The 144,179-nt window shown below is 41.7% G+C and overlaps 2 protein-coding genes across 7 annotated transcripts; one reads left to right on the top strand and one right to left on the bottom strand.

Moving 5' to 3' along the window:
- Window positions 1-32,689: 32,689 nt before the first annotated feature.
- On the top strand, window positions 32,690-69,273 carry TRIT1 (tRNA isopentenyltransferase 1). Of its 2 annotated transcripts, XM_089676686.1 has the most exons (11): window positions 32,690-32,828; window positions 42,874-43,016; window positions 48,654-48,747; window positions 51,891-52,063; window positions 54,131-54,273; window positions 54,365-54,476; window positions 56,899-57,011; window positions 57,129-57,206; window positions 63,398-63,507; window positions 68,736-68,853; window positions 68,951-69,273. In XM_089676686.1, the coding sequence occupies exons 1-11, from the start codon at window positions 32,694-32,696 to the stop codon at window positions 69,193-69,195; spliced, it is 1,464 nt and encodes a 487-aa protein (XP_089532812.1). In that variant the 5' UTR covers window positions 32,690-32,693; the 3' UTR covers window positions 69,196-69,273. The 2 variants fall into 2 exon arrangements, with proteins under 2 accessions (XP_089532812.1, XP_089532813.1); XM_089676687.1 differs by lacking the exons at window positions 68,736-68,853; window positions 68,951-69,273 and adding an exon at window positions 66,728-68,713.
- An 8,441-nt stretch (window positions 69,274-77,714) lies between these two features.
- LOC149462654 (CYFIP-related Rac1 interactor A-like) lies at window positions 77,715-141,126 on the bottom strand. Of its 5 annotated transcripts, none has more exons than XM_089676681.1 (12): window positions 140,980-141,086; window positions 117,491-117,571; window positions 106,402-106,481; window positions 100,147-100,268; window positions 90,493-90,598; window positions 90,116-90,252; window positions 87,595-87,672; window positions 87,389-87,505; window positions 86,719-86,798; window positions 83,081-83,207; window positions 79,885-79,955; window positions 77,715-79,801 (listed from the first exon to the last, which is right to left on the bottom strand). In XM_089676681.1, the coding sequence occupies exons 3-12, from the start codon at window positions 106,472-106,474 to the stop codon at window positions 79,738-79,740; spliced, it is 975 nt and encodes a 324-aa protein (XP_089532807.1). In that variant the 5' UTR covers window positions 106,475-106,481; window positions 117,491-117,571; window positions 140,980-141,086; the 3' UTR covers window positions 77,715-79,737. The 5 variants fall into 5 exon arrangements, with proteins under 5 accessions (XP_089532807.1, XP_089532806.1, XP_089532808.1 ...); XM_089676680.1 differs by lacking the exon at window positions 140,980-141,086 and adding an exon at window positions 117,739-117,767; XM_089676682.1 differs by lacking the exon at window positions 106,402-106,481 and having other exon boundaries at window positions 140,980-141,126.
- Window positions 141,127-144,179: the final 3,053 nt, after the last annotated feature.

Below are 144,179 nucleotides of genomic sequence, written 5' to 3'. Positions count from 1 at the left end.
AGTTTTTATATACTGGAAAGAATATGGATTCTACACCCAGAGGTTCTCCTTGGCTTGTAATGTAATGTGACAAAAATGGAAATTGAAGTGCCAAACCACTGCTAAGATGTTCAGATATAACTTTTTTTCAATAAAGAGGATTGGATATCCCCTTGACTTTTACTGACTATGCTGGATCTTAGCAGTGGTGTGGGGCTTCAGTTTCCATTTTCGTTACAATAGCAGTCTTTGTTTTTATGAGAACCCCTGTAACAGTTTTATTACCTATTGATCCTGCCAGTGGGGGTTCATTTACATTGCAGTTGGGGGAGGAGGTAAAAACAAGGGGTTGAGTTGTTTTCTCTGTGCCCCTCCTCCGCATAAATTGCAAAGGCAGCCAGATGGACCTGTACATGTGCTGTGGTAAAAATGACCCTTGTTGCATTTGGCAGGCTATACTGCCACTGAAAGTGACCCATACAAGTGAGTGGGGCTGTATGAAAACTACATGTAATGTAAGCAGTTGCTACACAGTGATGTGGCACTTACATGGTTAAAACAGGCAGTGAGGAGGTGACATGTTGCCTCTTTACTGCCTATCAAATGCCTCTGAAAAGTGATTCACCACAGAACACATTTCAGAGGGGTAGCAAACACTGTCACGTGTAAATATAGCCTTTGTCTGCTAGTTTTCAACTTTAGCAGACCAAGCTGTTCAGCAAAAATGGCAGTTACAGGGTTGAAACAAACCATTTAACACCGACAGGGGTACTTAACAATTGTCAGCTTTTATTTATTCATGTAAAAGCTTTGTCCCCAAAGGAAAATGAACAGTTTTTGTAGCTGTTTTAAAAGTATTTGCTGGAATTAGGGCTCATATACACTGCAGCTGATAATCTCAAGTTTAGGAGCTGTTCAGCGTTTTTTTTCAGCAGCCCCTGAACTCACCCTAATGTTTTCCTATGTGTCAATGTACACATCTTCGTTTACAGTCGTTTACAGGCAGTTGAGTTTACAGTCTTTTTTTAAACACAGAAAACTTTCGTTCAGCAGTAGATTTTATCAGTGTTTTAAAAGTTAAACGCTTGTAAACTCTGCTAAATGCGGCTAACCGCGTTTATAAGCGTTTGTATTTGAAATTGTTTTTTAACTCTTCCATTTCCAGATGCTGTCCAGAGCCTTTTTTCATCATGAAAAATGCATGCTAAGCGTTTTCCTGGTACTCAAATGGACCTGGTACACCATACTTTGAGGTTTTGCATGAAATAAAATATGTTAGACACTGCTGCAATAATTTCTGCACAGAAATGAGCTGGAACACATCCAAACACCACAAAAAAAAAAGACAGCTAATCTCAACAAACACTGCTGTCTTTGCTTCTGCTCTCTCTATTTCTCTCAAAATGTCTGAAATAGCTAATTTTTTACTGTTTTTCAGTGCATTCTGGGCATTTTGGAAGGTCTCCTGAGGTTATCTTTATAAAATGCTTCTAAACGCAAACGTTCATAAACGCAGTATGACAAATGCGGCTAAACAGACGTTTTTTAACCTACATTTTCCAGCAGTCAGTTTCCATCGTTCAGAAGTGTCCCGTGTACATGGAGCCTTATGCAGGCCATAGATGGGTCGAAAATCGGCCGAAAAAAAATCGACTGATTTTCGCACCATTAATGGGTTAATTGGTCGGCCGTTTTTCTGGATTTTGTCAGATTTTTTTGATCGGTAAAGTTGGAAAAAAATCGGGCGATTTTGCCAAACGGCCGATTTTCGCGGCAAGTCGGCCGATCTTTTTACCGATAAAAAATCTGCGCATGAGCCATGACCTGCAAGAGAAAGAAGAAGAAGAAGAAAAAGAAGAATAAGAATAAGAAAAAAATAAGAAGAAAAAGAAGAAGAGAAAGAAGAAGAAGAGGAGAAAGATGAAGAAGAAGAAGAGAAAGAAGAGAAAGAAGAAGAGGGAAAGAAGAAGAAGAAGAATTCCAGTCCGCTATTATATTTGACATGAAAAAGTATTGCGGTTGCAACAATGTATCTATTTGTATCCGAAAAAAACCATCTGTATCCGAAATGGATACAAATAGATACATTGTTGCAACCGCAATACTTTTTCATGTCAAATATAATAGCGGGGCTCTGTGCAGGGACAGAAGTAATTAAATGCCGGCCGTAGACGGGAAGAAAATCAGCCATTTTTTTCTACTGTTGGTGGTAACATCGGCCTATTGAACGACCAATTTTTTTTTTTTTGTTAAAAAACCAGCCGGTTTTCTCCCCGTCTATGGCCTGCATTAGGCTTTAGATCACCATGTGGGGAAAAAGCCCCTAAAAAGAAAATGAATGCACCCACCACATCTAAGGACTGGTAAATTGCAAAACATAATATATTTCAGATTGCTAGGTCTTCTTGCAATGTTCATTCATTTTCATTATTTAGGCTTCTTTTGCCTTAGTCCTCACGCACACTGGATGTTTTTACAGCTGCTGTTTTTGGCTTTTGACTTTTTTTTAATGTTTTTTTCTACAGCCAGTAAACTCCCCAGCATGTTATCACATGGTCTATGCACACATAGACTGTAATCAACATTTTTTGGATGGGACGTTTTTTGACTGGAAAAAAAAAACAGAACTAGTGGATTTCTAGAGAAGTTCTTTAGCTGTAAAACCGCTCTAATGCTGAAAAATGCAGCAAAGAGAGGTGAATTGTGGTAAAATGTCGCAAACCAGCGTTTTTGGACTTCTTTTGACCAAAAAAATTTAATTTTTTTGGTAAAAAAAGTGGGAAAACGCTGCTAAATGTGGCAAAACACAGCTAACGCTAATGCAAAAACTCTAAAAAAAAGCTGAAAAATTCACGTTTTTAACGTGACTTTACACAGCTAACGTTACCAGCGTTATCAAAACACCCCGTATGCATGGAGCTTAAGCCCTGGTTCACATATGTGCATTCCTGAGGGTCGCGTTTTGCGTAGGCACAAGAGCCCATTCATTTGAATGGACTCCCATGCCCCGGGACATGCAGGGAAGAACTCCCTGCTATTCTTTGGAAACCGCAGCCCGCACGGGAACCAAGGTTCCCAGTGCAGTTGCAATTTCCAGTGCGGGTGGCGTGCCATTAGAATTAATGTCACCTGCTTGCGGGTCCTGCATTCTTCTGTGTGGGTGGTGTGGCTGCATGGATCTTTGTGCAGATCCACAGTGGCACCACCCGCAAAGATGTGAACCTAGCTTTATTGTCACCTGGAAATCCTGTAAATAACAAACTTCCTGTCCCTGGGTGGCTATGTCACTCCTCCCCAGGGGCGGACTGACCATTCGAGTCAGTAGGGGGCCCCATGAGATGCCTTTGATACCTTTCACAGGCTTTTTTGGGTGTGGTTTGAGTGTTGGCTAGGACACAGGGGCTCCATGATTTCCTATTGCCCGGGGGCCCCATGAGTTGTCAGTCCACCCCTGTTCCTCCCTAGGCTGCTCTTCTGATATGGACTCCAAACTTGTCTGTATCTCCTCATCTCCATTACATTGGAGGGCAGGGCCTTTGGTAGTTTACAGAAGGTGATGAAAAAGCAAGATTTTTCTTTTTGGTAAAGTTGCTAGAAAGTGACGAGCACACTGCATTTCTAGTAAGATCAACATGTATTTTCTGAAAATGTTCTTGGCTTGAAAAAATAAAGATAACTAATTCAGCCACTACATCTAGGGACTGTAAGCTGCAATATCCACAAGCATTGTCGGCATGTTTCGTTCCGGTTGGGCCGGTTCACACTATTGAAACGCAGTCCAGATGCGTTCTGGATGCGTTTTTTCATGCGTGTTTTTGACGCTGTTGTGGCGCATTCCGGTGCTTTTTTTAATTCATTTTTTATGCATTCCAGTTCATTCTTTCCCCTTTTTCTTCAATTTAAATAGGAGCATGTGTGTTTTTGGTGCATGTTGACGGTTCCGATGCGTTTTTGATGCAGTTTACCGCGTTCCAGTGCAGTTCTATGCAGAAAAAATGCAGACTGCTCTACTTTTTTTTTTTCAGCAGCTGGAATGCACTGGAACTGCACGGAATGATGTGAACTATGACGTTGACAACCATATAACCTACTTTCTGTGCATTTTGGATACAGAAATAAAGCAACTAAAACGCATGTAGTGTGAACTGGCCCTGAATCAGTATTTTTTAAAACCCCCAAACATTATATATATATATATCATATATATATATATTTTTTTTTAGCAAAGACCCTAGAGAATGAAATGGTGATTGTTGCAATTTGGTATATGCACAGTGGTTTTTCAAACGCAATTAAAAGAAAGAAAAAAAAACACTTTAATGAATTAAAGAAAAAAAAAACAAACACACTATATACCCACATTTTTTTTGTAAAATACGAAACAGGATGTTGCGGTGAATAAATAGATACCTAACATGTTCCGCTTTAAAATTGCGCACGCTTGTTGAATGGCGACAAACTACGGTACTTAAAAAATTTTCATAGGCAACACTTTAAACATTTTTACAGGTTACCTTTGTAGAGTTACAGAGGAGGTCTAGCACTAGAATTATCGCTCTCACTCTAATGTTCGATGCAGTACCTCACATGTGTGCTGTGAACACCGTTTACATATGTGTGCACAACTTACGGATGCGTTCACTTCTGCGCGTGAGCATGGAGGGATGGGGGATGATGGGATGGGAGGATGGGGGCACTTTAAAAAATTTGTTTTTCTCATTTATTTTATTTTTTATTTTTACACTGTCCCTTTATTTATTTATTTATTTATTTATTTATTTGATCACATCTTTTGTAATAGAAATATGCATGACAGGTCCTCTTTAAGGAGAGATCTGGGGTCAAAAAGGAAAAACATGTTTTTTTTTTTCTTTTTCTTTAACCACTTGCCCTCCAGAGGATTTACCCCCCTTCCTGAACGGGCCTTTTTTTGCGATATGGTGCTGCGTTATTTTAACTGACAATTGCGTGGTCATGAAACGCTGCACACAAATTTCATTTAGATAATTTTATCCCCACTAATTGAGCTTTCTTTCGGTGGTATTTGATCGCCCGGGCGTTTTTTATTTTTTGCGCCATAAAAAAAAAGGTCAACAATTTTGAGAAAAAAAACAAGATTTTTGACTTTTTGCTATTAAACATGTCCAGTAAAAAAAATTTTATAAAGTAAATTTCATCATAAATTTAGGCCAAGATGTATTCTGCGACATGTCTTTGCTAATAAAAAAAATCCCAATACATGTAAATTAATTGGTTTACGTGAAAGTTATAGCATCTACAAATGGCGGTATATATACTGGAATTTTTTATTTTTACTAGTAATGACGGCGATCAGCGACTTGTAGCTGGACTGCGGCAGGCATTCTGACACTGGGGGTAACTGACTTGGTGATACTGACATCCCCATCCCCTAATAAAAAGCACTGACACTGTACTAATGGCACTGGGCAGGAAAGGGTTAACATGAGGGGCGATCAAAGGGTTAACTGTGTGCTGTTTTACTATGGGGCCCTGTGTATGTGCTTCACTGTAAGCACAGTGCTTTGCATGGCTGTGCTGTATACAGCCATCCAAAGCAGTGTGCAGGAGCTGACAGGGAGGAGAACTGTTTTGTTTACAAACAATTCTCCTCCCCATCAGAGATGCTCAGCAATCACCGGTGAGTAATCACCGGCCGGGACCCGATGATTGAGAGCCGTGGCTGCGAATGGCGGCGCAGGTAGGGCGCGCACGTCCCCTACCCGGAAATGCGAAATCACGTATATATCACGCACTTGTGCCGCCCTGTAGCAGTATATCTGCTATAGGGCAGTCGGGAAGCAGTTAAAAAAAAATGTTTGGCCCAGACAGGATGTGACGTCATGACATAGCTCTGGTCCTCCAATGCCATAGAGGCGCACCGCCAAATAATTTTGTGCTGGATTTAACGGTAAGCCTGAGAAACATCAGCGAGCGTCATGAGGGGGCTGCTAATGAACGCGTATCGGACCAAAGATACCGGTTTATGCGTATCTATTCAGCCATATCCCCAGCAAACCACTTGGAAACCGCAATGTTTATATACGTATTCAAGTAGATAGCACAGTGGCTAAATGGTTAGCACTTCCGCCTGGCAGTACTCGGGTCGTTGGTTTGTATTCCAACCATAGCACCTCCTGCCTGGAGTTTGCATGTTCTCCCTGTGCTTGCGTGGGTTTCCTCCAGGTATTCCTGTTTCCTCCTACACTCCAAAGACATGCTGGTAGGTTAATTGGCTCCTGTCTAATTGGCCCTAATATGTGTATGTATGAATGTAAGTTAGGGACCTTAGATTGTATGATGTAAAGCGCTGCGTAAATTGACGGCGCTATATAAGTACCTGTAATAAATGCAAAAAGTTGCATTTTTGGTTCGATAGACTTCAATAGAAATGCTGCAGAAAAGCATGTATTGTGTTAATGCCACGTTTTGATGCGTTTTGCGTTTCAATCTGCCTAGCAACAAGAAAAAAAAAATGAAAAAAAATCCCCCCTGCAAAACGTATTAATAAATTTGGCAAAAACGCACGTGCAAAAGCGCAATGCAGAAATGGCTAAAACGCAACCTACATAGGTGTAAACCTAGGCTTGGTAAATCAACCCCTATGTATATTTTTTTACACAGAGGCCGTAGAGAATAAAATAGTGGATGTTGCAATTTTTTATGCAATACGGTATTTGCACAGCAGTTTTTAAAACGCTGTTTTATACTTTTGTGAATTTTAATGCACAAAAACACAATATAATACCCAATTGTTTTGTAAAATAATAAAGATGACCTTATGCTGAGTAAATAAATAACAAATGTCATAATTCAAAATTGCGCACGCTTGTTAAATGGCACCATAGGCTTATCACTGTAGGTGATGCTTTAAAAGCCTTTCCAGGTTTCCAGTTTCCAGTTAAACAGTAGATCTGGTGCTAGTATTATTACTCTCACTATAATGTTCGCAGTGATACCTCACGTCTTGTGCAATTTAAAAAACAAATTCAGGAAATCACATTGTATGATTTTTAAAGAATGTATTTGTCTTGCACTGCTGAACATAAGTATTTGAATGCCTGAGAAAATCAGTGTTAATATTTTGTGCAGAAGCCTTTGTTTGTAATTACAGAGGCCAAACGTTTCCTGTAGTTCTTGACCAGGTTGGCACACACTGCAACAGGGATTTTGGCCCACTCCTCCACACAGATCTCCTCTAGATCTGTCAGGTTTCGGGGCTGTCGGTGAGCAACATAGAGTTTCAGCTCCCTTCAAAGATGTTCTATTGGATTTAGGTCTGGAGACTGGCTAGGCCACTCCAGAACCTTGATATGCTTCTTACGGAGCCACTCCTTGGTTATCCTGGCTGTGTGCTTCGGGTCGTTGTCATGTTGGAAGACCCAGCCACGACCCATCTTCAATGCTCTGACTGAGGGAAGGAGGTTGTTGCTCAAAATCTCACAATAAATGGCCCCATTCATCCTCTCCTTAATACAGTGCAGTCGTCCTGTCCCCTTCGCAGAAAAGCACCCCCAAAGCATGATGTTACCACCCCATGCTTCACAGTAGGGATGGTGTTCTTGGGATGCAACTCATCCTTCTTCCTCCAAACACGACGAGTAAAGTTTAGACCAAAAAGTTCTACTTTGGTCTCATCTGACCACATGACTTTCTCCCATGCCTCCTCTGGATCATCCAGATGGTCATTGGCAAACTTCAGACGGGCCTGGACATGTGATGACTTGAGCAGGGGAACCTTCCGTGCAATGCATGATTTGAAACCATGACGGCGTAGTGTTCTACCGACAATGACCTTTGAAACGGTGGTCCCAGCTCTCTTCATGTCAAGGACCAGCTCCTCCCTTGTAGTTCTGGACTGATTCCTCACCTTTCTTTCCATCAGTGATACCCCACGAGGTGAGATCTTGCATGGAGCCCCAGTCCGATGGAGACTGAGAGTCATTTTTAGCCTCTTCCATTTTCTAACAATTGCTCCAACAGTTGATCTATTTTCACCAAGCTGCTTGGCAATTGCCCCATAGCCCTTTCCAGCCTTGTGGAGGTCCACAATTTTGTCTATGGTGTCTTTTGACAACTCTTTGGTCTTGCCCATGGTAGTAGTTGGCGTCTGACTGACTGTGGGGTGGACAGGTGTCTTTAAAGAGCTCAGACAGGTGCTACTAAGTTAGATTAAAGAGTGGAGTAGAGGTGGACTTTTTAAAGGCACAGTAACAGGTCTTTGAGAGCCAGAATTCTTGCTGTTTCTTAGGTGTTCAAATACTTATGTTCAGCAGTGCAAGACAAATAAATTCTTTAAAAATCATACAATGTGATTTCCTGATTTTTAAAAAAATATTCTGTCTCTCTGAGTGGGAATGCACCTACAATGTGAATTTCAGACCCCTCCATGATTTCTAAGTGGGAGAACTTGCAAAATCGCAGGGTGTTCAAATACTTCTGTTCCTCACTGTATACATACGTGATTTTGTGCACCCATGCTGCCCTGTAGCAGTGTTTCTGCTATAGGGCGGTGTGGAAGCGGTTAATGCAGCATACCTCAATACATACACAAGTCTTACAGCGGAGCTCCACCCAAAAGGAGAAGTTTCGCTTTAAAGCTTTGTCCCCCACTCCCCATTAAGGACTGGCACCTTTGGGGAGCAGGTGAAGGCGGTACACGAATTTCGCTGTGATCGTCTAGGTAATCGGAAGCGGAAGTTGTCCTCCCCACTCCTACCCCGTAGTCTTCTGGGACACATGACAGGTCCCAAAAGACTACTGGGCCATTCACAAAGCGCAGCGCCCGAGTTTCCAAATGGTCACTCCGCCCCTGCTCACTGCACACTCCCAGCAGAGTGACTGAGCTGTCACAGACAGCTCCCAGTCGCTATCTGTGATCAGGAGCTGGCGGGACAAGTCTCCCATTATGTGACCAGAGGGACAGCTGGGAGGCTGAAAGTGAGTGAAATGCACATTTTAGACCTGAAGACTACTCAAACCCTCAAACCAAAGATTATTTATTCCCGTGAGGGATAAAATGGTGGCAGTTGCAACTTTTTGGCCATATGATATTTTATTTTTTAATTATTTATTTCAGGTACTTACATAGCACTGTCAATTTATGCAGTGCTTTACATATATATATTGTACATTCACATTAGTCCCTAACCCTCAAGGGGTGTACAATCTAAGGTCCCTAACTTGCATTCACACATGCACATACTAGGGACAATTTAGACAGGAGCTAATTAACCTACCAGCATGTCTTTGGAGTGTGGGAGGAAACCAAAGTACCTGGAGGAAACCCACACAAGCAGTGGGAGAACATGCAAACTCCAGGCAGGTGGTGCTGTGGTTGGAATTCGAACCAGCAACCCTCGTACTGCCAGGTGGAAATGCTAACCATTTAGCCACTGTGCCACCCACATTGATAAACATTGTTTATCAAATGTATTTTTTCCACTAAAAATATACTCATATTAATTTTAGTTCACACAAACACAAAGTAATAGCCAATTGGCTGCATCAAATAAATAGATACCAAATATGTCCAGCCTTAAAGTTGCACACGCCATGAAATGATACTCAAAATTTGGCCATAGGTAACGATTTAAGGCTTTTCTGCTCATCAGTTTAAAGTTAGCCATGCAAGTTGGCCCTAGAATTATTGTTCTCACTCTGGTATGCAAGGGGATACCCAATATATGTGTACGGGGGCTTTTACTCTATTTTTATGCTTTTTTTTTTTCACTCAAGTTTACTGCTATTACAAGAGCTCAATAAAGGAGCTCATAAGCGGACCATATCTTTCATATAGAACTGACCAGTCCTACTTCTACAACAAAGCCGGCAGTCAGGAGTGAATAGCTGGTAGTATGTGTACATTCCAGCACTGCCGCCGATGTAATTGTTACCCAATAGGAAAAAAGTATTATATTGCAGCCTACCTATCCTTAGCTGTAATGACTGCATTTGTTTTATTTTTTCAATGTTTTTTCCTCTATTTTCCGATTTTGGCAATAACGTCCTAGAATGTCATTGATCCAAATGAAACTTGCAGTGCCACACTAAACTGAGACAGAGATCTCTTCACCGGTTGCAGTGAAGAGAGCTGGCGTTAGTGCACCATTCCGAGCATTATCAAAGAGAAGAGAAGGTGCCATTCACCAACCCAGTGCATTAGAATGTATGATTAGCATGCAAAAAAAACCTCCAAAATGGACGATCATTCGTCCAATATTCTCATCTTGTGTACGAGGCATTAGACTCTTTATGCCACAACCAGCAGAAAAAAAACCTACTTGATTGTATTCCTCTTATTTAACCCTCATCAGGGGCGGACTGACCATTTGGGCCTTCGGGCACTACCCGAGGGCTCAGGGTCAGTAGGGGACCCCATGAGATGCCCCTAGTACCTTTCATGGGCTTTTTTGGGTGTGGTTTGAGTGTGGGTTAGGACACAGGGTCCCCATGATCTCCTGTTGCCCGGGGGCCCCATGAGTTGTCAGTTCGCCCCTGGCCCTCATCAACTAATACCCTCAGAAAAAGAAGAGGTTACAAGACAAACAACTTTTATTAAATGAAATCTATAGTCACAGCATACAATTTTATAACATCAGCAATACAATAGCAATACAAACAGCTGTCTGCTGGTCATCTCTTTCCACAACTTCTTGGATTCCCTAAATAGCAATCCAGTGCCACACGTCACCATCTGATGATAGAAATAGTCCCAAATTGATGGGTATCTTCACAGATGCTGTAATTCCATAATGCTTTTCAAAAACACCCCGTGCTTCTATATCCACTTACCTACCGGGCATTTTTACCGCCTTCCTGGCCAGACCAATTTTCAGCTTTCAGCGCTATCGCACTTTGAATGACAATTGTGCAGTCATGCGACACTGTACCAATATGAAAGTTTTATAATTTTCTTCACACAAATAGAGATTTTTTTGGTGATGTTTAATCTATTTAATCACTATTGGGTGTTTTATTTTTTGCACTATAAACAAAAAAAAAGCCAAGAATTTGAAAAAAAATGTTTTTCTTTGTTTCTATTATACATTTTTTCAAACAGGTCATTTTTCTCCTTAACTGATGTGCGTTAATGAGGCAACACTGATGGGCACTGATAGGCAGCACTGATGGGCACTGATGAGGTGGCATGGATAGGCAACACTGATATGCTGCACTGATGAGGTGGCACTCATGAGGCGGCACTGGTGGGCATTGGTGAGTAGGCACTGATGCCGCTGCACTGATATGCAGCAATGATGGGCACTGATGGTCACTGATAGGTGACACTGACGGGTGGCACTGACTGACAGCACTGACTGACAGCACTGATGGGCAGCACTGATGGGCACTGATAGGCTGCACTGATGAGGTGGCACTGATGAGGCGGCACTGGTGGGCATTGGTGAGTAGGCACTGATGCCGCAGCAATGATGGGCACTAATGGTCACTGATAGGTGTCACTGATGGGCGACACTGACAGGTGGCGCTGACTGATGGCACTGACTGACAGCACTGATGGGCAGCACTGGTGGGCACTGATGGGCGCAACCGCTGGGCAGCACTGATGGGGGCACTGATCATCAGTGCCGATCTGCTCTGTTTCAGCTGCCGGTTATCTGCAGTACTTTTCTCACGCTTCCGATAACCGACAACTGTATTTACTCAGTGATTTCTGTGTCATGGGACACAGCTGATCATGTGGTAAAAGGCCGCTGTGATTGGCCTTTTACCTCATCGTGTGATCAGCTGTGTTCATAGGACACAGCGATCACAGAGATCGCTGGGTGTGCACCACTGGGGGCGTGCGGGAGAGTGCGTTCTGGGAGGAAATCATATGACGCCCTCCCAGAACTAGACAACTGCGCTGTAGCCGTCATTCAGCTATAGTGCGGTTGGCAAGTGGATATACTGCAAACCAATAAACTTGTGTATCCACCTTCACCGGATGTGCTCTCACCTGATATGTATGATCAAACCGCCAAGTAAGGTCATAAATGGCATGTGTCCCTTATATATGGACTGATGACTTGTGTCCAGTAGGCATAAATCTCTTCCACTTCCTTAGCTCTCCTCCATCAATATCATGTGTACTGAAAAGAGAAGACCAGCACACAGTGCTTTATCCTTATAAAACAGTTATTGATGAAACAATTCTAGTACTCCACTCACATGTATGATGTAATAAAGCACACCACATAAAGTAACTCCAATTGGATTCTATAGGTATGGATCCTCCAACCGCCTGCATGCAGTCAGCCTGTATCACACTCTCCTATCCTACGAGCACCGTGATGTCAAAGTCCCTCCCCTGCGTGTTACACCACCGGGTCATGTGACTTCATCAGGGGAATGATTCAGGGGTTCCTGGATTCCCTGCATGCTTTGCTGCTTCTCTTCTGCTGTTTGCGTTCCACTTCTAAGGACTACATATCCAATGGTACATTGCTGTTGTGATACCTGTACTGACTCCACCTCCTCTCAGCCTCTCTGTAGTTCAGAAGGTAGGCCCTGTGAAATGTGTGGCACAGCAGTGCCTACTCATAGGACATACTGAATATATGCCCCAGCATTAATGAAATTAAACATGTAGGGCAGGGGCGTATCTACCGTGAGGCAAACAAGGTCCCCCCCCCCCTGGACCAGGGGACAGCCTGGAGCAGGGAGAGGAGAGGATCCAAAGGAGGTGAGCTGTGCTGTGGTCTGTGGGATCTCCCTGTCTCCCTCCCTGCACTGACAGATCGTATGGGACTGCACACACCTCCCCCCCCCCCTCCTTCCTGCTGCATGGAGATCAGCAGCCCTTGGAGGAGGTGTGTGTGTGCAGCCCCATACGATGTGAGAAACAAAGAGGGAAGGGGGAGAGAGAGGGAGAATAAAGAGAGAGGGGGGAGAGAGAAAGGGGAGAAGAGAGAGCGAATAGAGAGAGAGGGAGAGGGGGAAGAGAGAGAGAGGGAAGAGAGAAAAGAGAGAGAGAAGAGAGAGAGGAAGAGAGGGAGGAGAGAGAGGGAAGAAAGAGAAAAGAGAGAGAAGAGAGAGAGAGGGAGAGAGGGAAGAGAGAGAGAGGGAAGAAAGAGAAAAGAGAGAGAGAAGATAGAAGGGGGAGAAGGGAGAGAGAGAAGAGAGAGGGAGAGGAGATATGAGAGAGAGGGGGGAGGGAGGGGGGAAGAGAGAGATGGCGAAGAGAGGAGGAATGAAGAGAGAGAGGGAATGAAGAGAGAGAGGAAATGAAGAGAGAGAGAGAGAGAGAGGGAATGAAGAGAGAGAGAAAGAGGGCGAAGAGAGAGGGAATGAAGAGAGAGAGAAACAGGGGGGGGGAGGGGGAGGAGAGAGAGAAACAGGGGGGGAGAGGGGGAGGAGAGAGAGGGGGAAGAGAGAGAGGGAGGGGGGAGAGAGAGAGGGGGGGTGGATGAGAGATAGAGGGGGGGAGAGGGAGAGAGAGAGGGGGGAAGAGAGAGGGGAATAAACAGAGAGGAGAGAGAGGGGAAAGAGAGAGAGAGAGAGGGGGTGGATGAGAGATAGAGGGGGGGGAGAGGGAGAGAGAGAGGGGGGGAAGAGAGAGGGGAATAAACAGAGAGGAGAGAGAGGGGGGAGAGAGAGAAAGGGAAGAGAGAGAGGGAAGAGAGAGAGAGAAGGAGGAGAGAGAGGGAAACGAGAGGGGGGGAAGAGAGAGAGAGATAGGGGGAAGAAAGAGAGAGAAGGAAGAGAGGGGAGGAGAGGGAGGGGAGAGAGAGAGGGAGGTGAGAGAGAGGGAAGAGAGGGAGAAAGAGAGGGAAGAGAGAAAATCATATATATATATATATATACAGTTGCAAGAAAAAGTATGTGAACCCCTTGGGATTACATGGAGTTTAGCATGAATTGGGCATAAAATGTGCTCTGAATGTCATCTAAGTCACAACAATAGAAGAACACAGTCTGCTGAACATAATACTACACAAACATTAGATGTTGCCATGGTTTAATTGCACATAACATGTAAACATTCACAGTGCAGGGAGGAAAAAGTATGTGAAGCCCTAGCTTAATGACTTCTCCCAGAGCTAATTGGAGCCAGGAGTGAGCCAACCTTGACTCCAATCAGTGTGATGATATTGGATGTGTTGCTGACAGCTGTCCTGCCCTTAAAAAACACACACCTGTTTTGGGTTTACTGGTTTCAAGAAGCACTGTCTGATGTGGACCATGCCTCGCAGAAAAGAGCTCTCAGAAGACCTACGATCAAGAATTGTTGACTTGCATGAAGCTGGAAAGGGTTACAAAAGTATCTCCAAAAGCCTTGATGTTCATGTGTCCACGGTAAGACAGACTGTCTACAAATGGAGAAAGTTTAGCACTGTTGCTACTCTCCCTAGGCATGGTCGTCCTGTAAAAATGACTGCAAGAGCACAGCACAGAATGCTGCATGAGGTAAAGAAGAATCCCAGAGTGTCAGCTAAAGACCTACAGAAATCTCTGGCACATGCTAACATTTTTGTTGACACATCTATAATAAGGAAAACATTAAACAAGAATGGAGTACATGGGAGGACACCACGGAGGAAGCCATTGCTGTCCAAAAAGAATATTGCAGCACGTTTGAAGTTTGCAAAAGAGCACCTGGATGTTCCACAGCACTACTGGCAGAATATACTGTGGACAGATGACACCAAGATTGAGTTGTTTGGGAAGAACACACAACACTATGTGTGGAGAAAAAAAGGCACAGCACACCAACATCAAACCTCATCCCCACTGTGAAACATGGCGGAGGGAGCATCATGGTTTGGGGCTGCTTTGCTGCCTCAGGGCCTGGATGGATTGTTGTCATTGATGGGAAAATGAATTCCAGAGTTTATCAAGACATTTTGCAGGAAAACGTACGACCATCTGTCCACCAACTGAAGCTCTGCAGAGGATGGGTGATGCAACAGGACAATGACCCAAAGCATACAAGTAATTCAACAAAACAATGGCTGCAACAGCACAGAATACGCCTTCTGGAGTGGCCCAGTCAGAGTCCTGACCTCAACCCGATTGAAATGCTGTGGCATGACCTAAAGAGAGCGATTCACACCAGACATCCCAAGAATATTGCTACACTGAAACAGTTTTGTGAAGAGGAGTGGTCCAAAATTACTCCAGATCGTTGTGCAGGTCTGATCTGCAACTACAGGAAACGTTTGGTTGAGGTTATTGCTGCCGAAGGAGGGTCAACCAGTTTTTAAGTCCAAAGGTTCACATACTTTTTCCTCTCTGCACTGTGAATGTTTACATGTTATGTGCAATTAAACCATGGCAACATCTAATGTTTCTGTAGTATTATGTTCAGCAGACTGTGTTCTTCTATTGTTGTGACTTAGATGACGTTCAGAGCACATTTTATGCCCAATTCATGCAAAACTCCACGTAATCCAAAGGGGTTCACATACTTTTTCTTGCAACTGTATATATATACATACATACAAACTTATTGACTGTCTCGCTCTCTCATTGGGGGGCGCAAAATTTTTGTGTTGCCTAGGGCAGCACAAAGTCTAAATACATCACTGATGTAGGGATCTTCAAAGTAAGTTTAAAACCTTCAAGATTGTTCAGTAAATTAAAGGGCTTGTTCAAACTAGAAATTGTGGGGGTGAGTGGTGAAACCCCACCTTTGAGTTTCGCTTTTACCACTATCCAGCTGCTACCCAATTTAGCTGCAGAGTTGATAGCCAAGGGTGTGCACATGCCGAATAGAAAAGCATCACAGCCGTGGCAGGAATTACACCTATATGCTAGAAATAATTTAAAGTGTTACTAAACCCAGGACCCTGCATTCTCTCTATCTGGTCTCCCACAGTACACACAACATGGAAATGCAATTATTTTAGTAAATATAAACTGCTAAATACCTTTTCTCATCAGCAGTTAGAGCAGTCTTGTGACTTCTATCAGTGTTCAGCAGAGCACTGGTTAAAGCTTGTAGGAGGCGGTTTCATTCTGCTCTAGGAGGATGCAGAACCCCTGACCTCTGTCTGGACAGTGCTGATTGGCCCTGTGCTGATCACATGTACTCTCCCAAGAAAAAAAAAACCGCTCTAACAATACACACCAAACTGAGCTTGTGCAGAGTGTCTACACACCATAAGTCGTATCAGGAGATAAGAGGGGGACAGTCTAAGAAGGGGAAGATTAGAGAAGTCAGGATCAAACAGCCTTTTTACACAATGCAGAGGATTAACCCCTTAGGTTGAGTGAGTATAACCAGCATGCTTTACTGCATATAAAGACTGATTTTACTGTCGTGGGTTTAGTAACATTTTAAATACAATGTGGAAATGAATATAAGATTTTTCATATTGACCATAGATACGCTTTAATGATCTATAATTTAGTAAATAAAAATCACTTTTAAACAATTGTATATAATTTTTTTCTTCTCTATATATTTTTACGTTCAAAATATATTCAGTTTGGGGATTATCAATATACCTTGCCTTTAATGAACAAATGGTAAAAATAAGATGCTTGTCTAGCTTCCTAAAAGACAAGAATATAAAAGAGTATTATTTTTTTATCTAGACTACAAAACTGTCAATTAGAAAAAAAGTCCCCAGTGACAAGCAGAAACTGTCACAATGCTAAGCCTGTGCTGTGTATAGATTGCACCATACAGAGCTTGTTGTTTTAACATTTAGGATCTGATTGGAGGGATTTTAGTTGCTCTGCCATGTGACTTAAAAAATCCTGTGTAGCTCCTGTGCAACCAATGTCAAGACAAATGAAAATATAAATGCAGTTTATCCCCACAATACATGCACATTTCCCTGTTTTTTTTTTCCTTTAAACATGCTTCATGTACAGAAAAATAACTCTTGATTTTCTAGAAATGCACTCAGCTCCGAAGTACTGTTGTGGGCTGACAATACACAGCTTTTTTGTGAACTGAGAGATGTCAGCCCTCCTTTTTTGTGTTTACTATGTATACTGCATCTCTTTTTACATGCAAAATCTACATTCAATTTAAATTTTTGTTAGATATCATTAACCACTTGCCGCCCGGAATATAGTCAAATGACGGACGGGCGAACACCTCGTCCCACTGGGAAGACGTCCTTCCCAGATCGTGCTTTGCGTGTGCCCGCAATGCCACACTGTGGCGAGATCTGTCACCAGCCATGTACCTCGGACATGGCCGATGACAGATCTTTGTACCACCCCTGTTGCCAGTACCATGTGACCTTCTGTGACCAATCACAGCAGATTACTTGACAATTGTATACAATGGATGGCTTCTTTTCATGCCATCCATTGTAAACAAGTGTGTCTAGCTGTGAATGGTCACAGCGATCACATGCACAGGTGGGCCAATCACAGCCCATCTATGTATGTGATTAGCCGTGGCCAATCACAGCTAATCACAACAAAAAAAAACCTGAATAAATTGATTTCATTCAGTTAAATGCATGCTTATAGAAAATAAATTATTTGCTATAAGCAATCAATTTGTGTAAAAAAAAAAAATACTGATGATGACTTCACCAAAGTAATAATAGTGTAATATGAAAAACAATCTTAAAAAAAGAGAAAAAAAGTAATGAAAAATTAAAAAAAAAAAGATCAATTTTTTTATTTCGTACTGTCACCAGTCAATGTCCCTGATCACCTCCATGCCAGTTATTTGTTGACACTGTACTGCACTGGTGACAGTATGTAAAAAAGAATTGTGAAACTAATTATTTTCATTTTTTCATTTTCCGAACAATTATGAAAAAAAAAATTACATCTTAAAAAAACTCGCCATACCTCTTATGAAATACTTCGAACTGTCTGCCAACTGTCAAAGGGGTCATTTGGGGGATATCTGTACTGTTCTGACATTTTTGGGACTCAAGAAATTAGATTGGCTGTCAGTACTTCAGGATTGATCAATTTTCAGATATATCCCATAGTTTGTGAACTCTATAACTTTCCTACAGACTAAATAATAAATACTGATTTGGGTTATTTTCACCAAAGAAATGTAGCATAATTCATCTTGGCCTAAATTTATGAAGAACAATTCTTTATTTGCAAACATTTATAACAGAAACAAAGAAAAACTTTGACAAAGAAAAATGTTTTTTCCAAAATTTTTGGTCTTTTTTTGTTAATTTAGCAAAAAATAAAAACCCAAGTGGTGATTAAGTACCACCAAAAGAAAGCTCTATTTGTGTGAGCAAAATAATAAAGGTTTATTTTGGGTACAGTGTTGTATGACCATGCAATTCTCATTCAAAGTGTTAGAGCGTTCAAACCTGAAAATTGGCCTGGCCAGGAAGGGGGTAAAAGTGCCCAGTATTGAAGTGGTTAAGTGTTTGGTAATAACGTACGATCATTGCTCCAAAATGCTATTTTTTTTTTTTTTAGATAGGCTAGGTACATTTAGCTTTTTTGGGCTCCCTGTGATCGGTGGAGCTGTTTGTGATTGCTTTGGACTGATTTAAGCTTCACTGGCCACGTGTTTGACTGCTTCTCCATGCTTTCTAAAGGATTCTAGAATGTAGTGGGCTGGAAGTTGCAGATTCACAGCCTGGATATTTATTTGGTCTCAGGCAATCCCTGGGGGAGGATGCCCAATAGGTGGCTGAGGAATGCATAAATAGTCTGGAGCCTGAGGCAGTTCTGTTATTGTCCATGAGAAGTTCACAGCCTGAAGACTTGCTGAAGGGCTTAGCCATGCTGAGATCTGGGGGGGAAGGGGCTGTTCTGCTAAAGCTTGCTGGAACTGATTAAGGAATTTCACTGAGGATCTAGTCTTCCAGGCCCTTTTGGGGGTGAGTGCAACATTTTTCTGATTTTCTTTGCTTTCCATGGAGTGGCGCTGGAATTCATAAATTCTGAAACGGTTGATTTACAGTATATGCTGCTGTCTACATGAGATTTGGACATGAGCAAACAGAAAAAAGCTGCTAAAAGCCAGCCCTCATAAACCCACCTCTAAACAGCTTGACTTTTTACTAGTATCCTGGGAGTTTGGACGCATCTCTTTCAGTCCTACTCTCTAACCTTTTTATTTGATCTTTTTATTTTTTCTTCACTCAAGATAGTTTGTACACAGAAGATTTTTTATTTTGTTTGATGACGTTAATCAAGACTCGAAAAAACGTTGCTCCAGCTAGTCTCTACAAAGCACTATCCAGGTCAGCGTATCTTCAGCAACAACTTTGGAGGCCATACCCAGAAGATTGCAGAGCTAGCCTGGAATATGAATTTTGGGCACTGGGCTCTGCATTGTGGCTATTTCCAGAACTTTACATATTATGTTAGTTAGCCGCAGAACACTTTCCAGGTCCAGAACCATGGCGCAACCTCTCGTATGACCCTTTACAAAAGCTCACTTAGTGAGTAAGGCTAGTTGGGTACCAGGATCTACGTCACAGTTGGTACCATTTTAAAATTCCTGCCACTGATCCTTTATGGTTTGTCATCGAGAACCAGGCTCAGGCACGCATACGTACAAACCCTTGAACATGTGAAACTGAACATAATGACCCTGAAGCTAGGTTCACATCTATGCATTTCTTAATGTGTTTGCAGATCGAGAGAAACGCACTTCACTCCATGTAACTTGCAATGCGTTTTTTTGGAAAAGTGCAGGGAGACACAGCACGGTGTGTTTTTGGTTCCATAGACTACAATGGAATTGCACTTAAAAAATGCATAAAAAACTCACGTACATGTGTTTTGGTCCATTTTCATGCCTGCATGTGAACCTAGTCTTATACTGTTTTCTTGACTCTGTACTACTCATTTTGGAATATGACGAAGACCAGGGCTTTCTTTCTCAGAGTATTGGTGCAGGAACAAAACCCATATCCCACATCATGGGGGGGGGGTCAAAATGAAACAGTGGGAGGATCTTAAAGGGCCATTGTTAAATAAAATGAGGTGTGCATAACACACGAATGCAGGGTTCAGGAATGCATTATGCTCAGAGTGATGTATTCAGAAGTGTGTTATGTTCAGACTGCAGGGTTTAGGAGTGCACTACATACAGAGTGCAGCGGTCAGGAGTGCATTACATACAGAAAACAGGGTTTAGCAGTGTGCTATGTACAGAGTGCAGAGATCTGTACTAGTTGTTCTGGAATATAATGAAGACTAGGGCTTTCTTTCTTATAGGCTTAGCCAGCTGCCGATCCAGGCATCTGGGTAGGTCCTGACTGTAAAGTTAGGATCGATTCAGAACCTAGACTGGCTGAAGGACATCAGACTTTAGCCAGACAGGGCCATCTTTTTTGCATGGGCACCCCTGTGGACAGTCCCAGCAGGGTGAACTGCATGTACACTGGAATCTTCTGTGTGGCTTTCACTGCAGGAGCCAGGAGACTCATGAAAGATTGGTTTCAGGAATTTTCCCCACCCCCACTGATCACCCCCTTTTGTCCTTCCCCCCCCCCCGCTGCATGGGCCCCCTGTGCTCCCCACCCCACTTCCCTCCTCTCCTCTCTTGCCAGCTGCTGCAGGGGATCTTCAGGATGGAGAACGGAGAAAGGGGCCGGTAAATATGTAATTTACCAGCCCCTTCCTTTTCTAAATGACCACAGTGAGTGACTAGTATGGATCACACACTGTGTTCATTCATAACTGAAGCACAATAAACTGTGTTTACTATGCTTAGTTTATAAATGGACAGGAGCCTCTGTCTCCTGCTCAGTCATCTGCAGTGCAGCTGAGGCTTCAGAAAGGAACTGGGGAATGTAATTCCTCAGTCTCTTTCTCTGTATAAAAAGTGAGACTTCAGGTGTCCCTAATATTTCACCAAAGACAACTACTCAGTCATGCAACACTGTACCCATATAAAATTGTTGTTCTTTTTTTCACACAAATAGAGCTTTCTTTTGATGGTATTTAATCAGCACTGGGTTTTTATTTTTTGCACTAAATGAAAAAAGACCAACATTTTAAAAAAAACGCATTTTTCTTTGTTTCTGTTATAAAATTTTGCAAATAAGTCATTTTTCTTTATACATTTTGGCCAAAATGTATACTGCTATATTGCTTTGGTAACAAAAAACAAAGCAGTGTCTATTATTTGGTCTGTGTGAAAGGTATAGGTCTACAAGCTATGGCACCAATCATTGAAAATTGATCACACCTGATGTACTGACATTTCTCATTTCACTAACAAGCCAGGACAGTACAAATACCTTCGAAATGACCTTTTTTTGGAAGGTTGACATTCCAAGGTATTCAGTAAGAAGAATGTGAGTTTTTTGAAGTTGTAATTCTTTTCCCACAATTCTTTGGAAAATTAAGTATTTTTTTTCCACAAAATTGTCATATTAACAGGTTATTTCTCTTGCATACTTGCAACTACACCCCAACACATGTGTGAGACTTTCATAGCCTAGCCACATAGAGAAGCCCAACATGCAAGGAGCAGGTGTTCTAGCTGCATAAAGTACACATTTAATTTCCTTACTACCTATTACACTTTTGAAGACCCTGGAGCACCAGGAAAATAGAATACCCATTTGGAGAAGCAAACACCCCAATATATATTCTATGAGGCATAATGAGTCTTTTTTTCCACAAGTTTGCAGAAAATGTGGAAAGAAAACTTTTTTTTTTTACATAAAGTTGTCCATTTCTAAGATATTTCTAACACACAGCATGTACATACCAAAACATTACACCCCATAATACATTCTGCTACTCCTAAGTATGGCGATACCACTTGTGTGTGAGACTTTTCCACAGCCTAGCCACATAAAGAAGCCCAACATGCAAGGAGCAGGTGTTCTAGCTGCATAAAGTACACATTTAATTTCCTTACTACCTATTACACTTTTGAAGACCCTGGAGCACCAGGAAAATAGAATACCCATTTGGAGAAGCAAACACCCCAATATATATTCTATGAGGCATAATGAGTCTTTTTTTCCACAAGTTTGCAGAAAATGTGGAAAGAAAACTTTTTTTTTTTTACATAAAGTTGTCCATTTCTAAGATATTTCTAACACACAGCATGTACATACCAAAACATTACACCCCATAATACATTCTGCTACTCCTAAGTATGGCGATACCACTTGTGTGTGAGACTTTTCCACAGCCTAGCCACATAAAGAAGCCCAACATGCAAGGAGCAGGTGTTCTAGCTGCATAAATTACACATTTAATTTCCTTACTACCTATTACACTTTTGAAGACCCTGGAGCACCAGGAAAATGAGGGGCCCAACATCCAAGAAGCGCCTCCAGGCGTCCTAGTGACATAAATTACACATCTAATTTCCTGACTACCTTTCACATTTTTTTAAGGCCCTGAAGCACTGTCCTAGTGGAAACACCCACAAAATAACCACAATTTGGAAAGCAAACGCCACAATGTATTTTCTAAAAGGAATAATGAGTCTTTTGAACATTTAATTTTTTTGCCACAAGTTTTGGAAAAATGTGGAAAGAAAATTAAAATGTTTTTTTTAACACAAAGTTGTCAATCTATAAAATATTCTAAAAAACATCATGAACATACCAAGGATTACACCCCAAAATACATTCTGCTACTCCTCCTTATTATGTGTAAGACCTTTTTAATGTCTGAACAGATTATGTACCCAAAACTACAAGCTGTGTAAAACAAAAATCAACAAACACTGTATAGAAAACAAAAGATTAACTGTGGTTTGAGGAGAGCATTGGTCCAGGAAGCAGGCAGAGACATTGTCAGCAACAGCCAAAGGAATTCTCCACACAGCAAGCAGGAATATGCTCCATAAATATTCCAGGGTCAGTACAGGCAGCAGGCTGACATCCAGGCTGCATGCAGGAACAAGTTCCATAAAAATTCATGGGTCAGTACAAGCAGCAGGCAGAGATATGGTCAGCACAGCCAAAGTATTAGTCCAGGCAGCTGGCAGGAACATGGGCCATAAAAAGTCCTGTGTCGTCACAGGCAGCAGGTAGAGATATGGTCAGCACAGCCAAAGTATTTATCCAGGCAGAAGGAAGGAACATGGTCCATAAAAGGTCCTTCGTCAGTACAGGCATTAGGAAGATATATGGCTAGCACAGCCAAAGTATTGGTCTAGGCAGCAGGCAGGAACATTAGGCTTGGGGCCTTGTTCAGGTTGGACCTGGGTACAGAGGTAGAGGTTTCGTCCCACCCAATCTCTTTGAAGCCTTCGGACTAACAGACCCTGTTCCGGGAATTACAAAACCCAGAGAAAACCAAAAACCGTTTTTCTCTACTTGGAACTCTACTCTGAAGCCTCTCACATATGTGATACCCATGTGTTAACTTGAATCCCACTGCTACAGTAGCAGGGCAAAAGATCAATCCAAGAGGTAGGCAAAAAACATGGCCGATTAACAAGATGAGGTCAGTGCAGGAAGAAGGCAGAAACACGGTTGATAAACAATCCAGACGGAAGGCAGAAGCATAGTCGATAAACAGGCCAGGGTCAGTTAAGGTGGAAGGCAGTGGCATGGTTGGTTGAGGCAGCAGGCAAATGATCAGCATAGATATTGAAAACAGGGAAATGGCAGGATGTTAGAAATATGGGCTAATATTTTAGTGATATGTGAAAATGAACATATCTGGTGTCTTTTCTAACTCCCCCTCTGATGTACAGTATACCCAACAACTTTTGTTTGACGTCTTCGGCCTGCTTCTGTTGGTGGAATGCTGTCAAGGAAATGGTGCTCATGAAATCTGCTCACAGAATCGGTGTAAATGTTTTCTGGGGAGGGGATCCTTGCTAGTAGATAAAGGATATGACAATTTTGTTTATAAATTTGAGGAAGGTGGTGGATTTGGTGTAGGTCACATACGCATTATAAATGGCCAAATGAATAGGATAAATTGCAACTTTTTTATACCAGAAACGGGACTTTCTTGTTGCTAAATAGGGCTGTAGCAACTGATCATTGAAATCTGCCCCCCCCCCATGTGGAGATTATAATATTGGATGCACCCAGGCTTTTGAATGGGGGTGTGTCTCTTCTGGGAATTTCCACTGAGGTGCCATTGTGGATGGTGGACAGGACATAAACATCTCTCTTATCCTTCCACTTCATGGCCAGCACTTTGTAGTTTCTTAGACTTGCTGATTCTTTCCTTTGTAGCCTCATGTTTACTAAACTTTGTTGGAAGCCCTATTTGTTATTTTGGAAGGTGCCACAGGCCAAGGTTTTCTCAAGGTACAAGTGGTAGAAAAGGGGCAGACTGGTATAGAAATAGTTTTGGTAGATGTGATAACCTTTTTGGAAATGTGGAAAAGCCAGGTCCCAGACAATTTTTCCACTTCTGCCAATGTAAGTTGGACACTCTTGAGGCTGGAGCTGGGAATCTTTGTCTGATCCACTACTTTAGATGAGTTCATACACCAAATCTGAATCGGACTGTGAGAGCTCCTCGCTGCTCTCATTCGTTATACCAAGGATTTGAAATGCCTCCTCTCTAGTGTAAATGTATTTGACATGGCTGGCTCTAGTGGCACTGGGACAGGTTGACTGCTGATGGTGGCTGTAGGATGGGTTGGCATCACCCCTACAGCAGACGTGTATTTACACGAAACGCGTCTAGGAGGAGCCCTTGCATGCCTTGACGTCATGCCGCCGGTCAGGAGGTCCGGCATCCCCCTTATGATTTCTACTGGTCAGTGCTTTTCAGGTGCTTTTATCATTATCTACAAGCAGCTTTCTACCACTACCTACAGTCATTGTCAGTGTGTATACTCTGCTTAACTCGATTTAATAAACCTTTTATTAACATTACTACACTATGAGCACCTTTATTCTCTATACCTGGCACTGAGCCTCCACACCTCAGCCCCAGTATTTCAGGCATTGGTGCAGACCTGAGGAGTAAGTACGTTATGACCAGACTGGTATCCTTCCTACACACCATTGAGTGACCATCAGAGGATTGCACCACCGGGCAGCACCCACCCAGGATCCCCGGCTACATGTTATCTTGATATGCGCATTGAGATTGCGCTTCTGGTGAGTAGGCAATCTACCTATATCTCTACATCAGGATGCCGGTTCATACCCGCATTGATTGAAGTCGTCTATAATGTTTTGGAATATAATTTCTTTGGACTATCCATTTCACTTGCTATTATTGTATTGGACATTAGTTATTTAATTGCTGAAGATAGGTTCAGCTTGTTCATGACTCTTTGTAGCGCTGCACTCCCCATTGATTGATTCTATACAGAAAGGTTTGTGGTCCTTTTCAGTGCAACAGCCGCTTTTTAGAGTGCGCTCACTAACTCGTACACACACATGTAGGATGGGTACTCGGCTGATGGTGTCTGTGTTTGATGGGTACACTGTTGATGGTGGCTGTGTGATGGGTTCTCTGCTGATGGTTGCTGTGTGACAAGTACACTGAGTATGATGGCTGTATGATGGGTACACTGCTGATGGTTGCTGTGTGATGGGTACACTGCTGACAGGCAGCTGTGTGACGGGTACTCTGCTGATGGTGGCACTGATGGGCGATGTGTGACAGGTGCACTGCTAATGGGCACAGACGGGTGACAGTTACACTGCTGATGGGTGACAGGAATGCTGTTGATGGGCAACAGGTACACTGATGGGCACTGATGGGCGACAGGTACACTGCTGATGGGCGACAGGTACACTAATGGGCACTGATGGGTGACAGTAACACTACTGATGGGCGACAGGTGCACTGCTGGGTGACGGGTACTCTGCTGATGGTGGCACTGATGGGCGATGTGTGACAGGTGCACTGCTAATGGGCACTGACAGGTGACAGTTACACTGCTGATGTGTGACAGGTACGCTGTTGATGGGCGACAGGTACAATGATGGGCACTGATGGGCGACAGTAACACTGCTGATGGGCGACAGGTGCACTGCTGGGTGAAAGTAACTGCTGATGGGCGATAGGTACAATGATGGGTGACAGTAACACTGCTGATTAGTGACAGCTACACTGATGGGTGACAGCAACATTGCTGATGGGCATTGATAGGGGTACCGTGTTGTGTTTAGGTACTGTAGTGTGTTTAGAATGATAACTCACTGTTAGAAGACTTTCCTCCCACAGGATCTGTGTGTGAGGAGAGGAAGCTGGTAACAGCAAGTTACCGGTCTTTGATCATCAGTTATTGAACACAGGCGTTCCTGCGGTAAAGAGCTGCTGCCATTTGCTCTTTACCTTGATCGGTGATGCGCTGTGTTCAAAGGACACAGCGCACCACCGATCACCATGCTTTACTGCAGCGCGCATGCGTCATATGACGTCCTCCCAGAACAAGAGCAGTCCTGCCAGCCCATCATTTCACAATATAGTGGACTGGAGCCGGTTAAAAAAATAATTTAAACATTTTTAAAAATCTAACATTTCTAATCAGATTAAAAAGTCGTGCCCAATTTGTAGAATAATTTAGCTACAACCACTGTTTCCATGGTCACTGTCTCCCTGGTAGGGGCCCCAGGGCATTTGCCCAGGGGCCCAAGGTGTTATTGAGATGGCACTGGTCACAGAGGTGCAGAATGAAGTGGGGGGTTTTCGCTATTAGGTTTCAATGACACTGCCAAGTGTCCTTGAGGACAGTTCTACCTGTCCTACTGTTTTCAGCTGTTGTAGCACCAGCATGGAATTGCTGTCTTCACTCTACTATTTGGTAGGTGGCACTGTACTTCTTGCACCCTTTTCCCCCTTTGTCAGTCTCTTACATTAGCATTGTCTCCGATTCCTTGACCATCCCCTTGGGTTATTATTCTAGATAGATCACTATCTTGATTATCTCATAAGAGATTGGATGGCTGTCCTAGACATTCCTACTTCTTATAGACTTTCTTCCCTGACGCCTAGGGTTGAAAGTTTGTTGTCCAATTTTCTTTTAGCAGTCTGTTTTGAGGCTGGGATACTTATAGTATTCTTTTTGTTGACAATTCTGGTTCTTGGTCTGTTCTCCCCATTTGGGTAGTTTTATTTCTCCACCTGTTTTTGGGTGCTTGGCTCACAGTGTCTGCTGGTGTGTCCTTTGAGGTAGTTATTCCATTTGGTGGTGGTACTTTTTTTGGCCTGAGCATCAGGTTGGTAGATCCGTTAGTGGCTGTTGCACACCAAGTTGGACTGCTTTTGGACAATTTGACTGTACCAGAATTCCTGTGTCCCTTGATGTATGATAAAGAAAATAAGATTTTTGTACTTTATCTAAAATCATTTTCTTGAAGTCCATTGTAGACTGATCCCACTCCTCTGTCATTTTTTGTCTTGTGTACTGCCTGCTCACAAAATTGGGGCATGATAGTTAGAGGCAGGGTTATATGAGGCCTGGCCTTTACTTTTTTTTCTGTTTGCCATTGTCCAAACTTCCTATAGGCAGAAGCATATAACACAACTTTGTCAGAATTCCTGTGTCCGTAAGTGGATTTCAAGAAAAAGATATTGGGCTTGTTCATTATACCCGCACAGAAAAAGTATACATTTTCCTGTGTGTGCTGATGTTGGCTTTAGGGGTTGGTGCTTTGTGTTTTTACAAAGCGAGACACTGTTTTATTTTTTTTTATTAACTTGATTATCTTGAATTTATTAACTTGTCACAAAACTATTTTTTGATTAACTTGTCACAAAATGATACTTCATTCATTTCTATGCACAGCTGCGGTGCATAGAAACGCAGGCACGGACAGAGAGCTGCGGTTCGGAAAAATGAAGACATGCTGCATATTTCCGCACATTTCTGGTAAATGCTAAAATCTTATTATAACATATATTTAAAAAACAGAATTTTACATTTTAAGGTATATTCTTAAAAAAACATTATTTAACGGTATAAATTATTTCTGATCAGACATTTCGAAGTCTAATCACAAATAATGTACACAGTTAAAATTAACCAAAATAGCATGGCTTAAAAAGGTGATTAGGTAGATAGATAGATAGATAGATAGATAGATAGATAGATAGATAGATAGAGAGATGTCTCTATTTCAATTCCATTGTGAATAGTAATGAAATCATTAGAGTATGAGTGATTGAAATGGTAATTAACCATTGTTGCACCATATGCCTTGCTGGTTCAGAGCTGCCTCACTAATGAATACCACCAGTAGCATTTTTCTATATAGGAATTTATTATGATATTTTTGTTCAAATATTGTGGCTTTACACTTGCTTCTAGGCATGCAAACCAGATCTGAAAGAAATATGAGAGAGTTTCCAGCATCATATCTGTGAAAGCAATAAAAAGGATCATTGTGTCTGATGTGCAGACTCCTGTGCGTGCTGCATCACTGTCTCCTTTGTCTTTGTTCTGTACTGTCTGGCTTCAGCACCCAAAGCAGATGCAGATCTGCTTACACACCCAGTGTAATTCCACAGACAAACCTATCAAACCATATACTCTATAAATTCTGCATTTTCACTTGTTTCTATGGTAACTGTTGCTGAGGATTGTCAGAGCTGCTCCTGGTTGCTATTGGATAGCTAGTGGTTCTTTTTTTTTCTGTAGAATCCTAGTCAAATCATCTTGTTGCTATGGGACCTAGTGCTGATACAGGACTATTCCTCACTGTTACCATGGGTACAGCCTCCATCTGTCTGGAAACACTTAGTGCTTACCTCCAGTCTGTTGCTGTGGAAGGGAAGGAAAAAATAACAATCTTACACATTTAACGGAGTCCCAAGATCAACATAAAAAGGATGTGTTTTGTTTCCTGTGTCTTACTGCTTTTTAATGCACAGCTGGCACATGAGCCAATGGATATTTTCTGACTCCATCTTTGCTAATTCATACATAATAAATATATTAAAAATATTATTGTGAAGTGTTATTACAAACCTATATATTCACTGAATTCCTACCAGAAATGGTTTACCCGGATCTGACATTTATATAAATCTATGAGCTTGCTGAAACTTTGAAGATGAACATAGGTTTTTTTTTTCTTACCAAAAGTGGAGTTACTCTTTAACACAGAAGAACCCTTAAAATAAAGTTTCAGGCTCAGGAACCGCCTGCTAAGAATGACTCTAGATACAACTCACTGTATGCTAGTGTGATGCTTATTGGGAAGAATGCTCCTTGTTTTTGGAGCCATTGAAAAGAATCTCCTATCCCTAAGAGATAGCTAAAAAGATCATTATTGTCAGTGCAAACTTATCTGGGAGGCAAAAAGTTGCTCATTGCTGAAAGAAGCCCTAGAACCCTGGTTGAGGAAAGCCACTGATGGCTGCACATGAACAACTATGAAAGAAGACACAGTTAATATTTTGGTGTAAGTGAATAAGCCTGCAGACATTGCATCCCTGGAGGGGAGATACATAATGAAGAGTTTAGGTCTGCTTTAAAGGTAACACAATGTACCTATTATGAAAATTACATTTTCAGCTTCCTTTCGTCCTGCAAATGCATAAACAGTAGAAACAAACAAGTAAATAATGATGTTGGCTGGAGAAACTTCTGCTACCATGATGGCTGGTCTTATGATCTAATGCAGTGGCCTCCAAACTGTGACCCATGGACTGAATGTGGCTTGTTGATGTGAACCACTATTCTTACCACTGGTACCAATGATGAGACACCATTCCTTACACTTACACCAACAGTGTGATATAATTCCTCTTACTGACAGCAACAGTATGATAGTTCCTCCTACAGACAACAACAATGTGGCACTATACCTCCTGCTGACACCAACCATGGGGGACTATTCCTCCCATCCCTAGCAACCACGAGGCACTATTCCTTCCATTGACACCAATCATGGAGCACTATTCCTTCCATTGACACCAATCATGGAGCACTATTCCTCCCATCCACACAACCATGGTGCACTATTCCTCCCTTTGATACAACCATGGGGCACTATTCCTCCCATTGACACCAACAATGGTCACTATTTCATACATCGACACCAACAATGGGCACTATTCCATCCATCGACACCAACAACGAGGCACTATTCCTCCCATCAACACCAACAATGGGGCACTATTCCTCCTACTGACACCAGCAATGGGGCACTATACCTTCCATCGACACCAACAATGGTAAACTATTCCTCCTACTGACAACACCAATGGGGCACTATACCTTCCATCGACACCAACAATGAGGCACTTTTTCTCCTACTGACACTAACAATGGGCACTATTCCTCCCACTGACACCAGGATTAGGGCACTGTTCCTCCCATTGACAGCAGCAATGGTGCACTATTCTTCTCATGCACACCAACCACAGGGAACTCTTCCTCCCACTGACACAAGCAATGAGGCACTAGTCTTTTCACTGACACTAATGATGGGGCACTATTCCTCCTCCTACTGACCACAGGCGCTATGTAATATTTTTACTCCTACTGACCAGCAAGCCTCAGAAATTGTCCATTCCCCGTGATAATGGAGCATTTTCTACTCCCACTGGCCACAGTTTAGTCCCTGTAAAGTCTGAAGGACAGTAACCTGGCCCATTGTTTAGAAAGTTTGGAGACCCCTGATCTAATGCTTTGGCAATTGGCCATGTAATATCCACTAATGGTTATGATCTGCCATCCTCAGCTCTATCGATGAGACCATAATTTAGTACCCTATAGAATATTCTGAATGCTGTAACGGTCTCAGTTAATAACCTAAGACCACTGTGGATGCATACGTGTAACTGCTGGGCATTAAAACTGACTTTTTCTCTCAATCTCTCTCTCTCTCTCTCTCTCTCTCTCTCTCTCTCTATATATATATATATATATACATAGTATATGCTTTATACAGTAGGCAAGAGAAAAAAATCACTTGTAAGCAAACATATCACACAGAAACAAAAATAATTAACTTGGCCCTGGCCTCTGACCCTTCCAGGAGGCAGGGGTGATATCACTGTACCTTCCTGCAGAATTGGGAAATCAGATTCTGCAGGAAAGCACTCCACACCATTGCAAGAGTGCATTCTGCTCGGATTTTGAGCTATCCCAGGAGACAACAGTTAGGCATGGTGATGTCACCCATGCCTCCTAAAAGCATTTGAAGTCAAGGGCCAAGTTAAAGCAGAACTAAACCCATCGATTTAACAGTTTAAAAAAACAGTTTCATTCCAGGAATGTCAGGAATGCTAATGGTCACAGTTGCTTGTGCTCACAACCAAACTGTCAAACCTTCAAATGTATGGTGTCATAACTGATCACATGTGCAGCACCACAGCAGTTGCAGATCATACAGATGCTGAGATAGCACCTTCCTATGGCACCATTTGCGTGACTGTTTAGCCATGCTGCCGATTCTATTGATTACAGCAGCTGGGATTGGTAAAGCTGCGGCTGCCGAGTCCGTACACTGCAATGAAAGCCTGATGGTGCCCGCAGCTATTCCTGCCTGTTCTTACAGCCAGTGATCACCTGCAGCGGACGTGGCTGGATGCGCTTTGTGATCTGTAAACTTTTGATTGGTTATTGGATGAACTTTCATATATTGTTCCACCTGCCGATTTCTGATCTGGGTCTCTGAGCGCAGGAGGTGTCGTATTTGTTTGCTTGCAGTGAGAACAGACATGAATAGCCGTGGCCACCATCAGCCTGTCATTGCATGTAATCAGTAGATTCCTGTTGCTGGCATTGGCAGCATTAAAAAAAATGCCCCTGCGAATGGTGCTTAACCTCCCTGGAGGTATTCCCGAGTGTAGCTCGGGGTAAAGTTTCAGCACCATAAGCGGTAACCCCGAGCTACACTCGGGAATACCATGCAGCGCTGCTGCGGGATCTCTTCTGCACTTACCTTGTCCTGCGCTCCCGCGATGTCCCCCCTGCAGTGTCCCCTGTAATGTCCTCCGGCTGATGCCGGCATCTGTCTTCTGGGTTCTGTTCCCTGTGATGTCAGGACGTACGGGGGACGGAACTGGCTGGAAATTTGAAAGTTTTAAAAGTGACATTCACTAAATACACTAAAATCACATAGTAAAACATTACCGTACCAAACCATTTCACATACATTTTGTCCCTAATGCTTTGTCCTATGCCCTGCCTGCATTTTTACTGTTCTTTCTGCCTGGAAACTGAGAAATGTCCATGGTGTCCAAAAAGCGTCCCTTTAGGTCAAAATCGGTTTTAGACCAGCTAGAGAACAGCGATAGTAAATCAGAACCACTTGCAGAATTGAGTGATAATGATTCGTGGGGGAAATTCGTCATCAGACACTGAAAATGATTCTGCTACTGAGCTCAGTGATGTGCAAACTTGGCGCTCTATTTAAAATTTCAGTGTTTTTGGTTTGATTATATTATTGAATTAAATTTATTATTGTTATATTATTTTTTTTTTACGATTATTTATTAAATTAAAATTTATGATTTCGTGTTTCAAATTTTATCATACCCGGGATGTTTACTAGACTCTTGTTCGGACAGATTTCATTGAGTTATTCCTAAAAATGACAGGCCTACAATAAAAAAAGACATATCTCCATGCAAAAAAATGTACCGCTTTGAGCACAGAAATACTGACATAATCAGACCGCTAGGGAGGCTACATTCATCTTTGCAGGGGACACGTTAGTGTATTTATTTTAATGACAGGGTCACTTTAAGAAGAAGCCAGGGACAGAGGGTTTCCTGCAAACGAGGAACAGATGGGACCTTCTGTATGTATACACCTCAGCAGGCTGCCTGCATATCACTCTCATTGTACATGAATGACTTCATCTGCTACAGCAGCCAGCCCGGCTCCAGGGCCGCCTCTTCCTGCTCTCGGACGGGGCTGTGACGTAGACAAGATGGCGGCGCACAGCTTGAAGCGCTCGCTACCTCTTGTGGTTGTTCTTGGGGCCACCGGGACCGGCAAGTCCAAACTGGCTGTACAGTTAGGTCGGAGCCTGGGAGGGGAGATAATCAGTGCCGACTCCATGCAGGTAACGAGGGTGTGGAGCAGGGAGGGCATGCTGTGTGTACTGCTACTGCACCAGTGTGTTGTATTACAAAGTTCTTCTCATTACACCAGCCATTAATTCACACTGGAGATGAGCACATTTCAGGGTCAGTATTAAAGGCATAGTACACCTTTTCGGGAAAAAAAGAAAAATAGAAAAACATATTAAGACAGAAATTAGTTTTGGAGGCTCCAAAACATTGCAACTGCAATCAGTGGCTCGTAGGTGCAATGCACAGGCCCCTGCAGACTATTCCTCCAGCCCCACTGCTCAAAAAAATGAAAGGAACACTTTGTAATCAGAGAATGAGCATGAAGTCTATTAAACTCCTGGGATATTGACCTGGTCAGTTCAGTAGCAGAGGGGGTTGTTAATCAGTTTCAGCTGCTTTGGTGTTAATGAAATTAACAGGTGCACTAGATGGGCAACAATGAGACAACCCCCAAAACAGGAATTGTTTTATAGGTGGAGGCCACTGACATTTTTTTTCCCTACTCACTTTTCTGTTTTTCACTAGTTTTGCATTTGGCTAGGGTCAGTGTCTCTACTGGTAGCATGAGGCGGTACCTGGACCCTAAAGAGGTTGCACAGGCAGTCCAACTCCTCCAGGATGGCACATCAAATACGTGTCATTGCCAGAAGGTTTGCTGCGTCTCCCAGCACAGTCTCAGGCTAGGTTCACATATGTGCGGGTGGTGCAGCTGCGGGACCCACGCAAAAGTACCTGCAGCCGCACCACCCTTACAGAGCAATGTGGGACCCGCGGGCAGATGCCATTAATTCTAATGGCACACCGCCCGCACTGGAAATCGCAACCGTACAGGGAACCTCAGTTCCTGTGCAGGGACTACTTCTTTGCGTGTCCCAGGGTACAGGAGTCCATTCAAATGAATGGGCTCTTGTGCCCGCACAAAGCATGGCCGCAGATATGTGAACCAGGGGTCAAGGTGGAGATTTGCATCCGCGGCTGTCAATCACCGGGTCCCAGCCGGTGATTACCCGCTGGATACTGAGGATCTCCAACGGGGAGGAGGGCTGCTTTGTTTACTAACAGTTCTCCCTGTCGGCTCAAGCGCACTGCTCTGGATGGCTGCTCTGGACAGCCATCCAGAGCAGTGTGCTTACAGTGAAGCACCAACACACCGCTCCCTAGTAAAACACTCCCAGCACACAGTTAACCCTTTGAGCGCCCCTCATGTTAACCCATTCCTGCCCTGAGCCATTAGTACAATGTCAGTGCTTTTTTTTTTTTGGCACTGATCACTGTAGTGGTGTCACTGGGGATGTCAGTCACACCAAGTCAGTTCCCCACAGTGTCAGAATTCCCGCCTCAGTCCCGCTATAAGTCACTGATACCCGCCATTATTAGTTAAAAAAAAAAAAATTCCATTATCTATAGTGCCATTTGTAAATGCTATAACTTACACGTAAACCAATTAATTTACAAGTGTTGGGATTTTTTTTCGCAAAGACATGTAGCAGAATACATTTTGGCATAAATTGATGACTAAATTTTGATTTAAAAAAAAATAAAATTTTACTGGACATGTTTAACTGCTTCCCGCCCGCCATATAAGGAAATGATGGACGGGCAGTGGTTCTCTCGTTGTGGGAGGATGTCATATGACGTCCTCCCACTTTAACCACGCTTGCGCGATGATCTGTGGTGTGCTGTGTCCCTGGGAAACAGCGGATCACTGATCAGCGGAAAGAGCCAATGACGTCGGCTCTGTCATGTGATCAGCTGTGTCCAATCACAGGTGATCACATGTAAATAAGGAGATGCCTGTTATTGGCGTTCTTCTCCTCACGAGCTGTCACGCTGACAGCTCGTGAGGAGAGGAGAACCGGTAATGGGCATTCCTCAGAGGGGACATCTACACTGATCATCAAGGCACTGATGATAAGTGTAGCCCCATCACTGCCACATATCAGTGCCTACCAGTGCACATCATTGCCACATATCTGCCCATCTGAGCTGCCTATCAGTGCCAGTCAGTGTTGCCAATCAATGCCCACCATTGCCTCCTCAGTGCAGCCTATCAGTGCCCATCATCGCAGCCTCATTAACACACATCAGTGAAGGAGAAAAATTACTTATTTACAAAATTTTCTAACAGAAACTAACAAAAGAATTTTATTTCAAAATTTTCAGTTTTTGGTTTGTTTAACAAAAAAATAACTTCCCTGTGGTGATTAACCACTAGCCTACAGGGCACTTATACCCCCTTCCTGCCCAGGCCTTTTTTCAGCTTTCAGCACTGTTGCACTTTGACAATTGCGCAGTCATGCAACACTGTACCCATATGAAATTTGTATAATTTTTTTTGAGACAGATAGAGCTTTCTTTTGGTAGTATTTAATCACCTCTGGGTTTTTTATTTTTTGCTAAACAAACCAAAAACAACTGAAAATTTTGAAAAAAAAAGTTTTTTTTCTTAGTTTTTGTTATAAAATTTTGTAAATAAGTGATTTTTCTCCTTCACTGATGTGCGTTAATGAGGCTGTAGTGATGGGCACTGATAGGTGGCACTGATGAGGAGGCACTGATGGGCATTGACAGGCATCACTGATGGGCACTGAAGGCAGCACTCATATATGGCACTGATAGGTGGCACTGACTGGCATTGATAGGTGGCACTGAAAGGCAGCTCAGATGGGCACTGATATGTGGCATTGATGTGCACTGGTAGGCACTGATATGTGGCACTGATGGGCACTGGCAGGTGGCATTGATGGGCACTGGCAGGTGGCACCGCTGGGGCTACACTGATCATCAGGGCACACTGATCATCAGTGCCCTGACGATCAGTGTACATGTCCCCTCTGAGGAATGCTGATTACCGGCTCTCCTCTTCAGCTATCAGTGTGACAGCTCGTGAGGAAAAAAATGCCGATAACCGGCATTTCCTTATTTACATGCGATCAGCTGTGGTTGGACACAGCTGACCACATGACCGAGCCGACGTCTTTGGCTCTTTCCGTTGATCAGTGATCCACTGTGTCTGAGGGACACAGCGCACCACCGATCGCCGTACTGCGCACCCCTGGAGCCGCGCACGTGCAGTTAGAGTGGGAGGACATCATATGAACAAGAGAACTGCCTTGCGCCCGTCATTTCCTTATATGGTGGGCGGGAGGCGGTTAAATACCACCAAAAGAAAGCTCTATCTGTCTAAAAAAAAAAATTCTAAAAATTTCATATGTCATTCAAAGTGCAACAGCGCTGAAAATTGGCCTGGGCAGGAAGGGAATGAATATGCCCAGTAGACAAGTAGTTAATAGCAAAAAAGTCAAAAAAGTTTTTTTTTCTCTCAAAATTGTCGGTGTTTTTTTTATTCTTTTTTTTTTTTTTAATAGCACGAAAAAGTACAGGAGATCAAATACCACCGAAAGAAAGCTCATTTCGTGGGATAAAAAGGATGTAAATTTAATTTGGGTGCAGCGTTGCATGAACGCACAATTGTCAGTTAAAGTAACGCAGCGCCCTAATGCAAAAATGGCCTGGTCAGGAAGGGGAGTAAATCCTCAGGAGGGCAAGTGGTTAAAAGAACATGTGACTCCAGAGTCGCACCAAAAACAATGCGGGTGCGTTTTGAGGCATTTTCCATTTATTTCAATGGGAAGGTGTGTTTTTTTGTTTTGTTTTTTTTCTAGCGCACAAAAAATGCAGCACACAGGATTTTAAACCGCAACAGATCAGTGTGAAGAGTTCCATAGCAAAAGCATAAGGAAAATGGATCAGTGTGAAAGCAGCCTTAGAGGCAACAGTAAAATCAGTCTGTATATGCAGTAAATCAGGCTTGTTATATTCACCGTGGAACCTAAAGGGTTAATCCACATTGTGTAAAAACACAGTTTGATCCTGTCTTCTCTGATCCTCCCCTTCTTCCACTGTCCCCAATCCATCTGCTGATAGGACAGAGCTCTAGGAGTCATTCTGCACATGTTCAGTTTGGTGTCTATTGCAAGAAGTGTGTGTTTGTGGTTTTTTTTTCTTTTTTCTTTTAGGAGGGTGTGTGTGATCAGCAATATCCAGACAGAGGGTCAGGGGTCATGCAGCCTCATAGGACAGTCAGAGCATAATGAATACTCCTCCTACAAGCTTTAACCAGTTCTCGGCAGGACACTGATAGAAGTCACAAGACTGCTATATACTGCTGATGTGAAAAGATATTTAGCCCCTTTCACACATGCTGATCATTTGTCTGTTTTTTCATTCATCCATTGATGGATGAAAAACGGACATCAATGCATCTCTATGGAATCATTGATGTAAATGGATGATTATCCATTTACATCTGCATCCATCAACATCTGTTTTTTGAAATGGATCAAAGTTCTATTTTTGTTCTGTTAAAGCAGAACTTTACCCATAACAACTTGAAAAAAAATGTTTTTTTAGCAAGGAACATATATTCCACATTAATAATTATTCTCCCAAAATTATTATGTGCTGTATATTGCCTTCAGCATTGTTCCTGTTTCTTCTTGCTGGAGGATGCCATTTTGCTGAAGCCCAGAGCCCCTGATCAGCAGTAAATCGTAAATAGGAACTAAACACTTCGATTTAACAGTTTCAAAAAACAGTCACATTCCTGGAATGTGGGGTTTCCTTATCCTTGGTTCATATGTGCGGGTGGTGCAAAATCCGTGCAGCCGCACCACCCGCACAGAGGAATGTGGACCCACGGGCGGGTGCTATTAGTTTAATGGCACGCCACCCGCACTGGAAAACTCAACTGTACTGGGAACCAAGGTTCCCCTGCGGGCTGCATTTTCAGAAGAAGTGAAGGGACTTCTTCCCTGTGTGTCACGGGAGTCCATTTAAATGAATGGGCTCTCGTGCCCGCGCAAAACACGGCCCTCACGGCTGCATATATGTGATCCAGGGGTAACTGTCACATTTGCTTGTGTCCTAAACCAAACTGTCAAACCATCAAATGGCTGGTGTCATAACTGATCATATGTGCAGCATCATGGCAGATGCAGTACAAACAGAAGCTGCTTTCTTGGCTGTATAGGGGATAGGAGGGTTTAATTCTGCTTTAAGGCTACAGCAGATCGGCCTCTACAGATTCAGCAGTGCCTAAAAATGGAGAGCAACCGAGCATGTGCAGAGCAGGTGAGACACTTTATTACTGGATTTTACAAAGCATAGACACTTATTTTTCAAGGGTAAGTTCATCTTTACACAAAAAATAATCAATGCAAATTTTTTCACAGGTAAAGAAATGAGCATCTATTATTTTTTTGTGTTAGGATCCTCGAAAGCATTGCACCAGCGATCAGCAGATCGCTGATGCCATGCAGGCGTCCTTCAGACTGTCAATGTATCTGCTTGCTCGTACATCCCGTATGCAGGGCCGTCTTTAATATTGATTACTGCCACTGATGCCAGGAAAATTTCCAGTCCCACTGGCCACAGTCTGGCCCCTCTAGTCTGAAGGACAATAAAATGACCCTTTGTTTAGAAAGTTTGGAGACCCCAGGCCTAGGCGATTGCAGCTGAAGTGGGAACGGGTACCTGTCAATTTCGGGTACCCGCTCCCCAAAGGTGCCAATCCTTAATGGGGAGTGGGGGACCAGTCTTTTGGGTGTTTCTCTGCTTTAAATATGGCCCTGCCCGTGTGGGCAAGCTGATACTTATGACAGGAAGAATCCAGGAACAACCACAGCGCCGGGGTAGTTCATTGAGGAATACAACCCAACAGTCGCTAAGGCTGTCGGGACCTGTAGTCCATTCATTCACAAAGGACTGTGAATGAATTATGCGAAGCCCTGCAGGGCCACTCTGTTTTTGAAAAGTGACAGCTAGTATTGGGAAAAATCACTTCTGTGCAGGAACTTCCTGTAATGAACCAATTACTGTTGCTCTCTCTCCTTGTTTAGAATAACTTGTCTCCACCACCCCCTTGTAGTTTTTTCTGGCAGCTGTAGTAGGTAGGTTTGCTGGGCCCCTCCCACGGCTCTGCTCAGGCTATGTGCAGGACAGTGATGATGTCCCTACTTCTTTTATAAGGTAATATCTGGCTTTGCAAAGACCCCTGGTCCAGACAAAGTGGGTTTGTATCCTTTGTGACTAAAGAGGAATATATTTACATGAGCATTTTTGAGCCTGGAGCTCACTTTTAACTTATGAGGATGGGCTGTGCTCTTTCCTTAGATATATGTGCTTCCTGTGCTCTGTATACTAGAACCACACAGTTCACCATTCACTTATATCACATTGCTCTGCTACTGACCAGCATGAGGGACACAAGGCTGAAAAACGATTTGTGCAGACTCTCCTATGTCACTGGCACCTAAAAGCTGAACTGCAGCCTTCCTTGCAGTCTTGCATACTCTACAGAAGTTGTACAGGCTCCCCTCCTGCACTGAAAATGCTTACTCTGATTTCACTGTACAGTGTGAGCTTCTTACAGTGTGCATAGGAAGCTGCAGCAAGTTAGAACCCACCCCATTTCCTGGCTGCAGGACATCCAATATCCGCTAACTCTTTTTTCCTAGCCTGGTCCATCCCTTTTTTATTTATTAGATTTCAGTTCTTTCCACCATGGAAGCTCAGCGTCACCTGGGCATTGCCTAGGGCGGTCTGCGTGGAGGTGTTTCTGAAACAGGAAATGGAAGTGAGATTTCACTGCAAAAAGAAAAGATCCCTGGCAGGGGTCTTAACACTTCCTTACTCTATGCTAAACTCAAAAGTTGGTTACACGTACCCCTTTTTTTTAATTAAAATTGATCAACCAAACCTTTGTCATCACAACATTATTCAGTACTCTGTCAAACAGGCAACTGTGGGCAGGTTGTGAATCCTCTGAAGTTCTATAGTTGGCCTATGAGATCTATGTAAACTGTTTTAGTTTAGACTTTAGGATCCATGTAAATAGTTTGGTTAAGACTTTGAGATCCTTGTAAATGGGTTCGTTCAGACTTTTAGATCCATGTATATGCTTTCTTTGAGACCTTGAGATTCATGTGTGTTGTTTTGTTGAGACTTTGAGGTCCATGTAGATGGGTCAGCAACCAGTAGATCACAATCTACTAAATCCCAGAGCATCAGAGTGCAGTGCAGAAGGACTACTTGTAAAGTTGAAGCTGTAGTAGGGAGCAAGAACCGCATAAGCCAATGCCTCTTCTGTAGTGATACCAACTGCACTCTACCTCTTATCCCGGCTAGAGGTCTCCCGAGTGGTGCCAGCAGCAGGAGAGAAGAACTCTTCACAGCCAGGTGACTGGTAGATTGTGATCTGGGCTTGTTGACCCGAAATCCCAGAGCATCAGAGTGCAATGCAGAGGGACTACTTGTAAAGTTGAAGCTGTAGTAGGGAGCAAGAGTCGCATAAGCCAATGCCTCTTCTGTAGTGATACCAACTGCACTCTACCTCTTATCCCAGCTAGAGGTCTCCCGAGTGGTGCCAGCAGCAGGAGAGAAGAGCTCTTCAGGTCAGTGTGAAGCAATACACTGAGCATAACAGTCTGCTTTCACACTAATGTGCTGCGGATTACCTGTATTATGGGTGCAGTGCATCTGCGACTTTCATTGGTTAGCTGCACTTTGCCATAGACTTCTATTATATTCTGCGTGTTTTGTGCACTTTCTGAAAGGATTTGTTGTTTGGGGGGGGGGGTAAAACCCCATAGTTAAGACGTGTTTTCACCCCAACCGCACCCCCTTTAGCTGCAGTGGCCAGGGGTGTACAAGTGCCGCAGCAAGGGTTATATGCCCTGTCATGGTTGGTGGGTGTAGCACCTGCCAAGTGTGACCCATTCAAGTGAATGAGACTACTCTGTAAGTGCCCTGGAACCTTGTGCAGTACAGCAAACAAAGAGTTAAAGCAGGGAGCGTTGTGTTGCTTCTCACCACCTGCTTTAACCCCTTGGACCCTGCAGAAGCAGGCAGCTGTGGGGTGCTTGCAGAGTGGCCCCATCTACTTGAGTGGGTTGTGATTGGCAGACGGTACCACCCATAAAAGCAGCAGGGGGTTAATTCATGTTGCGGTACGTGTGCACCTTTGGCTGCGGCCTCAGCAGCTACTGGGGGTAGGCATTAGGAGTGATAAAATTGCAGGGTTATGTGTGTATGAGCCCTAAGGGTGCTTCTGCCGAATGCAACTAAGGGCTCATTCACTGTTCACTTCAGGCACTGCTGCGCCTCTGAAAAGTTATCTGAGTGTGTTTGAGAGGTGGTGATGAGGCGATATGTTGTCTCCTCACCACCTGATTTAAACCCATGATTGTCGTGCAATGCACTTGCTGCGACCCGATAGTACAGCGATTAGCGGTTTAAATCGGGTGGAAGTGTGCGTCACTGTGCCCGGTGATCTTTGACTTCTCCCATGTTGTTCAGGTAGATCTACACCTGTTTGTTTGCCCCTGTTGTAGATGGCTTTGTTGAGGCCCTTGTAGATGGTTTTGTTGAGGCCCTTGTAGATGGTTTTGTTGAGGCCCTTGTGGATGGTTTTGTTGAGGCCCTTGTGGATGGTTTTGTTGAGGCCCTTGTGGATGGTTTTGTTGAGGCCCTTGTGGATGGTTTTGTTGAGGCCCTTGTGGATGGTTTTGTTGAGGCCCTTGTGGATGGTTTTGTTGAGGCCCTTGTGGATGGTTTTGTTGAGGCCCTTGTGGATGGTTTTGTTGAGGCCCTTGTGGATGGTTTTGTTGAGGCCCTTGTGGATGGTTTTGTTGAGGCCCTTGTGGATGGTTTTGTTGAGGCCCTTGTGGATGGTTTTGTTGAGGCCCTTGTGGATGGTTTTGTTGAGGCCCTTGTGGATGGTTTCGTTGAGGCCCTTGTGGGTGGTTTCGTTGAGGCCCTTGTGGGTGGTTTCGTTGAGGCCCTTGTGGGTGGTTTCGTTGAGGCCCTTGTGGGTGGTTTCGTTGAGGCCCTTGTGGGTGGTTTCGTGCAGACTTTTAGATGCTTGTAAACTCTTTCAGTACAAATGGATATCAAAAATATAAGCATAGCTCTCCAAAATCAGGTCTTGTGCTGCTTTTTTGAGCTGTTTTACCATTTAAACTTTGTCCTCAATTTTTGCTAATAATGTTTTGACCTATTTCTTTCTAATGTTCTGAAATTGTAATCCATGGAGCGATACTGACAGTTTGTACTATAGTTAAGTGTTCTTGCAAGAACACTTATTGTTATCTCACAAATATATTCTTATAGCTAAATTTTCCACGCTAACTCCTCCCACAGTTTTTACACTACAAAGACAAGTAATATATCAAAACATGCGGATTGTTCTCGATTGGATTGCTATTACTTTGTGGAATGTTTCGCCGAATGGTTCACAAAATATCTCTGTTTTTGTGGTGAAATTTTCCCATAGGAATGAATGGAGCAACTTCAGTGGGAGCTGACAAAACTAGAGTGTGGAAGGAAAAATCAGGACATGATTTCTAAACTGCCATCACTCCCTCATTTTCAAGCCCACCTACACATATCTTATATCAAAATGTTCAGCTATACCTGCTGCCACTAAAAATGTCCACGGCTAAGCCATAGTCCTGATAGTTTTCACAATATGACCTTTTGTTTGCAACTCACGCCGCCCATTGACTTTCATTGAAACTTCACTCACAGCCACCTGAAATTTAAAGGGACGTTTTTAAACTGCGACTGTGCCTTCATTTTTAATATTTCAGAGACATACTATGCATCAAAATGTAGGTCTGGGTCTTGTGATTCACAATATAAAGCTTTTCACTGTAGGATTTATAGTTTTAAAACTACAACCATTTGAAGATGGTAACCACCAGTGAAGTGAGAAAGTTGGAGCAGTGTGTTTATAAAAGCTCTTCTCGGCTTGCTGTGAGTGAGTTGCCATAGCAACCGAAGGTGAGTCACCAGGAAGCAGAGTGACCAAAGCTACAGTGTGAGCTGCAAAATAAAAGTTGAAATGCATTTCTTCATGCTTGCCATGTGCGCTGTTTACATTTGATCAATCACTTGGTTAGGGTTGGATGCAAGAACACTTCACACAATTTCCCCAGAAATTGTACCTTTTCTAGTTTTTATTTATTCTTTCAGGTATACCAAGGCTTGGATATTATCACAAATAAAGTGACCTCTGAGGAGCAGCAACTCTGCAAACATCACATGATTAGCTTTGTGGATCCTCTTGTCACCAATTTTACAGTTGTCGATTTCCGGAATAAAGCTATTGCTCTGATATCCTTTTTGTTAGCACATGCTATGCAGGCTTAAGCTGGACATAGATTGAAAAAAACAAAACGGGCTTGTTGGAAAAAATTTTTTGGATTAACGCTGATTGGTGTGTTCTAACAGTAGAGGAATCCCTACTGTCAGAATATAACACAGAGGGGAGGATTCCTCCATCCACCTCACTTGTGTAGGGGGGGGGGGGGGGCGGGAGATAATCTGTTCAATTGTTTTGTTTTTCGTTTTATGTTTTTGTGTTTGATCAGATGCACAAAGCAATGCCATATGTTTATGGGAGATGTTTTAACTGCCTAAGAATTCATTCTGTGACTCCAATGTTGTGATAGAGACCTCCCTGCTGGCCAGGACAGCTTGGTCATAAACCTCTACTGTTGCAGCAACAGCACAGCTTGGTCAGGAACAATAGGCCAAAACACATCCCTGGCCTGTGAACTCGCCAATAAATTTACTCTGTCGCTAGGCATACAGTTTTGAGAAGAAGCCTACCAGTCTCATGGCCAGTGACTCCTATCCTTTCTTAAAGAGATGCGGCTTCCACAGCACTTTCAGCACTTGAGATGCTTCTAGGTATGTTTGGTGCATGGTTGCTGTCTGCATCCTGTGAGTCCAGGGCTCAGACAGTCCCAGAAATAGGTCAGATGCAGGGGCGGACTGACAACTCATGGGGCCCCCAGGCAATAGGGGATCATGGGGCCCCTGTGTCCTTGCCCAAACTCAAAAAAGGTACCAGGGGCATCTCATGGGGCCCCCTACTGACCCCGGGCCCTCGGGCAGTGCCTGAGTTTCCAAATGGTCAGTCCGCCCCTGGTCAGATGTATGAAACCTTTTGTTTTGCAATCTACTTCTTTTTTTAAAAAAAAATTGGGTAGCGACAGTTATTTTAAGACTAAAGGCAAAACGTTTTTTTTTGGTTGGTTTTGGACACAGTGGAGATGAGGATTAGAACACCTATCCGGTTTTCATTGCAGTCTGTGCCCCTGTTAGGGAAATTTACTATTTGTCCTGTTTACTATTATTGAAAGTGAAAGAAACCCCAGATTTGGGTTGTCCCTAGAAAAGTAATAAGGGGAAATTTTCCAAGAGGGACACTTGTTCTGGTGACCTGGGGGTCCCCAAGGAATTCCCTTAATTTGCAGAGATTTTCTCACTTCCTGTTTTGGTTATGGAACAGCAAGTGAAGGTGAATCTCCCCAATGGGACACGGATGGCAAAAAAGAAACTGACAGAGGTTATAACCCTCCCTTACTCTTTCCAAAATGGGGGGGGGGGAAAAAGGTTTGCCTATAGTTCTACTTTATCCGCTTTCTGACCGCCCTATAGCAGAAATACTGCTACAGGGTGGCATGGGTGTGCAAAATCTTGTGTGTATATACGAGATTTTGCATTTCCAAATAGGAGGCTCGTGCACTCCCTACCCTCACCAACATTCGCGGCTGTCAATCACCAGGTCCCGGTTGGTGATTACTCACCGGCGCCCAGTGGTTCCCAAGGATCTCTGATGGGGAGGAGAACTGTTTGTAAACAAAACAGTTTTCCTCCCTGTCAGCTTGTGCACACTGCTTTGCATGGCTATCCACAGCACAGCCATACAAAGAAGTGTGCTTACAGTGAAGCACAAACACACAGTCCCATAGTAAAACACACCCAGCACACAGTTAACCCTTTGATCTCCCCTCATGTTGACCCCTTCCTGCTCAGTGCCATTAGTACAGTGTCAGCGTGTGTGGTGTTTTTTTTTTTTATTGGTGTCACTTGGGATGTCAGTGACACCAAGTCTGTTCCTCCTAGTGTCAGAATGCCCACCACAGTCCCGCAATAAGTCGCTGATCGCTGCAATTATTAGTTAAAAAAAACTATATACCGCCATTTGTGAACGCTGTAACTTTCATATAAACCAATCTACACATATTGGGATTGTTTTAGCAAAGACATGTAGCAGAATACATTTGTGGCCTAAATTTATAACGAAATTTGATTTTTTTTTTCCATTTTTTTTTCCATTTTTTTTACTGGATATGTTTAATAGCAAAAAGTAAAAAATATTGTTTTTTTTTTTTCTCAAAATTGTTGGTCTTTTTTTTTTTAATAGCGCAAAAAAATGAATGCACAGGCGATCAAATACCACTGAAAGAAAGCTCAATTTGTGGGAAAAAAAGGATGTAAATTTTATTTGGGTGCTGTGTTGCATGACCGCGCAATTTTCATTTAAAATAACTCAGCGCTGTAACGCATAAAATGGCCTGGTCAGGAAGATGGGTAAATCCTCTGGAGGGCAAGTGGTTAAAAATCAAAAGCACAACAATGAGGTCCTTATTCTGCTTACTCTATTCTCTCTTCCCAGCAACATGTTCAACATGTAAATGGGTACTAGTGCTTAACTTCCTGCTGCTCATCTAAGTACTGATGCGTAGTGGATTACAAACGGATGATATCAAGTCAGCTTCTGGTATTTCACAAGTTGTATTTTAAAAAAAATACATGTTACCTAGGTTCATATTTGTGCTTTGTGGGAATGCATGCAAAATCATATGCATTCCTGCAATTCACAAAAAAAGTGAAAGTGCATCCTAAATCTTTGGATCCGGTACCAGAATTTGCATTTCGGTGCACCACTAGTACTTGCCTATAACCTGCAGCTCTGCGCCCTTGTGTCAGAGCAACTGCTGCAAGGGAAATGAAGGGAGCACTGACATGACTGGGCCATGGGCACCTGAGTGAGGTCATGGCTCCATGAATTCAAAGCTTCTGTCAAGTGCTCTTTTCAATGTACTTCTGGACTTCCTAAAGACGCCGCTCTGGTGAAATGTATGTTGATGCACAGGGACCGCTACTTCTGGTTCTTATATGACATCATGTCCAGCCTAGGAGAAAGAGGCTTGGAGTGCATGCCAGCCAATAGGGGCGGTGCGGTGAGATGATTCACATACATACTTTATACACTGGTGCCTGTATTCTAGGCACTGTAATATGTGAGTGTTTATACTTTGTATCTGATTCATTCATATTCAATAAATACTACACTAAGATGCTTTCAAGTGGATATCGCTCTCTTTATCACTGGGTATGTCTGAGTGAGCCAACTTAAGGAAGGAGGATCTGGGGATCATCTTGGAGAAAGAACCCTTGGGAGAAGTAGCATTGTTTGACCTACCTGTAAAAATGGGTCATAATCCTCTGGTGAGTGTGCATTCTTTCTACCATCACAAGTGGTGAAAAAGCTGGGAGTTTGTTTTGCTACCAAATATTCACTCAAAGGATCCACATGTCGCAGCGTGCTGTGGGGAAATTGCACATCATTGGACTTTTTTAAAAAAAATTTAAGTTGATTGTATAACATTTGAATGATGTTTGCTAATTTAGATATAATGAATTAAGCAAGTACCTTATCTTTAATAAGTTTACTTTTTAGTGTATTTGCACTTAAAGGGGCAGCTGCATATTTAATTTTGGTAAAATAGGTTTACACGGTTTAAATGATTTTTTTAGTTTTCACTTTTATGATGAAAGGGAGGTGCCATTATAGTGGTTGAATTTTTGTTTTGCATGTTTTTGAGGTGCCATAAAAAATGAATGGCACACAATCGTGTGTTGCATTTTGCCGTGATTATTATTCTTATACAGTATTTATATTGCGCCAATAGTTCACTCAGAGCTGTACATTACAATGGGAGATAATACATGAGACAGTGCAATACAATGCGATACACGAGAGGGCCCTGCCTCTTGGAGCTTACAATCTAGTAGGGAGGGGATAGTGGTACGGGAGGAAAAGCTGTGGGGGATGGAGTGGTAGGAAGAGTGGAGGAGATTGGCAATTAGCAGGGGGCGGGGTAGGCTTCCCTGAAGAGGTGGGTTTTCAGGGTACACCTAAAGGAGAGGAGAGTAGGTGATAGTCTGATGGATTGGGGTAGGGAGTTCCAGAGGATGGGTGATGCCCTGGTGAAGTCCTGGAGGCGGGCATGGGAGGAGGAGACCAGGGGACTAGAGAAAAGGAGGTCTTGTGAGGAGCGGAGAGTGCGTTTTGGGTGGTATTTGGATATTAGGTCGGTGATGTAGTTTGGGGCAGTATTATAGACAGCTTTGTATATCAGTGTTAGCATTTTGAATTTGATCCATTGGGCAATCGGAAGCCAATGGAGAGATTGGCAGAGGGGGGTGGCGGAAACGGAGCGATTGGTAAGGTGGATGAGTCTGGCAGCCGTATTAAGGATCGTCTGAAGCGGGGATAGCCTGTGGTGAGGGAGGCCAGTGAGGAGGGAGTTGCAGTAATCTAGTCGTGATATAATGAGGGAGTGGATGCGTTGCTTAGTGGTTTCTGGGGTTAGGAATGGGCGTATTTTGACGATGTTGCGGAGGTGGAGTCTGCATGAGTTTGTTAGCGATTGGACTTAGGGCTGGAAGGATAGATTGGAGTCAAGAATGACACCAAGTACTGTGGCTTGCGGGGTGGGCTTGATGATGGCATTGTTGGACGTGATGGAGAAGTCAGTGGGGGGGGGGGGGTGCGCAGGCCGGGGGGAAAACTAGGAGATCGGTTTTGGAGAGGTTCAGTTTAAGGAAGTGGAGCGACATCCAATCTGATATGTCGTTCAGTAGGCTAGTGATTCGGGCGGAGACTGAGGGGATGAGGTGAGGGGTCGAGAGATAGATTTGCGTGTCGTTGGCATAGAGGTGGTAGTTGAAGCCGTGGGAGTGTTTGCCAAGGGAGGAGGTGTAGATGGAGAAGAGAAGGGGCCCAAGGACAGAGCCTTGAGGGACCCCGACAGAGAGGGGGAGTGAGGGGGAGGTGGTAGCATTATAGGTAACGCTGAAGGAGCGTTGTGATAGGTAGGACAAGAGCCAGGAGAGAGCAGAGTCTCTGAGTCCAAGAGAATGTAGTTTTTTTGAGGAGGAGGGGGTGGTCGACTGTGTTGAAAGCCGCGGAGAGGTCAAGGAGTAGGAGCACTGAATAGTGGCCATTAGCTTTGGCGGTTAGCAGGTCGTTGGTGAGTTTAAGTAAGGCAGTTTCGGTGGAGTGTAGGGGACGGAGGCCAGAATGTAGGGGGTCCAGGAGGTGGTTGTTGTTGAGGTGGGAGGGAGCTTAGGCGATTGTAGACTAGGCGCTCAAGGAGTTTGGATGTAAATAGCAGCAGGGAGATGGGTCTAAGGTTGTTTGGGTCAGTGGGGTCCAGGGAGGGCTTTAAGTATGGGAGTGATGTGCACGTGCTTCAGAGGGGAGGGGAATGCGCCGGAAGAGAGGGAGAGATTAAAGATGTGGGGGATTACAGTGCGATGTGGAATCGCTGAAATTCCGCCTGTGATTCCAAATTGCCAGATGTGAGTGGAGCCTTACCGTTTTCTTTAATTGCAGATGTGCAGTAATCAATGTAAAGTCTTGGCATCTAATAGCTGGGAAGACTTCACTCCCCTACATACTGTATATATGGGAGTTGTCGTCTGTGACAGACCAATGGCTAAAGACAAATGACATTGAATCCAGAAAAATACAAGTAGAGAATTGGAGCAATGAGGGGACGCACAGACCTTGCATAGCTAGAGTTATGGCACAAAATCTTGGGTTCACATAAATTTTTTAATAATTCTACATTCATTACTAGCAATTAAACTCCTTAATTCAATGCAAAAATTGAAGATATATTTTCCAGAGACAAAATCCCAATTGTTGTGGGAGGAACAAACTATTACATAGAGTCGCTCCTGTGGAAAGTCTTAGTTGATGTGGTGAGTATCTGCTGTTTTTTGACACTTTCTTTATTGAAACTGGGGAAAAGGCAGAGTACAACCAATTACAATCTAGCTCCGCTCAACAAAGGGTGATTGCTAACACTAGATTGGATGCTGTGGGAAACATGCCTAGTTCCTAATTTTTATTTTTTCAGAGTTTTCACGATGATGTGCTTTTGTTATGTCCATGGAGCACATGACTATTCAAACCGCACACAAATGCATATTTAAAACATTTAGTCAAATCAAACCCAAACAAAAACCCATCCATTAGAGCTGATAAACACGTGCGGTGCGGATTGAAGCTCAGTTTTCACAGCTAATTGACACAGTAGTTGTTCAGGTCAGGTTTACATCAGGTTCGGGACAGGTTCCGATCAGGATTTTATCCTGTTCACACGTGCAGTTTATAAACGGTTCCCAAAGTCAATAGCCTGTAATCCATACCTGAACCGGACTGCACTGCTCAGAAATCCGACAGCGCTTTTTTTCAATCTGCGCTTAATACGCAATGAATCCGCGCTGCCAGTGCACCGGACATGTGAATAGACACCATAGGGAGCAATGTTATTTCACGTCATGCAGATTGAATGTGGTTCAAACCACTTCCAATCAGCATTTGTGAACCGGCACTTAGTCTGCAAATAAGCTCAATAACTGGGTAATGCTGCAATGACTTGGTCACTATTCATTGACCATTTTTCTATGATCTTAACATTAGGAAATACTATAGGGAAAAGTGCTATATGCATGACAGTGATATGAAAATACTACATAATATGATATGCTGAAAGTCCCAAATATGTATGTGATAACCTGTATAATAGAGGGATGTGTATTGCAGTTTGACTGGTGGAGCAGCAGATTCCTCACATACCACAACACCAACCTGTTCATCAAGTGGTGGCGCAGTAATCTGTAATGGGGTTTTAAAGTTCTTTAGCACATATGTGAGTGATGTCACCCAGCTGGCGGAAGTGATGTATTTGGTACGTAGTGTCCAGCATGCCTCTGTTCAATTTAGCAGAATTGAGGGGCAGAGCAAATACCCAGTTGAAGGCATAGCCCTCTCACACAGGGAGTAACTTGAAAGACATTGTTACAAATTATATTGGCAATTGGCTATTACCAACGACAGACAAAATATGTAACAAAATGTATTTGTATGTATGTGCTTTCATCGTGTTGCTGTACAAGTCTTGTCACAAAAGTATCAATTCAAATAAATAATGTAGGCACACATAATAATGTCTATTGTGTTAAAATGGATGTTTGTGGTACAAATAATAACAAAATAACTATTATTGTTATGGCCACAAAGTATTGACCTCAATAAGCATTGCCTATAGAAATCTTTTATGGTATCTGTGTTGTTGTGTGTGTGTTTTTTTTTTTTTAATGTGCCAGCATCCTATTTGTTTAAATGTAATACTTTTGTTGCCATAGAAATGTTGTAACTTATGATGCACATGCATAAATTGGAAAGCAACTACTATTACTCATGACAGACAAGACATGTAACAATGTAATGTATAATAACATCCTCCTGTGAGAGGATTGCAGTGCCTTCTAATAGGTGTTTGCCCCATCTCTTTATCCTGTTGCGTTCCACTAGATAGAATGCTGTCGTGCTGGGCAATGTAACTACTACATCATTTCCTCCAGCTGTTCTAATATGCCAACAGAGTGGGTTACTTTGCGCACGCATCCGCCAAGGGGCGGATCGATACGTCACCATTCCTGAAAAAGCTAGTGGCACTACAGTATGCGTGGAGCAGGGGCGGACTGACAACTCACGGGGCCCCCAGGCAATTGTGAATCTTGGGGCCCCTGTGTCCTTGCCCACACTCAAAACACACCCAAAAAAGCCTATAAAAGGTACCAGGGGCATTTTATGGGGCCCCCTACTGACCCCGGGCCCTCATGCTCGAATGGCCAGTCTGCCCCTGGCGTAGAGTCTGCTGTTCCACCAGTCAAACTACATTGGACGCTGTCGGATTTAGCTACCTAAAAGTCACCATCCTGCTATTATACAGGGTGTCTCACATAGACTTGGGGCTTTTGGCATATCGTTATGTAGTATTTTGATATCACTGTCATGCACATATCACTTATCCCATGGTATGATCATGGAGCATTTTCAATTATTTCAGGTACTTATATAGCGCCATCAATTTATGCAGTGCTTTACATATATATTGTACTTTTCACATTAGTCCCTAACCCTCAAGGGGTGTACAATCTAAGGTCCCTAACTTACATTCATACATACACATACTAGGGCCAATTTAGACAGGATCCAATTAACCTACCAGCATGTCTTTGGAGTGTGGGAGGAAACCGGAGTACCCGGAGGAAACCCACGCAGACACAGGGAGAACAGGCAGGTAGTGCCGTGGTTGGGATTCGAACCAACGACCCTAGTACTTGCCAGGCGGAAGTGCAAACCATTTAGCCACTGTGCATTCTTCAATGCTCAGGTTATTCGAGCATAGAATTTCTATGGAGTGTTCCGGTAGCTGGTTGTTGAGCTTATTTTGCAGACTGACAGATGGGTTTTTGCTTGGGGTTAGTGTTAAGGCCCCGTGCACATGTTTTTTTATTTCTAGGGGTGCCTAGCATTTTTTTTCCCTACCTCCAAACTCCCCTGCATGTTAGCCTTTGTGTCCATGCATACAAACTTTTAGAGGCAGAAAAAAACCAGCTGCAAGTGAGTCCAGGAGCAGCAGAGTTTTGGCAGAAAAAAATGCTTGATGTTTCTAAAAGCATGTCAACGCTAGGCACGTTTAGCGCTAGATCGTTGAAATTATTTATTCTGGCCAATGACCTGAATTAACGCTTAACTCGGGTAAACGCATTACACACTTTTACAAGCATCAGGTGCCAAAGTGCTGCTGCCAGGAGGAGTGGCTTCTAGGAAAGTTAGAAAAACTGTGTGTGTGTCCTAAATGTTTAAAATGATGCATTTATATGCTATTTGAATAGTGCTCCTCCTTGGGAGATAGGTGGTTCTAATAAGAATAACATATTTTTCACAACACCAGATTTATCCTCCGCTGTGCAAACATTTTTCTGATTTTCAGGAATATTTTTCTGTTTATGCTTTTGGTCATGTGATGTTGCATATGTTCTATTTACAGGGATCCCCATCTGCAGTAAAAAAAAGTGATGAAGGTGATGCATTTCAGATTGTAACTGACAGGAAGTTAGAACTGATGAAACTAGATGGCTATGAGCTCCACGCACAACTAAAGGAGGTGGACCCAGAGATGGCAGCAAAACTGCATCCAAATGATAAAAGGAAACTTGCAAGGTGGGCATATGGAACAAAAATACTTCAGGCCTTGATCTGCGTAGTGTTAGCTTAATGTAAAATGAAACCATACACATGTACAGCAGTTTGTTCTTTATAGGGTAGTGATGGGGGCTGTAAATGTTTCCTGTGCTTTCATAATGGGAAACCCTCAAAACATAAATTACCTGATAGATTTATGGAGCCTTAATTAGTAATGGTTAGGTGAACAGTGCCGTTTTATGAAGTATACCATTCGTGTTATGCAGTTCACCTCCCTTTTTAAAGTGACCTAGCAAAGTACAAATTTTTCAATGCCAGGAAATCACTGGGAAACTACAGCATGCTCATGCTAGAAGAGAAGATTTGGAGGTTCCTTTCTGCTGCCCTGGCAGTGACATGACCAGTTAGGTTGGAAGGAGATGCTTTCTACAAACCTAAGTTGCCATCACACGATCTAATATACTGTGTTGGCTGTTGAAGTAAAAATCATTTAAAGTGTTACTAAACCCAGGACCCTGCATTTACTATATCTGGTCTCCCACAGTACACAACATGGAAGAGCAATTATTTTAGTAAATATAAACTGCTAAATACCTTTTCTCATCTGCAGTTAGAGCAGTCTTGTGACTTCTATCAGTGTCCAGCAGAGCACTGGTTAAAGCTTGGAGGAGTTTTCATTTTTCTCTAAGAGAATGCAGAACACCTGACCTCTGTTTGGACAGTGCTGATTGGCCCTGTGCTGATGATCACATGCACCCCCCCCCCCTCTATTGCAATACGCACTAAACTGAGCATGTGCAGAGTGACTCCACATGATCAGTCTTATCAGGAGATAAGAGGGGGGCACTGGAAGAAGGGGAGGATCAGAGAAGTCAGGATCAAACATCCTTTTTACACAATGCAGAGGATTAACCCCTTAGTTTCCACAGTGAGTATAACAAGCATGCTTTACTGCATATACAGACTGATTTTTCTGTTGTGGGTTTAGTAACACTTTAACTGAATATATTTTGTGAACTGGTGCAGTTTGCATTGGTGAAATTCAAAGCAGAGTAACCCATGACAACACAATTTTAGTTTTTAGAATTAGATCTTTTAAAGATGGATTCAGATATTTTTTTAAAATGAACTTTGCCAGTTTGCACATTATTCCTTGTGGATTAAGTCTAATTTATGTAAGTAAGAAAACACACAAGCATTCGATAGTGTCTCTTAAACCTCAGTAGATTTTTTTTTTCTTTTTATAATCGTGAGTTTCTATAGGTTATGATTTTCAACTGATTTTTGTTTGCAAATGCCTTTAAAGTACATTTTTTATTTAGCAAAAATGCTTTATGTTCTTATACTCCAGCTGTATGTGCTGGCATTGATGAGTACCCACCACCCCCCTCATCACAAGTGTCCTCACAAAGACTTGTAGTGCAGCAGAGAGAATCTGACCAGTTCCATTATAGTACCCTAGCTAGTGGGATCAGATTTAGTGTCTGTTAAAGCCACATTGCAACTGCGGTAAAATGAAGTGGGGGTAAGACTGTAGAAATCAGACATTTTCCTAATAGCCACACAGTTTTTTGTGACTTCAGTAAACCTTACCTTTTTACAAATGCTTGTTTCAAATCCAAATATAATCTCTATGAACAAATCTCTATAATAAAGAATCTGTACCAAATTTGATAAATATCTGTTTGGAAAAGACCCATGAAAGTCCTATGTGGGTTAAGCATATCCTGAACATAGGATATATTCATTGAAGTCAGATCACATTGTGTATACAAAGGCTTTTCTAAAGGCTTCTATTGCATCTCCAAATCTAGGAGTATACAAATGTGCTGCCTCCTTTGTGTAATCTTCACTATTGTGCCCATTGTAGAGAAATAGTGGAAAAGCAAGTCTGGTAGCATACTTTCTAGCAAGAGCTGACTTGTTTGTAACCTATTTAAGACATCTTTGCAGTGTGTACTTGTACTTCTCCCTTTTCTAGGGCTGCTGAGAAATTTCTGCAGCTCATCTCAATTGATGCTGAGCTCTGTTAGTAGGGGGTAAAGTGCCTGATGATGACCCAGTGACAGTGTGTCTGCCATGCAGGAGCCTGCAGGTGTTTGAGGAGTCTGGCTTTCCCCATACCGAACACCTTAGACGACAGCAGGAAGATGATGGAGGTGGTCCCCTAGGAGGGGCCTTAAGGTATCCAAACCCTTGCATCTTTTGGCTACATTCAGATCAGGAAGGTAAGTCTGTCCTACACTTCCTAAGACTGAAATTTTTTTATTCTTTTCAGGAACTAATGTAAACAGTTTCTCATCACATTTTTTGTTACAGTACTTAATACCAGGCTGAGTGCCAGGGTTGATGAGATGTTGCAGATGGGACTGATAAAGGAACTACAAGACTTTCACGAGCGCTACAATGCAAAGCTTGTTGCACAATCTGGGTAGGTGTGGCACAACACTTTAAAATCATGAGTGCTTGATTTTGTGTTTTTTTTTTTTTTTTTTTTTTTTAAATTACAAATATAGATATATTAAGATCATATAGGCACAGGAGTAGAGTGGACATTTGTTTGAGAACATCCTTTGACCTTTAGTAACACAGCTAATAGAGCAGTGGCCAATCACAATTTCAAAATGGAATGAAGGCACATTCATGAATATTTTTTTTTTTTTTTGGTTGTTATTGGGGATGCACCAATGCCTTTTCTTTTTGTTTGTCTTTATTTTAGCAAGTAAGAGTACCGACACGTGGTGTGTGTTTTTTTTTTTTTTTTTTTTTTTAACTCACTAATGCCACTTACCAATACCTGCCTGCAACTGTTTTCTTTACATTCCAGCTGTCAGCAGGGGTACCCCGCTGAAAGCTAAAGGAGTGATCGGTTGTTAAGGACTTGGGGGGGGGGGGGGGGGTACTCTTTAACCACTTCGGCTCTCACACCTGTTCACCCCTTATGGACCAGAGCAATTTTTTTACATTTCTGCTATGGACCTGTTTATTTGGTGATAACTTTGTCATTTCTGAAAGGAGCAGTACAGCTAAGGCATTTTTGGCTGTGCTATTCATGTGGGTCACAGGATTGCAGTTCGTTCTGCACTCCTGTGACTCGTTTTCAGCAGACAATGGGCTGATGCCCGCTGGCTGCTGACGTCACTCAGGTGGACCAGGCTGGGTGAGGTGCTGAGAAGCTGAGCCAACTATTCCCTCCCCCTCCACAGCCCAGCGCTCCAGTGAGCGCAGGGGTGGCAGAGCAGAGAACGGTGACTGACCGTCACCGCTCTCTTCTCAAAGGTCTCATCCTTTTTTTAAATCCTATAATTCTCTTTTAAGGTAACAACGTAATGCATATATTGGGTTTTTTTTTTCCTTAAGGACAAACAAGGCTTTCCTTTTTGTTAATATTTTCTTGCAACAATTATATAACAATTGCTTAGACAATTAAAAGTAACGAAACTAAATGAAAACGCACTTTCTTTTTTTGAGTGATGTTCGTTAACATCTGGGCAGGTTAACATATGGGGTGATCAAAGGGTTAATGATGCGCTGTTTTGTGCTCACTGTGTGCAGTTTTACTAGGGGATGTGCTGCTTTCTATCTCTCTGCAAAGCAGAGACCCGGTGATTGACATCTCCAGGAGCTATTGACAGTGCGGGTAGGTCAGCACACGCCCCCTACCCGGTAATGCAAAAACATATTTATATGTGATTTTGCACAGCGGGGCCACCCTGTAGCAGTATGTCTGCTAAAGGGCGGCTCTTAAATGGTTAAATTTCAGTTAACATATCCAATACTTTTCCCTGTTTCATTCCATTTTATTACATGTAACTTAATTTCTGAACTGATTTGTTTTGGTTTCTTTTGTATGTATGGATTGCATGGGTTGTTACAGAGGTGAAAATTTCATGTCAATAGCACCTTTTAGAAATATATGTTTACTGAGAAAAATGGTGACGTGTTCAATACTTATTTTACCCGCTATATGTTTAAAGGTGTAATAATAAATATTAACAAACGAAGCAAACAAAAAAAGAAAGTTTTAATCGTTTATAAAATAGAAATGGAAAAAAAAAACCAGCAGGAAAATAACAATTAGTGGTTCTAAAGGCTCAAGGTTTTTTACCTTCACACATTCTGTGTGTACAGTGGGGCCCTCCCCTCCAATCCTTACCTGCGCCCCCTCCTATCCAGCAATGTGCACAAAAGCTTCAGATATATGAGGACTCTACCTCCTCATTGCCTGAGACAGCAGTGGGAGCCCATTGGCTGGCAGGGGACCCAAAAAGGAATAAGGAGTTAATTAGGGCTGATTAGAGTAAATGGTTAAACAGAGGAACATTTAATTTTAAAGAAAAAAAAAACAAAACTTGACAGTTTGTTTTTAACTTCATGTGCCGAAAGAAGTTCATCCATTTTTGATCTGTAGATGAATAAAAAAAGATACAAAATTAAAGGTTTATTTTTATCTTTCTGTTTTAGCGGCTGAGCATTTTTGTTGATAAACATTTGTCAAGCCGCTTTTTTTTTTTTTTTTGAGAGCTTCAATTTCCAGGACTTATTTACATTTCAGCTGTCAGCAGGAAAACCTCGCTGACAGCTGAATAAGTCATTGGTTGTTAAGGACGCAGCCGCCCTGTTCCAACCAATAACTTCCGGCTTTTTTTCTTAAATTTTTCAGCTGTCAGGGGAACTCCGCTGACAGCTGAAAGAACCGAACTTGAAGGTATCAGTTTCAGGTATCTGGGCATCCGCTTGAGTACTAATACTCGTGGAAATGCTTAGCATCGGCACAGATCCCGATAGTTGATATGATTTTACTATACCTATTACACTGCCTTTTCTTTTATACCCATCTTCTTTTTCCAAAGTCAAGATTACCAACATGGTATTTTCCAGTCAATTGGGTTCAAGGAATTCCATGAATATCTGGTGACTATGGATAACAGTAACCCAAAACAGAAAGAGGTTCTTCTACAGAGAGGTGAGCAATGCACTTGTTTTCACAACCCTTATGTGTTTCATTGTCATCTTCCAAAGGGCACAAAGTGTAATAAACTTTATAGATATGAGAGTAACCAACATTACATTTATTTTCCAGGAATAGAATCACTGAAGCAGAGAACTCAAAAATATGCCAAGAAACAGATCAAATGGGTGAAGAACAGATTTTTGAAAAGTATGTTTGTTCATTCAGTTCTCTTGATCAGCTATTTTAAACTGCGGTATGTACTGCCACAGGTAGACTGAAATATCCAAAGCCAGTCACAGATGAAGGTCAAAGAACTCCTGCTTAGCTATGTGACATCGGAGCAGCTTTCCACAACACTCCTCTTCAAACTTTAAAGCAGTATTAATCCTGAAAGCAAACCTATATTATATTGCAGCCTACCAATTCTTAAATGTGATGTCTGCACTAGTTTTATTGTTTTTAGGCTTTCTTTCCTTTTTTCACCTGCTGATCCAGCCAGTAATTCTGTTTTTTCAAAAGAACAAGCTCTCCTACAGATGTATCAGTTTACAGGGATGAGACAAACCATTTAATACTGAGGAGGTGCTTACAATGGTTAGCTTTTATTTATGTAAAACCTTTATACCATTAGGGAAAAAACTGTTTGCTGTAACTGCTTATAACAGGGGTGTCCAGCACACGGACTGCACGTGACCTGGGGCCCATGTGGAGGGACAACAGGGATGCTGTGTAAGCACAGCGGCCAACATAGACAAGCCCATCTGTAACAACGCCGGGGATTCCATGCAAAAATGGCTCTCAACGGGTAGGTGCAGCTGCCAGCCCTGTTCCCTATAATGACAGTTTGCTGGCAGCCACACCTAACTGCAGCTCTGTACACAGCCAGCGATAATCACTGCTGGACGCACTTTGTCTGCATCCATCAGTGCTTATCGCAGGTTAACTCTCTGGCTGTGTAAAGAGGTGCAAATAGGCGCAGCCGGTGTTGACCTGACACTATAGTGAGTGGGCCCAGCGGCCACAACAACCCATTGAGAGTCGCAGGAGGAACTGCTTATCAGCTATCCTTATTGTTAGTGTATTTTATTTGCAACCAAAGACCATTTCTCTTTTTCCAATGTGGCCCAGGAAGGTAAAAAATGTGGACACTCCGGGCTTATAGCATGTGAGCTGGAGTTTGGCATTTAACACTACCCTCCCCCACAGACTGCCAATTCTGCTGCTTGCTGTGCACCATATACTCATTCGTCCAGTTAGGGGGTACTCTAATATAGTAAGTGTGTTACTGGCCAGATCACCAAGTGAAAACCGAGGGAACAAAGAACAAAAAAAGCTAATGCAGTCACTGTATCTAATGATTAGTAAGCTGCACTATATTCCTTTTTTAGGGGGTCTTAATGCTGCTTTAATCGCCTCCCGCCCGCCATATAGTACAATGACTGGCGCAAGGTGGTTCTCTCATTCTGGGAGGACATCATATGACGTCCTCCCAGTCTAAACGCGCTTGTGCGGCTCTGGGAGCACGCAGCGCGGCGATCGGCGGTGCGCTGTGTCCCTCGGACACAGCAGATCACCGATCAACGGAAAGAGCTGAAGATATCGGCTCGGTCATGTGATCAGCTGTGCCCAATCACAACTGATCACATGTAAACAGGGAAATGCCGGTTATCGGCATTTCTCTTCTCACGAGCTGTCACGCTGACAGCTCGAGAGGAGAGGAGAGCCAGTGATCGGCATTACTCGGAAAGGACATGTACACTGATCATCAGGGCACCGATGATTGGTGTGCCTTGATGATCTGTGTAGCCCCAGCAGTGCCACCTGTCAGTGTCCATCAGTGCCAGCTGTCAGTGCTCATCCATGCCACCTGCCAGTGACACATTTCAGTGCCTACCAGTGCACATCAATGCCACATATCAGTGCCCATCTGAGCTGCCTTTCAGTGCCACCTATCAGTGCTGCCAGTCAGTGCTGCCAGTCAGTGCTGCCAGTCAGTGCTGCCTATCAGTGCCCATCAGTGATGCCTGTCAATGCCCATCAGTGCCTCCTCATCAGTGTCCATCAGTGCAGCCTATCAGTGCCCATCACTGCAGCCTCATTAGCGCACATCAGTGAAGGAGAAAAATCTCTTATTTACAAAATTTTATAACAAAAACTAAAACTTTTTTTTTTTTAAATTTTCAGTGGTTTTTGTTTTTTTTAAGAAAAAATAAAAAACCCAGAGGTGATTAAATACCACTAAAATAAAGCTGTATCTGTCAAAAAAAAAGATAAAAATTTCATATGGGTACAGTGTTGCACGACCGCGCAATTGTCATTCAAAGTGTGACAGCGCTAAAAGCTGGAAATTGGCCTGGGCAGGAAGGGGGTATAAGTGCCTGGTAGGCTAGTGGTTAAAGAGGCTGTCCTTGAATTGATAGTGCTGTGATAGCAGATGGCACAAACTACTTGCTTGGTTGGACAGAGGAAGGACATATCAGGTCACTGATTGGTCAATATGAACAACATGGACAAAACGGGTAGATGTGGGAAAAAAAGATGGACTGGACATAAAGGGGAGTTAAATTAATATGTCGGGTTAAATGGTGGACATCGGAGTGGAATAGAAATGGATTCACAGAGAAATTGAGAATATTCTGGCCAAGCAGTTAATATTGTTAACCAGCAGGCACTCTCAAACTAATGTTCCCAAATATGAGTAGCCATACTGAGGATATGTTATTCTACATTCCCCATTTCCCAGCTCTGTCAGCTACAGACTCCATTAATAGAAGGGAACCAAATTGTGTGCTTTCCTTCTCAATCACTGAGAGTCAGCTCAGGGTAACCCCTTCCAGTACCAGCATGCCTCCGGTTTTCGCTAGTGTCCTAGGAGGATCGATAATCCAACACAACAAACACTTTACTCCTGCGCTAGGAAAGGACTCAGTAGACCCAGTAGGAATGTTCTGGAATTTTCTGGAATATGCACTGTTTGCTGCCCTCAACAGACCGGGGTGGTCCGAATACACTGGATACAAATGGAGAAACAGAAAAAGGGCGCACCGACCTAGTGCATTATCGTTTAAAATAATTTATTAAAGAAACAAAAATAGGTATCATACTCACAATGGACATAATAACTCAGAGCCAGCCTCTGAGGAAGAGGTTGTGTCCTCGAAACGCGTTAGCCAGTTGGTCATCCAGGGTTCCATTGTATGGACTCAGATGTTGTTTGGATCATACGTCTTGTTCAGTTTGACATGCCTGTGTTATTATGTCCATTGTGAGTATGATACTTATTTTTATTTCTTTAATAAATTATTTTAAACGATAATGCACTAGGTTGGTGCGCCCTTTTTCTGTTTCTCCATTTGTATCTAGGAGGATGGATGCCTTTTCTTCAGTTCTGCTGTTTTTAAAAAAAAATAAAATAAAACAAAAAAAAACCCTGTTTGTTCTAGCGGGGTTCTTTTCAGACTCTGTTCTGGTAGAAAGTTTAACACCATGCTTTCCAGGTCAGGAGATGCTGGCATTGCCTTAGCTTTTCTCCGGTATGTGTAGAATCACTTTGTGAGTGAGCTGTTTGGGCCAAGCGTTAGGGCTACCTCAAGTGTATAAGTCACTGGATGCTTTTAAAATGTCTCGTTTTCACTGTGGAACGATTTCTCTCCTTTCTATTGTTTCAGAGATCATTGGCCTTTGCCTTTTTGATTAAGGCATGTGGTTTCCCCTCTTCATTCCCCTGTGACTCCTTGGGATCTAAATTTGCTTCTCCTTGTGCTATGGAAACTGCCGTTTGATCCCATTAGAGACATTCCACTTTTCCTTTGTACCCCCACCTCTATGAGGCAAGTATCTGAACTAGAGAGCCATTTACGGATAAGGTGATGTTTAGATCCAGGACTTCCTTCTTGCCTAAAGTGGTTTCTACCTTTTTCAACTCATCAAGGGCATTGTTCTTCCATCTCTTTATCAGACTCTGGGTCAACAAAAAGAACCACTTACAGACAATCGAGAGAAATTTCTATCTCTCAGTCATGGTTTCTTTCGGAAAGACTGTTTTTTTTTTCTTGTCATCCTTGATGGTCCCCAGAAGGATGCTCTGGCTTCTCGTCCCACCATCTCTAAGTGACTTAGACAGACCCCTGTGTACGCTTGTGGTTTTTCAAGGATTGGGTGCCACCCCTCCCTATCAAGGCACATTGTACTAAATCTGAGGGCTTCTTGGTATTAAGCAACTGTTTCTCAGACTTGCCAGGCTGCCAAGTCTTCTGTTCACATGTTCTCGGACTTCCACTAGGTAGATGTTGCAACCCCAGTTGATGCCTGTTTTGGGTGTAAGTTCCTTTAGGCAGTAAAGGAGCTTTTGCAGTGCAGCTGTTTGTTGGGCATGTGAAATGTTTCTGTGAGCCTCACTGGATGAATAAAATAGGATTTTTTTGTTTTAAGATCATGCCTTTGATACTGCTTTGCTACAAAATGAAGGCATGCTAGTAGCTAGAGGGGCTACTCTGGGCTGGCTGTTTTGGTGTTTTTTTGGTTTTTTGTTTTTTTTTGCCACTGCAGCTGGCAGTATAACCTGAACGTGAACAACTCCCTGTGTCCCACAGTGGATTTAAAGAAAAGGATTTTATCGGGAGTAAAAAAATTTCCCTATTGTGTGATAACCATGATGCTTATAACATGGTGGTAATATGAAGTTTGTTAGCAAACAAATCTCACGTGGCCCCCCTAATTTTGATTTTAAAGTTTACAATATATTGTCTGGGAAACCAGCGTAATTCCCTGGCTGAGAGTCACCGTTGCAGCTCGGCCCACTGCCAGCAGCCTATCAAAAATGACTTCCTGAAATATGCAGCAGCTGTCTGCCGATATATGCTCATCCTAGCGGTACTTGCATACAGGAGCAGCACATAAGTATAGCTCAGATGTGTGCATATCGGCCTACAGTCACTACATATTTCACTCCTTGAAGCAGGCTGTACACTGCACCTGTGACTCCTGGCCAGAGAATTGTATGTTTTTTGACTGTGGGCAATTTAGCTGTATATGTATATCTTTAAAAAAAAAAGAAATTTTGACAAATTGACATTTGTCAAGTTAGCTGGCACAGCTAAATTTGTTCTGGGCATTTATGTAATCATGGTGAGGGGGTTACCAGAGACTTGTACTGCCATTGCTGACTTTCTGAATCTGCTAATCCCCTGGCTGTCTGTCTTCCAAACATTGTAAGTTACGGACCTGGAACAAGCAGGCAGCAAACTGGTTCATAATGAACTTATAACAAGTGATCTGCTTACTGGTTCCAGATAGATGACTGTGAGCAATTCCATTTGTTTGGCAACTAACATTTGAAGAGAGGTCAGTGGTGAGAGCCTTCATACTTCCCCATAATACACATTTCCTTTTGAATATTATTGGCTTCCATTGCTTAACTCTTTGAAATTGCTAGCTGACCCAAAGGATCATTATTTTGTCACTGCCCTGGAACAAGTATATAGCTCTGCAATTTTGACTTTCTGCTGTTACTTTGGCTATAAAATTCTGTGTTTTTCTATAACACTTGTAGTTACATACAGTGTCATTTCAGCATAGGCTCCGAGTGCTGTTGAATAAAGCAATAGGTTCACTTTACTAAAAATGTTAAGCAGATGTATTTGGACTTTTTAAAGTGGAACTGAAATTAGAGAAAAGCCAGCTCAGGGAAGTGTATGCAGCTCAGCAGGACAGGCTGATACTTGTAGTATTTATAAAGGCTATAAAATCTGAATACCAGGCAGTATCTACAAAACATACTCAGTTGTGCGAATTACTTCACTCATCAAAAAAGTACACAATTATGCATTATAATGCATATACTCTACAGAAAGGAATTGCTTACTCCCTTTTTAATTGGACTGGTGTTCTACTTTAGCGAATTTCTGTAGAACACGGTGATTTGAAACCTACATTTTATAAATTAGGAATGGTGGAATTAGCTTCTAACTCTGGCATCCTTTTTTGTTTTCTGAGCACATTCTTTTTGTGTTCCAGACTTGCTCCTCCTCTTCTCTCCACCTCTTCCATTCTTGGATTGCTGCCAGTGTCAGCAGCTGTCCTCAAATATTCTACCACAAAGCCAGGCAAGAGACAGGTGCTCAGCCTGCTCTGCACTTCTCGTTTAAGGAAGAGCAGGTGGAAGGCAGGTCATGCTCAGTTGCTGCACTTTGCAATAAAGCACACAGTCTTTTGGATTTTTTTTTTTTTTTTTATGTATTCAGTGAGAATACATAAAGACATTCAGTTTTATTTCAATGGCATCTTAATCTGCATGTGTACTATATTGTAGAATATATTTTAAATACAATTGTGTGTTATCTGTATTTTTAAATATGTATTTAATAGTAAACACAATAATACTTTTGTATATTTTCTAGGACCTGGACCTAATGTGCCCAGTGTGTATGGATTGGATGTGACTGACATATCTTCTTGGGATGAAAATGTTCTATCGCCTGCAATACAGATTGTGGGCAATTTTTTACAGGTTGGTTTTCTAGCTGACTCACTTCTGTAATTTATCAGTTGACCTTTACCAACAAACTAGTAGTAGTTTAATTTTTTGTGGTAATTTTATTTTAAAATGTTTAAAGTTACAGAATCACGGGAACGTTTATTATTTACATATACTTAAAAAAAACATAATACTTATAAATAAGTGAATTGAAATATGTATCCACGATGCTGGGACACCAGGCCTCAGACCCTCCCACCCTGATAGGTTGATGGGCATCGAGGCCTATATGCTTCTGTCTGCATGCCTTGGGCATGGTCATACTTGTAGGCATACATTATTTTTTCTGGAGCCAAGGTAGTGGGATATAAGGAAGTGAGCAGTCCAGTCCTCACTGTGTTGTGTGGCTTGGTTGCTTACCCTTTCAAATTACTTTCAAGTAGGTCTATGTATCTATCAGGTGTAAAGACACCCAGGAGCTCATGAGCAACACCCAGAGAAGGAAGGAATGCTAAGAAGAAAAAAATATGAAACGTAGGGTGGGCCATTAGGAGGGAAGGGCAGAAAAGTGAATGGGGTGGGGGAGACAGAGATGGATCCCCACCAAACCATGCGAATGTGAGAACTGGCTAAAGCCCAATCAAAATTTCCAGGGAGTACATGCTCAACCCATGAGGCCCAGGCTTGTTCAAACTTTTGCATAGTGTTCTTGCGGTTTGCAGCCATCTTCTTGTTCAGTAAGGACTATGTCCTTGTTTAACTTGTATGATTGTTGGATTAAAGGACCACTATTCTTTAGCCACTACTGGATTAGCTGTAAAGAAGGTTAGGAGGCAAAATGGTGAATTTGTACATTTTGCTGTTTTCAAGCTCAGCAGACCTCTGGGTGTCTTGTGGATATCCTTACCCAAAATGGTGTAAGCCAGTTGGTACACAAGTCCAGCATCTCCTCCTGATTTTTGGGGCAGTTCCACCAGATATTTAGGGGAGTTCCTGGGGATTGACATCCTGAAACATTTTGTCAGAGGAAGTGAGTGAGTGAAGAACCTTGCTAGTCGACGTGGAACCATGTACCACCATATAAGTAGTTTGTAGTGTGATTACTTAACCCCCCCCCCCGATGCATTGGTGGAACAGTAGGCTGTTGTTTGCTAAATTTGGTTTCATGCCAGGTATTTTTCCCTTCATTTTTCCTATGGATGGGGCTTGGCCACTTGTCCTTCCAAGAGTGAATTATACATTAAGGATATGATTCCTCTAGATGAGTGTTCATGTAGGTAAATATGTTCACGCTTTGTGAAAGCCTACAGAAATGAGGATTCATAGTAGGTAATTGGAAACCCACCATGGGAATCAGCACGGTTCTAAATATCCTGGAAGGAACATAGGATTACAAATGAGGATGAAGAGTGGGGCAAAAACGCACATTACTTTACTTTGAGTACTTTGTCCTGTCCCAGATTTAGATGAAATGGCGTACAACTCTACTGAGACCGAAAGGAGAAGACTAGCTGTGTTGTGGTAGGCCAAAAGCTTGAAGATTTGCACAGCAAAGTAGTTGGTTATATGTAGGACCATGTCCCCCACCCTCTTCACCAAGTTTACATTGAAGTACTATTCTTCAGTTTGTTTCTTTTGATGAAGATTAGTAGTTTCTGGATGATAGGCAGTATATAAGGGGGTATTTTAACAGGGAGGATACATAAAGGATCTAATAGTTTGGGTAAGAAGTTCTTTTTGACTGCCACTATACCTCCCAGCAAGAAGAGTTGGTATTTTTTCCATGGTTTGGTGAGAAGCCAAAGTTGTTTCAAGAAGGCAGATAAATTGCTTCTTGTATCATATAAAGATGGTGATAAATGAAGTGAGATAAACCCCTATGTATGGTAGACTTGTAATTTCCCAATGAAAAAAAAGGTGTTTTGCAGTTTGGGAAATGAATGGTTGGTTTAGACTAACAGTGAAGGCTTGACATTTCTTGATGTTGATTTGGAGCCCGGTAAAGCCTTAGAAATTCTTCAGTGCAGAGAGAAGGGTTGTTAAGGAAACCAAAGAATCAGTGAGAAATGTGAAGACATCTGTGCAAAGACATGTTTGTAGCCTGGCAGCTCTGGACCTTAGGTGTTCAGATTAAGGCAAATGGCCAACACCAATGGTTCAATCACCAGAGCAAATAAGATTGGGAAAATGGACGGCTATGATTGATGCCACTGCCTATGGTGGTGTTAAGGAGATATTGCATGGATTTAAAGTGACAGAAAGCCTTTTGTCCTTTTTAGTAGGGAAGGGGGGGTGTAGACCTTGTACATTAAGCGATAAAATATTTTGACAGCCATGATTATGAGAGAAGGGAGAAAATGTGCATCTTGAGTTGGTAGAGGATTCACCCCTGATGTGCAGGAAAGGGAGGTGAGCAGTAAGAAGTAAAGCAGTTGGATTCATGGTTAATTGAGCAGTACCACGTAGCAACAGAGATTATTAATGGGGTATTTTTTTTTTATTTTTTAAAAGGTTATGTTCAGTGACAGGGGGTCAGTATTATTCATATATTCCTCTGTAGGACACTGTAATAGTTGGAGATGTGGGTTAACCATGAACATCACTGAAAATGAGGAAATTGGATGAAATGAATATGGGTATATAAGTATTGCCCAGTGGCTGTTTTCAGCCACTTAATGAGATTGACCAGCACTTTTGCACTATTGGTTACATAAGGTGGTTAACCTCCTGAGCTGCATAGAATGCATGAATCTGCCCTTAAAACCACTTGGAACTTGGTCTCACAACCTTCTATCTCAATGTTTTACTATTGGCAGGGACATTATGGGGTTTATTTACTAAAGCTGGAGAGTCCAAAATCAGACTCCCTTCTGCATAGAAACCAATCAGATTCTAACCTCAGCTTGTTCAATGAAACTTTGGCAATGAAACCTGGAAGCTGATTGGTTTCTATGCAGAAGGGAGTCTGATTTTGGACTCTCCAGCTTTAGTAAATAAACCCCTATGTGTCATAATTTATAAATCAATATGGAAGAGCAGGGGGAGCTGCATGGGTCAAACTTGACGTTTCTGAAGCTAATAGAATGGTTTCTTGACTTCCAGGGTGCTCCGGTAAAGGGTATGTGCAGGCACACCTTGAAAACTACTTGACAGGAGTGCTTGCAAATTGTAAAGCCCAACTCTATGTTTGAAAGACCCCTTTTTTTCCCCAGTTTGTCTTCATCCTGAATCCCACTCTTTACCAATTTTTTAGGGAATATATGGCATGCATACCTTACATGTTGCGGTCTTCCACACCGTCACACATTGGAGCAGTGGGCAGTCCTTATTGGTGCATACAAGGAAGCTGTTCTGTGAGTACAGTTCTTTGCAGCAGTACACTGTGAGGCCAGGCTGGTGTGATGATGGCCTTCCAGGGGTGTGTTCATGACAGCTTATACTCACAGGAAGGGGTTGAAAGATGCAAATACTGACATTCATTTTGTATAGCACATTAGCAAACCTTAGTTTTAACAGATCACAACACACAAATGTAAGCCATTTGTGCTTTGTGGTAGGCTGGGAATAGAAGGTACAGGTAGGTATTTTGGACAACTGTGAAGCATTGACAGACCATGCAGAATGAATAAGTTTCTTTCCCATAGCACACAGTGCATGGTTAATTGTAAGTGACAGCCAAGTGCACATGCCTAGTTCACTGTGATGGGACCTGCCTTTTAGCACATCACAATGCACATAGTTGTGCTGCGAAAAGTGTGCGTGTGTATTTAGATTAGTTGTTGCGAGTTGGCAGCTGATTCAAAATGAATGGGCTGTCTAACTATACCATGCAGAGTGTAGTTAATTTTGAATGCCCACCAAATGCACACCACAGCTGGCCTGCATTTTTAGGGCATCAATGCACAGAACTAAATAATCTGTATGTTGTGTGCTGGAAAACCAAAACCTACTTGAGTCTGTTGTGGTGTTTTTGCAGCCTGTTTAGAGTAAATGTGTTGCCTTACTGCAGCACAAGTTTAACACACAGTCTGATTACAAAAAAAAAAAGTTTCTCTCTCAAAATATTTTTTTCAATACAGACTAGAAATAAAATTTAAATGATATACTGGATGTTTAGGGCAAAACTGTTCTCCAGTTCCTTAGGTTGGCACAAGGTGTTTTGTAGATTTCTGGATCTTCCCCTGCTTTGATTTTGTATCTTAGCTTCAGGCTGACCAATGTTGTCAAGGCCATCTATAATGACACTATAGCCAGTCCATTCTAGTGGAAAAAAATACTTGCCTTGAGAGCAGAGTGGGCTTAGTTTAAGATACACCTGGCTAGAGTTAGATCTAATCTTGGCTTCTTTTAGTAAACCCACATTTTTTTTTCATGTCATTGGCTTTAAAATGAATTTTTCATTGAGAGATATATAAAATGTTCATAGATATCAAAAATAAACCAAGTATTTACTATTTCCTTCCATTTCCTTATTCAGAGTAGCAACGGCATTACAGCCAATTTATCCTCACCTTTGTCACTCTCACTGTAAATTGTTCAGTTTTTCTGTGGGAAGAAGCTGTGCTCTGCTGTAAGCCTGTTTTTGAATGAACACATCCCCAGCATCCCTTTAGACATGCCCAATCCTCCTTGCCGGCCACTAGTTGGTACAGACACTAGGTGTGCAGTCAATCCTTCATCTTCAGTGTTGCCACTCTCACTGCCAATATTCAGTTTACCTCAGGGAGGAAGCCATATTCTAGTCTGCTCCCAAACATTATATGAAAACACACCCCTGGCATCCCTTTTGATGTGCACATTCCTACATTTTGGCCTCTGTGGTGTAGAAATTGGCTGTACAATCTGTTTTAGAAGCAGGTCTGTTGGGGTGTAATCAAGCAACTGATAAGCAGATTGCACAGCTGAGGTCTGCATGAACCAGTGGTCAGCAGAGAGGAACATGCATGTCTAAAGGGATTCTGTCTATGCTTTTTTTCATATAACACACATGCTCAGAGTTTTATCACATGCTGAAACAAATCTCCACCCCATTTTCAAATCCTGTGGTGCGGGGATTGATTATACCATGTGGCTGCAACATAAAAAGAAAAAAAATATTTGAGCTTAATTTTAATTGGCTAGTTATTGCTAGAGTCCTATTTAATGTTCATATACAATAAGTAGTTCTAACAGCATTGTATACACTTTAACTACACTCTGTCGATAAGTGAACATATCTGCTAAGTGAGATGACTCTTTTGTTTTTACCATATTACCCATAGGGTCTTCTCCCTAGCATCGAACCTATGAAAATTGCCTCTGACAACAGTGACAATAAAAGAAGTAGTAGACTCTGTGATCTGTGTAATCGGATCATTATTGGTGATCAGGAGTGGGCAGGTAAGTATCTACATTTTCACCTTCCATTTGATGGGTCTGGAAGCTTAAATGTTGAAGTATGACAGCACAGAACACTTTGTGTGTCCCTTTCTTGCAGCACACACAAAATCTAAGTCACATCAACATGCAAAAAAGAGAAGGAAACTGGAACCAGATGAGAAAGCTATAGATAAGAGGAAGTTGGAGTGTAGCCCTGATACAGAGCAACTCCAACATGGGTCATCAGATGGGACTTTCCATTCTGCCTCAGACTGTGTGTATAACAAACCAGAAAAGAGACTATGTGAACACAAGGATACAAACTCTCATCCTTCAGCAATAAGTACCATTAAATACTCATGACCACTTTCTTCCTATTTGTTTCACCATAATCATAAAATGAGGAATATAATAAATTTACAGTATTCTGTGTTCAAATGATTTATACAATATGCTTCTTATCTTTGATTGCTAATCTTCTTCAGGTTAACTGGTTTCCCTTCCTAATTACGTGTACTTCAGTAGACTTCTGACCAAAATGGCCAGTTATTAGCTATGTGAGCAGCCATCACACTCTAATCCGTCTGGATAACTGACTCCAGCACACACATCTTAATGGGGAACTAAACCTATTGATTTAACAGTTTAAAAAAATGGTTACATTCCTAGCATTCTGGGAATACTGTCACGTTTGCTTGTGTTGTCATCCAAACTGACAAACCATAAAGTGGCTGGTGTCATAACTGATCATATGTGCTGCACCATGACTGTTCCCGATCAAACAGAGGCTAAAATGTCAGCTTCCTTGGCTGTAAAGGATAGGAGGGTTTAGTTTTGGTTTAATGTTCACTAGCATTGCCTACAAGACATTTCCTGCAACATCCCTGAAATCTAGTATTAACAGCTTCTCTATTCTGTGGCAGTCTCACACCTGCATTTACGATGAAATTAATTTTCCTTACCAGGATAATGTATAGATTATACTTTAACCTCCCTAGCGGTATGATTATTTCAGATTTTTGGTGCTGAAAGCGGTACCATTATTTTGCATGGAAATATGTAGTTTTTTTATTGTAGGCTGTAATATTTAGGAATAACTCACTGAAATCTGTCCGAACAAGAGTCTAGTAAACATCCCGGGTAGGATAAAATTTGAAACACGAAATCATAAATTATAATTTAATAAATAATCATAAAAAATAATATAATAATAAATTTAATTCAATAATATAATCAAACCAAAAACACTGAAATTTGAAATAGAGCGCCAAGTTCGTACATTGCTGAGCAAAGTCGCAAAATCGTTTTCAGCATCTGTGGACGAATTTCCCCACAAATAATTATCACTCAATTCTGCAAATGGTTCTGATTTACTATCGCTGTTCTCTAGCTGATCTAAACCCGCTTTTGACCTAAAGGGACGCTTTTTGGACGCCATGGACATTTCTCAGTTTCCAGGCAGAAAGAACAGTAAAAATGCAGGCAGGGCACAGGACAAAGCACTAGGGACAAAATGTATGTGAAATGGGTTGAAACAGCAATGTTTTACTAATGTAAAATTTGTTTGGAAAAAAATTACATTTTTTAAAATTTTCAAATTTCCCGCCGCCCGTACGTCCCGACGTCACAGGGACCGGAACACAGAAGCCGGATGCCGGCATCGGCCGGAGGAGATAGCCGGGGATGCTGCAGGGGACACATCGCGGGAGCGCAGGACAAGGTAAGCTCTGCAGGGAATCCCTATGCAGCTCCGCACGGTAAGCCCGAGTGTAGCTCGGGGTTACCGCTTATGGTACTGACATTTTACCCCGAGCTACACTCGGGAATACCGCTAGGGAGGTTAATACAAATTCACTTCGTTTGTGTCTCCAAACATTTTTTTAAAGTTTTGATTAGGGTAGATGATTGTAGCCGAAATAATGCACTTTTATTCAAGCACTGATGTCCACTTCCTAGGCACTGCATCATACATCAGGTATGACCAGCTGCACAAGAAATATTCCAACAACCCCCAATACTGACTTTCAGGCAACCAACCAACCTAAGACATAAACTAATCAGCAGGAAACTTCATTCTGATTATGAAGTCACAAATAAAGGAACCAAGCTCTGCAATGAAAACCACTGCAAAACTGCAGCCTAATCAATCCTTTAAAAAATGTCACACAGAAAAGGGACTTTCAATATCACAGGACCATATGGCTGTATCTCCAGTAATGTTGTGTACTTTATCTAATGCAAAAAATGCAGCAAAGGGTCTTAAGTTGGAAAAACAGGACAGAAACTACAAACAAGGATGTATTTACACAGACACACCATTAAAGAACAGGAGGGTGGTTTATCCACACCTGTGGGACATCACTTCTCACAAACAGACCGCACTATGGAAGACGTAAATGTTTTAGATCTTAAAGGGAACTTCAAAACTACTCCAGAAAAGAGAACTTTTGAACTAAAAATTATCTATATGACACAGATAATAGACTAAATGTGGACCTCGGTTTTCTAAATCACTATCCAACAGTTTTACAACCCCCAATCTCTCTGACTCTTCTCTCTCCCTTCCCAATCCATAGCCCTTTCCCTATCTTATCTCACTATCTACTATGTTTTGTTTTTTTCCCCAGAGATTGTCTTAGCATTCTGCTAAAACTTTGTGTATTAGTACTGCTTTGACCTTGAAGAAGGAGGTACATCCCGAGAGCTTGTACTGAAAATTTGAATGTTAGTGCAAATTTTAAAATCTAGTATCATGGACAGTGCCCTATAACCATTCCCATACCCAACTGAGTAATTTTTATTATTTATTTTTTTTCTGATTGCATACTATTGGGGGAGATTTCACTTCCTGTTCCTGAGACAGAACAGGAACTTAGAAGAAATCTCCCCAAAGTGAAGGAAATTCCCCACTTAAACAGTTGCTCCTCACCTTTTTTTGTTCTAAAATTTGGGATTTTCCATCACTTTATGTGGTCACAAGTACAAATAGTTGCATCTCTTGTGTTCAAGCCCACTCTATCAAGAATGAGAACAAAAAAAAGTTTTGCTGGTATACTTTAACTTTCTTGTACAAGTGGAAAATTCTTTTACAGAGGCTTTTCACTAAACATATACTTTAAAAAAAAATCTTCTCTATGCTTATTACATATTGCTGTACCTCTCTGGTCAGCACGTGATACATTGTCTTCCTTGGTTGTTTAGGGAGCACACTGCTTTGTAACTCCTCTGAAGCCAGCCCTAGGTGGATCGGATTTCAGCTGGTTTACTAGGGACCAGCCAATATTCTATCCATCTATGGGCAGGCTGGTTGTACCAAATTTAATCCAGCAATGAGCTGGATGGATTTTTTTTGCATGCGAACTGTGCCAGTGGCTATAACCACTAGCAGTGATCATTGTATTCTGCCAGCAGGGAAGGCTCCCCGCCTGTAGAACACAATAGCACTGTGGGAGGGTTTCCCCCATCAACACTGTTGATGGGGAATCAAGTGATTTTTTTTTTTTTTTTCCCACCACAAGAGAATTGTACAATGTATGGCTTGCCTAAGTAATTTTGTTGTTTTTATCTGAGGATGCAGAGCTATTGCTGAATATGTAACTGTCGGCTTACACTATATTTTTTTTTTTCCTACACTTTGTTTTTATACATAAAATGTGAAATGTATTATTATAACATAAAACTGTTTGTTTGTTTTTTTGTGTGACCTTATTGATACACTTTTATAGTGTTCTGCAGCTGTAGTGAACCTGTGTGTATACATCAGTTTTTCTTCTATAGACTTCTCCCCCCCCCCCCCCCCCTTCAGTCCCCCAGATAGTGGATTTGGTCAGTAATCTCTGTGCTCCAATTACAGAGCACAGACACTGTAGCTCTGTAGCTGGAGAGACATTTATTAATTATCCACTGATTACTGCTTGCCAATCCCTGAGCTCTGACTAATGTAGATAAGTAGCTCATTAGAGTCTGACATCTGCAGAGAGTTACAATATGCACATGGTCTTTTTTGTAATAACGTTAAAGGAAAGTTTGGGATATAGGGCCCTGAACATTGTTTATCAGTCAAAATCTTTCAAGAAAAGAGCATATTCTGATATCCCAAAATAAGATTAAGGAGGCTCTTTAGAGATTTGGCCTATACCCAGGAACTGTCCATCTTGCAGATAAGACTTTTGTAACCTATTTTTCACCTTGCATGGCATAAGCAATTAAAAAAAAGCATTATTGGGGCTGCAAATCATGGGCCTGTAACACATGGAAATAAGCAAGTAAGCTACTGCTTTCTGCTGTCTTTTGCGGCTCATGCACTTTCAACATGCACATTGTAGCACCTCTGTCTGCAGTTTAGTCATATAATACATTTGTATTTGGTGTTTGTGTGTGCTTTAAAGAATATGAAGCGCAGCAAATGTGGTAACCTAATCGGTTAGATTGTGTGTATGCACCTTCCATTTTAATGGAGGTACATCCTGTCACAGCTCAGTTTTAACTTTTTGCATTATTATACAGGATTTATATAGCGCCGACAGTTTGCATGGTGCTTTACAAAATAAATACAAATTGGTACAAGAGAAATCGAAGGGCTCTGCTTGTTGGAGCTACAATCTAAGATTGAAGATAAAGGGCTTGCTATCCCTATAGTACTCTCCACTCCTTGCATGACCTCCTACACTCTAGCTCCCTTGATCCTCCTCCCATGCTCATCTCCAGGACTTCTCCAGAGCCTCCCCCCATCCTCTGGAACTCTCTGGTGATCTCTGAAAACCTATCTCTTCAGGAAAGCCTATCCTGCCTTCAGCTAATAATGGAATCTTCTAATCCTCCTACCAGTTCATCCTCCACAGTTATTACCTTTTGCACCACTAGCCCCTCCCTCTTAGATTGTAAGCTCCAAGGAGATCCCTTGTCTCCTCCTCCCATGCCTGTCTCCAGGACTTCTCCAGAGCCTCCCCATTCTCTGGAACTCTCTACCCCAATCTGACTACTGCCTACTCTGCTCACTTTTAGGAGATCTCTGAAAACCTATCTCTTCACGGAAGCCTATCCTGCCTTCAGCTAATAACCAAATATTATATTTCTCCCATCAGTTCGTCCCCCACAGTTATTACCTTTTGTACCACTAGTTCTTCCCTTTTAGATTGTAAGCTCCAAGGAGCAGGACCCTCCTAACCCTCTTGTATTGAACTGTATTGTTGCTGTATTGTCTCCCATTATATTGTAAAGCGCTGAGCAAACTGTTGGCGCTATATAAATCCTGTATAATAATAATAATTGGACAAGCCAATTACACTGAGAAACTAAAGCCTACTACACACGGGCCAAATGTTGGACGGCATCAGCCGGTTCAAGAGAAACCGGCCGACATTTGGCCCACGTGTACAACAGCCAGTCCGATAGAAGCTGGCCATTTGGCTGGCTTCTGTCAAGGAGGCATAACCGAAGGTGGTCTACTGATCTGCTCCTGATCAGTGCTCTCAGCTAATGGCTGAGAGCGCTGACCAGAGTGTTCTGGTTGGGGGAGGGGGGGGGGCAAGAATGCAGTCCCTTCTGTCAGAACACAATAGCACAGCAGGGGAGATTGCTGAACTAACATTGGAGTGTGTACCAGGCTTTAGGTTAACAATCAATAGTTTTTTTGCAGCAGTTTATAATGACTTGCATTTCTAATTGGGTCATCACATAGAAGAGCAGGCAGTGTGCATACAGTTCACTATCTAGTGTAACTGAATGTATCATGGGCTTAGAGGATGCAAAAAAAAAAAGAAGCAAAAAAACACAAAGCACACCCACGTGCACAAGCAAATTGGTTTAACATTGTGCTAATATTCTGTTTGTGCTTTGTTATTTTTCAGTTTAAAAGGCAGTTTAGTTTTCTCCATTCCTACAGTGCCTAGTTTAACCTGCTTTTTTTTTTTGTCTTTTTAATGTTGTGAACAGAGAGGTATTAAGTAGTAAATTAACTCACTTCCTCATACTGTTGCCCGCCCCACCCTAATTTCTTATACTGAACTCCCGCCACACTCTGCGCTCCATATTTCTTGGCGGCAAAGCCTTTGTTTTACACGCGGGGAAAGCATGACACTCCCTGCTGGCTGGCAGCTAGCCTAAGGTGAGGACAAAGAATAAATCCTTTTGTACACAGACACTTTCAACTGTGTGAAATAGTAATGGGACACTGACATGCAGAAATATATTGTTCAACTGATTCCAGAGTTTATCAGGTTATACTACTAGAGATAAAGGCAGATATTATAATGTTGGTCTTCATTTAAAAAATCTTGTGTAAATATATTAAATTGACTGCAAGTGGATAGTATAAGCACATTTGTGAAGTATCTGTAGCTTTATTTGAGAATTTTAAGCCCTTTTGGTTATTGTGCATTAAAAAAAAAAGTGATTGTAATTTTTTATATAAAATAAAACAGGATTATACTTGCCTGCTCTATGCAATGCAATGGAATTGCAGAGCGGCTCTGAACCTTCTTTTCTTAGGTCTAAGCTGGCTCATCCCCCCCCTCCCCAGCGAGTGCCCCCATGGGAAGCTGCTTCCTATGGGGGCACTGATGCGGACTTGTTCCTGAGCCCCGCTACCTGCATTTATTAAAGGTGTATGGCCAAAGCTGTTGGTTGATGTCAGACTCGGGAAAAATCCACCCAGATGCCTGGACCGACAGCTGGCTCAGTCTCAGTGAGCCACAGGGAGCCTGAGATAGCCGCTCCCATGCCTTCCACAGTCTAGTGCTACAATGAGTGCATGAGGGGCAGAACAGAGAACAGGGCCCCAGAGCTGTCATTAGCTTATATTTTCACTGCTTAGGGAGCCACAGATCTAGACCATTCATGTGTCTTTGTTTTGAAAGTCTAAACTCCCAAAGCTTTTCCAGGTTAAAGCGGAGCTCCACCCAAAAGGGGAAGTTCCGCTTTAAGGACTGCTGCCCCACTCCCCATTAAGGATTGGCACCTTTGGGGGGCAGGTACCCGAATTTGACAGGTACCTGCTCCCACTTCCGGTCCCATCACCTAGGCGATTGGAAACGGAAGGTGTCCTCCCTCCCTGTAGTCTTTTGAGACACGTGACAGGTCCCAGAAGACTACAGGACCATTCATGAAGCGCAGCGCTACTCGTGCATGCGCAGTGGGTACCTGGCTGTGAAGCCGCAAGCTATCACAGCCGGGTGCCCACACTGAAGATGCCGGCCTCCTGGAATACAGGACGGCCGGTGAAACGGGCTGCGGGGGACACGCCACGGGACTGAGGGACAGGTAAGTGACTATTTTTTAAAAGTCAGAAGCTACAGTTTTTGTAGCTGCTGCCTTTTATTTTTTGACAGGGTGAGTGGAACTCCACTTTAAGGACTCTCTAGATTCTGAAACTCCCAAGATTTCTATTATCCCTCTGTTTTATCAACTTTTCTGATGTTTTTAGATTCATCACTGATCTTGCTGGTACAATCTTTAATATAAAATACTGCATTAAGAGGGGTTGCAGGTTTTTTTTTTTTTTTTTTTACAATGTTTAAAGTCAGCAGCTACAAATACTGTAGCTGCTGACTTTTAAGAGACATCTGTCCAGAGTTCCGGTGCTATCCTCACCCATGCCAGTTCTTCACTAGTCTTCGGGTCCCTGGTGCTGTCATGTTGAGTTTGGGAAGCCAGTTGTGACTCCTTGTGGCTTCAAAACTACACTTTACTCTCTGAATGGTCCCGGAACTTGTGTGTGTGTCTCCCAGGAGATTTGCAGGTGGGTGGGCTGGAGAACTACTGGGATTGCCTAGTTGATTCCAATGGGAGTGAATATCTGCCAGAAATAAGTAACTTACTCCCCCACCTTAAAAAAAAAAAGAAAAAAGTGCCAAACCTGTTAGAGGAGGAAAATCAGTGGAACCTCCCTTTTTAAGGTGAAGTTCTGCTTTAAGCTAACCTGTTGATTCCCCAGACAGTTATCTGACATGCAAATTTATTATATCCAAAAAAAAACCACATCATTTTTGCTTGTACATGATTGGATGATAGGAAAGAGCAGAGTTTCTCCTCATTTCTGAGCTTCCCCTCAGATCTGCAGTGCACAGTGAATTTCCCTTTAGTAAATCAACCCCATTAAGAGCATTGCTTTCAGTTAACCCTTGTACACACGATCAGAAAATCGTATGAAAAATACCGCTTTCAAAGCAATCACGGTACACAGCTTTTGCCTGAAATTATTTGAAGGGGCAAGCATGAAAATTTTTCTTGTGCGGTACCAAATCGTATGCTTTTCATTTAATCAGTATAGCTTGCGTCTGAAAATACAATACATTACATCACTTCCGAATTTTTATCCTGTCGTACGAGAATTTTCATAATTTAGGTAACCTCTTCAGATGCAGACTAGCATGCAAAAAAACAAACAAAATCCAGACGATTATTCGTCCGATATTTTCGTTGTGGGGCTTTAGAAGGTTTGCACTGTGCATAATAATCTGATAGTGTTTAAGAACTGTAAGTGTGAAAATATAGCTATAAAATCAACGGTTGATTTTCCAGAACTATGAAAATCTAATCAGAACCTTCCTATTTATTTGTGTCCTGGCCCTTGCCCTACATAGTTTGTAGATCTAAACAAGATTGTACACTCAGATACCAACCTTTTGTGGTTGGCTCCGCACCAAACAAAACTGAAAAAGCTAGAAATCCCCTTGAACGAGCTAGCAGTGACTTGCCACCAATTTGAACAGAAATTATAAATGACATATTCCTCATGTAGCATGGTCTGTCATTATTTAACTGAACACTACACTACATGCTGAAAACCAGAAGCTGTTTCACACATTTATAGGTTGCTTTCTGCCTCCTGCTGGTCTTTTTCTTTATGACTAATATGAAAAGTAATTCATTCAGACAGGCACTAACCAGAACAGAGTTTATTGTTTCATTGAGACAGGTTTATCAGAGGAATCACTGCAGAGACAGTTGTAGATAAAAGGTCTCATGAGTCCATAGGCAACGTCCATGTGCATGTACCCTTAGCACTGATATCAACGTAACATTTCTGACACAAGTACACTACATTGTATGACTTTTGTATATACAGTGTCCACACATACATATGGAATACCAGGCTCAGGGACTGGCATAAACTACTTTTCTACCTGGTGATAGATAATTGTGCAATATTTATGTTTTTTGGTTGAATCGTTGCTCCAGGTTTGAATACAAGCCTTGTCACCCTCCTGTGTATCCAATATTGCACCAATCGCCCTGAACACGGTGTGCTTGTAAGAATCTATATATAACTCTTTAGACAGCGCTCTTTGAGGAAATATTGTCCAGATGTTGAAGTCTCCTATTTGGCTGGTAAGTAAATATTTCGTGGCCATCGTATCTCACCAGCTTGGCAGTGGTGATGTGCAGTATACAGTGACAGATCAGTTACAGGAATAACTTGGAATCGTATACATCAAACTCAGCAGAGTTGCAACATACACAGGACTCTGCGGGAAGGGGGGGTGTCAAGAAGGATAAAACACAGAACTCTGCCCTAATGGAGGAACACAGAGGCTATTTTGACATTACGAGACTGTGTACATCAACAATAATCTACAGATCGGTGAAGTTGCTGTGGTTGTTTTTGTTGTTCTGGAGCTATTTCAGGAAGTTAGAGGAAACCTCTTTAAAATAAGAGAACTCTCACTTGTTAAAGTTCTCACTTGAACCAGTGTTCCCATGGATAGAAACCCCCTCTACTTAATTGTATAATCATATTTTCCATTGCTTTTTGTCCCAGGGACCATTGTCCCTAGAACAAATACAGGAGCATTTTTTCCATTAGGGACACAGACAACAATAAAAGCCTGACAGAGCTTTTAACTCTTTTAGGTTTTTAACAAAAAAAAAGAGTTGGCTAGATTTTACTGCCTTAAGTCGGCCTCAGACAAACTGGTTGGACGTGAGAGTACAATCTGACTTCCCTCAAGGCACATACTCTAAGACATACGGCGGCGCGTTCCATAAACCTATATTCTGCTCTGCCAAGCTGACAAGTTTACTTCAATACAAAATTGAGGGGTTAGGAGAGGCAGATGGTGCAGAAGAGGCTCCTGGTACTGCCTTACCAGGGAAAGTGGGGTGAAGGAGTAATTGCAGATTTAAAAGGCTTTCTAATCAGTTGCTTGTTGCCCCTTAACAGAGACCTGCCTGGGGCATCAGAGAGAACCCTTGTCCAATCTCAAGTCTTTAGGTACCCTAAAATTGCTTTGATATTGCTTTGAAATCCCTGCATAGTGAGGCAATCTGGTACCCTGTGTAGCCAACTTTTTAAGTGTCAGCCTTATTATAGGGACTTATTGATCTTAAAAAGGGATCCTCTGGTAATTTTGAAAGGAAACTCAAAATGAGAAACATATGTAGGTTGCCTTTGCTGAATATTGACTGCCGAGCTGCTTCAGGTTTAATACTTCGTTTCAGAAAGTATTGAAGCAGTTGGATCACCAGGACTGCTGTGTAAAGAATGGGTCAGCAATGGCATCCTATATATTATTCTTAGCACATTCTTTCTATAATGGCTAAGCCAACACTGCTTGATGGCCATTCACATACAGATCAACTATACACACAGCAAAATTATGCAGGTGAAAAACACTGTAAAACCATTACTAAATGAAAAAAAGAGAGAGGGGGACAGAACTGATGAGCACCACACTGACTACAGCAACAAGATAAATAGACCTATCAGGATGGGTGACTTGCCAATGCTCTGCAGCAAAATAATGCAGAGCACATTAAGGCAGTAGTACAAGACCAGTGATGTACACAGTCTCTCTGCACAGCAGAGGGATGCCTAGATGAAGACCTAAGGTAGCCACTTATTTAGACATAGACCCATCTTTTTGTTTCAAGCAGTGGTAGCGCAAGGGGCACACGTACAATGGCTCACTGTAGAAGAGCTCTGATCTGCTTGGATGTGGTGTCATCATTCAGGTGACGGGTTGTATATCTGAAAGAAGAGAAGAGATGATATTACTGAACATGCTGCCTTCACTAACCCATCTGTGCCAGTGCTATTTAAACATACAGTACCTGAGAGCATTGAGAAGCCCTTCTGTGCTTGTTGATGGCTGGTCTTTCAGTACCTTGATGCAGCCTTTCATCTGCAAACAAAGGCAGCACTCATCCACTGTATATAGAGAACTGCATACAAGTTCTGTCTTTAATATGTGTGTGCTACCTGCACATGCAATGGATATTCAATAGAGTTGCCAGTTCATTTACAATGCTGTCATTTCTTCTGTTTGTAAGGATTTAGCACTTGTTGCGATGGTACTTAAATCGGAACGTTACACTTTCAATCAACATTAACTATTTTTAATACTTATGCTGCTAGCCTTAGTAGTAAATAGATAGGAAGGTATATTATATTTACTTGTTTTAAAAACTTTTTTCTTTTTTTTTCTTACATTTCTTCAGTTACTTTCTGGTTTCTGTCCTAGGCCAAAATGATATTATGCATCCTAGGAGTCTTCATTGGCATTTTTTTCTTTCATCTGGAAGAGGGGAGGAGTGGCTTTCTTAGCTAAGCACACCCTTCTGCCTGAGCTAAGGACAAATTGATTTCAGGAAGTGAATGCTACATGAATCATCTGCCCTTGCTCAAGATGGCCACAGCCAGGAATTTATGGGGGGTGATTTCTCAACAAAATAAAGCAGAGACATGGATTGATGGGTGGGTTTGCTTTGAATATGTCTTGAATATGAATTTGTTGGTTTGTGGTGCTCAGATAAAGTTCCATTTTAAGACCAATGTATAAATATAGGAATAATAGAGCTTCCATGCCTTACTTTATTTTTTTTAAGTTCTGGTTTCAGGGTTGTCATTCTAATCTTGGTTATAACTAAAGAGTCACTGGAACAAGCATGCTGTCAGTAAAGTATGAAAAATCTAAACTCCAATTCTGCATGCTCCTTTTAGATCAGAGACTTACAGTGAGGGCAGGATCAGGATGGCAGTCCTGAATGTTTCACTGATAAAAAACAAGTCAGCAATGACAGCTCCTATTTTTTTTTTTGCCATGACTGCATCCCTTTAAAGAAAACCTAACTTTGGCATTACCGTACATAATACAGTATATTGCCAAAAGTATTGGGACACCCCTCCAAATCACTGGATTCAGGTGTTTCAGTCACCTCCATGGCCACAGGTATATAAAATCAAGCACCTAGGCATGCAGACTGCTTCTACAAACATTTGTGAAAGAATGGGTCACTCTCAGGAGCAGTGAATTCAAGCATGGTACATGATAGGTTGCTACCTGTGCAATAAGTCCATCCATGAAATTTCCTTGCTACTAAATATTCCACGGTCAACTGTTAGCGGTATAACAAAGCGAACGCAGCTGAGAACAACAGCAACTCAGCCATAAAGTGCTAGGCCACATAAAATGACATAGCGAGTGCAGCGCATGCTGAAGCGCACAGTGTGCAGACGTGGTTTTGGTGGTTGCCAAGAGAATGTTGCTTAGCTGACTGCATTGTACCAAGTGTAAAGTTTGGTGGAGGGGGGGATTATGGTGTGGGGTTGTTTTGCAGGGTTTGGACTTGGCCCCTTCATTCCAGTGAAGGGAACTCTAATCCCCGGTTCACATATATGCGGCCGCGTTTTGCACGGGCACGAGAGCCCATTCATTTGAACGGACTCCCATGCCCGTGACATGCAGGAAAGAAGTCCCTTCACTTATTCCGAAAATGTAGCTCGCACAGGAACCTTGGTTCCCAGTATGGTTGCGTTTTCTAGTGTGGGCAGTGTGCCATAAGAACTAATGGCACCCACCCACGGGTCCGCATTTCTCTGTGTGGGTGGTGCAGCCGCACTATTTTCGTGCGGATCCGCAGCGGCAGCACCCACACAGATGTGAACCTAGCCTTAAGGCATCAGCATATCAAGACATTTTGGACAATTTCATGCTCCCAACTTTGTGGGAACAGTTTGGGGATGGCCCCTTCCTGTTTGAACGTGACTGCGCACCAGTGCACAAAGCAACGTCCATAAAGACATGGATGAGTGTGTTTAGGATGAAGGAACTTGACTGGCCTGCACTGAGTCCTGACCTCAACTCGCTAGAACACCTTTGGGATGAATTAAAGCGTAGACTGTGAGCCAGGCCTTCTCATCCAACTTCAGTGCCTGACCTCACAAATGCCCTTCTGGAAGAATGGTCAAACATTCCCATAGACACACTCCTAAACCTTGTGGACAGCCTTCCCAGAAGAGTTGAAGCTGTTATAGTTGCAAAGGGTGGGCTAACTCAATACTGAACCCCATGGACTAGGACTGGAATGCCATTAAAGTTCATGTGCGTGTATAAAGGCAGACCTCTCAATACTTTTGGCAATATAGGGTATTAGTTAATATGCACAGTACTTTTGGGAGCTGAGAAATACTTAAGGCTACATGCATACTAGTGTTTTTTGTTTAAAAATCATTAGCGTTTTATTAGCATTTTTACAGTACATGTAGAAAAAAAGCTAGAAAAAAGCTGTTAGGAGCGTTTAGCATTTTTTTTCTGCTGGGAAAAGGCTTTTTCTGCTTTTAGATGCTGAAGCTCAACAAATACTAATAGCCTAAAGTAGTGTGCATGGACACAGCGGATAATACTGTTTAGATTCTAAGAGCAAAAAAAATGCTAATAACAGCTTCTAGGATCTTAAAAACACGCTAGAGTGCATGGAGCCTAAAAAAATGATTAAAGTTACCATTGGCTATATAAATGTTCCATGGGAGAAAAGCAAAAAGGGGAATTCATAAAGAGTGTCTACAACTTTTTGAATTTGGTGCATGACCTATATAAACAGCCATACTGCCAGAAAAGTGGTGCAAATGCTTTATTGAATTTCTCCCAGTATCTGCACTTGCTGCTGACATGAAACTGCTAGCTGACTCTATGATGACCCAGTAGCCCTGTATATTTTTTCTGATCCAAAACAAATATTCGGGGCAGGAAAAGCTTCAGTACAATCATTCGGGGCAGGAAACGATTAAGGACAATCAGAAGTCATTACCTGCACACTTGCTTCTGGTCAGTGACTCAAAGTATTGAAGACAGAGGAACAGGATGACAACCAGACAACTACCATTTAGGGGAGTTCAGCAATAGTTTGACATTTTATGACTCAAAATTACCACTATGCATTATAAAATATACTACTCGCTTTAGTGTGCTGTGACTGACACTTTCACATTACAGATCTTTATATCACAGCTTTGCACTTAAATACTCACATCAATTTTAGAGGTTTTTGCAAATGCTCCAACAGGATGGACATGGTCATACAAGATAATTACACCAACCATGACTCGCATACAGAACAGCAAGGTCTCATTGCTGGTGAAACGGCTACGATAACCACTGGGAAAAGGAGGTATAAAATGAAAAAAAAAAAAAATTAAGAACATGGTATGCAGTGCATGTAAGGAAAATAAGGGGAAATAAATAGTTAGTTTTTTTTAACCCTTTCATGACCAGGAGTCTTTGTAAATTTCAGTATGTTTTAGGTATTTAATTATTTTGCCTATTACCACTTCAAAACTGGGCCAGTTCTGACATTTCTTACATACATATAAAAACCTGCATTTGTTTTGCTAAAAAATTACTTATAACCCCCAACCATCATATGTTTTATGAAACAAAGGCCGTGCAGAATAAAATGGTTGTAGCTGCAGTTTTTTAGGGCACACAACATTTACACAGTGGTTTATCAAATGCAAATTTTCAGGAAAAAATTAATTTTAATCAATTTTAGTGTACACAAACACAACATGATACCCATTTTTTTTAAATATAAAAGATTGTTATGCAAAGTAAATAGATACTAAATATGTCACACTTTAAAATTGTGCATGCCTGTGGAATGATGACAAGTTACATTAAAGTACAAAGGATAAGTTCATCTTTGGGAAAATGTTTCTGCTTTTTAGAGTGGAAAATGTAACGTTCCCACTCCCGCTGCTCTCCCCCCGAACCTTCTCCTCTGTGACAAGGAGCTGGGGATCTTCCCGACCTGCTGTCACAATTTGAAAACTGCGTGGCCGTGTCTTTCATTCACAGAGTTCTGTGAATGAATGCTTTTGCAGCTGATGGCTTGTAGTTCTCAATGAACTGTGAGGGTGCTGGTGAGTGCTCTCATAGTCCATTGAGCTTCCTGGACTAAAGTGACCATATTGGAGGTACAGGCAGACCGTTACACTGAAAAACTGCAGGAGCCTCACATTGCACCTCCAATCTGCTGCTTGCAGGTGCAGTGCTTTACAGGCTCCTAAGAAAAAAAAATAACCAATTTTTTTTACCTGCGAAAAATGTGCATTTAATATTTTTTATTTAAATAAGTGAAGTTATCCTTTAAGTTATCTATAGGTGATGCTTTAAAACCCTAAAGATTAAAGAGGTCTGGCCCTAGAATTATTGCTTTCACTCTGACGTTTGTGACAATACCTCACATGTGGTACAAAAACTATGTATATACAGTGGGGCAAAAAAGTATTTAGTCAGCCACGAATTGTGCAAGTTCTCCCACTTAAAAAGATGAGAGAGGCCTGTAATTGGCATCATAGGTAGACCTCAACTATGAGAGACAAAATGAGAAAAAAAATCCAGACAATCACATTGGCTGATTTGGAAAGAATTTATTTGCAAATTATGGTGGAAAATAAGTATTTGGTCAATATCAAAAGTTCATCTCAATACTTTGTTATATATCCTTTGTTGGCAATGACAGAGGTCAAACGTTTCCTGTAAGTCTTCACAAGGTTGGCACACACTGTTGCTGGTATGTTGGCCCATTCCTCCATGCAGATCTCCTCTAGAGCAGTGATGTTTTGGGGCTGTTGCTGGGCAACACAGACTTTCAACTCCCTCCAAAGGTTTTCTATGGGGTTGAGATCTGGAGACTGGCTAGGCCACTCCAGGACCTTGAAATGCTTCTTACGAAGCCACTCCTTCGTTGCCCGGGCGGTATGTTTGGGATCATTGTCATGTTGGAAGACCCAGCCACGTTTCATCTTCAATGCCCTTGCTGATGGAAGGAGGTTTGCACTCAAAATCTCACGATACATGGCCTCATTCATTCTGTCCTGTACATGGATCAGTCGTCCTGGTCCCTTTGCGGAGAAACAGCCCCAAAGCATGATGTTGCCACCCCCATGCTTCACAGTAGGTATGGTGTTCTTTGGATGCAACTCAGCATTCTCTCTCCTCCAAACACAACAAGTTGTGTTTCTACCAAACAGTTCTATTTTGGTTTCATCTGACCATATGACATTCTCCCAATCCTCTTCTGGATCATCCAAATGCTCTCTAGCAAACTTCAGACGGGCCCGGACATGTACTGGCTTAAGCAGGGGGACACGTCTGGCACTGCAAGATCTGAGTCCCTGGCGGCGTAGTGTGTTACTGATGGTAGCCTTTGTTACGTTGGTCCCAGCTCTCTGCAGGTTATTCACTAGGTCCCCCCGTGTGGTCCTGGGATTTTTGCTCACCGTTCTTGTGATCATTTTGACCCCACGGGGTGAGATCTTGCGTGGAGCCCCAGATCGAGGGAGATTATCAGTGGTCTTGTATGTCTTCCATTTTCTAATCATCAGTGGTCTTGTATGTCTTCCATTTTCTAATTATTGCTCCCACAGTTGATTTGTTCACACCAAGCTGCTTGCCTATTGCAGATTCAGTCTTCCCAGCCTGGTGCAGGTCTACAATTTTGTTTCTGGTGTCCTTCGACAGCTCTTTGGTCTTCACCATAGTGGAGTTTGGAGTGTGGCTGTTTGAGGTTGTGGACAGGTGTCTTTTATACTGATAACAAGTTCAAACAGGTGCCATTGATACAGGTAATGAGTGCAGGACAGAGGAGCCTCTTAAAGAAGAAAGTACAGGTCTGTGAGAGCCAGAAATCTTGCTTGTTTGTAGGTGACCAAATACTTATTTTCCACCATAATTTGCAAATAAATTCTTTCCAAATCAGTTAATGTGATTGTCTGGATTTTTTTTTCTCATTTTGTCTCTCATAGTTGAGGTCTACCTATGATGCCAATTACAGGCCTCTCTCATCTTTTTTAAGTGGGAGAACTTGCACAATTGGTGGCTGACTAAATACTTTTTTGCCCCACTGTATGACTACGCGATCTTCGTGTACATTTGCTTGAGTGCAAGGGAACAAGGGCGCTTTAAATTTTTATTTTATGATCTTTAAATCCATTTTTTTATCAACTTTATTGCTATTACAAGGGATGAACATCATCCCTTGTGATTGGTGAACGGAAGTTCCTCCTTCATCTCTATGATCAGCCAGTGCGGACCACCCACAGAGCCCCAGGCTTCCTGGTGGGATGGACAGCCTGGAAATGGCAGCATGAGTTTGATGAGGATGCCCCTTCCGCTGCTTATAAAAGTGATCCAGCAGCTGTTTAGCTGCTCAGATCACTTTTACAAGAAAGGGCACTAAAGAATGATATCAGGATCTGCAGCCATAATCCTGATATCACCACTTCCCAACAAGGAGGTATGTATACGTATGTCAGTTGGGAAGTAGTTGAAATTATTTTTACATGGTCTAGATAGGGACATTTAAGGCTAATTTGACAAATAATGTCAATGCTGTATGGTCAATAAACAAGTGGGCATATTTTAGATTTCTAGATGTTTTGTACATTGGCATTTTCCAGTACAATTGCTGTAATTGACAATATGTTACCACATCACATGGGGGACTAATAGGATAAAAAAAGAAATGCAACAATGTCAAACAAGAATAGCATAGCTCACACAGCAGTCCGATGTTATCTAAATTGAAATACATGAGTGAAATTTGACATCAACATGGCAGAAGAAGTAGGCGTGGGTTGTCTTCATGTGACTTTAGGATACTTACGGATTCTCAAGCATAACTCTGCAAACACATGCCATAGTACTTAAACAGTCTGTTGTGTCCTCAATCGGCAAAGACTTGTTCTGCAGAGGTACAGAAAAGCCATATAACTATATATTCAGATCAACACATACATTCCAGTACATTGTGTGAACTAGGTGCATGCAATTAGTCTCTATTGCTGTAGTTCTCACATAGTGTACTAATCTATGTACAGGGGAAACCTATACAGTTTTTGCACTGGCATAATTTCTCTTTTCTATCTGTTATGCTGGCCATACATAGGTCGAAATTCGACCGATTTTTCATCAGAAAATCGGACCTAAGAATAATCGGCTGATTTTCGCTCTGTTAGAGGGTCAATGGCACCGGCTGATTTTTATGGCTCCTCCCCTTTTCAGTGATCGGGCATGTTGGAAAATTCATGAAAAATGACCGATTTTCAACTCGATGGTCAAATAGTACGATTGTTTTTCCGAAAAGAATATGCGCATGAGCCGTGACCTGGAAGGAACAGAAGTTTCGCCTGTTATATGGGGTGAACTTTATGACTTGGTCGGCAGATTTTCGAATCATTAATGGCACCATCGGATTACCGAGCGAACAACGTTTTTGATTTTCGGCTGTAAAATTATTTGGAATTCGACCCATGTATGGCATGCATTACTCTCACCTCAGAGACAAACTTGGTAGTTGCATTGCTCAGCGTTTTCAGCATAGGTGTAGCATCCGCATAGAACAAAGACATGCGATTTGCCATCTCATTGTTTACATCACACTCCGCATCCACCTGAGGTGTAGAGAAAGAATATAGGCTTTAAACAAGGATGCTAACATGGCGGAAGAAATTCTTCAGCAGGGTCATGTCACAGACCTTACCTGGAAGTTATTTAGTCGATTACGACTCACAGTCCGCCTGTAATAACTAAAGTCGTTTTGTATAGCTGGATTTGTCATCTGAAGAAAACAGATGTAGAGAAAGTTTATCTGTCAAACAAAAGTCTTTTGTGACTTATCTGTCCATTATATTTAAAATGGCCTCTTCCCATTACAGATTTCTGCTTAGGTGGTTACCATAACTAGATATCTGTCCTTATCAATTAATTAACCATTCTTTAAATTGCTAACCTGTAGCTTAAAGTGTACATAAACTAAATATACTATATAAGCTATGTATGTAGTATATTACTGAAAGCATTTTATTCTATCAGTATAAGTGTAAAAATAGCTTGATCATGTCAGAAAGGGCAGTGAGAGGGATTTGGCTGTTTAGCAAAAGGCAACTGGACAGTGCTGACACTGCTCCGTTCACAGCAATGCTGTTAATGTTGCAGGGTCTTTAAAGTGACAAAACTTTGAGACATGCATGTATTGCTGCTGAGTACTTCTCTTTTACGTTAACACACACTAGACTTCATGAGTTAGCATGTGGGCAAAATTATTTTTGATCGTAGGCCAACTGAAACAGCATAAAATAACTTCCTTATATTTTGTGGAAATACAAAAATGTACAGGATTCTTCAATCCAGTAATACTCTAAGCCAGGGGTGGGCAACTGTGGCCCTCCAGTTGTTGGTAAACTACAAGTCCCATCATGCCTCTGCCTTTGGGAGTCATGCTTGTAACTGTCAGTTTTGCAATGCCTCATGGGACTTGTAGTTCTACAACAGCTGGAGGGCCACAGTTGCCCACCCCTGCTCAACACTGTGTGGACTGGTTGCCGATGTGGGAATCCACAGACAGCGCAGGACTGACATTCATTCTGAATGGCACCCCCCACACATCTCAACCTGGAGCACGTTTGCAGGAATTTCAGGGAAATATCATGGTCAAAAGGACCATGCGATTTCCCTGTGGGCCACGTTTTGAAAAAGGTACATGCACTTTTTTTTGCAGGAAAATGCAGGAATGGCAGCCCATTCAAATAAATGGGATAATTTGGGTATAAACTGCTTACACGGTGGTATAGGGTTCCGCTCATCCTGCATAAGATCTTCCCTGAGGCCACGAAGGTATGCTGGCGCTGTATGGAGGAGGATGGCTCGCTCTTGCATATCTTTTGGTCTTGTAGGAAATTGACTACCTTTTGGGCGCAGGTTAGGGAACTTATTAAATGCCTAACTGAGTTTGATCTGGGGTATGACCCTGCCGAATATCTGCTGCTCTTTCTAGGAAACATTTCAAACGCTCTTTGTTGGTGCATTTGCTCCTCAATGCTGCTCGGGCCTGTATACCGGATCTCTGGAAGCAGGAGGCTCCCCCCTCTATTTCTATGTGGTTATCTAGGGTGAAGGACATACACTCAATGGAAAATATTATGGAGGCGGCTCGGGGTCAAGAGGCCCAGTTTTGCCATAGATGGATCCACTGGTCTCTCTTTACCTGCTCAAGTGAATATGATTCCCTGCTGCGCTCGATGGCTTGAAGTCCCTTCGTCATTCTCTTTTTGCCCCTTTGCTGTGGCTTTTATCCCTTCTTCCTTTCTCTGTTGTATTCCCCCCCCACCCTTTTTTTTCCTTTTTCTATTTCTCTTCTTTCTTCCCTCTCCCTTCTTTCCTTTTTTTTTATTTTTTTTTTCCTGTTTTGGATGCTGTTAGTGTTTGCTTATGGTTAGCAGACTGGTCTGTTTGTATTGACTCGTGGCCTAGTGTATTACACTATGCTGTTTTTGAGGATGGCAATTTGATTTTTTATGTATCTGGACTGAATCTGGTTTGTTGTCTTTTATGGCAGCATCCACCTACTTGCCTTATTGTTGTATGTTTGTTCTGTGAAAAAGCTATATAAATAAAGAATGTTAAAAAAAAAATGGGCTGCTGTGCTGGCGCAAACGCAGGCCGCATGGCCCGCACAAGTGTGAACCAGGATTCAAAAAGGATGGGATTAATAACATGGCTTGATTTGCTCATATTTCACTTTTACCCTGCATGTATAACAGCTGTTAGCTAAAAGGGTGCCGAATCCATGGTATTAACAGGAACCCCTTCATTAATAATTTTATTATTTGCCATGCATTGACGTGGTTAGAGGAAGACGTGTCCATAGATTTGACTTTGCCTTACTCTTAGAGGTTGTATGACCTCCTATATAAATACAACATAATTATTATTTCCTGTATAAATATAACCTTGATATACTATGCGGTTACTTACAGATTATACAAAGAACCAGATCTGCAATTGATCCCCTGAAAGGAGTTTAGTATTCTAATGCCCTCATTATAAACATACCTTCACTGGGTCCAGTTACAATCCAATTAACCTACTAACATCGCTATTGTATAGGGAGTGAAAGAATAATAAAATGTTTCTAAAATGGTGTGGAATTCCTAAAAAAAAAAAAAAAAAAAACATTTCTGAACACATTGCAGGATGTGTGATGCCAGCCAGTGATCTCATACCTTGAGCTCATCAAAGCTGAGGGTAAAATGCAGGATTTCAGCAAACTGCTTGGCCAGGGCCTGCTCTCTCTCCAGGTGTTGGGTTGGAGCATACGGAGGTGACGTAAGTGCTTCCAGCAGGCTGTGCAGTGCATTTTCTATGGACAACAAATATTGACAGCAGAGAGAGTTGGTAAACCGCAGAAATCAGGCTAATATATTCTTAAGGGATTTTATAAGAGATATGTCAATAATAGAGTACTATAATTTTGTAGAAAATAACACTAATCCTTTGCATTGCAGCACAATGACTTTGGATGCCAAGCTTAGTAGTCACAAAAAAAAATAATAAACACAAAATTGTAAAGAGTATAAAGAGCATAATAAATACAAATTACCAAGTCGTAGAGAGAATTCATAGAAGCGTTTAAGTTTGGCTACTAGAGGACATACAGCCCGCCATGCCTCTTCCTGTAGATGCAAATCCAGTGGATTCTGTATTGCCTGAATAAAACACAGGAAAATACTGTATTTTTACTTATCTGCATCTGTACATATGAAACAAGAACATGTCTAAAAAAAAAAAAAATAGAACATTTGTTCACTTCAGCCACAATGGAGCTTCTAAAAACTGAACTTCTCATAAACCTATCCCACCTACTATAATCCCCTAAACTAAACTTCCCTAACCACTCCTTCCCAGCAAACAAGAATGTACCTGTATACCAAGGATCCCTGTATCAATCTATATCACCCCATTCAAGTTGGGGGGAGGAGGACAACAAGGGTTAGGTAAAAGCATACCTTTATTGTAGCTAGCAAACCTCCTTTCTTACTAAGGGCTAGTTCACACCAGCTACCACGTTACAACGAAGCGGCGGGTGTGCAGTGGGATTGTCTCAGTGCCGATGCACCAATCTTGGTGCATCACTTTGTTCACCTTGTTTTTTTTTTTTTAAATTAACCACTTCCTGTCCGGACACTTTTACCCCCTTTCTGTCCAGGGCAATTTCCAGCTTTCAGCGCTATCACACTTTGAATGACAATTGCGCGGTCATGCAACACTGTAACCATATGAATTTTTTACCATTTTTTTGAGACAGATATTATTTTGGTGGTATTTATTTACCGCTGGGATTTTAATTTTTTTTGCTATGTAAATGAAAAAGTCAAAAAATTTTGAAAAAAAGTGTTTTTCTTATAAAATTTTGCAAATAAATAATCTTTCATCATAAATCTTGGCCAAAATGTATTCCGTTATCTTTTTAGTAAAAAAAAAAAAATAAGCCAAATTAGTTTATAACCAAAAATTATCATTTTTAAACTTTATTTTACATTTTTATTTTATTTTTTTATATTATTATTTATGTTTTTTTTGTTTTTTTTAAACATACATACCATGGTGACACTGTACTAATTATGGGGGGTGATGAAGATTTTTTTTTTTTTTTACACTGATTGCTTTTACACCCATATAGGATATAAAAGCAATCATTTCTCTTTCTCTCTGTCTGCATTCTTGCAACCATTGAAAACTACTGAGTGAGCTGTGATTGGTCACAGCTTGTCACATGGTACAAGGCTGTTGTGAATATTGCTGTTGTGATCATTCACAGATTTCACACGTAGTAAGCAATGATGTCACAAGTGACATCTTGCTTACTACTCTGCATGTGATACAGTCATGGCCGAAATTGTTGGCACCCTTGATATTTTTCCTGAAAATCAAGTATTTCACACAAAAAAGGTATTGCATTAACACATGTTTTGCTATACACATGTTTATTCCCTTTGTATGTATTGGAACAAATATAAAACAGAGGCAGAAAAGCAAATATGACATAATGTCACACAAAACCCCAAAAATGGGCTGGACAAAAGTATTGGCACCCTTAACTTAATATTTGGTTGCACACCCTTTGGAAAACATAACTGAAATCAGTTGCTTCCTATAACCATCAATAAGCTTCTGACACCTCTCACCCGGAATTTTGGACCACTCTTCCTTTGCAAACAGCTCCAGGTCTCTCTTATTGGAAGGACACCTTTTCCCAACAGCAATTTTAAGATCTCTCCACAGGTGTTCAATGGGATTTAGATCTGGGCTCATTGCTGGCCACTTCAGAACTCTCCAGCGCTTCTTTGCCATCCATTTCTGAGTGCTTTTTGACGTATGTTTGGGGTCATTGTCCTGCTGGAAGACCCAGGATCTTGGACGCAAACCCAGCTTTCTGACACTGGGCCCTACAGTGCGACCCAAAATCCTTTGGTAATCCTCAGATTTCATGATGCCTTGCACACAGTCAAGGCACCCAGTGCCAGAGGCAGCAAAACAACCCCAAAACATCATTGAACCTCCACCATATTTTACCGTAGGTACTGTGTTTTGTTCTTTGTAGGCCTCATTCCGTTTTCGGTAAACAGTAGAATGATGTGCTTTACCGAAAAGCTCTATCTTGGTCTCATCTGTCCACAAGACGTTTTCCCAGAAGGCTTTTGGCTTACTCAAGTACATTTTGGCAAACTGTAGTCTTGCTTTTTTATGTCTCTGTGTCAGCAGTGGGGTCCTCCTGGGTCTCCTGCCATAGCGTTTCATTTCATTTAAATGTCGACGGATAGTTCGCGCTGACACTGATGCTCCCTGAGCCTGCAGGACAGCTTGAATGTCTTTGGAACATGTTTGGGGCTGCTTATCCACCATCCGGACTATTCTGCGTTGCAATCTTTCATCAATTTTCCTCATCCGTCCACGACCAGGGAGATTAGCTACAGTGCCATGGGTTGCAAACTTCTTGATAATGTTGCGCACTGTGGACAAAGGCAAATCTAGTTCTCTGGAGATGGACTTGTAACCTTGAGATTGTTGATATTTTGCCACAATTTTGGTTCTCAGGTCCTCAGACAGTTCTCGTCTCCTCTTTCTGTTGTCCATGCTTAGTGTGGCACAGACAGACACACAATGCAAAGGTTAAGTGAACGTCTCTCCTTTTTATCTGCTTTCAGGTGTGATTTCTATATTGCCCACACCTGTTACTTGCCCCAGGTGAGTTTACAGGAGCATCACATGCTTGTAACATTCTTATTTATCCGCAGTTGTGAAAGGGTGCCAATACTTTTGTCCAGCCCATTTTTGGAGGTTTGTGTGACATTATGTCGAATTTGCTTTCTTTCCTCCCTTTTTTTGTTTTGTCCCAATACACACAAAGGGAATAAACATGTGTATAGCAAAACATGTGTTAATGCAATACGTTTCGTGAGAAATACATGATTTCCTGGAGAAATATCAAGGGTGCCAACAATTTCGGCCATGACTGTATGTGATCGGGACCTTGTACAGAGGTCCCATCCGACCATTGGTGCTCCACTCTGTCCGGAGGACACAGCGGGCATCGAGTTGCGGTGCTGCGCGCTCTCAGGGAGCGTGCACAGCTAGAAATGGCGGGTGCCGTTTATGAACAGCAACCCGCCCCTGGAGTGCCACCATCCTGCCGTTTATAAACAGCAGGCGGACAGCAAGTGGTTAAATTAACTTCATTGAAATGTCACAAAGACATTTAAGTTCCATTGCTGGTCGTGTGGTCCAAGGCAGTGGATGGCATGCAGTACTTTTCTCACTGAGTGCGCAACATTGCAACGCGGTTGTGTGAACCTGACACTCCAGAGAACAGGCAATTCACCTTGTCATGCTGTGGGACTGAACTTAAATATTATTATTATACAGGATTTATATAGTGCCAACAGTTTGCTCAGCGCTTTACAATATAACGGGAGACAATACAGCAACAATACAGTTCAATACAAGAGGGATAGGAGGGCCCTGCTCCTTGGAGCTTACAATCTAGGATAGCCGCCCAATGCAGCCCCACCATATCTGTGTGAATTTAGTGTTTCTTCTTCCAAGTCAGAGGTTAAGCAGACCACCACACAAACAGTAGCCTTAGACTTTTCTGTTTTGTTATCCAATACATGTTTGTGCCTAATTTGATGTTGTAAATGTTTATTTGTTTTGGGGTGCTTTCATTATGCTAACATCATCCATTTTAATGCATTTTTTAAAAAATGTATTTCATGTGCACACAATATATTAGCTTCTATTAGTAGTGGTGAAACTCGCTGCTATGAGTAAGGCCATACTGGCAGAAACATGTTAGCAACTCTACAATGCCTTGTATATAAGCTGGAAAAGACATAAAGGTACTATTTTTCCTTTTGGTTGGATGATTGAGAGGCTGCAAGGAGCCTGAATGAGCACCAATAGTGGATGAAACCTGATAGTGGAGGTAGAGCGCTTTAATCCCTCTTGTTTTAAACTGTTGGTTGGCTTGGGCATTATATGTGTCCTTTAACTCTAACAAAGAGTCATAAAGATGTTTTGTATTAAAAGAAAGAAATAGCACAGAAAGAACAAAGCGATGAACTCTTGCTGGTGTTATATACACATAGCAGACCCACTACAATTCTAAGGTATTATTTGATTTTGAGTGGTCTTTGGGCATACAATAATTCTAAAATCTGTTGACACATAGCTTTCAATGTGCTTTGGTTTGAATGAATGCTGGGCTTTTCTGATCAGGCAAAGCTGTAACATTGCCAAAGTACCCCACTTTCCCACACACATTCCCATTTGCAGTGAGGCAGTTCATCATAGTAATGAGCCAATAGGAATGTTAGGGGGCATGGCTTAGAAAGCAGATCCAACATTACCCAGCAGTGCCAGAAGAGCTTTGCCTGATAAGAATGGCCCCACATTCCGGCAAAGTAGAGAATGCTGAAAGATGCTACAATTACATGATACTCCAGCTTTGCGTATTCTTAAAGTTGTCTTTTTAAACACTTACCAGCTTGTAAAAACAAAGAATACAATTAGATTGTGTGAAATCCTTGCTTTGCCATTCTCCCTCCTATGAGAAACATTCACTTTTTTGCTTTGAGTATTACTTTGAGTATTACTTTGAGTAGTGTTGCCACATGTCCCTTCACAGAAATATGAAATGTAAGGGGCCAGGTAACAAAATCTAAGATCTCTAGTAGGAAATCTCCTCATTAGTTACTTGGGAGATTCAACAAGCCACCAAGTAATCAAATCAAGCCTGCCAGAAGCCAAGGAAAAAGGAGAAATCCGTTTAGATTAGATTAATTCTTTAACCCTCCCCTAAGCTTTTTTAAAAATGTACTGATTAGATTCCAGTAAAAGTATACGTTTTAAAAAGTGTCCAGAGGTGGACCACAAACAGGCACAGAAAAGAAGCAGACGTTAACTTTATAGGTCATCAGCATTGATTTCTCACACTGTGCACCAGTACATTGTTCGTGTGGGCAAAGATGGAGGTTATGTAAACACACACAAGTCAAAGTCAAATGCCAATGGGTGGATCTGGCATTCAGAACAGGTACAAAAATATATTTTTAGCAACAAAGTACAATTAAATAAACTTGTGGAGATTTAGTAAAGTCTGAGCAAAGAAAATGAGCAGAAGTGTAGTTAAAGATCCACTCCAGACTAAAGATACTTTTTCACTATATCCCCTTCACGGCCACCTCTAACCCATTGCAATAAGCATTTTCCCTCCTTATATACTCGCCTAAGTCCTCCCTCTAGGAACCTTGTCACTGCCGATTCCAGAGGAGGGGACCGTTGATACCTCCACTGAGATCACCGGTCTTCTGATCTCCCTTTTATTACTGTAAGTAGTCCTCTCATATCTCCATTACCTTCCAATCTAGTGCTTCTTCCTCCGATCCCTCACCCTTTTCCTGCCACCAGAACTAGTGTACCTATTGGAAGATTTCCCCTCTAATCCTGTTCTGGTGACAACCCAAAAGTTGGGATTTCTTTCACTTTCAGTGATAACAGTAAACATGACAAATGGAGAGGCTGAATCCACCTAACAGAGGCACAGGCAGTGATAAAACCTGGCAGGGGTTCTAATCCCTCCCCTCACAAAAAAAAAGTTTTGCCTTTGTTTATAATTGACCAGATTGTCTGGTTGTCTTATATGGAAGAATTTTATTAAATGGTATGTACCATATTTTTTGCTCCATAAGACGCACTCCCCCCCCCCCCTGCAAAAATGGGGAAAATTGTCTGTGTGTCTTATGGAGCGGCCAGCCCGGTATTCTCCCCTTCGCCGCCGCTGTGTTAGAATACCGGGCCGACTGCTCGGCTCTTCTATGCAGCAGAACCTACTCCTCGATCCTACCTGTTCCTGGGTCCAGCTGTGTCCTCATCACCGCTGGTTTCACCGGCTGTCTTCTCTCACCGGCACCTGGCTGCGACAGCTTGCGGCTTCACAGACAGGTGCCCACTGCGCATGCGTGAGAAGTGCTGCGCTTTGTGGATGGCCATGTAGTCTTCTGGGACCTGTCACGTCTCCCAGAATACTACGAGGAGGGAGGGAGGGCAACTTCCGCTTCCAATAGCCTAGGCGACCACAGCGGAAGTGGGAGCGTGTACCTGTCAAATTCGGGTACCTACTCCCACCGCTCTCCAAAGGTCTGCAGTCTCTGGTCATCCCATTTACTAAGTCCGCAGTCTCTGGTCATCCCATTTACTAAGTCCGCAGTCTCTGGTCATCTCCTGTACTATGTCCGCAGTATCTGGTCATCCCATTTACTAAGTCTGCAGTCTCTGGTCATATCCTGTACTATGTCCGCAGTCTCTGGTCATATCCTGTGCTATGTCCGCAGTCTCTGGTTATATCCTGTACTATGTCCGAAGTCTCTGGTCATCTCCTGTACTATGTCCGCAGTCTCTGGTCATATCCTGTACTATGTCCGCAGTCTCTGGTCATCTCCTGTACTATGTCCGCAGTCTCTGGTCATCTCCTGTACTGTGTCCGCAGTCTCTGGTCATCTCCTGTACTGTGTCCGCAGTCTCTGGTCATCTCCTGTACTGTGTCCGCAGTCTCTGGTCATCTCCTGTACTGTGTCCGCAGTCTCTGGTTATATCCTGTACTGTGTCCGCAGTCTCTGGTCATATCCTGTACTGTGTCTGCAGTCTCTGGTCATCTCCTGTACTGTGTCCGCAGTCTCTGGTCATCTCCTGTACTATGTCTGCAGTCTCTGGTCATCTCCTGTACTGTGTCCGCAATCTCTGGTCATCTCCTGTACTGTGTCCGCAGTCTCTGGTCATCTCCTGTAGTATGTCCGCAGTCTCTGGTCATCTCCTGTAGTATGTCCGCAGTCTCTGGTCATCTCCTGTAGTATGTCCGCAGTCTCTGGTCATCTCCTGTAGTATGTCCGCAGTCTCTGGTCATCTCCTGTAGTATGTCCGCAGTCTCTGGTCGTCTCCTGTAGTATGTCCGCAGTCTCTGGTCGTCTCCTGTACTGTGTCCGCAGTCTCTGATCGTCTCCTGTACTATGTCTGCAGTCTCTGGTCGTCTGCTGTACTATCTTCGCAGTCTCTAGTCATCTTCTGTACTATCTTCGCAGTCTCTGGTCGTCTCCTGTACTGTGTCCGCAGTCTCTGATCGTCTCCTGTACTATGTCTGCAGTCTCTGGCCATCTCCTGTAGTACATCCACAGTCTCTGGTCGTTTCCTGTACTATGTCTGCAGTCCATTGGTTCAGAATATATTTTTTTTCTTGTTTTTCTCCTCTAAACACTAGGTGCGTCTTATGGAGTGAAAAATATGGTAAATCCTAACAATGAACCTCTCGTATATAGTCCTTTTTGGTCTTTTAAATATACCAATGAAAGCATTTTGTTATATCTGTCTAATTAGTGTAAACAAATATTTGTTGAATCCACCAGAAATCTTGCAAGCCTTTGACTTCTTGTGCTCTCTATGTTGACTGGTATTGTTTCTAGCTACATCTGTGAGCTACAAAACACCTCACCTCAATGTCACGGAGAACAGGAGAGGTGAGTCTATTCTGTAGTCCGTCGTCCAGTGACAAAGCTGCTTCTCTATGGATACATGAAGTAGCTTTTGCTGACTGTTGGACAGGCTGGTCGCTGCACTGACACAGACATATATGTTTTCTTGTTTGAACCACCAACTGTTTTGTACCTATGTGGTTCAACATGATGGAAAACCTTCATCATTTACTTTGATTGGACCCTGAAGCCTTGTGGTTTTTCATACAGTCCATTAGTGTGAAAAATCTGCGGCATCCTTTGCTCTCCAATAGCTAGAGGTCAGTCCTGTGGTTTGGGGGAGACCCTCATCCCTCATGAAATAAGACAATTTTGTATCTTTGGTCCTACATAACCACCTTGACGTTCCCTCCGATGAAGATTCGATGTCAAGAATTGAAATGTGTTGGGGTTATCCTATGTATTATTATTTTCCTATGCTGCATGGTGGTTTCTATGCATTATTATGGACCCATTTCCTATAATGTGTTTATATGTACAGTGTTTTAATACCTATTGTAATAAAAGTCTCAATTATTAAGATTGTCCTAATTAGTGTTTGGTGCCGTTTAAAATCCTTTCCTCTTCTTTTTTTTTTTTTTTTTTGCTATTTCTTCAGTTTTCTTTCTCTATAGATACAGGACAGTGTGTAAATGTTATCAGCTTAGGACAGGAAGTTTGTTACTGGCAAGATCACGCGGAACATATAAAGTAAAAGAACCCTGAAAGAGGAAAACGAATGTAGCTTCCAGGGGCGGACTGACCATTTGGAAACTCGGGCAATGCCCGAGCACCCGGGGTCAGTAGGGGGCCCCATGAGATGCCCCTGGTACCTTTTTCATAGGCTTTTTTAGTTTGGGCAAGGACACAGGGGCCCCATGATCCCCTATTGCCTGGGGGGCCCCATGAGTTGTCAGTCCGCCCCTGGTAGCTACCACATCTTAAAGCTTGGTGAGCTGCAATATATTCCATTTTGTTCTTGGATTTTGATAAACGTTAGGCTTGCATGAAAATCGTTAGGAAAAATGTTTTGTAGTCTTGAAAGACTATGCCACTTAGGCCTTGATAAAGGGGTTCTCCAAGGCCCCGAAACATGACTTTTATGCTGGCTTAATAAAGATTCCAAAACCAAACTAAACAGTCCTGGATAAAATCGTTAACATTCTAAATGAGTCAACAACACTATCTGTATGGGTACTTTGCTGCAAATTTGGTAGTCAGATGCTGTACAGTGTGCGTTGTAGTATATGACTTCGCATGTATGTCTAACACAAATGCAAGATAACACATGGCAGAGATGAATACTTGTAAAATCATTTATCCATGTTCTGGTATACATACACATTTTAGATAAAAAAAGCAAAATAGCAATTTAGCAATCATTCTCTATATTGGGGATTATTCAGTTAGGTAAAGATAAATGTATGGAGTACAGTGGTCTAACAAGCACTGGTCTGATTCTAGGGAACCTAAATCTAATTGGTTGCTGGATTGCTATATTTTGCACATCAACCTGATTTTGGCGTTGTCTAAGGCTTCATTGGCACGGGCATTTAGCCACACTGCAAATCCTATTGCCAAGAATCTACTAATTCCTGCAACTGGAATCGATAGCTGCAACCACTTAACCCATACACTGCAATGACAGGCTGTACAGGCTTGGCAGCCTCGACTATACACATGCAGCTGTCAATCCCAGCTGCAGGAATCGGTAGACGCTTGCTGCTGGGATTCAGATCATGGCTAAATGCCCTTGTGAATGGAGCCTAAGGCCTTGTTCACACGGGCGTACTACAACATACACCCATGCGAGGGCTGTGTTTTCCCATGTACTTAGGGCAGACTATGCGATTGGGGTTGTGCACCCACACTTGCATGGCTGTCAAATTGGGAGCAGTAGCTGTGTTCCTGCAGCCGCTGAATCCCATTAACATAAACGGGACAGTCTGTACAGAGACAGGGGCGTCCATAGGGTTGGTGTCACCTGGTGCTATGACACTTCTCCGAAAATCCCCGCAGAATGGATCGGATCTGTGGACAGGGATGCATGGAACACCTGGACATCCCCATGCAGACAAACACGGTCCTCCTCTGGGAGTATGCTGTAGTACACTTCTGTGAATGAGACCTCACTGAACAGAGTTGATCATGTGTACAAGCATTAATAAGTGTCAGCTGTGCAGGACAGAACTCACCTGTCTTATTTCCTGCCCAGCACCCCGGTAGGATTGCAGTTCAGCCAGGATACTCTGGGCTTCTTCTAGGACAGAGTTGACTTGATTCCACACTACTGTTTCTGCCTCCGTGGGCTGTGCATCTATAATTCCCAAACATAATAAGAGAGTAAATGTGCTTCTGACAGCAGAGCTAGCAAGCATAGTACAACCCATTCAGTTGAAAGTACAATGCGTCGTTTTTACTAAAAGGAACACTGAACGCAGTAAGCCTTTGCCATAAAATGTTTAACAGCTGTGTGAACACTGACGAAACAGCAGACATACAATAAGAATCCGAAGATATATTCAGTCTGGGCCCACAGTACTAAACAAAAGCTCTATGAAAATGGATTTTTCTCCATGAGGATGATTCTGTCTACTCTTTCTCCCAGGGTTTTTGCCTCTTGGGTAGATGTACTGCCTCTAGGATTGAATCAAGCATTGTCAGGACCTCTAGCCAAGGCTCTGTAATGAAGGAAACAGTGCATCCAGCAGAGATAATGAGGAGAGAGTGTATATAGATTCATCAGATCTATACAGGGATTTTCTTTAAAAAACAAATCGAGGGTACAGAGGCGATGTATGTTAAAATGATAACAGCTAGGTCTATATAGGTCTCACTGTGTCCATGTACGTTATCAAAGATCTGTATACAGAGCTTGCCACTATGTTCTTTTCTTCAAATAAAAAATGGGGGTCATTTAAACAAGTTAAAAATATTGTATGTTGTTGATGCAATGTCACATGTTTGCTGAAAAAGAATGCACAGTTACTTACACTGAGGATAATAATTAGGCAGGTACAATAGCATATTGGGTGTTACTACATGCTGTAAGCACAAGGTATAGAAGTACGCCAAGTTCACCCATAGGACACGTATACAAAGGAGGAGAGAAAAAGATCAGTCTGTGCTATGTCTATTTTGAGAAATATCTTAAAGCCACATATTAAATTCAAAAACATTCCTTTATCCCATTAAAAAAATGTTTCTGTAACTTCTTACAAAATAACAAACAAGTTATATTTACCTGCTCTGTGCACTAGTTTTGCACAGAGCAGCCCCGATCATCCTCTTCTTGTGTGCCCCACCAGTGCTTCTGGCTCCTCCCATCTGCTGAGTCTATAAGACACACAGAGTGAGGCTCTTCCCTGTCCCCACTTCATCCTCACTGGATGCGATTGACAGCAGCGGGAGTCAAAGTGTCTCAGCCAATGAGGATGGAAGAACCCGGGAGAGCCTCTGCTCTCATGCACATCACTGGATCAAGATTGGGCTTAGGTACATATTGGGGGGGTAGAGGGGCGAGCTACATACTGAAGGTTTTTTCCCTTTATGCATAGAATGCATGAAGGTAAAAAAACCTTCAGCCTTTAGAACCACTTTAATTTGTTAGTCAAATTTAAATCTGCTAGTGCACCTAACACTACCATCTCCCAAGACTGACAATGCTGCTGTCTTTGTTGTTCCTCCATCCAGAGTGTAGATATGTTACAACAGGAAGCATGTTACTGGCAGGATCAGTAGGTGAAAATAAAGGAAACAAGGCCAAAAAACAGACAACTAATGCAGCCACCATATTTAAGGATTGGTAAGCTGCAATACATTACATTTTTGGTATGGGTTTTTATACCATTTTAAGGCTCAGCTTTTTTTAGTTAAAATAATTAACATGTTATAATTACCTGCTCTGTGTAATGGTTTTCACAGAGCAACCCCAAACCTTCTCTTTTGGGGTCCCTTGCTGGCATTCTTGGAGCTCTTCTGTGTCCGCCCCCATAGCAAGCGCTTGCTATGGGGGCAGATAAGTGGGCTCAATCCTGTGCCACGCTGTTTGCGTCAACTGACACACACAGTGTGGCTAATCCACACCCCCTCTTCACAGAATTTGATTGACAGCAGCAGGAGCCAATGGAGAAGCAGAAGCTCCCATTGCTGCCTCTGTGCCTGTGAGGAGAGAGACAGAGCAATGGTGCTGCTCTTGGTCACAGAGCTTGTTCGAAAGTAATGGTTTTCCCAGAGCAGCCCCGAACCTCCTCTTCTGGGGTCCCTCCCTGGCGCTCTTGGAGCTCTTCTGTCAGCCCCCAAAGCAAGCACTTGCTATGAGGGCAGATGTGTGGGCTCAATCCTGAGCCAGGCTGTGTGAGTCAATTGACACACACAGTATGGCTAGACCTCACCCCCACTACCTCTTCACAGGATTTGATTGACAGCAGCAAAAGCCAATGGAGGAGCAGAGGCTCCCACTGCTGCCTCTGTGCCTGTGAGAAGAGAGATAGCAACGGAGCTGCTCTTGCGCACAGTGCTGGATCAACAGAGGAACCAGGTAAGTATTTGGGGGGGGGGGGGGGCTGATACTGGAAGTTTTTTTACTTTAATACATAGAATTCAAAAATCACTTTAAAGAATAGGTGCACATTTAAAAAAATCTTAGCTTCTACTAAGATTATATATTTTTACAAACAAACCTAGACAAAGCAAACTTGTTTGCCAATGTAAGCGATCACCCTTTTAACTTTTTCCTTTTCTCCTTTTAATGCTGGGATCATGAAAGGTCGTATTAAACCCAATCTTGTCCATCTTCCAAATAAAGTCATCTGCAGAAACACAGCTCTTGCTTTCGATGTGCATGCTCCCTGGGCTAGCTTAAATCAGGACTTAAGGCAAATTTATTTTCCTATGCAGCGCAATGCATGGGTTAACTGCTTGTTTTGTCTAGGGGTGAACACAGAGCCTATACTCACCCGATCCTTCGATCCTCTGGAAAACGGCGCTCCTCCACTTCCAGCGGTGGACTGTTCCTTCCGTCCCCATGTCCAGAGCCGGTCTATGGACATGATGATGTCAGGAATAGTCTACTGCACAAGACCACTGGACAGCAGGGGGCAGTAGCGGCAGGGACAAGTCTGGCAGAATTGGTTAGGTGAGTATATCTCTACTCTCCAATCCCCTACACAAAAACGCGTAGTTAACCCATGTAGTGCACAGCCCCACTGCATGGTGAAAAAAACTGCCTTTAGTTCTGCTTTAAAGCAAGACTAAACTTTTTCAATCAACATTAAAGTGATAAAGGTTATTTTATTTTTTTATTATATAAGATGTTATGCTTACCTGCTCTGTTCAACGATTTTGCACAGAGCAGTTCCTTATCTCCAATATTTTAGTCCTCTGCTGCTGATGTCTGCTCCTTCTTGCTATGGCAGCAAGTCCAGTGCTAAGGGGGCACCATGGGGGTGCACTCCTGAGCCGGGCTGTGTGCTAACACAGACACAAACAGCACTGGCAAGCCACGCCCCAAATGCCTTCTCATAGGAGTTTGACTGAGAGCAATAGGAGGCTATGGCTCCAGCTGCTCTCAGTGTCTCCTGTGAGACCAGGAAGCAAGAGAAAGCGCTGGAGGAGTGACTCAGTCAGGTAAGTGTTTAGGGATGGGGGTGAGTAGCTTAGGAAGTGGGGAGTTTTTTGTTTTTTTTTTTACATTAATGCAGATAATGCTTTAAGGAAAAAAGTAGAGTTTATTTGTAACCCTAGCATTAGTCAATAGATTGGAATGTATATTGTATTTACTTGTTTACATTTTTTTTACATTTCTTCAGTTGTTTCGTGGTTTCTGGCCTAGGCCAAACTGATGTCATACATCCCAGGAGTCTTCATGGGCATTATTGTCTTTCATCTGGAGGAGAGGAGGAGGAACTTTCTCAGCTAAACACACCCTCCTGCATGCGTGAGCTAAGAGCAAATGATTTCCAGTAAGTAAATGCTACATGAATCACCTGCCCTTACTCAAGATGGCCGTAAATAGAAATGCAAGGGAGGTGTTTTTTAAAAGTGATTTCTCAACAAAATAAAGCATGGAAACATGGATGGATAGGGATGTTTGCTTTGCATACTAAACATTAGCTAAATAATGTTTCAGTTTGTGGTGCCAGAGACCGTTTTATTTCTGCTTTAAGATTGGGTGGCATGATCAAAGATTATACATATCTGAAGGCACACTGGGAATTCATACTCTGAAAAATATTGCATTCTTTATCTTCCTCCTTCTTTCAGCACATTCCATTCATGCTAAAAGACATGTGCAATAGCGGGTGATATAGAGAATTTCTTATTTTAGGGTTGCTGTCATTAAGTCACCCAGCAATAAAGAGAAACATGATGGTTATTTTTTTTTTAATTCTTTCACTCATTATGCACATATTCTTTAAAGATTACAGGTAAGGTTCAGTGGACTCATTTGAATTGTTAACCACCTCCCGTCCGGCCATTGTATATAAACGGCCGGACGGTGGCAGTGCAGGGTTGGGTGGCCATTTATAAATGGCCTCCCCGCACCCTGCTTGTACGCGCATCCTGGGAGCGCGCAGCACCACGATCCGGTGCCCGCTGTGTCCTCCGGACACATTGGAACACCGATCGTCGGGTTGGGACCTCTGTGCGAGGTCCCGATCATGTGATCACTGATTGGCCAATCAGTGATCACATGCAGAGTAGTAAGCAAGATGTCACTTCTGATATCATTGCTTACTATGTGTGAAATCTGTGAATGATCACAGACGTCACATGGTACAAAGCTATTCACAACAGCCTTGTACCCTGTGACAAGCTGTTACCAATCACAGCTCACACAGTATTTCTCAATGGCTGCAAAAATGCAGCTAGAGAGAAAGAGGAATGATTGCTTTTACATCCTATATGGGTGTAAAAGCAATCAGTGTAAAAAACAAAAATCTTCATCACCCCCCCCACAAGTAGTACATTGTCACCATGGTACTGCTAGGGTGACAGTAAGTATGTAAAAAAAAACACATAAATAATGATATAAAAAAAATTAAAAAAATGTAAAAAAAATGTTTAAAAATTATAATTTTGGTTATAAACTAATATGGGTTTTTTTTAACTAAAAAGATAACAGAATAAATTTTGGCCAAGATTTATGATTAAATACTATTTATTTGCAAATTTTATAAGAATAACACGTTTTTCAAAATTTGTGGACTTTTTCATTTACATAGCAAAAAAATAAAAATCCCAGTGGTGAATAAATACCACCAAAATAAAGCTTTATCTCTCTCAAAAAATGCTAAAAAATTCATATGGGTACAGTGTTGCATGACCGTGCAATTGTCATTCAAAGTGTGATAGCACTGAAAGCTGAAAATTGGCCTGGACAGGAAGGGGGTAAAAGTGTCCGGACTGGAAGTGGTTAAATAAGGCCCTTTTCACATGAGTGATCCGATGAGGTCCACCTATCATTTTCTCAGGCGGACCTGATCGGTTAGTCCATACATCCCTATGGACCAGTTGTTGTAAACAGCCTTGTGTCCGTTTACACCCACTTACCTCCAGATCCAATCTGGTCCACTAAAACAAATGGATGGGGATCCGTCCTCTTCCGTTTTGGCAGATTGGGTAGGATCAAAGGGTAGTCGGGTGTAAATGGACAGTGCCCATAGAGCACAGCAAGTTCTGTCTGTGTCTGCTCTGCAGAAAATGAATATCTGCCTGCTCTGCTCCAATCAGCGGGGATCTGTTAGTGGACCCCTTGCTGATCAGAATGAAATCTGCCATGTGTGAAAGGGGCCTAAAAATCCCTAAAATAACAGTGACCAATGTGACTAAAGTTGACCATACAGTACCCATTTTTTATGTAAGCATCAGTAACAATAACTGAAATAGTATTAAAAAAAACAACCTCCTGGAAGCAAGAATATCTGCATGCATTGACAATGTTCCCAGCACAAGCACCAAGCTTTGTAAATGCATGCATAGGCATAAGCAGGGGACAGAAGTGATAAATAGTCTGCGTTATCAGCAGAAACAGTAGCAAACTGGCCAAACATTTTGAACAATTTACTTTCTTAGAAAATAGTTTCCTGAGGTTCCTGGCTGCAATAGTTTATATTGCACATACAGTGAGATTGTCACATGATTGCACCAAAATAATTTGATATCATGATCATTCTCCATGTATGAACAACTCTACACGCTGCTAGTGATCCCCCTTGTCTTAATTTACACCACCTGCAAAACCAACTATATGGAACATTAGAAAAATAAAACAAGGTCTAGTAACATCCCAAACCATAATATTCGAAAACATAGGATGTGATTTCTATGGAGCGAAACTCAATGAAATGAATATTTACAACTGAACATGTAATCCATGATAAAACGAAACAAACGTAAAAGTATAATGAAAACAAAAGAGAAACATGGAAAAATTAAAGTGATCTCACGTTCAAAGTCAAGGAAAAAAGTGGGACACTGTTCTAGGTCGCTATAAGACAAGACTTTTAGAAGGTTCCCCATCTGACACCTGTAAAAAAAAAAGACAGAAAGGAGGGAATGATGGGTGGGGGAAAGTGCGTCTATTTGGGAAAGCGCTGCCTTCAAAGCATAAAACACATTACCTTATTCTGAGCAGCTGGTAAAGTGGAAGTGATACTGTTCAAGAGAACATTTAGAAATATTAACTGTCCCTACGAAATACCCTGACAAATGTACCTTTTGCATGGAATTCCTCCTAAAAAAAAGCAGTGCATTTCATGCAATGTAACTCCCTCATAGCTGTGTATTTGCAGTGTGAGCTGAGGGTTATTTACTAAAAGTGGAGTGGGCAAAAATCTGCTGTAACTCTGCATAAAAACCAATTAGCTTCCAAGTTTTATTGCCTAATTGAACAAGCTGAAAATAGAAGTTGATTGGCTATCATGCACAGTTGCACCCAATTCTGAAGGCACCAGTTTTAGTAAATCTACCCCTGTGCCTCTAGCTACTAGTCACAGGAGATTCATAGTGAGATTTGGTGATGCTCACTATTTTCCTTGCTGATGGCTCAAACATAAGGTAGCAAAACAATTAAAATAATACCGCTTAAATACCCCCCAAACCTGTATCAGTCGGATCACCATGTGGGTAGATTAGTGCAAGAAAGACAGGATTGGGCCTTTCAGGCTCCAGTAGACTTCAACAAAATTGGGGCCACATGCACACAAACATTGCAGGAGTGTGAATGAAATGGGTAAAAGATGGCTTCAGCCCCTGTTCTCCACCTGTAAAGAACTCCACAGACACGCCTCACCCTTTTCAGGGTTTAAACATAAAGGACTGTACAATTAAGCCCCAGAAAGGGTGAAACATAGCTAATGAGTGCTCTATGGATGGGAATAGTGGTTGAAGCCATCTTATACCCATTTCATTCACACCCATGCAACAGGGAGTCAGTGTCTGTGTGCAGATGGCCGCCATTTTGTTGAAGTCTATAAGTAAGCAAAGTCCTGTCTCTATCAAGATGGTTTCCCCCATGCAGTGCAGAACAAGGCATGGAAAGTCAGTAAGGGGAAAATATCAAATGCTAAGCGACAAAAGGCAACACTGATGAATAGTTCTTTGCACTCTGCCTGCCTTTTTTGAGCACAGCTTCAAGACTTCAGCAAGCCCAGCCAGAGGGAAATGTGGGGTTACCATCATAAAAAGCTAGCTTATTGCTTGTTATGTCTAGTTTCTGACTTCAGTACATTCTGAATCACTAATCCTAAATTCATATACCAATTAGAAGTTCTAATTTCACTTTGACTTCACTTACTAAATCCAAGTTCCAGGTCAGTGGCAGACAGCTGGTCAACAATCCTTTTCAAAAGAAATTCAGAAAAAGAAGCCTTCACAGTTCCTTCACAATGATTCCCACCCAAAGTTCTGTTTCCAGGGTGGATAGCCACCGATAGCATGGATTTCCCTCTTGCTTCTTATATCCTTTGTATATTCCAGTAACAAAATTGTTGCCAGTATTTTATTCTCCTGCCATAGGCATAATGTAAGGAAGTTCCATAGGCAGAACAGCGATTGCATTGGCTGAGAACCTGAGGGCACAGATCTCCAAAGTGCTGAGTGCTAGGAGATATAAATGAAGCAGCACTCACATGTTTGTTTTGGTCCTCCATTATAGATAATGGAGGTGCATCAGCAAACCTCTGCAATTACAGTCGTACTGTTAGCAATGCCTGATACTGATAAAGTCATGACTGAGGCGTGTACAGAATATATTGATGGTGATCAATGCCAAGATTACAAGCTGTACTGAGAAGTTTCTGTCAAAGACAACCGATAATGTTTTTAATGAGACAAGATTAAGCCCAATGCTTGTAGATTGGCTGGGCTTCTATAGCAAACATCCTACCTTTGTGTTGTATGATATTTATACATGAACTACCACTTTTATGTCATATGTTAGGACAGAAAACTTAGCGGATACATTTGGCTCATCCCAGTGGACAAGAAAAATGTGATTCATGGCCATGTATGTATTGAGGGACATGTGACAACTTATATACACTCACTGGCCACTTTATTAGGTACACCTTGCTAGTGCAAAGAAAATATCCCCCACACTATTACACCACCTCCACCAGCCTGAACTGTTGATACAAGGTAGGATAGATCCATGCTTTCATGTTTATGTCAAATTCTGACCGTACCATCTGCATGTCTCAGCAACCAGTCTGTCCATTCTCCTCTGACCTCTGACATCAACAAGACATTTTAGTCCAAACAATGGCCGCTCACTGGATATTTTCTCTTTTTTGGACCATTCTCTGTAAACCCTAGAGATGGTTGTGTGAGAAACTCTCAGTTGATCAGCAGTTTTTCAGACCAACCCATCTGGCACCAACAACCATGCCATGTTCAAAGTCACTTAATTCTCCTTTCTTCCCCATTCTGATGCTCGGTTTGAACTTCAGCAAGTCATATTCACCACGTCTACATGCCTAGTTGCTTTGAGTTGCTGTCATGTGATTGGCTAATTAGCAATTTGTGTTAACAAGTAATTGAACAGGTGTACCTAATAAAGCATCCAGTGAGTGTATATCAGTTAATGGTAAGTTAAGGGATACAAACCAATTGTTAGGCTCTATGTGACACTGGGGATTTTTTTTGTTGCATTCTGCATATTCTGTAGCATTCACGATAAGGTGAATTTTTAATTATATTTGTCTGTATATTTTATAACCTGTGTGTGTGTGTATGTATATATATATATATATATATATATATATATATATTCTAAACTGTATATATTTGTGTATTTCATAACCAATATTATATGGAGACTTAGTCAGTGTTGTTGCTAGGTTTATAATATGTAAAATGGAAAAATTAAATCCAACCCTAAAGACATTAAAGCCGAACTCCAGGCCATCATTAAAGACACAAATAAATGCAGGTCTGTATTACCTGCTACACCTCTTTGGACATACTTCATACATCCAGAGAGTGAAGCATTTAAAACAAGCCAATGGCTGCTATGCAGCCATCAGCTTGTTAGCTTTTTAATCAGCTGGGTCCTGGCTGTCATATAGAAGGCACCTCCACACAATCTATGCTTGATTAGCTGTAATGGAGGGCAGAGGAGAAGTCAACATAAAGAGTACCTGTCAACTGCCCAAATATATCAGATAGGGGGCCTGTTAGTCCCCTTGTGATAACAATAAAGCTAGATGAAAAAAAGATGATAAAAAAAGTAAAAGAGAAAAAAATTATAATAAAATGTAATAATTATAATATAATATATATAATAAAAAAAATTAAATGTAACCCTGACGCCCTGTACACACCTCAGATGGAAATGCGCCATACATGTAAGGTATTGTGAATGTAAGAATGACAGAAATAATTTTAGGGGCATAATTCAATGTTAACTCTAAACTGATGAGTTGCAAAGGTCTTTTAAACAATGCCTATGGAGAAGTTAAGGTAACTATTTTTTTGTGTTATCACGGATGCAAGCAAATTTAAGATTTGACATGTTTGATATCTATTTACTTGATGAAACCCTTTTTTATATTTTACCAAAGAATTGGGTATTATATTGTGTTTGTTTGCACTAAAATTCATTTTAGTGTATTTTTCTCCTGAAAATACGCATTTGATAAACAGTTGCGCAAATATAGTGCGACTCTAAAAAATTGCAACAACCATCTTTGAATTCCACAGGACCTCATAAATTATATAATATTCTGGGGGTCTTAAATAATTTTATAGCCAGAATTGCAGATTTAACCACTTCCCATCTGGCCCATGTACATAAACAGTTGGATGGGAGCAGTGCAGGAGCGGGTGGCCGTTTATAAACGGCCTCCGAATTCACTGCCTGTGCACGCTCCCTGGGAGCGCGTGGCACCGTGATTCGGTGCCCACTGTGTCCGGGACCTCTGTGTGAGGTCCCAATCATGTAATCACTGATTGGCCAATCAGTGATCACATGAATAGTAGTAAGCAAGATGTCACTTCCTGACATCATTGCTTCCTACTAGTGAAATCTGTGAATGATCACAGAGGTCACATGGTACAAGGCTATTCAAAACAGCCTTGTACCATGTGACAAGCTGTGACCAATCACAGCTCTCACAGTATTTCTCAATGGCTGCAAGAATGCAGCCAGAGGGAAGGAGAAATAATTGCTTTTACAGCCTTTATGGGTGTAAAATGAATCAGTGTAAAAAATAAAAAAAATCTTCATCAACCCCCAGAAGTAGTACAGTGTCACTATGGTGACACTGTACTGCTAGGGTAACACTATGTTAAAAAAAAAAACCAAAAACATAAATAATAATAAAAAAATAAATAGAAATGTAAAAAATATTTTGGAAAATTATAATTTTTGGTTATAAACTAATTTGGGTTATTTTTTCTTTACTAAAAAGATAGCTGAATACATTTTGGCCAGGATTTATGAAGAAAGATTATTTGTTTGCAAAATATCAAAAGAAAAACATTTTTTTTTTCAAAATGTTTGGACTTTTTCATTTATATAGCAAAAAAATAAAAATCCCAGTGGTGAATAAATACCACCAAAATAAAGTTATATCTGTCTCAAAAAATGCTAAAAAAATTCATATGGGTACAGTGTTGCACAACCGCGCAATTGTCATTCAAAGTGTAATAGCCCTGAAAGCTGAAAATTGGCCTGGACTGCAAGGGGGTGAAAGTGTCCAGACTAGAAGTGGGTAACATACATGCAAAAAAATGAAAACATTTCTCTAGAGGGGAAGTGGTCAAAGTGGAATCCCACTCAAAGTCTAACTAAGCCTAAATCTACTCCCACCCCACTTCTAAGCCTATTCTATCTACCCTGTGAAAGAAATGATGCCTATTATATTCTGAAGTCGCTCTGCTCCGGTCACATGATCAGGTCCCAGTGTCAGTTTCAGTGTAGAGGAGGGACAGCCGACAACAGTTGATCCATAGTAAGCATATTATCACCCAGGCTCTGCAGCTGTTGTCGCTGCCTGTCCTCTACAATGAAGCGCTGGGACCCGATCATGTCACCGGAGCTGCTTCAGAAAGTACAGGCATCTTTCCTTTTACAGGGTAGATAGAATAGTTATAGAATGGGGGTGGCAGTAGATTTTTGGCTTAGGTAGAATTTGACTGGAATTATACTTCAATTATTACATCTGTCAGTGTATTTCTTTAGTGCAAGCAGTGTATGTACCTGAACTTGACCTAGTTTTAGCCACTTTCAGTGCACTATACAGAAGAGCCCATACTGGGACAGGGAAAAGCAGTGCAAAGAGCTGATCAGCTATGTTGTAGTACAATAGAGCATGCTGACAGGAGGAGAGAGCAGAGTGGCAGATACATTAGCTTATCGGTTGCCTGTCTCTCCATCATCATCCAGATAAAGGGTCTTCTTTCACATTTATTTCAGCTGTTTGCCTTGAGTTCAGCTTTAATTTTCAAGGTGACATTATTACTGTTAAAGCCAATAGTCTAATATATTTGTTAGTGGTGGTAACAGTGAAAGAAGTATGTGAACTCCCCCAAGACAAGTGGTATATGTTCAACTAATCTTTCAAATAACTGTTCTCTGGGATAATACATACTGCTGCAGTGGAAATTATAATGGAATGATAATGTACATTGCATATACCATGCTAACACAATGTTCCAGATTTGATTCCAATAGATTGTGGAACAGCAATTGTATTGTCAGAGCTAAATGTTACATGCCTGGCAAGATGCCTTATATACTATTTGCCAGATGTACTCAGAAAAGACAAACACTTTAAGACTCAGTAGTGAATAATAACAAAACCTTAATTTTCATATAAACCTCCACATATTATTATATTCATACTGTGCTATTGTATGTGAAGCTCATATTTGTAAAGTGTTTTACTTGAAAATCATTTTTTTAAAAGTATATATGTCATAATAGGCAAGTGTGTTTTTGGCTGCAATAATGTGTGCTAGATCAGTCATACACGAGCAACCACTACAAGTCTAGTATACCACGGAGGCAAAATCACCCAAAAATTAGGCAGTGCAGTTTAACCTCTTGGCGCCAGCCAAACGCAAATGTGCGGCCTCCCGGCATCTGGGCCTTGACACTGAGCGGCTGCACATTTGTGTTCTATTAAAAGAAAAACATACGTGCTGAGAACGCGCGCCCTGCGTGCTCCCAGCACACACGTTCGGTACTCACAGAAAGGTCCCGATCTCCTCTTTCGATCAGGACCGTTCCAGATCATGTGACCACCGTGACAGCAAAACACGGCGGTCACATAACCCTAAAACCCCACCCCGCCTCCCGGCTTCTGGAACACTTAAAGGGTTCCGGCGCCAAGGGGTTAAAATGCTGTACAAACTTGGGTTTATGGGAGAATGATATGTAATGTACAATATAATTGTCTGGTCAACCAGTCCTCCATATGGGACTGCTAACACTCACATGCAGCTGAATACAGCTACAGTATGTTGGGGTTGCTATCTTTATTCCTTTGTGGGGGATACTTGAGTATGCATTAACTTCACTGTAGGGCAATGCATATAGTACATTTAAAGCCTTTTTATTTTAGTTTTGGAGCGGTGAGGGGTTAGAGTTTGTCTTGCTGTCTGGGTCCCTACTAGGGCAGTTCACTCTATATGTCCTGATGACCACAGTCATTGGACTGAAAGTGATAGGGAAATCTACAATTTTGAATTGCACCAGCACAGAAATAGAGGGAAAAATCTTCCAATGGGTCGCCTATCCTGGTGTCTTTTGTCTAAATGGAGACAGAGATTTCTTCTCACTTCCTGTTGTATCTACAGGACAGTGAGTGAACTGAAATCTCCCCAGTAGGAACACAGATGAACAAAAAACAGGTATTTTAACCATTCCCTATACTGTTTAAAATGAAAAGTTTTCTCTTTAGATATCACTGGAATAATATTGAATTATGTAGTTTGGAAATAAATATTTAGGCATCACATTGGAGGAATGGTATTGCACTCAACAGTCAATAAAACTGCTCCAAACACTGTGATTTGCGGCAAATGATGGATTTAGTTTTTTTTAAAATTTATTATAACTTGTCACCTGGAAAATTAGAAATTAAAGCTCCAGGCTTGGTACAATGGGGTTGAGTTATTAAAGGCAAATAGACTGTATACTCTGCTAGTGCAGTTGTTCCAGAGCTTAGCAAATGATGTAAAGTTTCACAAACAATACCCAACCACATGCAAGGAATATAAAAAAAACAGCACTATTGCTTGCATGTGATTGGGCAATGGAAGTCAGCAGAGCGCCCCCTCATTTACTAAGCTCTGGAGCAACTGCACTTGCAAAGTGCACAGTCTATTTGCCTTTAGTAAATTCACCCCATAATGGCTGAATTACTGAGTAAACTGAATGTGTACATAAAGAATCTAATTGCTCATATCTCATTGAGCAGACATAACCTGGTCAAATAATCCAAATTGTTATGTGAGTTTGAGTTCAGACATACTCAAAACGTTCAAGGTTAAACTTGGTTCAGAGAAGCAGTAATCTGAATCATTTGATCCAGTCCAACTCCTGTCGACTCCAATCCTTTTCTTAATCTACACTTTTTTTCTAAATGGGAAATGCTTCTGACTGATGAGTCACCGAACTCCAGTCTCTAAGATTTCCTCTTCAAGAATGTGGCTTTGAAACTCAGAATGTTGCTGTGAATTCTACTTCTTCTTTTTTTAAATTTCTTTTTACATGAGCTAATGGGAACATACGGAAAGGAATTGTATCTTATCTTATCGTATTATCTTTCTTAAAATACTAATATTAGTGATTGGTTAGTAAATCAGGTATAAAATAAGCTGTAAAAGCTAGTTCTAATAGTGCAGACTAATGGGGCCTGAGATTAGATAGTTCATTCATACAGACCACCAAATTGAGGAAATGCTGTAACTGCATCAGAACAGGGGGTGTTCACATCTGCACAATGTAACAACAGTCTTGAAAAACTGAGATCCAAATATATTTGAAATGTTCTTTGCAAAATTGATTGTTACTGAAGGTAGATATGTACGTTTTAATGGGACTGGAGGGGTCAGTTGACTCAGAAAGCTACAATAGCCACTAAGGCTAGGGGAAGTTAGATGGCATAAAAGCTGACAGTCTCATAAAATCAATTAAAAGTTAAGCAAATAAAAGATAAGATCACTTCCCAGATTTGTATTCTTAAAGCATGAAGTGATCACAGCAGATTAAATCCAAAGTATCCAAGTATATTTCATCACATTTGAGCTTAGTGGAATAAGCAGAAGAGAAGTAGTAGCCAAAATCATAGAGACAGATTTCAGTGTACATTAGTAGTTATTCTGTAAAACAAAGAAATGTGACTGATAGAGTCTCACATGACATATATAGAGCATTAGCAAGGAGACTGGGAGTTTAGGTGCCATTGTCACATTGTATACGAAGGTATACAAATTGCACAATTCAACAATGGCTGTATTAGAACGACAGTCTATAATCTTTTGGCTGCTGACCGCTTGTGGAATGATATCTGTCAATTAATACTAATATATGGCTTTTCTATAAAAGTAAAGCATTTTATTTACTTAAATAATATAATTGATATTAATTACTGTCACTTTTAAAAAGGTTAAATAGGTTTTATTTTTAAACTAAATTAAATGTTAAATGTGTTATTTTTTTTATATATTGTGCATTTTGCATATCGAAACACAATGCCGAATAATGTAGACAACTGAGTATGTGCAAAGTAATTGTATATTATCAAGATACTTTTTAGTAATTGATAAATGGATTAAAAAAATGGTTGGCATGTAAATATTTAAAATGGGAAGTTTATAAATGATTATAAAACAGAAAAATGGAAACAGGTTTTTTTTTTAAAGGACCAATAAAATGCAGGTTGAAGAAAAATGTGGCAAACATAAGAACATAAGGGGAGCGTCCAGCAGAGATACACATGACCTCTTATCTGTGTGAAAATTTTCTAGGGTGATATTTGCTTAATATATATGAGATATAAATTGGGGAGGCTTATTGGCTGGGAGAAATTCAAGAACTGGAGGGGCTACTTTTGTTCAAATACAATGTGCTACAAAGGTGCTACACATACTTTTAGATTTAAATAATAACTGCGGCTTGACCAAGGTATGTTGTCTTTACATATTCCCACTTCAGCAGGAAGTTAATCATGTGCAATTTCCCTCACTCAGTGGAGGTATCTACGTGTGCTCAGGTCATGTGAGCATGGACTGTGACAGGGAAACCCAATGGTGTATTAAACCTCGCAGTCAGAATAGCTACTCTTCTGGGTTTAAGGACAGTAGCGGAGGTTATCCCCAACAAATGTAGCCATTAATAATTTGTATTACTATTGCCCATACTATGGAATACAGCAGGATATTATCTAATGTAAGTTTATATCGAATGAAGCAAATTAATATATGAGTGCATATTATAGTGACTTAATGTATAATGAAGTCATGCTGCTATTAAAGTTAGACTGCCCCCTAAAAAAATGTCTTTATTATACAGTTATTATCTATCTGCATATTATAGTGACTTAATGTATAATGAAGACATTCTGCTATTAAAGTTAGACTGCCCCCTAAAAAAATGTCTTTATTATCCATCTGCATATTATAGTAACTTAATGTATAATGAAGACATTCTGCTATTAAAGTTAGACGGCCCACTAAAAAAATGCCTTTATTATCCATCTGCATATTATAGTAACTTAAGGTATAATGAAGACATTCTGCTATTAAAGTTAGACTGCCAACTAAAAAAATGCCTTTATTATACAGTTATTATCCATCTGCATATTATAGTGACTTCATGTATAATGAAGACATTCTGCTATTAAAGTTAGACTGCCCCCTAAAAAAATGTCTTTATTATACAGTTATTATCCATCAGTTGTTACAGAGTTACCAGAACCAAATCTTTTTCTGAGGCTTCCCAGGCAATTGGAAGCTCTGCCAAGACTCCATCATGGAGTTTTAGGGATGCCATCCTCTGAGGTTTCAACTTGGGTCAGGTATGTTGAAAGCTGTCTAATGCTTTATACATTGTGAACTCCCTCCTAACCATACTGCCCCATTTGGGATCACGATTAATAAATATGTCACCATTCTAGGAGTGCTTAAAGGGCAGATTAAATGTACTCTTAGATTGTAAGCTCCAAGGAGCAGGGCCCTCCTAACCCTCTTGTATTGAACTGTATTGTTGCTGTCAGGGGCAGACTGACAACTCATGGGGCCCGCGGGCAGTAGGGGATCATGGGGCCCCTGTGTCCTTGCCCAAACTCAAAAAAGTCTATGAAAAAGGTACCAGGGGCATCTCATGGGGTCCCCTACTGACCCCGGGCCTTCGGACAGTGCGTGAGTTTCCAAATGGTCAGTCCACCCCTAGTTGCTGTATTATCTCCCTTTATATTGTAAAGCACTGAGAAAACTGTTGGCGCTATATAAATCCTGAATAAAAATAATAATGTTCTACCACTATACTAGTTCAATGTAGGTTTTCCTTATATAAATAATTTGGAACACAACACATTACTTTTAGAAATCATAGGTAGTTAGTAAACAGCAAAAAAGAAAAAAAATGCAGATGAAATAATGGAAGCACACGCCTAGCTTGCTTGCAGGAGGAATACAGTTCTGTTTTCCCTTAGAGTTCTTGTGTAGCACAGTGCTAAGGGGTGCTGCTGCACATTTTATGCTTGATCTCAGCCAGCATCATACTCTAAAATTTCCCTCAGGCGCTCCCTTTTCTTCACATACTCTATTCCTTTCATTTACACTCCATTTGTTACTAGTTCTGTCAGTATGCATCACAATTCATACATCACGCTATTACTGTTTACATGGTTTGCTTAGCATTGCAGGTGGATGTAAAAAAACTCCAGTTTGTAATACATTAAAACGACATTGCTCCTGTTTGAGGCCTGCGCCATACCATCTATTTAGCTGCAATGGTCAGTCTAACGTATTTTTGAACTAATTACCGTGCGATACTCAAAGCCAATATACAATCATCCAACTTACTTTCAAAATCCAGAAAAAAATGTGGACAGTTCTCTAAATCTTTTCCCAAAACTTTAATAAGATTTCCCATGACCCGTCGACCTGAAAGAAAGAAGAAAAGATGTCAGAACAGCCAGTAATTTGTACATATACATTTAGGACACTTCTGACTTCCCCAGTGATATGGAGAGTGACAGGTGCTTGGTTGTCCTGTACTAATATACACATACACATAAAATATATGAGCTGCACATATACCCCAATCTTACATGTTTCTGCAGACGCAAGATTCTCTAATACTTTATACGCGGAAATGTAGCTTTTGGTGTTACCACTTCTGTTTTTGTCTATTTCTGAGCAGCAGAAGGAAGCTGCTAGTCAGTTTGTATTCCTCACACTTCCTGTGTAAGAGACAGTAATCAGCTCATTTTACATATCTGTGCTGATATGCATACACCTTACTAAGAGACTGTATGAGGCTTCTTTCAAGACATGGAAATGCTTTCTCAGGTTTCGTGCAGTAGCTTATAAACTAAATGTGGCCCTATGCATGGGTAATATTAATATTGCATTCAAACATAAATATTAATCACACTCCAAAACGTAGCTCATCTTTCTAAATTTCATTTGTCAAAAAATAAAACTGCATACACTAATGTCTCCACCTGACACAACCTTCCTTGACGCCGTTCACCACTGCTGGTTTGCTCATGTAACCTATTGAAATGTTATTATTTGCAGTAAATTAAGATGGACATTAAAGACCTGGCAACCTACCCTGTAAAATAATTGCTAAGAGAATTCATGGAAAACGTTGCTTACGAGTGACGGTCCATGCAATCGCCAAGGGTCGGATACGACTGAATGGATAGATGGATACCACCACTTCATTCCCCGCAGCCATTTCCTCCTGTACCACTTTCCCCTCCCTCCTAGACTGTAAGCTCGAAAGAGCAGGGCCCTCGAACCCCTCGTGTTTTGTATTGTTTCTGTCTTGTCTCATGTTCTGTCTCCCTTGCTATTGTACAGCGCTGAGCAAACCCTTTGGCGCTATATAAATACTGTGTAATAATAATGATAAATAGATAGATAGATAGATAAGATAGAAGATGGACATTAGATGGTGGTGGCCTGCCATTCAGGGTCACTCACATGGACAGAACAGCCCTCTGGAATTTGTATGCTAAATAGCAGGACTCAGCTGGTGAGCAGGGTGGTCAGGAACTACGTTTCCCATGAAAGGTAGTGTGTGAGCGAGGGCATATAAATATCAAAGCCTTGGAGATTGGCTAGGAGAGTGCAGGGAGAGACTGATGGAGAAGGAGGTGTGCTGACAGCTGAAATCCTCAACTAAGCCGCAGAGCCAGGGTTGGAGAGAGGAAAAGCGGAAAGAGCCATCTGCCACTCTGTCCAGCAGGTGAATCTGACAGCAGGAGACCAGATGGGATGCCGAGTCTGAACCAGAAAGTCAGTGGACTGACCCAGTCTGCAGGGAAAGACGGACCACTACGATCTGCTATGATCATGTGAGAGAGACCCATGCACCCACTAACCGAGTGAATACTGACAGTTTGCCACCTCAGCTATCTATCTACACATAGTTGTGAACATTACATACAGTTGTCCCAGCTTGCGGTCTAGTTCTCTCAGCCACCATCTTTGGGATACATCTGCATTACAGTTGATACAAGCCAACCGCAGGACATACAGTTGCAGGCCAGGATACAGCAGTGCCAACTAAAACAACAAGTTCTCCCCTTTCCAACTAAGCAGGATCCCTACTACTGTTCATTTTGCATTTCATATTCAGAGGGTGTTGTCTTTTGTTCATAGACACTATAGCCAATTATTGCTATTCATTACTTCAAGCCTGCCCTATGTTTAGTGCTTTACAGGAAACCCTGCACTAATTCACTATCACCAAGAGGAAAAGTGTTGCCATCTTGAGGAACTATTATCCACTCCTCAACTCAACTTCATACCAACTGGGCCGCAACAAGCATGCAGAAGACACTGTAGTGTTCTTAAAGGAACATTGCTCAATTCCAAATGGGAATTCTCTTTACTTCACATCTAATTCTTGTTGTCTATTTCTGGGGACCCACAGTGAGCTTATTTGTTTCTTGATAGTTGTTCCTGCTCATTGGGGATTCAGCAGTCCCCTCAAATTGGAGGCAGTAAATTATTTCTGAAAGCAAGCCTGCTAACAGTTATTGTTGCTTCAATGTGAATTTTGTTACGTTTGTTCATAACTCCCAAGAGTGATTATATTTGCTGCATATATAACAGAGTCATTTTGTTATTTATGACCAAGTTACCCTTAATTCCAATATAAACTTCACATTTGGTTTATACTAACTTGTGTGTGAGTCCATTTTTAACAGTTGTGACTTATTTTGGTCATAAGAGCATGGTGTCAGCAGAGGTTGGGCTTTCAGCAAGTGGTCCAGATTGACAGGGAACCCAAAAATTACTATACAACCCTTAAGGGGGTAGTGCTACACTCACAAGGATCGGGGAAACATCCCCGATCCTTGTGAGCAAGCCATCAATGGTGAAACGTGTCAAAGAAGGTGGTTCCAGCTGGAGACATTAATGTACAGTATGCAGTTTTTATTTTTGACGAATTAAATATAGAAATAAGAGTGAAGTTTTGGATTGTGGTTTATATTTGCTTTTGACTGAGAGTGGAGATGGGCCGTGGTAATCAGCACCTGGCTAGTCCGTGTGGGTTGAAAGGAGCAAGTCTGGAGTGGGGCCATGGGTTTGTGTATATTCCTACTGATATTGTTTTACTATCCATAATATTATTTAAGCATTAACTGCTTTACACAGTTACCCACGATAAATACTTAGTGGCCACCCCTAAGTCTAACAAAGTCCGATAAATTGGATGCCACTGGGGAAAGGTTTGTCCAGACCTGTAGAAATAGAGAGAGATATCCCGGCCACCGCACACCTCACCCGGTCCAAGTGCTTAGCAGGTAAAAGCAGCCTCAGCTCAATTCATCCAAGCCATGTCCCCAACATGTTTGCCCCACCCCCGGGGCTTAATCAACTCGGTCATCGATCACTTCCTATTTCTTCAGCGTGTTTTGCACAGTTGTTATGAAACCTTTTGAATGGCAGCTGCTTTGTGTAGAGTATGCCTCACTAAGAGTGAATCTTCCTACTCTGACTTGAATTTATTTAAAATAGACCTAAACTCAAAAAGTGAAGATTTTCTGTCTTGGAATGGAACATCTAGAAACATTAATTGTGCCTAAGCCATACCCCTGAACATTGTTCCTTTTTGTCTTGAATTTGTCCTGAAAAAATCAGTGCAATACCTAGTATGTGTGTGTGCCTAGGCACTATTCTGTAGCCTTATAGCTGTATAACTGCAGTGTTAGATCATCTAAAACACTACTGGCTCCAAATGTCTCATTAGACTAGGAGTGAGATTTGGTGATACCACTTCTGTGCTGTTCATTGTTCTCATGAGGACTTGCTTCGGAGGAAGCTGTAGCTGAAGACTGGCAGAACAAGGATCACCCTGCTTCTGCGTCATTCATTATGTGGATCTCTGCTTTCTGCACCTCTGCTGTTTCTTGAATATTACCCTAGCAGTCATCAGGTCACTAGTCATCACAGGGGCAACTCTGATATGAGGAATGAAAGCCTATTCCTCTACCAAGATGGTTCCATGGTTACTCCACATAGAGACACAATGCAGAACAAAGCATGAAAAGTCAGTAATGGGGAGAAAACTCACCTGCAGGGAGTATACGGGCAATATTGTCGAATTAGCTCTATTTACTGTGTCTGCTGTTTCTGGGCACAGATTCCACAGTACAGGTTATCTCTGAAGATCATGGAGTTTCATGGAAAATGGCAGCAAGCTCAGAGACCATTGATCTAGAACTCTGCGCTGCCTATGTATGCACACAGCTAAACCTTACCAGAGGATAGACTAATACTGCTCATGTCCATGGATCCAACAGCTTACAATATGTGAATGACAATCACAATCTAAAGAAAAACCTTTGTTTTAGGCTAACGGTAAAATCTTATGATCTTGAAAGGACCAAAGTGCAAAGTTTACCTTAGCAGTTTTGATTGAGTATTCAGGATTGTATGGAAATACTACGATATGTAAGATAATGGAACTCACTACCCCAATCCATCAGACTGTCACCTACCCTCCTCACCTTTAGGCGCACCCTGAAAACCCATCTCTTCAGGGAAGCCTACCCCACCCTCACCTAACTGCCGATCTCCTCCACTCCTCCTACCACTCCATCCCCCAAAGCCACTTCCTCCTGTGCCACTATCCCCTCCCTCCTAGATTGTAAGCTCGAAAGAGCAGGGCCCTCGAACCCCTCATGTATTGTTTTGTTACTGTATTGTCTCATGTACTGTCCCCCACTATAATGTACAGCGCTGAGCAAACCTTTTGGCGCTATATAGATACTGTATAATAATAATATTAATAACAATGCAAAAATGTAATTTTGTAACACTAACTTGAGTATTTGCTTTATGTTAGGGAAACACTGCACTCAGGAAACGCTATAAAGTACTTTCTATAGTTTTAACAAAAAGTGAATTCCATGCTCATTGCGATTTTCTGAGTACACAGCATAAAAAACATCTGTTTGTTCTAATGCTGCTTATCTACACATTTGACAGATTTTTCTGTGTATTTAAATAGTGGTAAGATCATTTCAGAATTATTTAATATTACAAGGAAACCGATACCCACTGATCTCAGAATGTGATGAAGCTCTAAGGCAGCGGTTCTCAACCTGGGGGTCGCGACCCCTTTGGGGGTCGAACGACCATTTCCCAGGGGTCGCCTAAGACCATCGGAAAACACATATTTCCGATGGTCTTAGGAACCGAGACACCGCTCCTCTCTCCGGCGATGTGTGGGCGGGATGATACGCTGCTCCTGTCACCTGGCCACACCTCCGGGATCGCTCAGCAGCTCCGCCTCCTCGCCGCTGATTGGCCACCGGAACTGTAGCTCAGGAGAGGCACACAGGCGGCCAATCACCGGCGAGGAGGTGGAGCTTGGAGAGGAGGAGCCGAGCGGCAGAGCGCGCAGATCGAAGAAGATCGAGGGAGCTGCCGGAGCGAGTGAAGAGGAGAGAGGCCAGAGAAGGAAGACAGCTGACAGGTAAGTGAGAGAGCGAGCCCAGGCTGTCACTAATACCAACGATGGGGCACTATTCCTCCCCCCACTGACACCAACGATGGGGCACTATTCCTCCCCCCACTGACACCAACGATGGGGCACTATTCTCCCCTCCACCACACTGACATCAATGATGGGGCACTATTCCTCCCACTGACACCAATGATGGGGCACTACTCCCCCCACTGACACCAATGATGGGGCACTACTCCCCCCACTGACACCAATGATGGGGCACTACTCCCCCCACTGACACCAATGATGGGGCACTACTCCCCCCACCGACACCAATGATGGGGCACTACTCCCCCCACCGACACCAATGATGGGGCACTACTCCCCCCACCGACACCAATGATGGGGCACTACTCCCCCCACCGACACCAATGATGGGGCACTACTCCCCCCACCGACACCAATGATGGGGCACTACTCCCCCCACCGACACCAATGATGGGGCACTACTCCCCCCACCGACACCAATGATGGGGCACTATTCCTCCCACCGACACCAATGATGGGGCACTATTCCTCCCACCGACACCAATGATGGGGCACTATTCCTCCCACCGACACCAATGATGGGGCACTATTCCTCCCACCGACACCAATGATGGGGCACTATTCCTCCCACCGACACCAACGATGGGGCACTATTCCTCCCACCGACACCAACGATGGGGCACTATTCCTCCCACCGACACCAACGATGGGGCACTATTCCTCCCACCGACACCAGTGATGGGGCACTATTCCTCCCATTGACATCAGTGATGGGGCACTACTCCTTCCACTGACACCAATGATGTGGCACTACTCCTCCCACTGCAAAATTACAGTTATGAAGTAGCAACGAAAATAATTTTATGGTTGGGGGTCACCACAACATGAGGAACTGTATTAAGGGGTCGCGGCATTAGAAAGGTTGAGAACCACTGCTCTAAGGTATGCCAGGGTTAATGGAATGACATGATTCCAATGAGCCAGTGTCTTATTTTCTCATGAATTCCATCCCTCTTGCCAATTACAGCTCTATGACCAGCAGCTGGAGAACAGTCACCTGGATTCACTTCTGCAGCACAGAAAACTGCAAATAAAGGACCCATAATCAGTCATGTGAGTCACTAGTTTGTGGTCTATGGTAAATTAGAGAACAACACCTTTCCTCAATGTTAAATACTTGTAAAAGTGAACATACTTTTAAACAACTGTTCCTCTTCCAATTCACTAGTATACAAATCAGGACGTTCTTAGATTCCTAGTTTGTCTCACTCTGTTCAGCAAGCTCCTACTTTTTCAATTAAAAATGGGTGCATTTTTAGTTTAAAGGTGCTGTACTTCAGTTTACTAGCTGAGAATGTAGACAGGGATTCAGAAAATATTAAAAAGCTCAAGCTGTAAGGCTGAGGTTTGTGAAGCTCAGGATGTTGTAAAGATCTTTTTGAACAGCCTTGCTTAGGGTGTTAGGGTGAGCATTCCTTATATGAACTGCTACTTACTAATAAAAAAAAAAAAAAAATATTTATTTAAGCTGTAAGCCTGGAATACTGTAGCTTGTTAATATTAAAATTCACTAAGCACGATATTTGAAAAGTATGGGAAAATGTATATATCACAGAGTTACTGGCACTTGCAAACTATTAGCAGTTCCTAGATAATATAGATGTGAATCCTCTATCCAATCAGTCATATTTGTGGGGTGGGGTCTAATGACACCCATGCACGTGGGGTGACACCTCACTTGAAGGCATGCTCGCCAAAGCTTGGGACCAGGCAGAGGCTGTGGTCATGTGAAGAATCAGACATTAAGGCAATCCCCGTCTCAGAGATGAGCCACTTGTGTGTAGTACTAATACACTGCACAAAAAAATTAAAGAAACGCTGAAAACACATCAGATCTCAATGGGGAAAAATATCATTCTGGATATCTATACTGATATGGACTGGGTAATGTGTTAGGAACGTAAGGATGCCCCATCGTTTAATGGAAATGAAAATGATCAACCTACAGAGGACTGAATTTAAAGACTCCCCGAAAATCAAAGTGAAAAAATGATGCAGCAGACCTGTCCATTTTTCTGAAATTTAATTGCAGCAACTAAAAATGGTACTCAGTAGTTTGTATGGCCCCCACGTGCTTGTATGCATGCCTGACAACCTTGGGGCATGCTCCTAATGAGATGACGGATGGTGTCCTGGGGTATTTTCTCCCAGATCTGAACCAGGGCATCACTGAGCTCCTGTACAGTGTAAGGTGCAACCTGGCGGCATCGGATGGACTGAAACATGATATTTCAGAGGTGTTCTATTGGATTTATGTCAGGAGCATGGGGGACATTCAATGATATTAATTCCTTCATCCTCCAGGAACTGCCTGCATACTCTCGCCACATGGAGCACCAGGAGAAACCCAGGACCCACTGCACCAGCGTAGGGTCTGACAATGGGTCCAAGGATTTCATCCCGATACCTAATTGCAGTCAGGGTGCGATTGTCTAGCCTGTCTCCCCAGAGCATCACTGACGCATCACCAAAACAGTCATGCTGAACTGTGTTACAGGCAGAAAATGGTCTCCATGGCTTATCCAGACCCTTTACCATCTGTCACATGTGCTGAGGGTGAACCTGCTCTCATCTGTAAAAAAGCACAGGGCGCCAGTGGCTGACCTGCCAATTCTGGTGTTGGCAAATGAAAATCAAGCTCTATGTGCAGTGAACACCGGGCCCACTAGAGGATGTTGGGCCCTCAGGTCACCCTCATTTGGTCAGAGACATTCACACCAGTGGCCTGCTGGAGGTAATTTTGTAGGGCTCTGGCAGTGCTCATCCTGTTCCTCCTTACACAAAGGAGCAGATGCCGGTCCTGCTGATGGGTTAAGGACCTCCTACGGCCCTGTCCAGCTCTCCTAGAGTAACTGCCTGTCTCCTGGAATCTCCTCCATACTCTTGAGACTGTGCTGGAAGACACAGAAAACCTTCTGGCAATGGCACGTATTGATGTGCCATCCTGGAGGAGTTAGACTGCCTGTACAACCTCTGTAGGGTCCAGGTATTGCCTCATGCTACCACTAGTGACACTGTCCATAGCCAAATGCAAAACTAGCGAAAAACAGCCAGAAAAGACGAATAGGGAAAAAAATGTCAGTGGCCTCCACCTGTAAAACCATTCCTGTTTTGGAGGTCTCATTGTTGCCTATCTAATGCACCTGTTGTTAATTTCATTAACACCAAAGCAGCTGAAACTGCATAACAACCCCCTCTGCTACTTAACTGACCAGATCAATAGCCCAGGAGCTTAATTGACTTGATGCTATACTCTGATTAAAAAGTGTTCCTTTAATTTTTTTTGAGTAGTGTATATAGAATTCCTCCATAAGATATTTTGTTCCAAGTAACTACACACTTGTACTGATGTATGCGTTGTGTTCGGAAGGACATGTAGAACCATTGCCCACTCCATCAGTCCAGCATACCTCTGTTTCCTCACTCCCAGTAATGGAATGAAACCCCGCTGGACACATAGCACGGGGCTCATAGGTGCCCTAAGTTAACTCTTCCTTTCTTGTATGTAGTGATCAGATCTTACTAATGCTAGTCCACTCCTGGTGACCAGAGGAGACAGACAGCTAGGAAGGGAGTCCAAGCACCCACCCCTTCGCTACCAGATGACCTGTCACCTAACCAGGTACCACACTAAATGACTGGTTGCTGTAGCTGCTCTACCTTTTGGCTACACGATGCAACTACCTCTTCTTTTAAGCTTGCAAGCTAACCTTTAGTAGTGGTGCCACACATACCCCATTGTGCTTTACCAGACTCAGGTTCTTTAGGAATATGCTGAGACCCAACATGCACCCTTTGAATAACTTTGTACCAGGCTCATGGCTGTTAACTTTTTTTACTGAGAATTCAGCAGAACAGGTATAACAGGAATGATCATCATTTCCCTAACTACTAGTTGTGGCTGCCCCAGAGTACTTGCAAAGGTGAAGTCTTTTTGGGAAAAGTCCACGGTTGGAAGAAGTGAAATAGGTGTGTCTATAGTCATGAGTGTACCGATGGGTCAGCACACCTGAGGTCAACCACAGGTCCCAGCAAGATTCTGTAAGGTTCCCATTCATGTGCCCGCTCTCTAGCCCCCCTGAGACATGAACCTCTTCCCTTTTGTATCACACGGGAGGGAGGGAGGTTGGACCCCAGGAAAAAGCCCATGAACATGATCAGGGGAAGCGGTAAGAAACATTAACCCCGTACCCCTGACCTGGCAGCCAGGCAGCTAGCTAAAGCATACAATACAGTAGGCAATCTGCCTACATACTGTACTCTATTATACAAATCCTTCAACCATTCACTTATTGGCTGTCAATAAGAGATTTTGTTCTAAGATTGAATTGCTGACCTTGAGAATATTAATCTCTCTCTAAGTTTTTTTTTTTAGGAAGGAAGAACCCCTGGATCCTTATATTATGTCTTCTACCTTTTGGTCTGGAAGCACTGGAAAGGGTAGAGTAAGTACAGACATAAGACAATGTTTACCAATGTGGGCCATTAATAGCCTGTAGGCCCAATTACAGTGCAAGTAATGCATCCAAGAATCTGCCAGGTATCCAAAAGGTTTTGGAAGTCTTTTAATCTAATTGAGAATTCTCTGTTCTGGTAAAAACCCACCTCTGCTATACTTGTTCGGCCTCGTTTATGGTTGTAGACATTGTCAAATCACCACCTGAAATTTAAACATGTAAAATACTTTGAGTTCAGGGGGTGAAAAACTCTATTGTACTGTATTTTATTGTATAGCCTCTTGGTCAAAAATGTTTAAGTTACCCAAAGTTTTGGCATTTGTTTTCTTGAAATAGTTCAGAAATCAGAAAATGTCAGTACAACCACTGGCAAAAAGTATGGAATCACCACTCTTGGAAATTGTTCATTCAGTTGTTTAATTGTGCAGAAACCAGCCTTCTGGCTTTAAGAAACACTTAAAAAACACTGAAAAAGACAGAAAACTGTAGTCAATTGCAACTGTTTTGGCAGATGAAGCAGAGCAAAAAAAATGGAATCACTCAATTCTGAGGAAAATGTTATGGAATCAGCATGTACTTTGCAGTTCTAAAACAAACATCGGCATCAGATTACATCTGCTAATTAGTTTGCAGTTAAAAAAGAGTTCTTGCACACCTTGGTGAGCTGTTTCACCAAGCTGATTGACATGAATCATGGCTCCAACACAAGAGATGTCAGTTGAAACAAAGGACAGGGTTATAAAACTTCTTCAAGAAGGTAAATCATCACGGAATGTTGCAAAAGATGTTGGCTGTTCCCAGTTAGCTGTGTCTAAAATCTGGACCAAGTACAAATCAAATGGGAAGGTTGTAAAAGGGAACCATACTGGTAGACCAAGGAAGACATCAAAGCATCAAGATAGAAAACGTAACCACTTGCCGACCACCCACAGTACTTTTCCTGTTGCAGGGTGGCTCTGCGGCGCAAAATCACGTATATATACATGATTTTGCATCTCCGGGTAGGAAGCGCGTGCCCGCCCTACCCGTGCCACCGATCGCGGCCGTGGGTGTCAATCACTAGGTCCCGGCCGGTGATTACCTGCTGAAGCCTGGTGATTACCGGCAAACAGCGAAAGGGAGGAGGGCTGCATTGTTTACATCCTTGAGGTTTACATCCTCAAGGTGACCTTGAATTTGACCAGCTCCACAAAATTCGGCCCCTCGTAAATCACCTTAACCAAAAATTTGCAGATGTCTATACTCCCCAGCAAAAAATGTGTGTTGATGAGTCCCTCGTAAATTTTTCTGGCCGCCTTGAATTCAAACAATTTCTCCCCAGCAAGCGTGCCAGATATAGGGTCAAGATGTATAAGACCTGTGAGAAGGCAACAGGCTATACATATCAGTTTCGGATTTATGAGGGAAAAGATAGTCACATGGAGCCCCCCGGATGCCCAGACTACATGGAGAGCAGTGGCAAGATAGTTTGGAACTTGGTGTCATCCTTTTTCCATATGGGGTACCACTTTTACGTGGATGATTTTTATTCATGCGTGCCACTATTTAGACATTTGTACAATCTTGGAACTGGCGCATGTGGCACCGTGCGACCTAATGTGTGCCCACCATTAGAAGTGGGTGGATGCAAGGTGGTATATTCTAATGGTGGGCATACCACACGCTTTTTCTGGCAGAGATTTCTTCTCTTTTTTTTCATTTAGCCTACAGGCTGCATACAAAACAGAAAAAAAGAACATAGCATACAGTTAAGGAAAAAAGTATTTGATCCCCTGCTGATTTTGAATGTTTGCCCACTCACAAAGAAATGACCAGTCTAAAAATCGAATGGTAGGTGTATTGTAACACTGAGAAACAGAATAGCAACAAAAAATTCAAAAGAAATATATGTCTAACAAATTATGCACTGATTTGCATGTCCATGAGGGAAGTAAGTATTTATTCCCCTATCATTCAGCAGGATTTCTGGCTACCAGGTGTCTTTCATACAGGTAACAAACTGAGATTAGAAGCAGTCTCTTAAAGGGAGTGCTGCTAATCTCATTTTGTTACCTGTATAAAAGACACCTGTCTACAGGAGCAATCAAACAATCAGGTTCCAAACTATCCACCATGGCAAAGATCAAAGAGCTGTCCAAGGATGTCAAGGACAAGATTGCAGACCTACACAAGGCTGGACTGGGCTACAAAACTATCGCCAAGCAGCTTGGTGAGAAGGTGACCACAGTTGGTGCAATCATTCGCAAATGGAAGAAACATAAAACAACTGTCAGTCTCCCTAGGTCTGGTGCACCATGCAAGATCTCACCTCATGGAATGTCAATGATCATGAGAACAGTGGGGAATCATCCCAGAACTACAAGTGAGGATCTTGTCAATGATCTCCAGGCAGCTGGGACCACAGTCACCAAGAAAACAATTGGTAACACACTACCCGACAAGGATTGAAATCCTGCAGTGCCCGCAAGGTTCCTCTGCTCAAGAAAGCACATGTCCAGGCTCGTCTGAAGTTTTCCACTAAACATCTGAATGATGCAGAGGAGGACTGGTTGAAAGTGTTGTGGTCAGATGAGACCAAAATCGAGCTCTTTGGCATCAACTCAACTCGCCATGTTTGGAGGAGGAGGAATGCTGCCTATGACCCCAAGAACACCATCCCAACTGTCAAACACGGTGGTGGAAACATTCTGCTTTGGGGGTGTTTTTCTGCTAAGGGGACAGGACAACTGCACCACATCAAAGGGACAATGGACGGGGCAATGTACCGTCAAATCTTGGGTAAGAACCTTCTTCCCTCAGCCAGGGCATTGAAAATGGGTTGTGGATGGGTGTTCCAGCATGAAAATGACCCAAAACACACAGCCAAGGCAACAAAGGAGTGGCTCAAGAAGAAGCACGTTAAGGTCCTGGAGTGGCCTAGCCTTAATCCAATTGAAAATCTGTGGAGGGAGCTGAAAGTTCAAGTTGCCAAACGTCAGCCACCAAACCATAATGACTTGGAGAGGATCTGCCAAGAGGAGTGGGCCAAAATCCCTCTTGAGATGTGTGCAAACCTGGTAGCCAACTACAGGAAACGTCTGACCTCTGTGATTGCCAACAAGGGATTTGCCACCAAGTACTAAGTCATGTTTTGTGAAAGGGATCAAATACTTATTTCCCTCATGAACATGCAAATCCGTGCATCATCAATATACACTTATTGGTTTTTACCAAAACATGTAGCAGAATACATTCTGGCCTAAATTTATGACTAACTTTGAGTTTACTATATATTTTTTATAGCTGAAAGTAAAAAAATATAGTTTTTCTTCAAAAATTTTTGGTCTTTTTTTGTGTATAGTGCGAAAAATAAAAAGCGCACAGGTGATCAAACACCACCGAAAGAAAGCTCTATTTGTGTGAAAAAAGGAAGTAAATTTAATTTGGGTACAGCATTAAATGACCACACAATTATCAGTTGAAATAGTGCAGCGCCGAATAGCAAAAAGAGGCCTGGTCATTAATGGGGGGTAAATCCTCAGGATGACAAATGGTTAAAGCCTTGAAAACAGAAAATGCACAACAAAACAAATGAACAAATGGGCAGAAACTGGAGACAATGTCTGTGACTGGACTGTAAAACAGGGCATAAAGGAAATAGGATTTACATACAGGAAAGCCAAAGGAAAACCATCATTAACACCTAAACAGAAAAAAAGGTTACAGTGGGGTAAAGAAAACCAATCATGGACTGTGGATTACTGGATGGAAGTGATAATTAGTGATGAATCACAAATCTGCATTGAGCAGGGTGATGATGCTGGAACTTTTTGTTTGGTGCCATTCCAATGAAATGTATAAAGACGACTGCCTGAAGAAAACATGGAAATTTCCACACTCATTGATATATGGGGTTGCGTGTCAGGTAAAGGTATGGGGGAGATGACAGTCATTAAATCTTCAACAAATGCAAAAGTTTATATTGAGATTTTAGACACTTTTCTTATTCTATCAATTGAAAGGACGTTTGGTGATGATGACATCATTTTTCAGGATGATAATGCATCTTGCCATAGGGCAAAAGCCATGAAAACTTTGCTTCAAGAAAGACATTATGTCAATAGCATGGCCTGCAAATAGTCCAGACCTCAATCCAATTAAAAATCTATGGTGAAAATTAAAGAAAAATGGTCCATGACAAGGCTCCAACCTGCAAAGCTGATCTGGCAACTGCAATAAGAAAGTCGGAGCCGGATTGATGACAAATACTGTTTGTCGATAAATGAATGCCTCAGAGAATTCAAACTGTTATAAAAGCCAGAGGTGGTACAACAAAGTATTAATGGTGTACTGTGGTGGTTTTTTCATGATTCCATAATATTTTCCTCAGAATTGAGTGATTCCATATTTTTTCGCTCTGCTTGATCTGCAAAAATAGTTGCAACTGGCTACAGTTTTCTTTCTTTTTTTCTTTTTAAGTGTTTCTTAAAGCCAGAAGGTTTGAATGTTAAATGAAAATAGTTTTGAGGCATGTTTGTGATCAGTTTTGTTTCTACGCAATTAAACACTTGAATGAAAATTTTTCAAGAGTGGTGATTCCATACTTTTTGCCAGGGGTTGTAGTTTGAAACAGACGCCTCAGTCGTGTTGTAGGTGTACTGGGCCCCAGACAAAAAGGATACTTTAATAATGTATGGACATTTGTTCAGTGTGCAATATTTCCATTAAGTTGACTTTAGATAAATCATTATAATTTGCTGTGTAGTTTGGAAACTTTCACATACACACTGAAGAAATGCAAAAGAGATACTTCGCAGGCAAACTTTTTGAGGATCACCACAACCCCATTGAGGACACAGATGATGTGTCGGGTTCCAGGTTTAAAGTGATGCTCTCATTATAAAAAACATTGCTGGTACACATGCAGGAACCTACGAGCAGCTTTCTTTTCCCCCCTCTGTGCCTGAATGTTGGTGCATTTGTATTGGGCAAATCTATGGCACTTTCTGGTAGTAATGGAGTTTCCTGCCTCCTCCTGCTTTCCAGACATTCCTTTTGGCTAGGTAGAATGCCCATTAAAAGTGATGGGCCTGTAAGAATGCATGTGGGTGGGAAAGAATAGCCAAGCTGGAAATTTGGATCTTGCTGATTCAGAAAAGCATAGCATTTTGGTATAGAAAGGGCTATGGTACACGTAATTTATACTTGCTAACAACCTTATTTTTTTAAGAAACAGAGTCCACTTATTTTTTCTTTATGCAAGATCTTATTTGATATAAATTAAGTCATCTTGGTCCCAAGTGGTGTTTAATAATTATGTTTTATAATTCTTCAAATTTGATACAAAGGTTGCACACAGTCCCCGGAATTCATAAAAACTGGCACAGACAGATTTTGAAAAAGTGTCCCTTATGCATTCTAACTGTGGTGCAGCACACTCCAAATTCATGTACCAGTATAGATCTTGTACTTGAATTTGGCTCATGCTATGCCACTTTTAGAATGCATGCAAGACATTTTTGCAAAATCTATCTGTGCCAGTTTTTCTAACTGTACGCCAAAAGAGAGTTGGTCTTAATTAGCTCCACTTTTTGTAAGATACAAAATGTTGATATTTTATTTTGAATTTGGTGCATTCAAGCAACTACTTGAATCTAAAATGTACTGTTGAACTCAGTACATCTGTTATTTTTTTGGTTTGGAAATCTTTGTATCAGCAAAGAGCCATTTGCTAACAAAGTTATTTATAAAGTCTACATAGCATTACCATCTCCTCTGTGACTGATGTCCCAAATAGTGTTGTCAGCCTTCCCGTCCTACAGAACTTCACCTATGTCTCACTACTGTCTGTGTCTCTCCATACGCACACATTGCTTTTCTTTCCAGCAAAACATTGGGGTTGATTTACTAAAACTGGAAAGTGCAAAATCTGGTGCAGCTCTGCACAGAAACCAATCAGCTTCCAGGTTTTTTTCTCAAAAATTAATTAAACAAGCTGACATTAGAAGCTGATTGGCGACCATGCACAGCTGCACCAGATTTTGCACTCTCCAGTTTTAGTAAATCAAGCCCACTGTATGCAAGGGAAGGGTTCTTGGCAGATGTAGTTCTAAGAGCGTGCCTATGGCTGGCCATACACTATACAATTTTCTTACAATTTTCTGTCCAATTTCAGACCAATTTCCTTTAGATTTACCTTAAACTATGTAGTGCAAGCGCCTGCGTAACTGAATACAATTGAAAGTGTTGTTAGGTTTGACCTCATATTATATGGTTTTTGGTAAATCTAAAGCAAAATTCTGAAGAAAATTGTATAATGTATGGCCAGCCAAAGTCAGGAAGAACCGAGCTCCCAGAACCTGTGCCTGAATGAATTGTAAAAGCCTGGTGATGATGTCACGGGGAGAAATAAATCCTATTTCTCCATACAAGAACAATTTAAAAGAAAAAAAATGAATACTGGCAAATGCTCTAAATGGGGTGAAGGAGGTTGGGGGTTAAATTTGGCTAATAGTTAGACATAGCCTTTAAAGCAGCAGTACCTCATTTACCCACTTTCACTTCTTCATTCCTTTTTAGAGAAGCATAGTATTTTAAAACAGAAGCAATACCTTCTTTGTACTCTAAAAGTCTGAGCCATTTGGCATTCCTTTGCATGCAATAATTTCTTTCATACAATATGCAGAGGGACAGCAGAGCAAAGCAAAACTGGTGTACATGTTTACATTTCATAAAAATTCTAAGCATGTTCAAAGTTTTACTGACAAAGAGACAATTGACTATACACAGGGCTATGTAAGAAAGCCAATGCTCATGATTGAAATTCTCCAAACGTAAGCATTGGATTGTTAGTAAAAAGGCTTAATGACAGGTTTCTGCATCAACATGCAAACCCATTAAAAACAAGGGTAAGGCCATATGAGTTTCAGGTGATATTGTATCCATTCCTGAATCCCACATGCACTAGTAGGGTTGCATAAGCAGCTTTTGTATTATTTTGTCATTGGGAAAATATTGTAGGGGTTAAATTGTGGGACATAGGTTCTAATGAATAATAAAACTGATGTTACCAGACCTTCACAATAAAGGCGACCCTGACCTCACCATCTGTCAGTGATTTTAACCAGAGACATTTATAAACCAGACTAGGTTTATGCAAGAGTCCAAATATTCTGTCTTAAACTATTAAATTTGATAAGCTTTAGTTAGCTTTATTCATTCTGTCAATGCCTGGCTCTTCAGATGCGTCAGAGTATCAAAGATCACTTGAAGTCTGACAGCCGTCCCCCTTTGAACTGCCTGACCTTGCACACTGTCACATCATGTAATAAAGCCCCTTTTAGAAGTATTCTTCTTAGCTATGTCATTTGATACACAAGGCTGCTAAGGGATATGGGGGGGGGGGGGGTCCATTTTTAATATCCATCTATGCATAGTGAATAGGATTTTGTGCCTGGACAATAGTTGAATGGGTAAGGGGTCAAAAATGTTTCTCTCCCCCAAGAGTCCTTTGGGGACTGTTAGCTACTGGAGCAATTGCAAGATTTCAGGTGACCTTAGAGCAATTGACATTAGCTGAAGAATTACAAACAAACTGAATTAAAGAAAAATATGGGGGCAAATATAAATCTTTAAAGGTAAGCCTGCACTTTTGAGACAGAGTTTTCATATTTTTACATACGCCAGTCATGTCTAATTTTCTAGGGAACACTTTAATATAGTTCATATATTTTATAGTTAACACAGTTCAAATTTTCATTTACGTATCTAAGCTAAAATATCTGAAAACACATTTCTGGAAATATCTTTCTGGGATCGTGTCGACAGGCTTTTGTGCACTCCAAAACTGAATCTCTTCTCATACAAGTCTATGGGAATGCAAAATCAGCTTGAAGCAGGCCAGATTTAAGTCGAAGGGTGATCAACTATAGGTCAAATACACCTACCAATGTACTCTGAATAATCTCAAAAGCATCTCAAACTAATGTCAAAAATAAGCTCGTTGATCCATCCCAAAGCTCTTTGACCCAGGTCTAAATGTTCAGCTTTATTGCAAATATGTCAGTACAATAAAATGAGAATATTTTGTGGTACAAATTCAGATGGAAACAGTAACAATTGAGATCCAGCACAGTGGGAAAACTTTAGCACAGATCATTTATATATGCATTCCTCCACCCTCCAAAAAAATCTTATCATGTGTGTTATATTCTGTTTGGGTAGAGATTCTCAAAATGTCTGCCAGAGCCTGCAATTGCAAACATTATTTTACATACTAGTATTTTTAGACCCCTTCAAGAACTGTGCCAGTACCACCCTATACTAGTGGGACACAAGCCTACATAATGGATCATGGAACAGATATCAAACAGAAAATACTCACATCCCCTTCACTTCCCCACAGCTCCATATGGCCACCAGAAGCAAGGAGAAATACCTGGTACTTCCAGGTATGGGAAAGGTGACACATTCCCTTTCCTACCAGGACTAGACAGGCACCCAACACTGTCATATTGGGGCAGAAATATATCACCACCACAACCAATGTCTTGTATAAAAAGGTCATTTTTTTTTATGTTAATAAGCATCAGGTTACGTTTTCACAAGGAGCAGAATCTATTCATCAAAGCATGCTACATGTGGCACACATGCCTTGATGAAAGGGTCCTGTGTGGTTACAAACAATGCACTGCAAAAGGATTCTACTTAACACAAGAAAGAATTGGTGTGCTAGTGATGTACGGTATTTTTGGTGAAGTTACATACAATGTCGTTGTCAGCCTCTACAACACCCACATTGTGGTGGAAACTGGTATAGTGTTTGACCAAACAGAACAAAAGTAAGCTGTGTATTTATATAGCTGGGATTGGTGGCAGTCATGTAAACTACCCAAACACAGCAAAGGATCACTCTAAAGTATATGTAAACCCATAAACATAAATGTAATATATTGCAGCTTACCAGTATTTAGATGAAGTGAATGTAATAATTTACTTCTTTAGAGGCCGTTCCTTCCATGAATATGATCCCTGTCCTGTCCTAGGATGACAAGGTTTACTTACTGTACTATATCCATGCAGAAGCATTGTTGTCACCCTAGGAGAGGAAGTGTTTTAGAACTACAGAACAACCCCATCATCATCTGTAGTTCACAGAGAAAGCCAGGACCAATGCTAACTAATAAGTGTCAGCAGAGGCAGTGAGCACAGGAAGTTATCAGTTAATATATATGCATATTTAAAAGACCAAAATGAAGCATACAGTGGATATAAAAGGTCTACACACCCCTGATAAAATGTCATGTTTCTGTGATGTAAAAAAAATTTGACAAAGATAAATCATTTCAGAACTTTGTTCACCTTTAATGTGACATGTAAACTGTACAACTCAATTGAAAAACAAACTGAAATCTTTTAGGGGGGGAAGTAAACATAAAAAACTAAAATAATGTGATTGCATAAGTGTGCACACCCTCTTATAACTGGGGATGTAGCTGTGTTCAGAATTAAGCAATGACATTCAAAATCATGTTAAATAGGAGTCAGTACACACCTGCCATCATTTAAAGTGCCTCTAATTAGCCCCAAATATAGTTCAGCTGTTCTAGTAGGTCTTTCCTGACATTTTCTTAGTTGCACCCTACAGCAAAAGCCATGGTCCGCAGTGAGCTTCCAAAGCATCAGATGGATCTCCTTGTTAAAAGGTATTAGTCAGGAGAAGGGTACAAAAGAATTTCCAAGGCATTAGATATTGCATGGAACACAGTGAAGTCATCAGTCATCATCAAGTGGAGAAAATATGGCGGAACAGTGACATTACCAAGAACTGGACGTCCCTCTAAAATTGATAAAAAAACGAGAAAAAAACAGGTCTGGGAGGCTGCCAAGAGGCCTACAGCATCATTAAAGGAGATGCAGGAATATCTGGCAAGTAATGGCTGTGTGATACATATGACAACAATCTCCTGTATTCTTCATATGTCTGGGCTATGAGGTAGAGTGGCAAGACAGAAGCCTTCTCTTATGAAGAAAAACATCCAAGTCCGGCTAAATTTTGCAAAAACACACCTCAAGTCTCCAAAAAGCATGTGGGAAAATGTGTTATGGTCTGATGAAACCAAGGTTGAACTTTTTGGCCATAATTCCAAAAGATATGTATGGCACAATAACAACACTGCACATCACCAAAAGAACACCATACCCACAGTGAAGCATGGTGGTGTTTTTCTTCAGCCAGAACTGGGGTCTTAGTCAAGGTAGAGGGAATTATGAACAGTTCCAAATACCAGTCAATATTGGCACAAAACCTTCAGGCTTCTGCTAGAAAGCTGAACATGAAGAGGAACTTCATCTTTCAGCATGACAACGACCCAAAACATACATCCAAATCAACAAAAAAATGGCTTCACCAGAAGAAGATTAAAGTTTTGGAATGGACCAGACAGAGGCCAGACCTGAATCCGATTGAAAATCTGTGGGGTGATCTGAAGAGGACTGTGCACAGGAGGTGCCCTCACAATCTGACAGCTTTGGAGTGTTTTGAATAAAATCAAAAGGTGCTTCAACAAAGTATTAGTTTAAGGGTGTGCACACTTATGCAACCATATTATTTTAGTTTTTTATTTTTACTTCCCTCCACCTAAACAATTTCAGTTTGTTGTTCAACTGAGTTGTACAGGTTATAGGTCACATTAAAGGTGGAAAAAGTTCTGAAATGATTTATCTTGGCTCATTGTTTTACATCACAGAAACCTGACATTTTATCAGGGGTGTGTAGACTTTTTATATCAGCTGTACAGGAGAAGGTCATTGTTAACTGCTTACACATTAAAGTGATCTTAAACATATTTTGTTTAAAAATAACAAACATGTCATACTTACCTACTCTGTGCAGTGGTTTTTCAGCCCCGATCCTTCCTCAGTCCTCCCATTCTAGGGTCCTCCGCCAATGCTCCTGGTTCCTCCCCCATGCCAAGTGCACCTTACTATAGGGCACTCATTGGACTCAATCCCGAGCCACACTCCATGTTGCAATGGCCACACAGAACGCAGCTTGGCCTGCCCCTTGCTCTCTGCTCTCCGGCTGTGATTGACAGCAGCAGGAGCTCCATGTCCAGTAAGGAGACAGGGAGTGGATATAGCTGCTTCTCTTGGGCACAGTGCTGGATCAAGATTGAGCTACGGTAAATATAAGGGGGTTGGGGAAAGGGAGAGTGGCACATAGAAGGTTTTTTACCTTAATGTAGAGAATGCATTAGGGTAAATACCTTCTACCTTTACAACTACTTTAAGGTTTTTTTTTGTGGTTGAAACAAACAAACATTAAAAGGGTCTTTGGTTAAGGTTGTCAGAACCCTAATACTCCACTAAAAATCAGTAATACATCAACATTTCTGATCTAGCTTTCTGGGCTATCCTTTTGTACAATAAAAGAGTCAACAAAACATTTAAGTATTTAAGCATTTAAAAAATTTAAATATTAAAATTTGTTCCAATTATATGCTACACTGGTTTTATGGAATTTCTGTTCAATAGCATAATACTATTTGTCACAACATGTGAAGCTTTATTGTGGTGTTTTATAACTTGAAAACCACTTGGGAACCACTGAGATTTAGAAACACATAAGTGATACTGAAATTTGTTGTCACCTGTTAAAATAAGAAACACAGATAACCTAAAAGTAATGTATATTTAACTGACTAGGGTGCATACTAGGGGGGCAATATGCTCAGAGAACATGAAAGAGAATCCATGATCCATTATGACAGCCACAGCATGCAGTATTTGGAAACAGTTACTGTGCTGAATTGAAAATAAATATTCCATTATTCACCTGCATGTCATACTGAAAAAATGGAATAGTGCACCACCATTTTGGAATGTGTTATTTAAGAAATTAAATGAATTCTAATTTTCTTGTTGGACATGGCTGGCGGATGTGCGGTACCATGTACACTGGTACTGGTCACACAACAGCATAGTTTGATTGTTCATTTTCAAACGATCAGATTTGTTTTTTTCCACTCTGCATGCCTATGCGCTGGGCAGTACATGTTTGGAGGGTCTCCTGTAGGCAATAAGACTCTGCAACTACTTGTCTCTGATCATTCCCTGGTAAACAACTGAGAACTGCCCAGATTTTCAATCAGAGGCATTTCTTATTTAAGCAAACCTCCCCATGATCCATACTGCATCAATTTGTATGCCATGCATTGTAATATGATTTCATGTTTTTGCTAGACCTATTAGCATTTTGTACCAATATCCTTTAGTGTAAAGGCATCCTTTTTATTCTTTTCTATAAGGTGGAGTTCATTTGGCATGCAATAAAACAAAGTGACTGACTAAACATGTATGTATCAGCCCAGTATTTCCCACAAAAGCATTTATAGATTTATTTAACAAGATGCAAAGAGTGTGATATGCAATAACCTATACCATACAATCAGAAATAAACTCTCATTGCCTGACTTACACAAAATGGATAAATGCTTATATCTACTGTTTGTTATAGGCAATTTTCTTTTTTTTGTGCTATGCTGATAAATAATACACATTCGTATGGAATGGTTTGGTGCCTTAGTGTACACTATTAACATTTCAGACTGCGGACTATAGCTTTTACTTCAACAATAAATATAAATTAAAAAGACATTAAAGTAACACTCTAATGTATTCAAGGCAACACTCTAATGTATTCAAGGCAACTGTACTGCACAAAATGTCTTGAATAAACCTAATCGTATGCTTTATTTTTGTATATTTATGATATCACACTTCACTAAACTAAATATACACCTGCCTAAATGTCTTGAATAAACCTAATCGTATGCTTTATTTTTGTAGCATCCTTCGGTTTGCCTAACTTAAACGATAAAAATAATGCTTGAAATTTCAAAGGCTTCAGCTTTAATCGATGCATTAGGGGCTTATGCTCATCATTCTCTATGCCGAACATTAGCGGGTCACTCCACTATGTTCAGGCACGGTACCACTGCTGTTGCTGAGCCGCAGACAACTCCCAACCTTCCCACTCCACTGCCTCTCCCACTGAATCAGCTGTGTCTAACACAGTGCAAATCCATTATCCAGCATCACTAGAGGGAGCAAAGATTGTAAGGAGGGGGGGGAGAGGCACAGTGCGGCAGGAGAAGTGAAGGGGAGAAAAATGGAGGGAAAAGGAAGAAGAAGGGATGGAAAGAAAAAGAAGCGAAGGTTTACAATGGGGAGAATTTGGTATTAGCCAGTTCAAAGCAGATTGGTTTGCTAGGTAGCACCCAATCTGAACACTTGCCAAATGTCCTACACACTCAAATGCCACTTTCTACACCACTGACAGTGTGAAACAATACACATCAAGGTACATCTAACACAATACTGTATAAAAAATTGTATACTATATATATATATATATATTTATGATATCACACTAAACTAAATATACACCTGCCTAAATATATCAAGGTAGTAATAAATTAATCTTTATACTGAATCCAGCATGCTCTTGAGTATAATGTAAATGACACATATGTTAGAAAAGTCACACGATTAGATCAAAGCCACCATTTGCTTCTTCCCGTCATGTACTCAACACTAGAATGACAATATGTAAACCATGCATGGAGTGTATTTACGGTTCATGATAGACATGCTGCAAACATCCTATGTGATATCAAATGTGAAATAAGCACATGCACACATAATAATCTGAATATTTCTAAAAATACATGCCTAATGATCATATATATGAGTGCAGACACAAATGTAGAATAAAGTATGGCCAATGTCCCCTGCTGCCTCCTAACCGCACACTCAAACAGCACACTCACCCCACAGCCGGCAGCAGGAGCATGTGAGGATAGGAGAGACAGCAGCACAGTGAGGCTATGTGTGTATGTGTATGTCTCTGTACCAAGGAGTCCTGCAGCTGCTAACTGTGCAAAATACATCACAAAAGCAGACACCCTCCCCCCAGACCAACTGTGACGTCTACATGGGCAGATTAACCTCCTATATGCTGAGCCCTCGCAAATTACCCCCATGTGGAGCATCAACACTAGGAAGCTCATCCCCAGTTGTGCACTGCAGACTATTAACTATCTCAATGTTGAATATGAATTCCAGCTGAAAAAAAAAAAAATCAGTGCTGAATGTATATCAAGCCAAGTGGAGACATTATTCCAATGTCACTAAAGACAACCCTTGTCTATTAATGGAGAAGAAGAAGATCAGGCAAAGACATGACTAAATGTTAATCCTGGATTAACAGTTATATGGTAATGCAGTCCCTTGAACGCAGGATCCACCATCAGAATCATGAATGAAGAGACCACTGGTCTGTAGCCAGGATACAGCAAAAGGATTTGCCGAAAGAAATGTCAATCACGTATGAGTATGAGCTCTCCTCAGCACCAAGAGAGGTTACCATGGAGACAGCCAATAGGCTTTTAATATAAGCTCCATACGCCTAGTAACTGAATCCCACACACCCAATGAATATTAGGTGTAAGACGAAGCTAGAGGAAATATGTCTGGGTCAATACCCTAATATAAGATTCAAGATGCAACATGCATTTCTTTTTATCTTTAGCTCCAATGTTTATTGCTGTTTTCACTATATAGAGCTTCATAGTTTGAAATATGAATATAAATATTTAATAGGGAACTTAATCTACATATGAAAGCAGTTTAATCGTGCAATCAGCTATGATGTGCAGTAATCCATAACAGACAATCAGGGATCTGCTTGCGTTTGCCTACATCAGTCTGACTGTCTTTTTGCAGGTTGTTTGCATTTACCTTCTGTTATTTTGTTAATACGTTTAAATGTGTAAATATTCAGCTGCTGCAAAAGTACATTAGCCGGGAAATAATTACAATAGTTATAATCCAAGCTGTTATAACGCCATTAGTATAGGTAGTGTATTTTGTAGACTACTTATTTATTTATTACAGGTACTTATATAGCGCTGTCAATTTATGCAGTGCTTTACATATATATAGTACATTCACATCAGTCCCTAACCCTCAAGGGGTGTATAATCTAAAGTCCCTAACTCACATTCATACATACACATACTATTTTATATTTATTACAGGTACTTATATAGCGCCGTCAATTTATGCAGCGCTTAACATATATATTGTACATTCACATCAGTCCCTAACCCTCAAGGGGTGTATAATCTAAAGTCCCTAACTCACATTCATACATACACATACTATTTTATATTTATTACAGGTACTTATATAGCGCCGTCAATTTATGCAGCGCTTTACATATATATATAACTCACATTCATATACAGTCATGGCCGAAATTGTTGGCACCCTTGATATTTCTCCAGGAAATCATGTATTTCTCACGAAACGTATTGCATTAACACATGTTTTGCTATACACATGTTTATTCCCTTTGTGTGTATTGGGACAAAACAAAAAAAGGGAGGAAAGAAAGCAAATTCGACATAATGTCACACAAACCTCCAAAAATGGGCTGGACAAAAGTATTGGCAGCCTTTCACAACTGCGGATAAATAAGAATGTTACAAGCATGTGATGCTCCTGTAAACTCACCTGGGGCAAGTAACAGGTGTGGGCAATATAGAAATCACACCTGAAAGCAGATAAAAAGGAGAGACGTTCACTTAACCTTTGCATTGTGTGTCTGTCTGTGCCACACTAAGCATGGACAACAGAAAGAGGAGACGAGAACTGTCTGAGGACCTGAGAACCAAAATTGTGGCAAAATATCAACAATCTCAAGGTTACAAGTCCATCTCCAGAGAACTAGATTTGCCTTTGTCCACAGTGCGCAACATTATCAAGAAGTTTGCAACCCATGGCACTGTAGCTAATCTCCCTGGTCGTGGACGGATGAGGAAAATTGATGAAAGATTGCAACGCAGAATAGTCCGGATGGTGGATAAGCAGCCCCAAACATGTTCCAAAGACATTCAAGCTGTCCTGCAGGCTCAGGGAGCATCAGTGTCAGCGCGAACTATCCGTCGACATTTAAATGAAATGAAACGCTATGGCAGGAGACCCAGGAGGACCCCACTGCTGACACAGAGACATAAAAAAGCAAGACTACAGTTTGCCAAAATGTACTTGAGTAAGCCAAAAGCCTTCTGGGAAAACGTCTTGTGGACAGATGAGACCAAGATAGAGCTTTTCGGTAAAGCACATCATTCTACTGTTTACCGAAAACGGAATGAGGCCTACAAAGAACAAAACACAGTACCTACGGTAAAATATGGTGGAGGTTCAATGATGTTTTGGGGTTGTTTTGCTGCCTCTGGCACTGGGTGCCTTGACTGTGTGCAAGGCATCATGAAATCTGAGGATTACCAAAGGATTTTGGGTCGCACTGTAGGGCCCAGTGTCAGAAAGCTGGGTTTGCGTCCAAGATCCTGGGTCTTCCAGCAGGACAATGACCCCAAACATACGTCAAAAAGCACTCAGAAATGGATGGCAAAGAAGCGCTGGAGAGTTCTGAAGTGGCCAGCAATGAGCCCAGATCTAAATCCCATTGAACACCTGTGGAGAGATCTTAAAATTGCTGTTGGGAAAAGGTGTCCTTCCAATAAGAGAGACCTGGAGCTGTTTGCAAAGGAAGAGTGGTCCAAAATTCCGGGTGAGAGGTGTCAGAAGCTTATTGATGGTTATAGGAAGCGACTGATTTCAGTTATGTTTTCCAAAGGGTGTGCAACCAAATATTAAGTTAAGGGTGCCAATACTTTTGTCCAGCCCATTTTTGGGGTTTTGTGTGACATTATGTCATATTTGCTTTTCTGCCTCTGTTTTATATTTGTTCCAATACATACAAAGGGAATAAACATGTGTATAGCAAAACATGTGTTAATGCAATACCTTTTTTGTGTGAAATACTTGATTTTCAGGAAAAATATCAAGGGTGCCAACAATTTCGGCCATGACTGTATACACATATTAGGGCCAATTTAGACAGGATCCAATTCACCTACCAGCATGTCTTTGGAGTGTTAGAGGGAACCGGAGTACCCGGAGG

Source organism: Staurois parvus, unplaced genomic scaffold, assembly GCF_062004578.1.
Source record: "Staurois parvus isolate SC_StPar_1 unplaced genomic scaffold, SC_StPar_1.0 ptg000172l, whole genome shotgun sequence".
Classification (NCBI taxonomy): domain Eukaryota; kingdom Metazoa; phylum Chordata; class Amphibia; order Anura; family Ranidae; genus Staurois; species Staurois parvus.
Note: the sequence above shows the minus strand (reverse complement) of the source record. Positions and strands in the feature narration are given on the sequence as shown.

Bases quoted from the DNA above. Each gene is read 5' to 3' on its own strand.
- TRIT1 (XM_089676686.1), top strand. From the start codon at position 32,694: ATGGCGGCGCACAGCTTGAAGCGCTCGCTACCTCTTGTGGTTGTTCTT. The intron at 52,064-54,130 runs GTGGGCATATGG...TCTGCCATGCAG, and splicing joins GATAAAAGGAAACTTGCAAG to GAGCCTGCAGGTGTTTGAGG. The intron at 63,508-68,735 runs GTTGGTTTTCTA...TATTACCCATAG, and splicing joins TTGTGGGCAATTTTTTACAG to GGTCTTCTCCCTAGCATCGA.
- LOC149462654 (XM_089676681.1), bottom strand. From the start codon at position 106,474: ATGGGGAACCTTCTAAAAGTCTTGTCTTATAGCGACCTAGAACAGTGT. The intron at 87,673-90,115 runs GTATGAGATCAC...TGTTTTCTTCAG, and splicing joins TCAGCTTTGATGAGCTCAAG to ATGACAAATCCAGCTATACA. The intron at 79,802-79,884 runs GTACTGTATGTT...CTCTTCTTTCAG, and splicing joins GGGCTTCTCAATGCTCTCAG to ATATACAACCCGTCACCTGA.